Source organism: Manis javanica, chromosome 15 (genome assembly GCF_040802235.1).
Source record: "Manis javanica isolate MJ-LG chromosome 15, MJ_LKY, whole genome shotgun sequence".
Taxonomy (NCBI): Eukaryota; Metazoa; Chordata; class Mammalia; order Pholidota; family Manidae; genus Manis; species Manis javanica.
Window position 1 is genome coordinate 28,156,313 of NC_133170.1, and position 144,179 is coordinate 28,300,491.

Here is a 144,179-nt window from a genome sequence, read left to right on the forward strand (position 1 = left end):
CCTTTGTAAACCACGATCTTTCAGGATGATGTGGAAAAGTCAATACCAAGACTCTGGGCCTAATGCTTGGTAGAAAGAAGCCTGTTTTTCCTTCTGCAGGGACCTTTAGAGCAGAGCCGCCTGCGCATCTTGTCTAGCTTAGATGCAGCGCTGCCTGGAATCAGGATGGGGATGACCTCAGGGGTCCCTTGGAGCCTAAGGGGTCTGTGATCATTACAACCACATGTCAGGACCCAGAGACATGCCCGTTTCCTGCTCCTTCACCTGGGCTCGGGGGCTGCAGGGCCCCTTTGCCTGTGTATTTAGTAGGTCATGCCCTTTCCCTGGGCCTCCCGGCCTCCTCTCTAGCCTTCATTTACCCCCACCTCTCACCAGCCAGCCCCTCAGTTCCTTCTTTTCCTGGGTCTCCCTTGTGCTCCCCCAAGGAGAAGCCTGGGCACGGATGCAGGCACAGGGTCCCTTCCTCTCTCTACTTCATCTCCACTATACGTGTGCACTTTCCAAGCCAAGCCTGCATCCTCCCAGGAACCAAACTTAGTGGCAAGGAGCAGGATGCCCTCTTCCTGAAAGAGAACCAAGAAGCTCTCCAACCCACGCTTGCAAATCCGCATCCTCTCTGGGCAGCAGAGCTGGTGGCAGCGGTGCCTGAGGCTACAGTCAGACATGCTGCCCCAGACTAACGCAGAGATCTTCTGAGGGTGCTTTTTCACCCAGAAGACCAGTGAGGGGCATCCCCCGAAGACACTACGCCTATACATACATTTCTTATTTAGATCATCCTGAATCGGGCAGCTGGAGGGAAGGGACTGGCCCAGAGCCCAGCCAAACAGAGGTTCCTTGGAGCTGCTGCTGGGCTGGAGCAACACTGACGGCTCAGCAGAAGGAAAGAGAGCCAAGCTGGGGGGAGGGGGGAGAGGGAGAGGAGAGAGCAAAGGAGCGGGGCAGGGGGATGAGGCAGGGGATGAGGGAAGGGGGGAGAAAATTTGGGAATAAGAGGAGGAGAGATTTGTAGGGTAGAGCTGCATCTCGGCCTATAGGCACCCAAGGGGCTGGGGCAAAGGTGGGGACAGGGAGGGGCGGTGTGAACCATGCTCGGGCATATCCGCCTTGCCTAGGAGGATCTCGACACCCCAAGTGCAGCCCTTGGGAAGACTCTACAGTCTTCATGGGAATCTGGGAATGGGGGGATGGGAATACCTTACACATGTGGGGCACTCAGTTCGGCTCCCACTTTTCACGCACCTCCACTTTATATGCCAGGCCCTATGTGAGGTCCTGGGCCTCAGAGGAGTGAATGGGACGCCACCTCTTGGGAGCCCCAGTGTGTTCAGTAGGCAGGTTTGGGTGCGCGTGCAGGATGGTCGGGCAGTACTGAGATTCCTTCGAGGAGAGAAAAGTGTGCATTGATTTTTATGTGTGAACTGGGTGAGCTGAGAGCTGGGAAGACCCTTGGAAAGTCAGACTGTAGGGTGGCCTGTAAAAACACCCCAAAGTATTCCTTATATGCTAGCAGGTCCTAGAAGAGCAGTTCTCTCTTATCTCAGGGACAAGACAGGACAGGTGGCATTGGCTTGGCAGTTCAGATAGGGAACTTCAAACAACATTGAGTTAAAAAGTTTTTCCCACTTTTTTTGAGGGTGTTTTTCTGATTTTGAGTTTTTCTGTTTGTGTGCTTTTGGTTTTGCCTATAGGACTTCTCAGAGCCTTTAATATGTAAATTTCCAAGACTTGGACAGTGGGAATGTTTTGAGTCTATTCTGTGACTTGGAGTTCTTCTGTTCAGGTGGTGAGACGAGCTTGCCTCTGATGAGGTGAAAGAAAAGCTCTGGGTGGGGGCACTGGTCTCTAGTCCCCTCCTGGGAGGTCCGCGCTGCTAGCCTGCCATTCCACCTGTTCCCAAAAGCTCTTTGAAAACCCTTCAACTGGATTAAAGATTTGATTAACTCGCCTTTGTTCTCGGTGGTTTGACCTTGGGTGAGCTGCTCTGGTTCTTTATGGCCCTTCCATTTTGTCCTGTTGAATTGGGAAAATGGGTCTCAATTCATTCCTGTCTTCAGGGGCTATCCATCCTCAAAGCATTTCTGTGTTGTGCTATTAGCATCTACTTCTCTGAATTGTTCTGTTTTATTTCCTCTGGAGGTTCTGACTCCCCAGATTTAGGTTGAAGCACCCTGAGGGCAGAAGCCCTTTTAAGATACTGGCTCTAGGTTCCCCCAACAGTGCAACAAGATGCAACAGCATGGACATCATATCCGGGGACAGGATTTGCTTCCCCACTCTATCACTCAAGCTCCCAGAGGCTCATTTCCTTTTTCTATAAAAAAGTGGGTTTAACTGAGCTGAGGGAAAGTGATTTATAAACTACATTTCCATAGACTCCTAGTTATTTTTAGCAAGCATTTGTCCAACTCATGCTAGCAGTGCTCACAGCACTGTGCAAAATGTTGAGAGCCTAAGGGATGAGTCTTTGCTTCATTCATCTCATCTCATTTAGGCTATGTGTTAGTAAGGGGGATGATTGTGGAAAATGATGCTGACAAGACTTAGGAAAACCCTGGCATTTGAAAAGGGAGATAAGTGTGCTTTAAGTGTAGTAGGAATGGGTGATATTTCATGAGCTCTGGTCCCCTCCTCTTGGGGGTAGCTGTCTCTGTAACAGAGAGCAAGCACATGGACACCTTGCTTTTTATTCTAAAAGCAGGGAGAACTTGGGAAACGTTACTGCACTTGGTGAACTGGAAGTTGGGGATGTTGGCAGGAAGGGGAGAATGGAAGCAGAGGGAGAAGACCTAGGAGGAATGGAGGTGGGAGAGGCTGGTGGCCAGGCAGACAGGCCCCCCCGCACAGATGTGCGACCGAAACAAGGGAATGCTGTGAAGCTGTGTGTCCCTCACGGCTCCGTCCTGGCCCCCTGAAGGACCACCCTGGGAAGTCCTCTAGAAAACCCATCCATCATGGACAACAGTCTGCTTTCTTTCCCCCCTGGTTCAATATCCATAGCACAAAAATGTGCTCACTAATGGAAACCTTGTGCTGGCCTCTCGGAGGATTGTGGTAATGAGTGAAGAAGAGGAAGCGGGTGTGTGAGGGCACACAGAAACAGGCCAGAGCACCCAGTAGTGTGAATGCATGCACACATGCACCGTGCCCACGTGCATGCAGGGGATGGGGCAGCCTGGCTTGCATTGCACACTGTGCCAGGGACAGCAAGGGGGCAGAGCTGACAGACGACTGGCATTCCAGCCCCCAATTACCAGGCAGGGTCGCACCGCCCTCTCCTGTGTTTCTCAATGATTCAGAGGCTGCTCAGTATTTCTGGCTGGGGCTCTCACCAGCTCTTTCATATCCTGTTGGAGGGAAGAAAGAAAGAAAAGAGAGAAAGAGAAAGATCAAATTTCAGTTCCCCTCAATTGCTCTGGGTTTGTGCAACCAGCTGTCATCATGCTGCTGTCACTGAGGGACCGCCTTGGTCCTCAGGGCTCCTGTGCGGGGCTCAGGCTCTGCGCCTCTTGACAGGGGCAATTAGCAGCAATTTTCCTATCCTGAAGGGCCGTACAGCCATCAAAATCCCCATTCTACCACTCTAACTGCTGGCTTAACCCATGGGGGCTGTCTGAAGAAGGGACAGTGAGTGTGAATAAAAAAACCAAGTGTGGGTATGGACCCAGGTTTTAGGAAACCGGAGTTCGAGTCCTGTATCTGTACGAACTGGCTGTGTGACCTAGGTCAAGTCAGGGAACCTCTCTGATCCTTAGAGCTGCCTACTGAAAACTGAGCCGTGTAGCTGCCCAGTCCTTGAGGCTCCCCATTTCTGACCTTTGATGATTGCCCACTGACAGTCGTCTGCATGAATGAAGAGTTGCAGAGGCATGGATAATATAAAACAGTGGTGACTTAACTTTCAGTTTTTCCCTTTTACTTTCTGTTTGCCTCTGGAATGTAACTGGAGCGCACGTTCAGACAATAACTTCCTCTCTTTCCCTACCCCCCTCTCTTTGCTCCTCTGTTTAGCCCTCCTGGCCAGGGGTTGGGGTGGAGGAATGTGTGGTCAGCTGGGGGCTAGGGGAGGATATAGGAGAGGAAGTTCCTGGCAGGGGGTGGGGGGTAAAGAGGGTGGAAGGGTGGGGGGTTGAGGGGATGAGGGAGTGGAGGGGTAGGTAAGAGGGACACAGGCAGAAGGCTGTGGGGGACGAGTGCTCCAGGCCCCCTGGATCAGCAAAAGGTAGGACAAAAGGTAGGAGATTGTGAATAGAACATTCCTCACAGGCAACACCGTATATACTTGCCTATGAGAAGCCCAGGGAAAATCAGCAGTGTGTGTTTTAGTGATGAGCCTCGAGGAAAATAATCAGAGAAGCCCTCTTTCTCCCTCTTGCCAACTACATCCTTCAGCCTTAGTTTCCAGTCAATGGGGCACTGGCAAAACTGGGATTGCTGGGGCAATAGTCCCCCTTGAGGGCCTCAGTGGGGAAATAAACGTGCCCTTGCTGCCATTTACTCCACCAGGGCTTGGCAAATGGGACACACGTCCTTTGGAGAGCATCTTCTATGTCAGCATATACGGTAACCGAGGCATTCCGGAGTCCAGGCACTAGCCAATCACGAGTTGGGGGCTTTCTGCATTTCTTTAAGAAAAGGTCTGGGTCCTCTAGGGAGCGGCAAATCAACTGCAGTCTACAGGGTTGTCACCCCCACCCCCAGTCTTCCACCCACTGTCATGGCCATGGGGGCGCCTTGCCTGCCATCCCGGGTGAGCCCCGTGGAAACACCTAGTCCCAGGTGTTGGGAATGAAGGTGCCAGGGAGAGGAGAGATGGCCCAGACTGAGGTAGCTGACCAGCTGGAGCCATTGTCAGGGGTGAGCATCTACACGCTGCGCATGCGGCTCACCCCCGACGGCCTCCCTGCAGGACTGGACAAGGGGCAGAGTGGTGGGAAGTTCAAGCAACTTGATTCAGGAAGGGAAAGGCAGGAGCTGTTCCCCCAAGAGAAGGTGTCAAGGACCAGGGGCAGGCTGGGAAGAGCCGGACGACACGGGGGCTGCCCGCTGTGGGATGGACGCGGGGCAGCAGGCTGGGTCCGCAGCGCGGTGGGCTGCGGGGATAGTGCTGGAGCCGCCAGCCTGTCTTGAGGCCTGGGTCTTTGCTCTCCTCTCTCTCCCTCCAGCTCTGCGTGGGCTCTGTGGCTGTGACCTCTGCTTAACAGGCCTGGTTCTCTTTTCTGCCTCTCAGGCCTCTAATGCCGGAGCTGACTACTTCCAGCTGCCTCACTCCCTCTGCCCCAGTTTCTTCCTCACTTCTCCGTCACTTAGTTCTCCTTTTCACCAAGGCTGGACAGGCCCTGCAGGCAAAGGGACACTTATGGGTAGCCTGGGAACAAGGATCTGGCTCTCTGGACACACTTCCTGGTTTAAGCACATGAAATCCTCGGCTCCCTTAATGCCTCTTTTAAATGGTGGACTTTTATCCAGACGAGAAAATCAAGATTAAAAGAGGTAAGATAAGTAAGTACCTCCAAATGTTCACCAAGCACCTGCTGTGTGCCAGGGTCTAAGACTGTGAGGACCGGGGCTCCCATGCCCCATTCTAAGCTACTGCCTGACTCTGTGCCCTGAACCTGGTCCAAGCATTACTTAGGAACTCCTTAGAAATGCAGATTCTCAGGTCCCACTCCAGACCCAAATCAGCCCCTTAGGGAGCAGTGCCCAGAGCTCTGTGTCCGCCTCCTGACCAGGGAGTCATGAGGTTCACCAACACTTGAGGAAACACTGCCCCAGACAATGGTCTCACTAGATCTTTCCTGCTTGAAGACAGGGTCTAGGCCACAGAAACAGTTGAGGTCAACTTTTCAGCTCCAAGGTTCCTCTTTCCATGATTTTGCCACAGAAGGAAGTTGGGTATTTATCCACAGCAGGTCATTTTCAGGTTCAGTAGCTTCAGCTCTTGACTCTTTGCTGCACCTTCTGAGACTAAGCATGGTTAACTACAGCTCATTTTACTCCCTGTTCCTTCTTTTTCTTAATAATTTTAAACTTTGCCATTGATAAGTTTTCACAGCTTTCTAAAAAAGTGGTTGTTTTAAAGATTTCAAGACTGGGAAGGCATGTCACATGGAAGAGAGTTTCTATAAGACAGAACAATAAGAAATACAGCAAGAGAGACTTAGGTCAAAGAAGCAGTTCGGTACCCTGGCAGGATGGATTGGATTTTTTTTTTTAGTAGTATTTTAAACACAATACCCTGAAATCCACACAGGTACAGTTATACCTATGAAATCAAATTTTTTTTAATTTGAAAATTAGGAAAGTGATTACTATGTAGATGGAAGATGAATTAATGCATTATGGAGAGAATATATCTTAAAGAATCAGGAAGGATACACAGGGAGGTCCTGCTGGGCCAACCACTTGGATGATGTAGAAGCACAGACAACTTGGGGATGGACCTCTTTGGGCAAAGAGTGTAACAGTGGAGTTGGAGGTTCAGGCGGCATTGGATGTTTTCATTCAGATTCTTCTCACTAATAGTGTGATGTAAGTAGGTCCTCTAATTTTCTGTGATTCAATTTCTCATTTTGGACATAGGGGTAAAAACACGTTTTCTAGGACTTCCATTTCATTTTCCTTAGTTTTTTTATTTTAATTTTAAATTTTGAAATTGGTAGGACACAGTTTTCTATGGGTCTCTCATATTTCAGCACATTTTGTGAAGAGAAGCATGCACAGCTTTTTGTTCTGGTCTATCTTTTAAGAATGCTTGAAGAAGAATAGCCTTGGATTATAGAGAGAATATCTCCCTTGGGAGAAGAGGGTTTGCTTGTTCTGCAGTATATTAAAGGTAATGTTTCTGCCTGGAACAAAGTTTTGGTAGGTTTGCTTACAGCCTTTTAAAATAAATAGGGATTTCTTAAGCTGTGTGATAGAGACTCACTGCCTGTGTAGCATTTATGTGGGCCCACTGTGTCACTCCGTGGGACACATTTCTTGGTGGACAGGCAGAATCAATGCGACAATGAAGATCATGCTGCTTGGTGTCCCATGAGTAATAAAGTCCCTTGGCTCTGACCCGGAGTTTCATTTCTGCCAGCATCAATGAAACTGTATAGGTGAAATTATTAGCTTACAAGCAAGGTAAAATCTTACATCCTTCACAGTTCTTGACAAATAATTTTTTTATTTTGGTATCATTAATCTACAATTACATGAAGAACATTATGTTTACTAGGCTCCCCCCTTCCCTTCACCAAGTCCCCCCCAGATACCCCTTCACAGTCACTGTCCATCAGCGTAGTAAGATGCTGTAAAATCACTACTTGTCTGCTCTGTGTTGCACAGCCCTCCCACACTATATATGCTAATCGTAATGCCCCCTTTCTTTTTCCCCACCCTTATCCCTCCCTTCCCACTCATCCTCCCCAGTCCCTTTCCCTTTGGTAACTATTAGTCCATTCATGAGTTCTGTGATTCTGCTGCTGTTTTGTTCCTTCAGTTTTCCTTTGTTCTTATACTCCACATGTGAGTGAAATCATTTGGTACTTGTCTTTCTCCACCTGCCTTATTTCACTGAGCATAATACCCTCTAGCTCCATCCATGTTGTTGCAAATGGTAGGATCTGTTTTTTCTTATGGCTGAGTAATAGTCCATTGTGTATATGTACCACATCTTCTTTATCCATTCATCTACTGATGGACATTTAGGTTGCTTCCATATCTTAGCTATTGTAAGTAGTGCAGCGATAAACATAGGGGTGCATCTGTCTTTTTCAAACTGGAGTACTGCATTCTTAGGGTAAATTCCTAGAAGTGGAATTCCTGGGTCAAATGGTATTTCTATTTTGAGCATTTGAGGAACCTCCATACTGCTTTCCACAATGGTTGAACTAATTTACATTCCCACCAGCAGTGTAGGAGGGTTCCCCTTTCTCCGCAACCTCACCAACATTTGTTGTTGTTTGTCTTTTCGATAATGGCGATCCTTACTGGTGTGAGGTGGTATCTCATTGTAGTTTTAATTTGCATTTCTCTGATGACAAGCGATGTGGAGCATTTTTCATGTGTCTGTTTGCCATCTGAATTTCTTCTTTAGAGAACTGTCTATTCAGCTCCTCTGCCCATTTTTTAATTGGATTATTTGCTTTTTGTTTGTTGAGGTGTGTGAGCTCTTTATATATATTTTGGATGTCAACCCTTTATCGGATCTGTCATTTATGAATATATTCTCCCATACTGTAGGATACCTTTTTGTTCTATTGATGGTGTCCTTTGCTGTACAGAAGCTTTTTAGCTTGATATAGTCCCACTGTTCATTTTTGCTTTTGTTTCCCTTGCCTGGGGAGATATGTTCATGAAAAAGTTGCTCATGTTTATGTCCATGAGATTTTTGCCTATGTTTTTTTTCTAAGAGTTTTATGGTTTTATGACTTACATTCAGGTCTTTGATCCATTTTGAATTTACTTTTGTGAAAAAGTTGCTCATGTTTATGCCCATGAGATTTTTGCCTATGTTTTTTTCTAAGAGTTTTATGGTTTTATGACTTACATTCAGATCTTTGATCCATTTTGAATTTACTTTTGTGAAAAAGTTGTTCATGTTTATGTCCATGAGATTTTTGCCTATGTTTTTTTCTAAGAGTTTTATGGTTTTATGACTTACATTTAGGTCTTTGATCCATTTTGAATTTACTTTTGTGTATGGGGTTAGACAGTGATCCAGTTTCATTCTCTTACATGTAGCTGTCCAGTTTTGCCAGTACCATCTGTTGAAGAGACTGTCATTTCCCCCATTGTATGTCCATGGCTCCTTTATCATATATTAATTGACCATATATGTTTGGGTTAATGTCTGGAGTCTCAAGTCTGTTCCACTGGTCTGTGGCTCTGTTCTTGCGCCAGTACCAAATTGTCTTGTTACTATGGCTTTGTAGTAGAGCTTGAAGTTGGGGAGTGAGACCCCCCCCACTTTATTTTTTCTTCTCAGGATTGCTTTGGCTATTCGGGTTGACAAATAATTTTAAGCTTGCAGAAAGAATATAACGAATTCCCATTTATCTTTCAGTTGACTTCCCCACATGGTAACTTACATAACCACAGCACCATGATCAAAACCAAGAAATTATCATATACAATTATACTCTTAATGAATAGTATTAATTTATCTATTTAAATTTTATCTGTTGTGCTACTGACGTCTCCTTTCTGGACCAGAATTCAGTCCAAAATGCATTTACTTGTCATAGCTCTTCTAGCATTCTTTAATCCAGATTGGGTCCTGGAGTCTTTCTTTGTCTTCCATGACCCTGACACTTTGAAAGGTATTGGCTAATTTTCTGCAGAAAAGACCCTTGATGTCCATTTGATTGCTGTTTCCATGTGATTCATGCATTTTGGGGTAAGACAGACTACAGCAGTGATGCTGTGCCCTTCTCAATGCACCATGTTTGGAAGCCTATGGGGTCAATACATTTCATTAGTGGTGATGTTGTCTCACATGGTTGAGGTGGTGTGTTCCAACAGTCATCTCTATATAGTGATGAACTCTTTGTCATGAATATTTGTCTTGCAGTGCGATACTTTGAGACAATACAAATATCATTTTCTCATCATACTTTTGCCTACTAATTTTGGAGACAATAGTTTAATATTACTTTTAAAATTACCACTTAGCAGGTAGGGCAACAAAGGAAGATGTCAGAGGCCAGAAATGGGAAGAACCTAGAATCCAGAAGAATGAACAACTATTAGCATTTGTATTTGCCATCACTGATGATTTAGTATAGCTTTTAGCAGGCCACACACTAAGGTCAGAAGACAAAGCCTAGGGTCTATCCAAGGTGAGAACAAATTGAAGATCCACTCAGAAAGTGGGTGCACTCTTAAAGGCCCCCATCCAGTGCGTAAACCAAGAGAAAAGTTACCTCCTAGAAGAAAATAGTAAGATGGTCTGCCCTGGGTACTGCATAGAAGAGTATAAAGGGAAAATTCTCCTCTGGTAATCTGTAATTACATGTACATTCCCATATGGGTTTTGAGCTGACATTCAAAAATCTTTCAGCTACAATTTTAGTTGAAAGTGACCCCAGACTGACAGCTCTCCTAAACATCTGGTAAAAGCCATAGAGACACTTTCTGAAGAAATATACCTTAAATCTTAGTTTCAAAGAATACCCTCTAAAGGATAAATATGAGCTAGCAATTAAAGAGATCTTTATTTCTTTTTCTTTTTAACAAAACTAGGAAATCAGAAATCTAAAAGCTGAAATCAAACAAACCTGCAGATTCGGATATATAAAGACAACAAATATTTTAATAAACAGATACATATGTAATAGTTATTAATTCCTATGCTTAAAAAAATTAAGAGGTATTTAAAATATGATTGAGAAACAGAGATCTATCAGCACTGACCAGACACATTTGAAAAAAGAACCAAATAGAATATGCAGAGAAATGGAAAAATTTTTGAAATAAAAATTAGTGGATTGATGAAATAGTAGGTTAGACTTAGCTAAGGAGAGAGTAAGTAAATTGGAACATCTATCAAATAAATCATATAGAATATAGTGAGAGACAAAAATGGAAAATATGAAGGAGGTAAAAAGACATGAAAGCAAAGTGGAAAGTTTTAATATTATTTCATTAGAGTTGTGGATGAAAAAAAGGACAAGAATGAGGGGAAAAAGAATATTAGAGGAAATAACGACTGAGAGTTTTTCTAAATTGATGAATGAAATGGATTTTCAGAGCCAGGAAGCCCCATAAATCCCAAGCAAGATAAATCTTGACATATCCAGAGAAAATTACAAAACACCAAAGATAAAGAGAAGACCTGAATAGTTTGAGGAAAAAGATGGTTTATCTAAAAAAGATGACTCTATCAGCAATAAAGGAAGCTAAATGTATGTGCTGTGAGAAAATTGCTCTTGGTCTAGATATGTATGTACACACCCTGAAAAGCAATCTTTCAAAATGATGATAAAGATATTTTCAACAAATAAAACCCCTCAGAGTTTACTAAAAATATGCTCACTAAAAGAAGTAGATTAGGATATATTTCAGGAAGAAGGAATGATTCCAGAAGGAAGAATTGAGATGCAATAAGGAATGTTGGCAGAAGAAAAGGATAAACACATGAGTAAGTCTAGACATTGAACAAAGCAATAATAATAGTGAGTAGTTTTGGGGGTTTAAAAACCGATAGAACTAAAATGGGCCAAAAAAGCATAAATGCAGGAATGAGGTATAACTGAATTGAAGCATGCTAAGGTCCTTGTGTGGATTAGGAGATGAGCAAAACCATTAACTTTTGATTTTAAGTTAAATAACCACTTAAAGAATAGAAATGAAAGAGTTATTTTGAAATTAGGAGAAAGAAAAATGGAATAACAATTTTTTTAAATGAAAAAGGCAAAAATGATGGGAAGAAATAACAATATGGCAGAAATAAATCCAATTGTATCAGTAATCACCATAAATGTAGATGGACTAAACTCTCCCCATTAGAGGAATGGAGTACTTATTAGACTAAACTCTTTTGCGAAAGGACACATATGGTTAGACTGGATTTAGAAATCTAAGTTACACTGTTCTCAAGAGACACAATCCAAACATAAAGATACTAAAAGGGTGGGGGCAAAAGGAGGGGAAGAGGTATACTTGACAAAGAGTAATAAAAAAGGAAGCTGTATAGTTATACTGACATCGCACAAAATTTAATATAAAGCAAAAAGCTTTATTAGACATAGAGAGATGTTACATAATGACAAATAGTTCAATTCACAGGACATAACAGACTTAAACTTGTATGTAACCAGTAACACAGCTTCAAAATATGTAAAACAAAATTGTAAGAACCAGAAGAAGAAACAGCCAAATTCACTTCAGAGTGGGAAGCTTTAATCTTCTCAGTCTTTGATGGATCAAGCAACAGAGAAATAAAAGAATACAAAGTATTTGGACAGTACCAATGACAAGCTTGATTAAATGGATGTATATAGAATTCTATACCTAAGAAATGGAAAAGAGACACTTTTTCAAGCATACTTGGAACATTTAAGAAAATTGTTACATGGTATGGCATAAACCAAGTCTCAAGAGGTTTCAGTATCTTATAGATTATATACTTTGACTACAAAGAAATTAAAAAACTGAAAACATAACTTAAAAACCCCTTGTATTTGGAAACTTAAAGATGCACATCTAAATAACTCCAGGGTCAAGGAAGAAATCATAATGAGAATGAGAAAATATTTAATATTGATTGCTAGGGATAATATTACACATTAACATGTAGCAAATAAAGTTAAAACAGTGGCTAGAGATGGTTAGAGGAAAATAGACAGCTTATGTGTTTTATATTAAGAAAAAAGAAAGTGAATAAGTAAGCAAGGTAAATGTCCAAATTTAGAAATTAGGATAAAGGAATAATCATTTAAAAAGTAAAAGGGATGAATTAATAAGCAACAGAGTTAATGAAGCAGAACAAAAAGATAAAATACTGAGGATTAAGAAGGCTGAAAAATACTTCTTTAATAAGACTGAGGAAATTGAGAACTACTAGCAAGAAAGTCTAAGAAATTAAGAGAAAAGGTGCTGACAACACTATTAGACATGAGGAAGAATTTAACTACGTGGCTATGGGTTGCACTGTATCGCCCCAAAAGATATGTTTAACCCCCAGTACCTACATATGTGACCTTATTGTGAAATAGGATCTCTGCAGCTGTAATAAAGTTGAGATGAGTCCTTAGAGAGGGCTCTGAACCACTATGACTGGTGCCCTGATGAGAAGAGAAGAGACACACTCAAGAGAACATTATGTAAGGATGAAGGTAGGGATTGCAGTCATGTGTCTACAAGCCACAGAATGCCAGACATTGCCAACCATCTTCGGAAGCTGGGCCAAAGGCAGGGAGCAGATTCTCCAAGTGGACACCCTGATTTCAGATTTCTAACCTCCAGAATTGTGAGGCAATTCATTTCTGTTGTTTTAACCCACCCAGTTGCTGGTACTTTTTTATGGCCACCTTTGGAAATTAATATACTACTGATGCAGCACAAATGAAAATATGAGAGAATAAGTCATGTATTGACAATAATTTGGAAACTTAGATGGAAAGGACAAATTTCCAGCAAGATATTAATTGCCAAAATGGATTCGAGAGGAGATGACAAATCATTAAATTTGGGTAATGAGTAGTTATCAATCCCCTATGTAGAAAAGATCAATCCCGGATGATTTTATAGGTGGATATGCCAAACACTAAAGAAAAAAATAATTCCAATACTATTTTAATTCTTCTATAGCAAAAAAGAAAACATTTCTTAAGACACTATATGAAGCCAATATAATCTTGATATCAAAATCAGATGTGGTTGTTAGAGGGGGAAAAAATCACAGAACCGAAAAGATGGTGGCATGAGAGGAGAGACAGAGGCTACCTCCTAAAACTGGATATAATTAGAAAATTTAATTGGCGCAACTATTCGTGAGAGAGCAACAAGAAAGAGGATGCGTCAGACTGCACACACCTGGAGAAAAGAGCAGACCTCACCGAACCAGGTAACGTACCAGAGCTGTGGCTCCATGGGACCCGAACCCCTCCCCCACCCAACTCACCGGCGGGAGGAAGAGAAATGGAGCAGGGAGGGAGTGGAAGGCCTGGGACTGCTGAATACCTAGCTCCAGAGATCTGCTCTGGGAGCACAAACCTACATTTCATGGTGCTTTCATGAGACTCGCATGACTACTGGGTTGGAAAGTTAATAAAGGCAGAGTTCCTGGGAAGACTGGGATTCCAGCTGCTTGTGGAAAGCAGGGATCCATATCTGGCTGCTCTGGGACAAAAACTTATACCTGTGTGCCCAGCCCACTGGCTCAGGCAGTGGAGACAGGCACAGGAGCCAGGAGGTGGGGAACAACTCTTTCCTACCCCCAGTACCACTCCCCTGCGGCCCCTGACATTGTTTCAGGGGCTCAGCAGCTCCAGAATAGAGTTTCTGGACACTAGAGGGCACCATATACTAAAATGAAACGCCAAAGGAACCTTGTCCAGAGTAAAAATTGTTAATACAACTCCCGAGAAAGATTTAAATGATATGGACCTCATGACTCTTCCTGAAAGGGAGTTCAAAATAAAAATAATCAACATCCTAATGGAGGTATGGAAAGACATCCAAGAACTCAGAAATGAATTCAGGTCAGAGATCCAATCATTAAAGAACACGATGGAGGGTATTAAAAGCAGGTTGGATATGGTGGAGGAGAAAATAAATGAAATAGAAACTAGAGAAGAGGAATACAAAGAAGCTGAGGCACAGAGAGAAAAAAGGATCTCTAAAAATGAAAGAATTGAGAGAACTGTGTAACCAATCCAAGCGGAACAATATTCGCATTATAGGGATACAAGAAGAAGAGAGAGAAAAAGGGATAGAAAGTGTCTTTGAGGAAGTAGTTGCTGAAAACTTCCCCAATCTGGGGAAGGAGATAGTCTCTCAGACCATGGAGATCCACAGATCCCCCTACACAAGGGACCCAAGGAAGACAACACCAAGACACATAGTAATTAAAATGGGAAAGATCAAGGATAAGGACAGACTGTTAAAAGCAGCCAGAGGCAGAAATAAGATCACATACAAAGGAAAGCCCATCAGACTAACAACAGACTTCTCAGCAGAAATCTGACAGGCCAGAAGGGAGTGGCATGATGTATTTAATGCCATGAAGCAGAAGGGCCTGGAACCAAGATTACTTTATCCAGCAAGTAAATTCAAAATGGATTAAAGATCTGAATGTAAGTCATGAAACCATAAAACTCTTGGAAAAAAACATAGGCAAAAATCTCTTGGATGTGAACATTAGCGACTTCTTCATGAATATATCTTCCTGGGCAAGGAAAACAAAAACAAAAATGAACAAGTGGGACTATATTAAGCTGAAAACCTTCTGTACAGCAAAGGACACCATCAATAGAACAAAAAGATACCCTACAGTATGGGAGAATATTTTCGTAAGTGACAGATCTGGCTGACATCCAAAATATATAAAGAGCTCACACTCCTCAACAAACAAAAAGCAAATAATCCAATTAAAAAATGGGCAGAGGAGCGGAACAGACAGTTCTCCAAAGAAGAAATTCAGATGGTCAACAGACACATGAAAAGATGCTCCACATCACTAGTTATCAGAGAAATGCAAATTAAAACCACAATGAGATATCACCTCACACCAGTAAGGATCGCCATCATCAAAAAGACAAACAACAACAAATGTTAGCAAGGTTGTGGAGAAAGGGGAACCCTCCTACACTGCTGGTGGGACTGTAAATTAGTTCAACCATTGTGGAAAGCAGTATGGAGGTTCCTCAAAATGCTCAAAATAGACTTACCATTTGACCCAGGAATTCCACTTCTAGGAATTTACCAGAAGAATGCAGCAGCCCAGTTTGAAAAAGACAGATGCACCCCTATGTTTATTGCAGCACTATTTACAATAGCCAAGAAATGGAAGCAACCAAAGTGTCCATCAGTAGATGAATGGATAAAGAAGATGTGGTACATATACACAATGGAATATTATTCAGCCATAAGAAGAAAACAAATCCTACCATTTGCAACAACATGGATGGAGCTAGAGGGTATTATGCTCAGTGAAATAAGCCAAGCGGAGAAAGACAAATACCAAATGATTTCACTCATCTGTGGAGTATAAGAACAAAAGAAAACTGAAGGAACAAAACAGCAGCAGAATCAAAGAACCCAAGAATGGACTAACAGTTACCAAAGGGAAAGAGCCTGGGGAGAATGGGAGGGCAGAGAGGGATAAGGGCAGGGAAGAAGAAAGGGGGTATTATGATTAGCATGTATAATGTGGGGGGTGGGGGAAAGGGGAGAGCTTTGCAACACAGAGAAGACAAGTAGTGATTCTACAACATCTTACTATGCTGATGGACAGTGAGTGTAATGGAGTTTCTGGGGGGGACGGGGTAAGGGAGAGCCTAGTAAACATAATGTTCTTCAAAAAAAAAGTAAAAAAGAAAAATCACAGAACCATTTCATTAATGAACATAGATGCAAAAACTCCTAAATACAACCTTAACATATTGGCACTAGCCACAGAGAAAAAAGATAATAAATCAAGACCAAGTTGGATTCATTCCAGAATACAAAGCTGGTCCAGTTTTCTACATTTAGAAAATTTCTAAACTGAGTTTATTACATAACAGTTTATTAAAAGTAAAGCCATACGATTCTCTCAACAGAGACAGAAAGCATTTGATAACATTCAATATTTGCTTAATGATAAAAAGTCCTAGTCCTTCCCAACTAGGAATCAAAAGTGACTTCCTTAACTTGATAAGGGTTTTATTTCTTTGCACACACTCGTGGCTTCATGAGCTCATGTATGCATTCATAGATGCAGTTACAGTAATCACATATTCAGTAGTAAAATATTTAAAAATTTCCCCTTTGGGATCATTAACAAGCTCTGGCTATTTGTTCTCATTGCTTTTATTCAATGTTGTTGCAAGTTCTAGCCAGTACAATACAAAGTAAAAAGACATGGAAGTTATAAAGAATGGAAAGGAAGGAAACAAAACTGTCATCTTTGTAGATTATATGATGTCTACTTAGAAAACCTGAACTATTCTTCAGATTACAAGAGAGAATACAAGTTTATCAAAGTTATCTAAAAGATTGCTATACAAAAGTTTATTTTTATGCACCATAAAAAAACAGAAAATTTAATTTAAAAAGAATAACACATGGGCAACAAAAAATAAGATACCCAGGAATATATTTAACAGATGTGCAAGACTCTTATGAGGAAACATATTATAAATTTTCAGACTATGAAGACACAAACCATGATTCTAGATAGGAAGATACAACAGTATACTAGTATATATTCTTCTCGTTTTGATTTATTTTTAGAGTCAATGAATTTGCAATAAAAGCCCCATCAGGTGGGGATTTTTTCCTGTTAATGGGATATTGCATCTGCTTCCAAAATTTATTTGAAGCACAAAAGACCAATAATAACTAAGAAACTTCTAAAGAGGTCAAAATGAGGACTTTATCCTGCTAAAGATCAAGATTTATAAAAAGTGACAGTATGAAGATAATTGGTACTGATAAAGGGATAGACAAACAGATCAATAGAACAGGATAAAGTCCAAAAACCAATTCATACATATTCATAAATTTGGCATATAACAGAACAGAAAATCAGTGGGAAAGTAACAGATTATCCAATAAGTGGCATTGGGATAATTGGTTATCCCAATGAAATTGTATCTGTACCTGATACCATACATACATACATATTTTGGGAGAACTAAGCCTTTCAATATATACATCAAAATGTTAGTTCTTTTGGAAGAAAATGCTGGCAAGTTCCTTTATGAATTTGGGATATGGAAGGATTTTTAAACAAAGCACAATAAGCAAAATGAGAGAAAGGGGTGGACTGATAATTTGGCTGTACTGCAAGGAAGGTTATCCAAAATCACCACTAAAAGAGAAAAGGGTTCACAGTATAAGAAATGATACCTGCACAGCAAAACAGGATTAGTATTCACAATATGTAAGAAATTCATCTAATTATTAAGAAAAATCCAGCTTAACAGAAAAATGAGAAAAGACACCAGAAATTTACAGAAAAGGAAAGCTGAATGGCCAAAGAGGGTAAGAAGGGGTGTCCAACCTCTCTAATATCCAGGGATGTACAAACTAAAACCACAAAGAGGTATACAATTTGAAGTTAAGTCTGACAATACCATGTATTGGAGATAATGGGGATTGCTGCGGAGGGGGAAGATTAGTCCAGTCCCAGTAGGTAAGGGTCTGGTCTTACCTAATGAAGATGAAGATTCATATGCTCAGGGACCCAGCAACTCCATGAGATTCAAACCCTGGAGACACTCTTACACATATACAACAGAAGACATGTACAAAGATGCCCACAGAGACATAGTTTGGGATAGCAGAAACCTAGAAATGATCTCTATGCTTATCAACAATAGAATGACAGAAAACTGTGGTGAGACACACAAAGAAATACTACACTGTAGTGAAAATGAAGGGGTTAGAGATACTTACATCAACAAGGATGAATCTCAAAATTGTCGTAGTGAAAAAAAATGGAGAATATGCACAGTATGATTCCATTTACACAGATATCAAACAATGAACCATATCCAAAATTCAAGGCTTATTATGAAGTTACAATGATCAAGACACTGTGGTTTTGGCTAGAATAGAACAGAGGCATAGATCAATGGAGCAGAAGAGAGTCCAGAAATAGACCCACACAGATGTGGTCAACTGATTTTTGACATAAGTACCAAGGCAATTCAGTGAGAAAGTAAATGGTGCTGATTAGCACCTATATGAGAAAATGAATAAATCTTGATTCAGACCCCACATCACAAATAAAAAATTACCTCAAAATGGATCATAGACCAAAACATAAAGGCTAAAACTTCTATAAGAAAACAGGAGAAAATGTTTGTGACTTGAAGTCATGCAAAGGTTGCTTAGGGAGGACACAAACAGTTTCTTTTTCTTCTCTGTAAAAGAAAAAAATGACAAAATGGACTTCATCATGACAAAAAACTTCTGTACTTTGAAAGATACTGTTAAGGAAATAAAAAGATGAGCCATAGCCTGAAAAAAAATATTTGCAAAATATGTATTTGATAAAGTATTGGCATAGGGAATATAGAAAAATGCTCATAACACAATAATAAGAAAACAAGCCAATAAAAAAGTAGGCACAAGAGATTCTAATAAATACTTCCCCAAAGAAGAGATACAAGTTGCAAAAGAGCAAGTGAGATGTTCAAGAGCATCAGTCATTAGGAATATGCAATGTCAACCGCAATGAGATGCCACTATTGCCTATTAGAATGTTTAAATTAAATCAGACACTAAGGACGCTGAGAAGCTAGAACTCTTACTGTTGGTAGGAACACAAAGGGGCCGCAATGACTTTAAGAAATGGCTTGGTTATTACTAACAAAAGCAACCCTACGTTTCCCATCTGATGCAGCAGTCCCACACCTAGGCATTTACCCAAGAGATATGGAAAGTCGTGCTCACACAAAAACTTGTGCACAAAGGTTATAGTAGCTTTTTTCATAATTGTCGGAAGCTGAGGATGACCCAAATATTCGGTGGTGGATGACTAAGCAAGCATGGCCCTCTGGAGGAGTACTCAGCGATGAAACGGGGTGCACTGCTGGCAGGTGCACCAGCACGAAAGAGCCTCAAAAGCATCATGCTGCACAAAAGAAGCTGGACGCAAAAGCCACATCCTGACAATTCCGTTCCAACGACATTCTGGAAAACAACTAAGTGGTAGCCCAGACCTAGGTGGTGGGGAGGGAACTGCCACAGAGGGGCACAAGGGCTCTTGGAGTGATGGAAATGTTCTGTGTCTGGAGTGTGGTGGTGGGTTCATGGTCAGGTGTGTCCAAACTCATAGAACATGGGACATAGACACTGAAATTTGCTGCATATGAATTATCCCTCATCTATCCTGATTTTTAATGAAAGGAACAATATACTAGTTAGGGACACATCCAGAGTGAGGGAATTCAACAGGATTCAGGACAGACACATAGGTGACCTCAAAGGTTCAGTTGGGTCCTGTATCTTAAGGTGGAAGTGGGATGCACATGAATCATTCAAACAGGATAGTATTATTTGGGAGAAAATGAGGAAATACTAGCCCTGTCCTCCCATGGAGTCATTCATCCACCTAGGAAGGACTTGGGGACCTTCGGGTGACTGAAGGTGTGGAATCGTGAAGATAAAAGGGAAGGGGCTAACATTCACTGTCTCCCCAAGGTTCTCTGTTCCTCCTCACTGAACAGGTGCAGGGACAGGCCTATCTCTGCACCCCTAGTGCTTTTCTGTCCTGCCCTTGGAAGTAAAGAAAGCAACCAGTCACAAAGCGGAGCTCAGGCAGGCGACCATTCTGACCTCCTTCCCCACCTTCCCCACCAAACACAAATTCTTACTTAAAGACTTCCAGAGAGGAAAGGCCTGGAAGGTAGAGATGCCATAAAGTAATGAAAAGAACATGAACTTTGGAGTTAGAATAAATTTGCAATCCAGGTAGTTTACTAAATTGAGTGCCCTGGGGCAAGTTAATGAACCCTTTGGAGTCTATTTCCTTGCTTATAAAAATGGGCATAATAATACGTTCCTAACTTGCAGGTCTGTGATGTATTCTGATGTATTTTGAAAAACAGAAGTACAGTCTGAAACCTCAATAGGAAGGGGCAGAGGAGGGGGTGCTTCATAGGAAGACCAGCGAATGGTGGTGTGATGCTGGTCTGCCTCTGGCCCTCCATCCTCCTGCTTTAACACTGGGTCTTCGCAAGGTTCCAGGGTGGGTGGACGGGCTCCCCCTAACAGAGGCAGGCGTGGACATCTGAATGGACCTGCTGCAGGGCTAACATCCATCCTCTTGAGAATAAAGTACTCAAGAAGTCAGGTCATGAACTATATGGCACTTTGGTGAGCACAGAATGAAAACAGAAGTTGGTTGTAAAATTAAAATGTGTAATGGTATCATGTGATGACAATTTGATGTGTTCATCTTCACAAGAAGGACGCGGCTACTTTTAGGACCAAGATATTTTCTCTTCAGGCCTGTGCTCTGGCTTTCCTCTGGGACTTCTTTTTTGTGTTTCTGTGGCTGACCTATTTCTTTCTTAGGACCGACCATCATTTCTGTAGATAGTTCTTCAAATAAGTTGCAGGGGAGGTCGGATGGCTAGAGAATAATTTTCTCTATAGAACAATTGCAAAGTTTGCTTTGTTCTGATGTGTTCATCTTGTGGTTTTACTCTGAGTGTTTCATTCCCCTCATTTTCAAATTCCTGGGGGCAGAGGAGATGAAAAAAGAAGGCATCTCAATCCACTGTATGGACCATCCACTCATTGTGTGTTCTTGAAAGATGCTCTCTCTACGCATATGTATGGGTTCATTCATTCCTTATGTATTTTATTTATTGAGGCTTTCTGTGTGTGCAAGAGGTTGTGCATGTCTGGCCTTGGGCTGGGTTTTTAGCACAATACTGGTTATCAATTATGCTGCGTATGAGTTTTCTGTTGGTGGAAAGAAGACCGCCTCATCCCCAGCACAGTATCACTGAACTGGGAGGCATTTTCCCAGGTGTTCTCGCAAGAATGAAGAGATAGTCTATAAGGGCACAATCACATTTTTGTACTTTACAATTCATGGGTGAACTGGTGCAATCACACACACCAGGGCAGCAGAAAATAAGTTGCCAGTCTGGGGTGTTTGTTTATGCCAGGCAGTGTTAAATTCTTCATACACATGTTTCATTTACTTCTTACAACACCACTGTGGAGCAGGTTATTATTACACCCATGTTCTAGGTACCAAAACCAAGGTTCAGAGGAGTTAGGAAAACATTTGCTTAGGCTCATGCCATGAGAAACAGTGAAGCTGGGGCTCAAATCCTGGTCTGCCCAACACTGAAGCTCTTTGTCATCCTTCTCTCTCATCCCCAGAGATGCGGGACCAGCTGCTGGGAATCCTGCAGCCACAAGACAGCCATGGAGCTCACCCCTCCTCCCTGTGCTCCCAGATATGGCCTCATGACACATGCGGTGAGCCGAGACCTCTCCATGGCCTGCAGGATGAAGACTAGACCTTCTCCAGCAGTTCCTCAGTATCTCTTTGGCATAAGCCACAATTTCTGTTGCACACAGCCAGCCTTCCTGAGTGTCTCTTGGATTTACTGTCCCCTAACCAGCACTAAGCATTTGCTTCAATTCTTTTGGCTCAAAATGGTCACCAGCCTTCATTCCAGGGCCCTCAGCGGCCCCGCACTGCAACAAGGCCACGCCTCCCCAGACAGCCGGTGGGACCTTGTCTTTCTCTGAACAACGGCTCACTCTTGGTGCTTACCAGTTTTTTCAGAACTGGGAGGCAGGAAGGCAATAGGCCTGAGCTAACCAGGTGATCTCCTTTCCCCTAAGGTCTGTATTTACTCTGTGCCCCTCCAAGCTGCACACCTCCTAGTGACCACTATCTAGCAGAAATTAGAAAGAGTGTTTCCAGTATTTTTCTCTCCCTCTGACATAGCACATGCTGACCACATGGTAGGTACCGATTCTTTACTTCAAATATGACTGAGTGAAATGAACAAATGGAGAATTCCTGACAGGGAAGAGGACAGTGAATCACACTAGTTGTTACAAGAGGGTGGTGGATCCTGAAACTGGCAGGTCTAGTGGGAGGGAAGAAAGATTCAGGGAGTACTCAGTGGCAGCTTGGTGTAGATGCTGAAAACATAATCTTTGGAGTCTCAGGATTTGAATCTGATCTCTGCCACTTCACAGCTGTGTGACCTGGGCCAAGTTACTTAAACTCTCTGTGCTTTTACTCTGTCATCCATAAGAAGGGATGAGTACCTACCTTGCAGGGCCACTAGAATGACTAAATAAGGTAATTGTGTAAGTGCCTGGCACAGAGTGAATGTTCCATAAAAGACAGTTCATAACAGTTAGGGAAGGAGAGGGGAATGAAGAAGTTTGGAGGAAGACCTTTTAGGGAGCTTTGGAAGTGTGTCTAGTGCCGGCCCCACACACCAGGGCCTTGTGACCACGGGTATCTTCATTGTCTTGGCGGAGATGTCCTGGAAGCCCCCCATCTGGTCATGGATCTCTCTGGCCTCTGGACGTGGCAGCAGCATCTGCTGGGTGGTGGCCAGGGTGGGTCCTGGGAGAGCTGCTGCTGGGAGGATGGATAATTCTCAGGTGGGAAGGACAGCTGGGTGGAGGAGCACTGCCACTGAACGGTTGGTTTATTCCAAAGCTACAGTCACTCCAACCCCCTCTTCCTATGAGCTGCCCTGAGACAAGGGTGGAGGAGCTGAACCCAGGGCAGACATTTCCTCTCTCTCACTACGATGGATGGCCTGGGGACACCGGGGAAGGGAGGGGGACTGACGGAAACGAGGCAGTGTGATTCCTTAGCTGGGAACCCCTCCTCCTCCGCCTGGGTCTGCAGGCTTGGAGTGTGTGTACCCCTGACTTCTAGAAAGCACCCGGTGGGTGTTAACTGCAGGGCCAAACCTCGGGTCAACCCAAACCCAGGGCAAGGTGAGGCATAGTCCGTTTCCTGTGGGAGCCCCTCCGGAAAGGTGGTCAGAAGCTTCTGCCAAACACGGTGAAGGATAAAGTGGGACGGGATAGGATGAGAATAGCTGTTGCTGTCATCTGTACTGTCAGGGGAGAAGCCACCTGCGAGGCACAGGGAGCAGCTTGGAGAATTCCAGATGCGCCGAACTCCACCGCCAGGATCTCTCTGGGCATTAATCTTCCATCTGGAAAACGAAGAGATAATAGTGCCTTTGCTCCCTCATTGGGAGGACGTCATGACTAAGAACTGTCACGACAGTGCTTTACAAACATGCAGGGTCAGCGAGAACGTGATTTCCTGGGGCACACGCAGCGCGGGCAGGGACAGTCCCCAAGAGCTCCTCCACCTGCCGAGCCCACGAGGGGCCTCTGCTGTGGGGACGGGGGCGCCTCCTTAGACGACTCTGAAATCCTTGTGGGTGCCCTTGTGGGTCAGCACTTCTTGCTAGAGTCTGGGAGAGACGACAAAGAGCCATTGGCACTCCAGTCTCCTGCGCCAGTTAATCATTTTGGGGACTTTGGTTTAATCTCCTCTCAGAGGCATCTTTTTTCTCACGCAAATGGCTGTGGCCCCCCAGTGTATCAGAGAGTGGGTCACACTGAGCTGTGCGTGGATTTTTCTTGGTAGTCCACCCCATTTCTATTTCTAAAGGCAAAGAAGGCGATTTTATCTTTCCTGAGTCTCAAAAGGCGCAGCAGCGTTGGTCTCTTTAAGGCGCAGCTGTTTGGAAAGACTGCCCCAGTGTAGTGAGCCCCATTGCAGAGGTCAGTGTTCCCCGTGCCCCCCACCGCTTCCTCACGGAGCTGGGAGGCCTCTGGGTACATTAGCCTGATCATTGCAACAACCCTTTGAGGAGGGTGATATTATCATCCTATTTTACAGATAAGGAGACTCCACCAGGTCAACTGGCCCCGGGTTTCCCAGCCACACGGTGGCCTTCCGACAGCTGGGAATCGCGCCGCCAGGGACAGGCATGGCCCACCAGAGGTGACACGGGCCCGCTGACGTTAGCAGCAAATTCCTCCCCAGCAGGAAAGCCTAGAGGTTAACCTTAGAACGCTCCCCTCCGGGAAGCCCACCTATGACTGGGCTGATCTTCCATCAGGGCTGACTGGACCCGCTGAGCTAGGGGGCCTGGGAGGGGGAACAGCTCAGGGAGGCCAATGTGGCCTGGGAACAGGAGGGCGGACTGGTGGGCCGCGTGCTTCCGTATTGTGCTGGCCTGCGCCGTGTGTGCGCGTGCGTGTGGGAGCACGGGAGGGAAACGAGGTTCTCACGGGCGGGGTATTGCCTTTGTATGAATCTCCCCCTTTTTCTTTCTCTTTTTTTCAGCAAACCACAGGCCAGCAACACATTCTTTGGCAGTTTCCTGAGGATGAACTTTAGATTTGTGGAGAGAGGGGAAAAAGTGAGCAGAAAGCAGCATGTGTACACACACACACACACTCACTCACTCACTCACTCACTCACTCACTCACTCTCTCACTCACGACTCCTGGCAATAAGGAAGTGAGACTAGATCTTTTTCATGAATGGGCTTAACTCAGCCTTGCTGAACTTCCGCCTCCCATTCACCAGCATTCAAATTTCACCTTCTGACCATCCAGAAGCTGGCTGCTGGCCCAGGAACTAGGAGCCGTTTGAGATCATCCCCCTGACCACAGGCAACTGTGTGCTTACAAGAATCTTCTTTTCTGAGCTGGTAAATCTGAGCTGCTTACAGGACACCAGGTTTGAGGGGCAACAACTCCTGGGTCCTGCATCCCATGGCACTCCCCAGAGCCATTGCTTCCAGAATTTACAGCAGGCAGTGCAAGCAGAGGGCTTGGTCCTGCCCAGAGGCTGCAGTCTAGGAAATGTGAATGCCTGCCTTAAAATTCCACTCGGGACCCAGGCGAGTGACAGCATTTGGAGAGGACACTTTAGAGCTCTTCCTGTTGTGGCTTGTGGCCCGTGAGGGTGCTATTCTTTCTTTTTGGATGGCAGTTAGAGGAACAGGGAGCAACTGAAGCTGCTGTTTGAAAACTGGCCTGGAGGTTGCAGAAGGTTTTGTCCAGACAGTGGACAGACCGGCTGCAGGATCCTTAGCAAGTCATTCCAGGTGCTCAGTGTCCTCGCTGGTCAAAACAGGGTGATAACACCATCACTGTGCCGACAAATGAGCGAAGGCAAAAGACAGGCTTGCCAGGCCACCCACCTGGGCCCACAGGCACTCCTGGCTAGGGTAAGCCCCGTGGCCACTATTTGGAGAGAATTCCTGGGTCAGGAATGGTGACCCAGAAAGGGAGGCTGCAGGGATGGCTTGGCCTGGACACCAAAGGAATGGAAAGGAGAAAGGTGGGGTGGAGACCTCATGGGGGGGAGATGGGGAGCTGAGCTGTTGTTTCTCCATTTCTTCCCCCTGTCCTGCAGCCCCTTCTAGTGGAAGATCAAGAAGGCAAGGAGGAAAGGGACATCATTTTCCTGTCCCTGCCCTGGCTCCCTGGTCCCCACTCAGAGGGGTTACAGGGGATCCCCAAACACCCATGTTGTAAAATGTTTGGGCCCTGAGGCAAGTGCAGGGATGAGATGAACTTCAGAGTGCCTCCCCACTTCCAGGCCAGGAGTCTGTCCCGAAGGCTGAACCAGGACAAAGTGCTGACGAGCTCATCCCACTTAGGCAGCTGTGCTGCTGGGCCCAGCTCTGGGCACTGGGAATGGATGCGGAAATACCAGTGGGCTTTGTTGGGGCTGATTACTCACAGCAAAGGAATGACATCCATTTCATTGGACTTTCTAGGAACTTGTCTGCAGCTGGAGTGAGTCTGTCCCTAGGTCCCCTCTTGAGCACAGAGAGGCTGCAAGCAGAAGAAAGTGCAGCTTACGGTGGTCTGTGGGCCAATGCTAATGGACCCCAGCAGGGACTGGTGGAACTCTCCTGTTACTGAGTTGGGCTCTGGTTCCCCCTCCTCTGTGATAATTGGAGGCAGTTTCTTCATGTGATTTCCTGGTCACTCCCTCCTCTGCTTACCCACTTCCCAGAGCGAAAGCAGGCTGAGTCCAGCAGGACCGTGAATGACAGCAGTGCTGTGGCTGGGATAGGGGGAAGGCCCATGGATGGCATTGCTCATGTAACGCCTGGCTTGGGTGCTCTCCTGTGCCTTTTAGAGGCAGATGAGGAGCATCAGAGAGATCAAGGATTCCTCCTGAAGTTACAGAGCCAGCAAATGGCAGAGCTGGGAACAGAGCCCGTTTCTGTGCAGTTCCAAAGCACGTGGGTTTAGTGATTGTATTTTGCAGTGTTATTAGCTCTCCTTTTATGAGAACTACAGATTAGCAGTCCCTGAGGGAAAGACCACCATTTGTTTTTTCTCTGTTTATCTCTGCAAGATACCCGGAATTCATTTTAAAAAGCAGCTGTTGGAATATGCTGAGACAGCAGGGCCACAGCTGCCTGTGGGGGGTCCCGAGGCCACGGCAGCTGAAGGGATCCTAATGCAACTAGGAACTTGTCCCTTCTGTGGATGCCTCTTCCCTGCCTGCTGGCCTGCTTCTCCCGCTACCATTCACAACTTCTTTTCATTTTTCTCCCATCTTCCTCATGTCTGCCTGCTGGCGGCTTCCCTGCCTCGAGGCCTGGATGACTGCCTTCTCTCTGAATACCTCTAGATCGTATTTGCTTTCACTGCTCCTACCAGAAAGCTGATTTCCTTTCCATTCTTGTCTGTGCCATTTACTAATGACTCTGCCATTCCCTCTCTGTATCTCTAGGCTTAGGATCGCCTCTCTGTGTCCGCTCAAAGCATCTTACGTGCCAACACCCCTCCAGGGGCCCTGAGGGGTTAGTGACTGTCCCACCAGCCGGACAGCTGGCATCCTATAGAGGATTGCAGGGCCCATCTCTGGTCCAAGTTGGTGTGGCCAGGGTGACAGGGCAGCAGGGTACAAAGCATGTAGATCCAATTTTCTTGCCCCCAGTTTCAAAATGATAGACCTGAAGCTAAGGTTAAGCAATTTGCCTGGGGTCATACGTTTAGAACACAGGGGAATCTAGAATCTATATAACACAAGTCGTCTGTTTCCAAAGCCTGAGATTTTCTACTATATTGTGCTAACTCCCAGGAAAATTTAATTGTTTGGCTTTTGTGTTGAGAGTAATTAACTACCTTTTAAATTCTAGAAAAATTGTAATTTCAATATTATACAATATTCTTTCTGATTTGAAACTTCCATTGTTCTGAGTAAATGAAAACATATTATCCTAAGAATGTTAATGTTAAATAAAACCCTTAGCACTAAATCTAACAAAGAATTGTCTGATTGATGATAATATTAATAATGGTATCATTGTTTATTAATTATACTAATTAATTAAATGATATAGGAATTACTGCTGTTTGAAAAAAGGTATAAACAGTAAAACTGCCAATGATAATACTGCAAAAACCCATCTAGTACAAAACTGACACAATAGCAGCGGCCACTGGGTTCAGAGGCTTGACTCTTCAGCTGCCATCCATCAGAGAGCTATGTGGCCCGGAGAAATGCCAAGTCCCTCTGGGCTCCAACTAAGGAGCAGTTCATCCTTCTAACAGGCTTGGTCTAAATAATCCCTATGGCTCTCTCCAGCTCCAGCATCCTGCAGATCTAGAGATTTGGCTTTGTAGCCTCACAAGGGGCTGAAGAAAGTATGTTAACTAAGGGACGGCAAAGCCATACCCACAGACCTCTACACCCCAGCAGCTGGGCAGTCCTCTTAGTACCTGGCAGCAGGGACAACACAGAGAGGCTCTTACTACAGCTCTTGAAGATGTTTCATCTGAACCGTGCTACCTGGTTGTCCTTCAGGGATTAAAAATGTCCTCCACATTCGGATTGACACACACAGGTCATTCCAGTGGCCAAGTCCATTCGCCTGTTCTCGTCTGTTGGATTCAATGGGCAGCAGAATTTCCATACACTGAAGCAGCTGCTGAGAGCTGTAGGGTCTGGGGTGGTCTCTCTTAACCCACCAGCTGCTTCAACAGCAGGTGGGAGGAGCTTCCTCTGGACCGCAGCTGTTTGGAGCATCTCTGGAACAATGGTTGACTTCCACAGCAAGAATGTGTCAAAACTAAGATTTTTTTTTTTAATGCAGAAAACTGTTTCAGGTTGACTTATAAGCTGTTCAAATATGTTTAGAATATGTAACATGGTCATAAAGTGCCCAAAGTAACACCACACATAGCAAGTACTCAGTAAACGTTAGCTCATTATTATTAATATCAGATCTCATGGAAAAATGAGATTAAAATGATGATGATATCCAAACTCAAATCTTTCCAAGATGAGCTCAGATTCCCTTTTCTCCAGGAATTCTTCCTGGACTTCTCAGCCTATACTTGTTTCCGGCATTCATTCATCCATTCATTCATTCAGCAAATACATGTCCAGTTCATGAGGCTCTAAGTGTTGAGGATATGATGTCCAACAGCAGAGTCAAGGTCCCGTCTCTCATGGATTTTGTGTTATAGTGGGCAGAGAAAGATAATAAAGTTTTTAAAAAAGTCAACACTCATTCATTCAACCAAATATTTACTGAGCCAGACAGTTTTAGGTGTTGGAGGTATAGTGTTGAACGAGACAAACATGGTTTCTCAACTTAAGGAGATTTCCTTTCACTGGAGAGATGGACAATGAACAAATAGATAAAAAAAAGTTTAGACATGGTAAATGTTTGAAGAGAATGAAACAGGGGCATGTGCCCTTGGCCAGGGCCAGGGGAGGGTGCTGTTTTAACCAAGCAGGTTAGGTGTCAATAATTTCTAGAAAGCTCAAATCCAAACAAAAACTCCTACTGCACTGTCCATCCTACTCGTTTTCCCACTTGGTACTGTTAAAGATCTCCCTCTTTAAACATCGCTGGAACACTGACTTAAATGTAGTAGCCACTTCCTGTATTCAAGGGGTTTCTTAAGTGACTTTAGCAGAGAATAGGGAAAGCTGCTCCTTGACTGAAGATACTTCTGCAGTGTCTCAGCTACAAAGGTCTTAAGAATCTGGGGGCTTGTGGGAGCAGGGGCAGGTGAGGGGCGAGCTGTGGAAAATGACTTGGGGGGGATGAGACTGTAAGATGAGACTCTGCCGTACTAAACAAGCATATGAAAGCTTGGTCTCCAAGGAAAAGCACTAAGGACATTATGGGCAGCTGGAACCTGTCTTTCCCAACCTTGTCGTCTGATTATAAGTCCTAACACCTCACTTGTGTCTCAAGATTTTAACTTTCAGAACCCTTTTCTTTCGAGCTTGAGGTTTACAGCAACCTTACAAGATAAAAGTGACAAATACTATTACCTCTGTTTGGGAGTGAGAAAACTGAGAAAGGTCAAGAGCCTTATCTAAGGCCACCCCGTAAGCTGGGGTCGGGGGGAACCAGACATAGATGGAGCTTTCCGAATTCAGAGAACTTTGTTCTTCCTACCGAATGGCTTGTCAGTACCATAATCTGCCAGATCTGCATGTACTAGTCATCAGTTCTTAACTCTTTTGTGCCTTTAGAGTAACCATCTGACTTGGTATTTTTCTTTGGAGAATGAACTCTCCTTCTCTCTGACTCCCTAGTCACTGCCTAACTTTCTTAGTCTTCAGCTCCAGCTTCCCACACCTTCCTCTTGGGTGGTGGGGAGGGAGCCAGTGGCCACAGGCAGGCAGGGGTAGTGGCCACTTAGAGTTTCATGATGGAAAGGTGCCCCTGAGCTCAGAGCCCTTGAGCGTGGCCTGCTCCAACTGTTCCCAAACTGCCGAATGCAGATTTGAAAACATCAGGAAAAGTGTAGACAGAAAGGACAGCTCCTGACACTTCAGCCTGGTGGGGACCTACACCAGATCCCAGGCCCATCTTCCAACTTCCCTGGGTTTCCTTCCTCTTCAGGAAGATGCACCAGCTTTTGAGCCTTCTGGAAAGAGGACAGTTTCCCATTTCTACCCCCGTCTCCTCCTGGTCTCCTGCTCTGGGTCCGCTACCTTCCAATGTCCAGACAGCCTTCACAGTTGTCTTTGAAAACAGAGCTCATCATTTCTCTCCCCTGCTGAGAATTCTTCTTGCTCTAAGGATAGAGTCTCAACGTGGCTTACAACTGCTTGCATGATACGGGCCCACCTGCTTTCTTGGCCACATATTACTTCTGATCAGCCCCCCTGTCCCACGGACTCCAGCTGCACTGGCCTTTCTGAGCCTTAAGCCAAGGTCCTTCTGCCCTGGGGATTTTGCATAGGCTGCTCCCTGTGCCTGGAACATTCCTCCCTCTTTTCCTCCTGCTTCTTTGCCTGTGGACCTAGCTTTCAGCGCTTACAAGTCACTTCCCTTGATTCCTTGGACAAGATTTTATCCTTATTGAATTTTCTCATAGCACTTTCCCTTCCTTTAAGATAGTACCTGTTACAATTGTGCTTTTAAAAAAAACTAATTGTTCAGAAGTTTTCCTCCCCTCTGCCCTCTTTCCAACCACCCCCAACCCTTATTAACATGGTCTTAGTTCCTAGGATACACCGTGCACATTTGAATGAGAAACCATGTGCCCTAAGGGTCGGGAGGACACTTAAGATCTTTGATTTCAATGAGCCTCCTTCACAGCGTTCCTGATGATGTCTGCTCCTCTGTGTAGGGGAACTTGCTGATTCTCAGGACAGCCCGTTCAGTCTGAGGAAGCCTCCTCAGCAGTTAAATACTCAAATTTCCCTTGAGTGTGCTATTTAACTCCTCAAAACCTCAGTTTCCTCATCTGTATGTGAAGATAATGGTAATACTTCATAGGAATGTTGTAATTGTAAATAAGATCATTCATGTGAAACATGGTGCCAGGCACCAGGTGATTTCGATGCGTGTGAGTTACTACTGTTATTATCATCATCATTGCAGAAGATGAAATTTTCCTTATGTTGCATTATGACTGATTTCTCTATAAATCTGGTTCTACCTTTGGGCTTGCACAGAATGTGTGTGACATGTTCTCCATGACAGCCACTGGAGTCTTTGAAGACAGTAGCTTGTTGAATACGAGTCTTCTCTCCTCCAACTTACCACGGAACAGATACTGTACAGATACTGTACCAATAAAAGCTTCTCATCATCTTGGCCATCTGTATAATTCCTCTTTCTCTGCGTCCCCTCACTTCTCAGGCCATCCTTGAGATGACGAAGGTGCTGGTCCAAACAGATCCAGGGCCATGGGCATCAGACCAGACAATCAGACAAGTAGGCAGAGTAGATGAGGAATTAGCTGGCCTCTGGCCTCAGCCAAGGTGTAATGGTGTTCATGATGGTGAGGCTGGTCCTCCAACAGTGGGGTGTTCAGGCCTGACCTCAGGCCAAATTGATCTGCTCCAATCTACCATTACTTCTTACCTCTTTTTTTTTTTTAAGGCTATAACTCAGGTGCCCAGTGCTGACATGCCACTCCAGGTTACACATGGAATGTCCATGTGTAACGTGAACAACCACCGAAGCTGTGCAGATCCTCTTTTCAGAGCTTACCAGTCTTTCATTACACTTTTTCAAGGTCCTTTTTCTTCTGAGTTAATATACCCAATTAGTTCTGTCTAAAGTGTTAATGACTAACCTCAGTTCCTCTTCCTACCTGCAATCGGCCCCCACCCCCCACCCCAATCAAAAGGTTGGATAAATTTGAATTTTAGACAAAAAATGGCAAGGTCTGTGAGGGAGTTAACTTTGAGTAGGTGGAGATCTCACCTACGGTTCTTCAGTTACACTGTGCATGCATATAGCTTCCCATTCCACCTATACATTAAGTCAACTACAAATACAAGCTGGTAGTAAGGAAGGCTGTTCTGGTGAAGTCAGTTAATATGAAGACCGCCATCTACTGGCAGATGGCATCTACTGGCCCTATGGATGTGCTCAATAAGTTGCTACTACATGGAATTTCCTGATTGGATTTCTTGAGTGATGAGAACCACTCATCTCCCACATTCCTTTTCTTTAGTCTTCCTTACTTCTTTTTTTTTTTTTAACTTTGATTCCTTAATGTACACATTTCACAAAGCTTTTGAGCTGGAAGGGATCTTTGGAGGGTATAACTGTTCTAAACCATTAACACGTTAGCATAAAGTAATCCCTTTGACTACCACCAGTCTAGAAATTGAGCTGAAATTCCAAGGAGATGACAAATTGGTTGTCTTCTTTCTTCCCTCTTTTCTTTCCCCCTTCTTTTCTTTTTTTCTGTCCTCCCTCCCTCAGAACTTTCTCTCTTCCTTCTCTCTTCCTTTCTCTCTCTCCTATCTTGAATATAGAATTCTGGCTCAAAAACAAAATCTTATCTGTGGATAAGAAAGGATGGTAAGACATTTTCATTGGCCAAGAGATAGCTGTGGATGTTTTTAAAAGGTATAGTCCACTGGTTATACTTACTCCGTCAATCTCCTTTGCGCCCATTTCTGAGTCTCTGAGACAAATGCAACTCCTTCTGAAATTTCCCTAGTCTTTGGAATCCCATATTTCCAGTTCTTTCAACCCACCCCTCCAGCAGTCTCCTCCCTCCATTCCAATAAGAAGTATAAATATCTTTGCCGTGTTTTTATGGACATTTCATGTGTGGTGTGTTTGCTTCCTGTGTGTCTATGTGGCCTCTTGTGGTCTATGAGCCTCTCTATGGACTCATACTTCTCTTTCTTAGCATCTTGCCATTGCACTCACTAGCCGTAAGTTTCAGCACTGGTCTCCCGTGTGTTCATTGCTTAGGGCTCAAACAGTGGCAGAATGATGGGTGAGAAAGTCTTTGATAAGTTTAGAAGACATTCTAGGTCTTTAAATGCTTAATTCTGTGTGTGGGTTGCAAGAGAAAAGAGTGATTTACTACCTGGGGTGTGAATGTCCCTGAGGAGACAAGAGGACTTTCCAAGGGATTTCCAGGCATGAATTGTTTTAAGGGAGTCATTTTCCAGATCCTCGTTTCCATTTCTACTCTTCTCTATAACTCATGTGCTTGACAAGGAACCTGCACTTTGAGGGACAGGCAGGTCCTTTAGTCTCACCTGTTCTTTCTTGATAAGTCTTTGTCCACCCACAAAAAAAGAATAATGTATTAACTTTCACCCTTCCTAAAACTTAATATGGTGCTTTAGGTCAAGTGGAAAAAGCTCCGTCACATCAAAAGTATTAATGAAGACAACGTAAGTCTCTGAAACTTTGTGTCTTTCTCTGTCTTATACTAAAGGGCAAAGTAGGGCATTAGAAACAGGGTATTTTGCCCCATTTAGGTGATATTTTTAATTCAGACATACAGTATAGTGAGGCAGTAAAAGTGGAATTTTTGTTTAATGAATTTCCCCATCTATCCCCCCCTTGATTGTCAAAGAACATACTGCCCTCATGCAAATCTCATGAAAATAAAGGGAATGAAAGGAAATATTAAAAGTGGTGGTACCTTGTTTCATCCATGGGAAGACTTAAAGTCCTCTCTCTTTATTAATATCTACCTATCTGCCTATCTATCTATCATCAATCATATCTATCTATCTATTGGAATCAGAATGTAGAATGTCATGGGGACATATATTAGCACACACTGACTAGGATTGAAAAATGAAGACTAAGGGTTTTTTTTTTTGGACAGAGAATAAATTTTCTCTGGGTGATTAATTCTACAGTGGTGACTGCCTTCAATGATTAGGCTAAAATGAAGATGTTATTCATAAACTGAACATGTTAAATCTGTGGCTTCTGACAGTCTGATAACAATAAAAATTAAGCATGTGAGAATATAAAATACTTTGACAAGAAAAATTTTGGCAAATGTGTACTGAAATGAACAGTATTTTAATTTACCTAACTACGTATATCAAATTAAAAGGTGCCTCTAAGAAAAAGAGTAACAAGGACAATTAATAATCATTTGATGAGTCTCAGTAAAGCATTTTGGGTGACTTCTCAGACACAGAAAGTTAATGGCCGCAAAGACTGGATAATAGATATTTGGAAGTGAAATGTTTTCCAATTCTTTGCCTTCAGTGATATCAGAGAAGGACCTAATCGAGTTGTCAGCTGATAGATTATTAAAAATAATTCTTGCTGATAGAGCAGTATGTTATTTTTGGCAGAGTACTTGGAAAGAGTTCAGAGAGTTAAATCATATTGCTATAATAAAACTCCTTCCAAACTTATTTATGTGAACAAAGTTTCCCAGCATTACTTCCACAAAAATGAAAAGCAGGAAAAGGAGCTCTCTAATGCTAATAAAAGTAGTATCATACATGGATAGACAAAACAATTAAAAATCAAAGCCTTATACATTTCATTAAGAGATAATTTTCTAACAAAAAAAATTCTTAATTAAACTTACTTTGAGAAAACAGGTTCTCAAATTGTAATTCTCAGATCATTGTAAGAAATAATACACAGATATCCTGTGTATGCTTTATCCAGTGGTAACGTCTTGCAACACTGTAGTACATATCATAACCATTGGCGTCTGTATAGTCGATGTAGAGAATATTTGTCACCATGAGGATTCTTCATGGTGCCTTTTATAGCCAACCTACTTCCCTTCCATCCTTGTTCTTCTGTAACCACTAATCTCTTTCCCATTTTTACAATTTCATCATTTCAATAAAGTCATATAATGAATCATGCACTACATACCCTTTGGGGCTTCCTCATATCCTGGGGAGATGCATTCAGTTGGATGTATCAACACTTTGTTCCTCTTTATTAGTGAATGATATTCCATGTTATGGATGTACCACAGTTCAGCCATTCACACGATGAAGGATATCTGGGTTGTTTCTAGTTGAGGATTAGTTCAAATAAGGCCTCCATAAACCTACAGGTTTTTGTGTAAATGTAGTTTTCATTTACTGGGCAGAAATATCCAGGAGTGCAATTACTGCGTCATGTAGTAGTTGCATTGACCAGACTGTCTTCCAGAGTGGCTGCACCATTTCATGTGCCCACCAGCAGTGCATGAGCGATCCAGTTTTTCTCCATCTTCACCAGCATTTGGTTGTGTCGTTTTTTTTTTTTACACATTATTTTGTAACACATTCACTTTTAGAATCAGTTTAGATGGACAGAAAAGTTGCAAAGACAGTATAGAGTGTTCCATGTGCCCCTCACTCAGTTCCCCCTCTTGTCAACATTTTACATTTTATGGTACCTTTGTCACAACAGATGAACCAACACTGACACATTACTTTGAACTAAACCCCACGTTTTATTCAGATTTCACTCATTTGTCCCATGTCCTTTTTCTGTTTGAGGATTTCATCCAGGGGCCACACTATTTTTATTTGGCACATCTCCTTAGCCTTTTCTGTTCTGGGATAGTTTCTCAAGACTTTTGTTGTATTTTGAAGACCTTAACAGTTTTGAGGTATTTTGGCTAGATGTTTTATAGAATATCCCTCAACTTAAATTTGTTTTGTTTTTCTCATGGCTAGACTGGGGTAATGGAATTTTGGGAGGATTATCACAAAGGGGACATGATGTTCCCTTCATTCAAAGGACATGTAATCACCGTGACCGATGATGTTCACCTTGATCCACAGGCGGGGGAGTGTTGGCCAGGTTTCTTTGCTGGCAACTTACTCTTTCTCTATCTTTCCATACTTTAGTCTTCAGAAACAAGTTACCAAGGTCAGAACACCCTCAAGGGGTTAGGTGTTAATCTCCACCTCTTTGAAGGAGGAGTATCCACATAAATTTTTTTGAATTCTTTACGGGAGATTTAAGTGTTTTTAAAAAATTAATGAACATTACTTTTCAGAGCCGTTTTAGGGTTTCAGAATATGAGCAGAGTACAGACAGAATACTTCACCCTTTCCCCCTCTTCTCCTATCCTAGCAGTTTCCCCAACTATTAACATCTTGCATTACATATAATAATGTGGTATGTTTGTTACAATTGATGAACAAGTATTGATATACTATTACTAACTAAAGCCCATGGTTTACATTAGGATTCACTCTTCCTGTGGTACAATTCTGTGGGTTTTGACAGATGCATAATGTCATGCATTCTCCACTGCAGTGTCAAAATACAGTATACAGGATAGTTTTATTGCACTATCCTTCCCTCCCCTTAGGTCCCTGGCAACCGCAGATCTTTTCACCATGCCTATAGTTTTGCCTTTTCCAGAATTCATATAGCTAGAATAGTTTCACTGCTCCAACAATCCTGTGCTCCCCATAAATCCCTGACAACCACTGAGTTTTAACTGTCTCCGTCATTCTGCCCTTCCCAGAATATCATATTGTGAGATTGCTTTTTTTCACTTAGGAATATGCTTTAAAGCCTCCTTCACATCTTTTCATGGCTTGTTAACCCATTTCGTGTTAGTGCTGAATATTTCATTGTATGCACATGGCCCTGTATGTGGCATTTACCCACTAAAGGACATTTATTCTTTGGAATTATGAATAAAGTTGCTGTAAACATTTGTGCACAGAGTTCTGAATGGACACAAGTTTTCAACTCATTTGAATAAATACCAAGTAGTGCAATTGCTGGATTGTACAGAAAGACTATATTTAGCTTTGTGAGAAGCTGCCTGCCTGTCTTCCAAGCGGCTGTACCATTTTGTGTCCCCACCAGCAGTGAATAGGTGTTCCTGTTGTTCAACAGCCTTGCCAGCATTTGTTGTCAGTGTTTTGCGTTCTAACCATTCTAATAGGTTTGTAGTACCTGTTTTCTTAACTTATAATTCTCAAGCGTATGATGTGCGCTTCATGTGCTTATTTACAATTTGTACGAATTCTCTGGTGGGGTGTCTATCAGATCTTTTGTCCACTTTCTGAAATTGGATTGCTTTCTTACTGTTAGGTTTTAGTGATTTTTAGTATATTTTAGGCACCAGTCTTTTATCAAATGTGTGTTTGGCAGATCTTCTCCCAGTTTGACTTTTTGTTCTCTTAACAATGTCTTGCACAGAGTAGAAGTTTTGAATTTTAATGAAGTCCACCTTTTCAAATTTTCTTTCAAAATTTATTTTTGGAGTTGTATTTAAAGTCATGGCCAAATCTGAAAATCATGTAGATTTTCTCCATATAATCTTCCAGAAACTTTATAGTTTTGCATTTTTTATTTAGCTCATGATTTATTTTGAGTTAAATTTTGTGAAACATATGAGGTCTGTCTAGATTAAATTTTCTGCATGTGGATGTCCAGTTGTTTCCAGCATTATTTGTTGAAAGTACTATCCTTTCTCCATTGACTTGCCATTGATCTTTTGCCAAAGATCAATTGACTATTTGTGTGGCTCTATTTCTGAACTCTGTTCTGTCCTACTGATGTACTTGTCTATACTTTCACAGACACCACACTATCTCGATTACTGCAGCATACAGTTAAGTCTTGAAGTTAGGTAGTGTCTGTCCTCTGACGTTGTTCTACTTCTTTAACATTGTGTTGGCTATTCCAGGTCTTTTGTGTTTCCATATGAACTTTAGAATCAGTTTGTCAGTATTCACAAAACAACCTGCTGGGATTTTTATTGGGACTGTTTTGAATCTATAGATCATTTGGGAAGAACTTCCTATCTATGCACTGTTCTGTCTCTCCACTTATTTAGATCCTGTTTGATTTCTTACATCAGTTTTATAGTGTTCCTCATATAGATTTCTTATATACTTTGTTAGATTCATACCTAAGCATTTAGTTTTTGGGGGCACTGGTGTAAATGGTGGTGGGTTTTCAAATTGTTAAATGCCAAACATTCATTGATAGTACATAGGAAAGCAGTTGACTTTTGTATATTAATCTTTTATCTTGCAAGTTTGCTATAATTATTTACTAGTTCCATAAGGCTTGATTTTTGTTTATCCCTTGGAATTTTCTATAAACAATCATGTCATCTGCAAGCAAGAAAGTTTTATTTTCTCTTTCTCAATGTGTTTACCTTTTATTTCCTTTCTTGTCTTATTGCATTAGCTAGGACTTTCAGTATGAAGTTGGAGTGGTGAGAGAGGCTCTCTTTGCTTTATTGATTCAAGTGTATTTTATTTTAACTATTTTGATGTGTTTGTAATGATATCTTGTGATTTTTATTTCATTTCCCTAAGAGCTAATGATGTTAAATATCTTTTCATGTACTTATTTGCTATCTGTATATTCTCTTTAGTGAAATGTCTTTCCATGTCTTTTGCCCATTTTCTAACTGGATTGTCTGCTTTTTTTTCATTGTTATGTTTTGAGAGTTCTTTATACATTCTAGATACTAGTACTTCATTGTTTTGCAAATATTTTCCTCCTGTCTATAGCCTGACTTTTATCCTCTTAACAGGGTCTTTGGAAGAGAAAAAGTATTAAATTTTGAAAAGGTCTAATTTATCAGTTTTTCCATTCACAGATCACAGTTTTGGTGTTAAATCCAAGAACTCTTTGCTTAGCTCTAGATCCTGATGATTTTCTTATTTTTTTCTAAAAACATTATGGTTTTACAATGTACATTTCACTCTGTGATGTATTTTGAGTTAATTTCGAATAAGATGTGAACTTAAGTTGAGGCTTTATTTTTTTAAATATGTTCTATAGCTATCCAATTTCTCCAGAACCACTTGATAAAAACGCTGTCCTTCCTCCAGTGAATTACTTTTGCACCTTTGTCAAAAAGAAGTTGGGCAGATTTGTGTGGGTCTGTCTCTGTGTTCTCTTCTGTTGCATTTATCTCTGTCTATTCTCCCAACAATAACATACAATCTTGATTACCGATTTACTATAGTTCTAAAATAAGTCTTGAAATCATATACAATGATTATTTTCACTTTATTTTTCTTTTATAAGTTGCTCTGGCTGTTCTATAGTTCCTTTGCCTTTCTATATAAATTTTAGAATAATCTTTTGAATATTTACCAAAAATCTTGCTGGGATTTTGATAAGAAGTGTGTTGTATATGTATGCCAGTTTGGGGGAGAATTTGCATGTTATGTTGAGTTGTCTAATACATAAACACAACATTTTTCTCTATTTATATCTTACTGATTTCTTTCATCAGGAATGTATAATTGCAGGTGTGCAGTTCTGTATGTATTTTTTGTTAAATTTATATGTATTTCCATTTTTTTTGAGAAATTGTAACATGGTATTAAATCTTTTATTTTGGTGTCCACTAGTTTATTACCAGTATATGGGAATCAATTGATTGATTTTTTTGTTTATACATATTCTGCGACCTTGCCAAACGTCTCTATTAGTTCTAAGAGCCTTTTGTAGATGTCTTAAGATTTTCTTCACAATCATGTCATCTGCAAATATGGATCATTTTATTTTTCTTTTTTTGCTTTATTGCCCTGGCAAGAACTCCCAGCACTGTAAGAAAAGCTGTGAAAAACAGACATTGTTGTGTTGTTTCTAGTCTTAGGGGGAAAGCATTTAGTCTTTCACCTTTAAGTATAATGTTGGATGTAGGTTTTTTATAGATGTTCTTCATCAATTCAAAGTTACTTTCTATTCCTGGTTTTTTTTTTCATTCTGAGAACTTTTATCATGAATGCATATTTTTGCCAGATACCTTTTCTGCATTGGTTGATAAGATTGTATTTTCCTTCTTTAACTTGTTAATATGGTTGATTACATTCATGGATTTAATAGTATTGAATCAGCCATGAATCTTCTGAATAAACCACACTGGGTTATGGTGTATAATTCTTTTTATATATTGTTTAATCCTATTTGCTAATATTTTATTAAGAATTTTTGCCTAAATTTATGAGATTTATTGGTCTTTAGCTAACTTTCTTTCTTTTGTTCTTTGTGTACTGTCTTTGTCTGGTTTTGGTATCATGATAATACTAGTTTCATAAAAAGAAGTAGAATGTGTTTGCTCCTTTTCTATTTTCTAGAAGAGATTGTGCAGAATTGGTGTTAATTCTTTAAATGTTTGGTAAAATTCTCTAAAGAAACCATTTGTGTCTGGAGGGTTTTTTTTTTAGTTTCAAAATTACAAATTTAATTTTCTTTATTAATTATGGTAGTTATTCAGGTTACCTATTTCATTTTGGGTGGGTTGTAATTACATGAAAGTTTGTTTTTTGAGGAAGGAATTGGTTCATTTCATCTATGTTGTCAAGTTTATGAGAGTAGAGCTATTTGTAGGATGTCTTTATTATTATTTTGATGTCTTCCGATTCTGTAGTAATATCCCCAGTTTCATTCCTGATATTGGTCATGTGTATCTTTTGCTCCTGTGCTTTCTTTGTTGGTCTTTGTTGGTAAAGTTTGTCAGTCTTACTGATCTTTCCAAAGAACCAGCTCTTTATTTCACAAATGTTTTTTATTGCTTTTCTGTTTTTAAACTTCATTGATTTCTTCTGTTATCTTGATTATTTCCTTCCTTCTGCTTGCCCTTGGGTATTAATTGTTCTCCATTTTCTAGGTTCTTGAGATGGGAGATTTGGTTATTGATAGGAGGCTTTTTTCTCTTTCCTAATGTAGCATTTAGTACTACACATTTCCCTCTCAGCACTACTTAGCTGTGTCCCATAGCTTTTGATATGCTTGCTCTATGTCATTTTCTTTCAGTTCAATATATTTTTGGATTTCCTTTGAGACTCTCTTTCTTCCCATGGATTATGTAGAACTGGGTTGAGACTTCCTGTTATCTTTCTGTTACTGATTTCTAGTTTGATTCCACTGTGGTTGGAGGACACACTCTATTGTTATTAAATATTATTTTTAATACTATTAAGTACTAAAGAAATCCTATTATTATTAAATAATATTTCAAATCTTTTAAATTTCTTGCAGTTTGCTTTATGACCCAGGATATGGTCTATATTGGTACTTTTTATGTTTAAAATGTTCTTATCAAAATGTGCAATATTTTATATTGTTTTGCTCAATTGTTTACTAATGATAATTGTTATTATAACCTAATGCAGAATAATAATTTTGACAATTAGATTATGGCAGTTATAAGAACTTTATGTTCCTTAACATTTTTGCTTGAAGAAAATTACTAGAGAAATACAATTTCAAAGAGTAAAGGAAACAATATAAGATTTCCAATCATACAGAAGAATTTGTTCATACATTTTTAAATGGATGATGTTGTGTATCTAATAAGTATGGTTAACTCTTTTCCTTTGTGAAATATATGTGAAACTGTGATTTAAGAATTTTATTTTAAAATGCTAATATTTAAAACACTCTGGAAATTACATCCATTATAACTACATATTTAAACTTTTTATGTAAATTTTTGGATATTGACATACCAGTGAAAGAAAGAATACATAATTTTAAAAATTCAGTAGGTGAGGTGTGGGTCAAGTAAGCAATCAACAGCTAAAGACCACTGTTCTGGAACACAGTGCTGAGATGGGTGAGGAGGTATGTATTCATATAAGTCTGTGATTAAGATGATGCACTTCATTGGGTGTTTATTCATTTTTGCAACAAACCACATTTATTAAGTACCATTTATTACTCCATGCTACTTCCTCTGCAAAGTGCAAAGAAGGTATAGGTGACTGACTCAAGGTTCCAGAGCTCAAGCAGAACACCACTTACCAAGGAACACCCAGCAACACTCCGGTCCAGTGAAGTGTCTGGGTCTATCCCTGTTCTCCAACCTTAACTGATATAATGGGATAATGGATTTAGGTGTGCAGTGGTATCATTTTAAAATCTAGACCATGGAATGCCATAGCCTGTCTGGCACCTTCTACAGTAACTCTAATCCACAGCATATCATCATCTGTACTAATTAGTCACACAGTGGGAGGTATAACAGGGTACAAGCTATAAGAACGTAAGCAAATTACAGGCATACAGCTTAGTTACAGAGGTCGGCTTGAGTTGGTTTACCACAAATGAAGTCTGCTTTCTCAGGCCGCACCTCCTCCACCTCAGTTCAGCCAGACTTCTCCCCATCTAGCCACTGCTCCTTGAGGAAGATGCCAGTGCCATGCAGTGGAGTGTGGAGGGCTTGGAGAGAGCCTGGGGACTAGGTTCTCATGCAACCGTAACCCTGTGTCATCCTTAAATAAGTGGCTCTTTGGTCTGACCCGAGTGCCTTCACCTGCAAATAGAGGGGTGGGCTGGTTGATTTACAGGGGCCCTTAAGACTATTATTCCAGGGCTCTTCTGGCTGAATTCCACACAGATCCCCAAGTCCCAAGCCCTCTTCCTCTGCTTTGCTAGAATCCTTCACTCTGAATTAAGTTCCTTACATGGCATCTTTCAAACTTTCCTTTTCCTTAGTCTAAGTTCTGCCAACTTATTGTGTCCTCCTGCTTACTTTCTTTGAGGGTGTGAGTATTTCCCCATGTTCTCTCCTCCGGCTGCCTCCCCCAGCATGCAGGGTCTGTGTCTGGCTCCTGACTTCTGTCTCGTACTTCCTGTCTCTGGGCTGCCACTCTGGTGCCAGCAGCAGCCAGGCGCCTTCTCATTCCTGGACTGTTAGCTCATGAACGTGAACCACACCCATGGGAGAGCATGCAGGGAAGGGCTGCCTGCACCTATAAAGGCCAGAGCTCCTCTGCCACACCTCAGGAGTGGCTCTTCTCCCACAAGGAGGGGGTTTGAGGGCCCTCCAAGGCTTCAGCCTTAGGGAAGCAAAAGAACTCTCATTTTCCCCCATATGACTGGGAATGGTCTTCAGACCCAGCCCTCAAGAGAATACAGCAGATAGTCCAAGACAATGTGGAGCTTAAATATTATTATCCTTCGTCTCTATCAGCCACCAAAACATTGGAAACTATCTAAACACATTAATGCTTCTTGGCACTAAAATCAGGAGAGTCAGATACCATGAACCTCCTAAAGTGACGAGATAAGAAGGACACTATGCCATTTGTGTGGCGTTCTTGCCAAAAAATGAAGCTCATCTTAGATCTTTACAGGAAATACAAGAGACAGAAGAACAAGTTACATACACCAAGGAACCAATGGGACAAATCCAGATTGTGGGACGTTTTGAGGGACAATGGACATAGTTTAACAACCACTGACAAAGAAAAGAGAAAAGAAGATGAGATTCTAAATTAACAGATATCAGAGACATGAAACCAAATACAGTCTGTGGATCTTGTTTGGATCCTAATTTAAATGACCCAAATGTAAAAGGGCATTTTTTGAGACATGAGGAAAAATTAGACTTACTGGGTGTCAGGTGATGTTAAGAAATTTAATGCGTTAGGTGTTTGGTTTTGTGATTCTGTAAGAAATTCCCCTTACCACTCTCCTTTTCCCCTTTTTAGAGCTACATATGGAAACATTTTGGGGCAAAATGGCACAATGTCAGGAATTTTCTTTAAAGTGTTATAGGAAAAGAAAGGAAAAAGAAGAAATGGATAGATGAAGTAATTAGGGCAAATTGTTGGTAGATGTTGAGTCTGGGGGATGGGAGTTCATTTTCTTTTCTGTGACTTTTCTGTATGATTAAAACTTTCAATATAAAAAGCTTTTAAAAAGGGGAGATCTGAGAAAGCCTAGTGTTTGGGTGTTAAAATCATATGTGACTCTGTGTAGAGCCCATAATTACATCTGTGAGTTTAGAGTCCCAGCAGAGTCCCGGCTGTGGTCAGGCAGGACAAGACTGCAACCCTTTGCCATTTCCTAGCTGGGTGATCTTAGACAACTCACTAAATGTCTCCGAGCCTCATTTCTGATGTGGTTGCCATGAAAGCGAATGAAATAATGCCTATAAAGCGCTCAGCAAAACAGACATTTGGTAAATAGTTTAAATAGAAGTTATTAGCACCATTAATCTTAAGCCCCAAAGCATCAGAGACCTCCTCTGTCAGGCCATGTGTCCAAGGTTGGGTTCAGGAAATAGAAATTCAGCGAAGAAAGAATCATGAAAATATGTGAAAGAGTGGCCCACACTGTCAGAGCCACACAAGACTCTGAACTCCCCAGGGGTAAATCTAGGATGCCACGCAGCCACCTCATTAACCCTCATCCATGCCAGGTGGGGAGGGGCAGCGTTCTCAGGCCCAGCTGTAAAGGAGGCCCAGGCATGGGCAGAGAAGTGAACCAATGAAGAACCCAGAAGGGAAGGGGGGCCCAGAAAGAAGACTCAAGTTTGCCTCCCAGTTCGTGCTCCCCCCACCAGGAGAGTTCGTTGCTGGGAAGAATCTAAATATATAGTGTGTTGCTGTTGAAATGTTTCCTTCTGACAGCCTGCTGGGCATTTTCTCTCATGGAGCTCATATTCCCCAAACTGGAAAGTGAAATCGTTTACAGACTCCCAAGGGAAGCTAGGGCCCTGGATTCATTTTTCCCTAGAGAAAGCATGTTTGCTGAAATTAGAGAAGGTAATTGGAGAGGCCTAGGGAAGAAAGGGACCTGCAGGGGTCATTTAGTCCATCCTCCAGCCTCCAGGCAGGAGGGAGACTAACCCGTTCCAGATGGTGATTTGCCCCTGGCCGCTGAAGACTGCCAGGAGAGACCCTCAGAGCCTGACTCAGCAGCTCATTCCAGGGCAGGGCTGGGCGCAGACTTGGGGTCTAACCCCAGGGGGCCACTGACCCGGTGTGGGTCTTGACCCAGTCATTTGTCCTGGACCCCAGATTTCTGATCTGTAAAATGAGGGAGGGTAGTGCCGCCTTGCTGCTCTGAGATTAACCCCTAATACAAAACGGAAAATACTTAGTGCCCAGGAAGGGCCAGTGTGGCAAAGGTCTGACAGCCTTCCATTGTCAGCTCTTTGAGGAAGTGTAAAGAGCCTCTGGAACTGGTCGGAGTAGTAGCTTGCCCTCACAGTTCCATTGCTCCCTGTAGGATACAATGGGAGGTGGCAATATCCCAAGAGAAGAAAATTCCCACTGGTTCCACAAAAACGACATAATGGCATCTCTTGCCCAGCACAAATGAAGCCCTCTGGCGGGGGGAGTACCCAGGGGCATTGTTATTAGGGAGTGGTGGCAATGCAGCCACAAGTGCATGACATTGGGTCTGCAGAGCTGAGGAAGACAACTGAGTGGTGAAGCCTCAGTGGTGGGGAAGCTGGGTGTGAAAGCAAAGTCACTGTGACGTCCACAGTCAGTGCCTTGCACTTGGCCCTCATCAAACCTAGACTCCTGTCATCTCTTCTGCAGTTACTCAAGTTTGGTATCTTTAAGCTCTCTTTGCATTGATGTGAAATACACATAACATGAACTTAACCATTTTAAAGTGAAGGATTCAGCAGCATTTAGTACATTTGCCCTATGGTGCAGCCACCATTTCTATCTGGTTCCAAAACGCTTTCATCAACCCCAAATAAAAGCCTGTACTGTTACGCAGTTACTCCCCAATCCTCCCTGACCCCAGCTCCTGGCCACCACCAATCTGCTTTCTGTCTCTAAGGAACAGCCTCCTCTGGATGTTCCACACACGTGGGATCACACAGTATGTGACCTTCTGTGTCTGGCTTCATTCATTGAGTGTAATGTTTTTGAGGTTCATGAACATTGTAGCATGTATCAATACTTCATTTCTTTTTTCTTATTATCAAGGTATCATTGATATGCAATCTCATGCTCAGGTTTCACATGAACAACATTGTAGTTACTACATTCTCCCCTATTATCAAGTCCCCACCACATACCTCATAAAAGTCACTGTCCATCAGCATAGTAAGAAGCTATAGAGTCACTACTTTTCTTCTATGTGCTATACTGCCTTTCCCATGACCCCTCCCACATTATGTGTGCTAATCATAATATCGCTTAATCCCCTTCTCCCTCCTTCCCACCTACCCTCCCCAACCCCTTTCCCTTTGGTAATAGCTAGTCCATTCTTGGGTTCTGTGAGTCTGCTGCTGTTTTGTTCTTTCAGTTTTTGCTTTGTTGTTATACTCCACAGATGAATGAAATCATTTGGTACTTGTCTTTCTCTGCCTGGCTCATTTCACTGAGCATAATATCCTCCGGCTCCATCCATGTTGTTGCAAATGGTAGGATTTGTTTCTTCTTATGGCTGAATAATATTCCATTGTGTATATGTACCACATCCTCTTTATCCATTCATCTACTAATGGACACTCAAGTTGCTTCCATGTCTTGGCTATTGTAAATAGAGCTGTGATAAACATAGGGGTGCATGTCTTTTTGAATCTGTGATCTTGTTTTCTCCGGGTAAATTTCTAAGAGTGAAATTTCTTCGTTCAATGGTATTTCTATTTTTAGTTTTTTGAGGAAACTTCATATTGTTTTCCACTATGGTTGAACTAATTTACATTCTCACCAGCAGTGTAGGAGGGTTCCTTGTCTTTTGGATGTTGGCCATCCTTACTGGTGTGAGGTGGTATTTCATTGTGGTTTTAATTTGCATTTCCCTGATGATTAGGGATGTGAAGCATCTTTTCATGTGCCTGCTGGCCGTCTAAATTTCTTCTTTGGAGAAATGTCTATTCAGATCCCCTGCCCATTTTTTAATCAGGTTATTTGCTTTTTGGGTGTTGAGGTGTGTTAGCTCTAATACTTCATTTATTTTTATGGCTGAATAATCTCTCTGCTATTTTATAAAGGTTAACAAGTGGATGTTCTAGAGAGAGCACTGGACTCAGTGAGGTAAAACCTGGTGCTACCAAGTACAAGTTAATGACTATGAGCCATAATTTTCTGATCTGTAAATTAAATGGTCATAAAATTAATCCCATTCACCTTCTAGAATGATTGGGAGATACAAGGAGACATACTTAATAATAAAACATAACTGTTTGAAGTAGATAACTACTTGAATGAATGAATGGATGCATGCGTGAGGTGCTACCTGACCTAGGAGGGGAAATTGCTTTCTTCCAGGTCACTTAATCAATATTTGTTGAATGAATGAATGAAGTGATGGTGAGGAAACGTGACCATCTCAGCTGGAATTACAAGACGCCACCTTGCTTCTATCTGTACAGCACTAGTCCTAGCCAGGAATGGCCAACTGCCTGTTGAAAATAGCAGTGTACCAAGGGAATGTACCTTCAGAGTTTCAGTCTGGAAATGATGTTCTAGGCAAAGAGAAGTAGGTTCTGAGACCGCCTGTGCCTGTACGGAGCCCACCCCAGGTGTTCAGACTCCAAAGAGGATCCAGTATGGTGATGACTTGGTACAAGCTCAGGTACCTCACTAAAAATATAATCCAGCCTAAGCAGACCTCCCCGGGTTGGCTGAGAATAAGGAAGCACGTCAGGGGACAGCCCTCAGCTCATCATCTGAAAATGCACCCTTCAGTTATGAGATAAGCCACAGGGGATTAATTATCCCAACACAGAAATACTCATTAGTGAATTGATCTCTTCTAAAATGAGCCCACCCCAAATATCTCTTCTTACTACAAGCGTATTTTCAGAGAACAAAACCCCAAACCTTGCAAAAGATGCTGAGTCTTATTGGGTTGATTGACTAAAGGGTACTGGAGACCGCTTAATTCATGGGTAGAACCCCCCCAGCTGAATAGTTAACTAGTGAACAAAAGCTCACCCTGGGGGGAACCCACCAAGGGTGAGGTTTTAGTATCAAAAGATTAACGAAGAGCCCTTGAGATAATTGTTGAATTATTCGATGATACTGATGACTTGATAATACACAAGGGATTTTGAAAGTCTGAAATTAACTGAAAGACATGATGTCTTTGAAAGGTGCCATCATACAATTGGGCAAGAAAAATGATGCCCCAGCAAATCAGCTTTTGAGTAATTCTTTATCCTGCAATTTTGCATACAGAGCCCATATCCTCATAAGCTGTCATATGATTTTTCATGTTTTGCTGTTTACTATAAAAATCCCAGAATCTATTTTTAGCTGCCCTTTTCCTTTTCTAATAACGCTTTGTGACAAGGAGTGCCGGATGGGGACTGTCACAATCCTGCGCTCGCTGTACTTCGTGCCCACGGCCCTCTATCAGGAGACCTGACTGTGTTCCAGTCCCACTTTCTTTACTGCGAGACATTGGAAAGCTGCTTAATGTCTTTGTGTCCAGTTTCCAAGTCTGAAAAAACTAGGATAACAATCCCCGCTTCCCTTTTCCTCCACAGGGGTCTTGGTGGGACATTTCTGACCCTCATGAACGTAAATGGTGGTCCTCAGGAGAGGGTGACGCTCTGGCTCACCAGGTCGCCAATGTTTGGGGATAGAAACCCTCAAACAACAGATGACCTAAACGTGATTTCGACTGTATTCTGGTATCACTACAGTAAATGAACTTTAAGGTTTCTTTCAGTCCGGAAATTCTATTTCATATGTCTTCCCAGCGGATTTATCTTCCTAATTTTGGTTTACACAGGGCAACTTTATAATTCCATTTCCTTTGTGCACTCTGATGAGTGGGGAGGAAGCCCAGGAGTCTGGGGGACTGGAGCTGTTATGAATGATTTATATGCTGAACTCTCTGAGTTCACAGGAAATTCAAGGAAGTATTGCTGTTAGCCTGTCATTCACTTTGCCCCACAACATGCTGTGAAGTCAGAGACGCTGGGCTTTCCTCCCTATTGGGTAGATGAGGAAATGGAGGCAGCAGTAGCACCATTCCCTCACAGCAGGCTTCCATCTGTGCCTCTAGATCCCCAGTGTTCCCATCTAGTTCTACTGCCTCCTTTCCAAGATTGCAGGAAAAGAAAGTGGAAGCAGCGAGAGCCCTGCCCACTGACCCACAGCCCCGGGCTCCGTGCCGGGAAGCAGGGGAGGCACCAGCATCCGGGGCGAGGGGAGGTCACCCAGGGCCTCGGCGGCTTCTCCAGGGCTCGGAGCTGAACCCCACCCCACCGGTTGTGCCAAGCCCTTTCCTCTTAATTGTTGTAGCTTTACGAGCATCGGGAGGAAAATGTCATCCAGCTGGTCTGGATTTCTCAGCACATAAGGGATCCAGAGAGTGTTTTGTAAGCTCTTTTGGATGACCATTCTGGGTCTCTGCTAGGAATCGACAGAGGCCCTTTGCATTAATTAAAGGAAGTTGCATTTTACCAGCTGTCCCACGCCGGAGGTGGAAGGGCAGCCTGGAGGAAGTGGAAAAGGGGGCAGAGGAAAGGCTGAACTTCACTGCAGAGCAAAGATGGTGCTCTTTTCACTTCCCTCTGCTGACTGGGCATTCCTTTTATAGCAAGGTTTACAGAGAAAGAAGTCCTTCTGATCCTTGCATCAGCAGGAGGACTGCCCCAGATTTGGGAAACAGAGGCATAAGATGCGGAGTCAGCAAAGGTGTGACAGCCCTTTAGGAGCACTCACTAGAGGCTGCCCCAGGGGCCGTTCCCCACAAAGCTCCCATCACTGATGCGGGTTCAAATCTCGATTCTGTGTGACATAGGGAAATTATTGAATTATCATGATGACGCGGGTTCAAATCTCGATTCCGTGTGACGTAGGGAAATTATTGAATTATCATGAGACTTAACTTTGCTCAACTTTGAAGTGGGGATAATAATACCTACTTCTTGGAATGTTGGAAATATTAAAATAAAGCACCTATACAAAAGCCCCAGCACATTGTCAGGCAAATGGAATCTTAGGATTATGACAATATATATCGACCAGCAAATGTTCCAAGGTCTGGGGTGGCGGAACACTGTGGTGGGCACTATGGAGGGTATGCAGAGGCCTGGCCTGGCAGGAAGCTTGCTTCGGGGTTGGGGTTGTAAGGATGAGGGGTGGAAGGTGCAGGAGACTTGACCAACACTGTGCTGGTGGGAGACCTTAACTAACAAGAGGGATACAGGCAATGAGTATTCCAAATTTAAAGAGGAGAGTTCACTATGAATTGGGCAGATCAAGGAGGGCTTCTTGGAAGAAGCAGAAATGGACTTTGTTGTCCTATTTGCCACAGGAAACTTGAGTTGGTTATTTAGTGACTGAGCTGAACGTGAGTAGTGTTGAACTCTTCTAGAAACTGGTTTATATGCTGACACTTGCACACCTCTGTGGGGAGGGGAGTGCAGGGACGAGGCAGGATGGAGCCTGGGCTCTGATTCTGCTGGACTCCTGGGGTCGGGCCACCTGCTGAAGGACAGAGGGGGCTAAGCAAACCAATCTGCTGCCATTGGCACTGGTGGCATTTGGGCTGGAGAGAAGACTTCTTCCGAGATCTCAGGTATCTGGGTCACTATTACCAGGAAGCCCCTGGCAAGCTTATCTCAACACAGGCCCTTCCGCAGAAGTGCTTCTGGGAAAGGTGGGGACTTTCGTCCACTTGAGGGGCCGTGAGCAGAGAAGGCGACCAGGACAGTGGCCCCAGAAAGAATGCATTCCAGGAAGCAAAGCCCCATGGGAGGGGAACAGGCTTACAGTGCGGTGTCCTCAAATGCATGGGGGAGTGTGTGCGGTGGGGATGGGGGCGGGGAGAGGCTCAGAGCAAGCAGTGACACCGAGAACAACACTGGGAAGTTTGTTTTCCACACGGCCCCTTTATCTGGTGTCAAATATATCTCCTGGGAAAAGAAAACATTCCTCAGGGCAATCCCTCGGGAACATGCTTTCCTCCTCCGTGTGATTTACGTGGAGGCTGCTGGGGGCACCCTACAGTTCCTCGGGGACCCTGTGGGGTGGACCAGGGAGGGGCGAGAGCAGCCTGCACCCCCTCCGCAGACTCTGCGGAAGCCGGAGTCGCTGGCCCTCTGTCCCCACGTGTGCCCTGACCGGCAGGGTGACCCTGACACCAGCGCCCCTCAGGAGGACACCCGCCCTTCTGAGGGAGTCCTCCGGAGGCAAAGGGCATTGTGATGGGTTTGCTGCGTGGGCTTCGAATCCTCATGCCCTTCAGTTTCCGCAGCTATAAAATGGCCATACTGGGAAGCGTCTGCCTCGCATGGTCATCACTGGGGATTTGGGGCTGGACTGTTTGGAGCCCCAACCCAACGACAGTGGGACCATGGGCCAATCATTTTAAAGGAGTCTTTTCTTCTTCACCTGAAAAGTGGGGATATGCCATCCACCCATCTCGCTTGGGCATGAGGAGATGCGAAAGGGGTCATAACTGTGACAGTGCTTCGGATGGTAAACTGTGACACTGGCAGCAGTTCCACTTAGGGCCGACCCAGCTCAGAGGACAAATGGGACCTTGTGGAGAAATACCAGTATTCAGTCCTTGTAATTCAGCCCCTTGAATGCCTGGACTCTCCGGGCAGCCTGGCAGCTTCAGAACATTTTTGATGTGAATGAAATAATTTGACATGGATATGCTCACTTCCTCTCAAACTTGTGGATATTTGCAATCCCTGACTAGAGCCAAAAAGCATGTGTAAGTGTGTAGCATTTTTGGCACAGAGGCTGTAATCATCTACCAGATGTGCATTTTCCTCTTCTTCCTCACTAACAACATGTGGGGTGGCGATACATTCAGGCAAAACAACCACCTCTGCCCTCCCCACCTGCAAGAAGGTGGCTAACTTTGGGCTGATGAGATCAAAGCAGTTCCTGGTGAGGCTTAAGGAGTGTTCCTATAAAGCAAGGACTAACTGGCATATGCCTTTCATCTCTTCTGTTCACTTTTTTCCTGTCTAGAATGTAGAGGTGATGGCTAGAGTTCCAATAGCCATTCTGTGACCAGGAGGCTACATTGAAGACAGAGGCAGTATATTAAGGATCATGAAACAGAATGCCTCAGACTGTCGACCTCTGTCTACCTAAGGAAAAATAAACCTACTTATTTAAGTTGCTCCCCCACGCAAGGTTTCCATTACACCAGAATGCAATTCCTAAGTAAATACAATCTTACCTGGTTCTATTATCTTCATATGGTGGGCCCACATGATTATTCTCTTAAGAGCTAAATATGCTTTATCAATAATGTCTCCCTTATTCTTACAAGACAGTTTCCTAGAATGTAAGATTTACAGATGGGCAAGCAGTGCCTGAAGAATAGTATTACTGAAGAAATTTATGAGAAAGCACTAATTTCCATGTCTGGGCCAGCTAGATCTTCTCCAACCCAAAGGATGACCTTAGTCAGTCTTCCTAGGGCAATTTTTTGACTGGGGAAAGGATGCAAGGCATTGCATTTTGCAATTGCAATTGCAAAGCAATACAAGTTACCATTTTGTAGTCTGAAACCGTAAATTAAGAAAGGCTAAATTTCTAGATTAAGAACCTTCTACCTTGCTACTTTTACAATGAGGAAGGCATCCAGAGAGAGGTTCTGATAATCTGAAGGTCCTCAAAATTTCTATCCTTTTTATGCTGCAGCACAGGATGGAAGAGCGGAAAGCAAAGCAGAAGAAAGGAAGGCAGCAAGGAAGCCAAGCAGTCCCAGAGGGGCACACCTGCCAGGCTCACACCCATTCACACACCCTGGTTAAAGCCCCACCCTGCTTGATATCAGCAGAGCACACATGCCTTTGTCCCATTACCCCTCAGAGCAATGTGAGACCAAGGCCATACTGAATAAAATACCAACATATCTGAATAAAAGTGGAAAAACCCACACCTCTGTTATGTCCACAGCAGCTTAAATATATCTTTGGAAACATCCAGAATGCTGGTGAATTTTTCTTTCTTAAAATAGATGTCTTCACACATCTGGAGCTTTTATTCTTAGAGCCTCTGCCCACATGGTGATCTTGGACTGGGCAATACATCACTTATGTCAAGAGACTCACTGAGGTGTTATCTTTGAACAAATTTACTGAATGAATTGATAGAACTGACTACTGTGGAGATATGGAAATCAGTCCTTTCTATGCATATAAAAAGAGCCAAATAGCTCTTATAAATATCAGTTAATTTTCAAATATCCAGGACTTCAGCAAGAGTTCCCCTTCGGCCACCCAAACAAAACATCTTACAAAATACATGAACATACAGATGTTTTCCCTGCCTTTCCTCTGCTCCTCTCTTCTTTGAATCCTTACTATCCTGATGTTCTGAAACTGCACAAGTTAGCCCTACATGTTGTCTTATATTGATCCCTAGTTCATGTGTGTTGATTGTGTCCCCTGATCTCAACTGCAAATTTCTTAAATGTAAGAGATCCCATGAACCATCAATCAGGTTAATTAAAAGTCGAAATTCATGACTTCTGCTTCCAGAAAGATAGAGGAGATCTACTTTCCTCTATTTCTCCCACTGAGTCCAATGAAAAGCCCTGGACATTACCTATAAGTTAGACATAAGACTGAAAAGTGAAGAGAAGAAGGCAGACCTGCTAGGGACTTGGGACCCAAGGAACAACACAGAAGTGATTCCCCTGGCAGGTGGTGGTTATTGTTATCACTCTTCGTTGTTCTTGCTGTTATCTGCTTCATGTCCCAGACTTGGAAATGGAGAAGCTGGCCACCTGGAAACACCAACACACACAGACAAGCCTCAGCAAAACTTTCTCTATCTAGCCACAGGGTCAGGAAGGGGGCAGACGAACAGCACAGCAAACTTTTAGACAATGACTCCTCTACTCTGGCCAAAGCCACAGAAAACACTGTGGCCATACCTCCACCTAGACCAGCAAAGTCTGAGGAGGGAGCCGCATCATCTATTCCTCCCAGGCTGTAACAAGTCACCACGAGTAAACAGGGGATATCAGTACAGATCCTACAAAAAGCTAATAAGGGGACACTACCAACAATTCTACTCGAGGAAATTTGAAAACTTAGATGAAATGGACAGCTTGCTTGAGAATACAAAACACCACAACTCACTTGATAATGAATTCAGAAGCTAAATAGCCCTGTAACTATGAAGATAATTGATTCATAATTTTATAACACCCGAAAAAGAAAGGTCCAGAGCCAGGTGGTTTCACTGGAGAATTCTACAAAACAGTTAAAGAATAATGAACATTAATTCTACATAATCTCTTCCAGAAAAAAAATGAGGAAGAAATCCTTCCCAATCCATTACTCTGTTCAAAAAGCTGGACAAAGACACTATAAAAACAGAACAGAACAAAATCTGTGAACCAATATCCCAACACAGAATCCTCAACAAAATATTAGGAAAAATAGTTCAGCAATATATAAAGGGAAATGTACATCACAACCAACTGGGGTTTATTCTAGAGATGTAATGCTGGTTCAACATTTGAAAATCAGCCAAACCACCATGCTAACAGGTAAAAAGAGAAACAAAAATCACATGATCTCATAAGCCAATGTAGAAAAGCATTTGAGAAAATTCAACATCCATTCATGCCAAAAACTCTCAGGAAAAAAAAAGAGAGAAGAGAATGAAACTTCCTCAACTTGATAAGCAGCTACAAAAAACTTACAACCAACATTATAATTAATGATGAAATACAGAATGCTTTCCCCCTAAGGTCAGGAACAACACAAGGATGTTCATACTCATCTTTGAATAATGAGACTGAATATTAGTGCTGGAAACTGTAGCCAGCACAATGAGGCAAGAAAAGGAAATACAGGGCATATGGATTACAAGGAAAGAAATAAAATTGTCCCGATTTGCAGATGACACAATTGTCTACAGAGAAAATCCCAAGGAACCTACAAAACAATTTCTAAACTAATAAGTGAGTTCAGTGAAGTAATAGGATACAGGATAAACACATGGAAATCAGTTACATTTCTATATAATAGCAATGAGCATGTGGATACCAAAATTAATAATACAATACCATTTACACTTACTAAGCAAATACTTAGGTGTAAGTCTAACTAAACATGTACAAATTCTATGCTGAAAATATAAAATGCTGATGAAGGAAATCAAAGATCTAAACAAATGGATGGATATATTGTTTATGAACTGGGAGATTCCACACAGGAAAAATGTCAATTCTTCCCAAGTTGATACACAGATTTAACACAATTCCTATCAAAATCTGAGCAAGATCTTTTGTGGACATGCACAGTATTATGCTAAAACTTAAACAGAAAATCAGAGGAATTAGAACAGCCAAAACAATTTTGAAAAAGAAGAATAAAGTGGGAGGAATCAATCTACCCAATTTTAAGACACTCTATAGCTGGGGTCATCAAAACTATGTGTTATTGGCCAAAAAAAGATGGATACAGAGATCAGTGGACTGGAATGGAGAACCAAGAAATAGACACACAAAAAATGTCCCAATTCTTTTGGACAAAAATACAAAAGCAATTCAGTTGGAGGAAAGGTTGTCTTTTCAACAAGAGATGCTGAAGCAATTGGATATCCAGACCTAAAATGAACTGAGACTTAAGTTTCACACATTACATAAAAAATTAACTCAAAATGGATCACAGACTTAAATGCAAGTCTTTTATAGGGCAAGGAGTTCTTAGATTTGACACCAAAAGCATGATTCACACGAAAGAAAATTGATGACAAAATTAAAAACTTTTACTGTGAAAGACACTGTTAGGAGGGTGAAAAGACAAGTAACCGACCAGGAGAAAATATTTTCAAACTTCGTATCTGAAAATAGACTAGTATCTAGAATGTATAAAAACAACCTCTCTGAACTGAACATTAAAAAAAAAAGCTAGCACAAAATCAATCCATTAGAAAATGGACAAGAGACATGAGACATTTTACTGAAGAGGACTATTGATGGTAACTGAACACATGAAAAGATGCTCATTACCATCAGCTATTAGGGAAATGCAAACTAAAATCACAATGAGATAGTATTACATACTTTTCAGAATGACTAAAATAAAAAACAGTACAGAGAATCCCAAATAATTTATGTAGATACTTCCTCCTTAAAACGGTGGAACTTAACTCCCATCCTTTGAGTGTGGGCTGTGCTAAAGACTTGTTTTCAAAGAGTCAAGTGTGGAGGAGGAGGAAGGTAACTCAGCAGAGCAGAAACTGGCAAACACTCCCTCACCAGTGATCAAGATGAACATCATCAGTCATGTTGATTGCGTGTCCTCTGAATGATGTGATGGGAATAGCATGTCCCCTTTGTGGTAATCCTCCCAGAATTCCATTACCCTAGTCTACCCATGAGAAAAACAAAATAAGCAAAAGTTGAGGGATATTCTATAAAATACCTAGCCAATGCACCTCAAAACTAGTAAGATCTGCAAAAAACAAGGAAAGTCTGAGAAACTGTTCCAGAACAGAAAAGGCTAAGGAGATGTGACAAATGAAAGTAAAGTGGTTCCTGGATGGGATCTTGAACAGAAAATGGACACAAGGGACAACATAGTAAAACCTAAATAAACTGTGGGGTTTAGTTCAAAGTAATGTGACAGTGTTGGTTCATCCATTATGACAAAGTTACCATAAAATGTAAGATGTTGACAAGAGGGGGAACTGAGTGAGGGGCACGTGGAACTCTCTATACTATCTTTACTATCCTTGCAACTTTTCTGTCCATCTAAACTGATTCTAAAATTGAGAGTGTGTTACAAAATGATGTATTTAAAAAAAAAATGACACCACCAAATGTTGGTGAAGATGTAGAGAAATTGGATCCCTCATATATTACTGGTGAGCATATAAAATGGTACAGCCCCTCTGGAAAAGTTTGTCAATTTTTTAAGAAACACTAAATATGCAACTATCATATAACCCAGCAGCAACTGCACTCCTAAATATTTGTCCCAGAGAAATGAAAACTTATGTTCACATAAAAACCTGTACAGGAATGCTTATAGAAACAACCCAGATGTCTCTCATTGTATGAAAATGGTTACACAAACTGTGGTATGTCCATATCAGGGGATATCACTTGAGGATAAAAAGAATAAACTACTGTGCATATAGAATATAACAACCCTCAGATCAATTTCCAGAGAATTATGTTGAGAGAAAAGAGCCAGTCACAAAGGGTTACATACAGTATGATTCCATTTATAATAGCATTTTGAAATGACATAATTATGGAAATGGAGAGATTAGTGGTTGCCAGGGATTAACAATGGGTGGTGAGGAGTAGGTGTGGCTATAAAAGAGCAACATGAAGAATCCTATGTAGAGGAAATGCTCTGCACCTCTCCTTGATCATTGTCAATATCCTGGTTGTGGTATTGTTGGGATATTGAAAGGTGTTGCCATGGGGGGATCTGGGTAAAGGGAACATATGGTCTCTCTGTATTGCTTCTTACAACTACATGTGAATCTACAATTATCTCATAATAAAATATTTAACTTCAAAAAAGTGGAAAGTCCCAAACCAAGTCACTTTCAAACTCAGAGTCAGGCCACAGACTACATAGAAAGTGTCTTAGTGTCACAGAGATCTGAATATCTGTGACTGCTCAAGCCCTCTTCCTGCAAAAATGGGAACAGAAATATTAGATTAAAAATACCAGGAAACATTTGCAAGAGCAAAAATTGACAGTCAACAGAAAAGGAAGAAAGAGGAAAAGACGCTATCCAAACACTAAGATAGTGACCCTGAGACACACTTGTTCTTGGCCTTTCTGAAACAGGAGCTCTGGGAGGCCTGCCACTGATGCACTGATTCTTGGAGCTGCTAGCGTTAAGAGCGATTTTGAAACCTCACCATAAGCACCTTGGAGTCCACAGTATGTAAAAAACTACACTTCACACACAAATCATCTGCCATATCAAGTGTATTTTATTTTTCTGAAGCCAGTGATAATGATGGGAGGCCTTATGGTATACTGCAATGAGCATAATCTTGGGGGTATGAGAACCAGATGAAGTGCACTCTGTCTCTGGGGACTGCATGTGGCCTTAGGCATGTAACTTAACTTTATCAATGTCAGTTTCAGAATCTGTAGAATAGAACTAATTGCACCCATCTCCCAGGATTTGTGAGAGCTTAAGTATGATAATGGGTGTGAAGCAACTAGTCCCGGACCTGGCTCAGACTCAAGTCTCATAGTTAAAGAGCTTTTAAATATGGTTGAAGGGCACAAGTTGATTTTCTTGAGACTCCTAAATGGAACCTGAAGGCCATCCAAACAAGAGTTCAAAAATGTGCTGAGTTGCATCAGTCAATCTCTTGGAAATAGGTTGATAGTCTCTTAAGTTGAGTGAAGAACAAGTCCCATTTTGTTAAGAAGTTCTGGCATGTTTGTTATAAAACCAATTTTATTTCCTTAGAGTTATATTCCAAGGTGATGTGCATCACTTATTAAAGAGGAGGTCAACATCTTCTCCCTCATCAGACCCAAAGGCAATCATGAGTACTTATAAGATGACACTCATGATTCATCAAAACCATCTGAACTGTTGCCTCATTAGGTTTTGCTTAAAACCATAGGGATACATTTTTTACATATTCCCATACAAAATGGTTCAAATATGTCACCTTTAAAGAAATATATTTGTCTTAAAGATAAGACATTTTGAACATTAAAAAGGATAATGACTGTGGTGGACTGAAACACATAAAATACATAAAAACCAGAGTTCAGAGAACATATTTGCAACCCACTAATTAGACAGAGGACTTATATACAGAGTATACAACTTTATAAGAAGACAACAAACAGACCAACAGAAAATGAACAAAAGATTTGAACAGACACTTCACAAAAGAAAGGATGCTCAAAACTTCATTTATTTTAAGGAGTAGAAATTAAAACCTCAAGGAGATACTATTTCACACCCCCAGAGTGGGCTAAAATTCAAAAGACTGACAAAACCAAGTGCTAACAAGATGTGGTATACATTGCTGGTGGGAATGCCTAACCACTTTGAAAAACAGTTTGGCAGTTTTTCATAAAGGTAAATATTTGCTTACCATACAACTCAACAATTCTATTCCTAGATATTTACCCAAGAGAAGTGAAAGTATTTCTCCACAAAGACTCATACACAAATGTTCATAGCAACTGTATTTGTCAGAGCCCCATACTGGAAATACCCCAGAGGAAGAATTTGTGGTATATTCATTAATGGAATGCTACTCAGTAATAAAAAAGAAATAAATTACTGATACATGTAACAATATGGATGAATTTCAAAGACATTATGCTGAGCAAAAGAAACCAGACAAAAAGAGTATAATGTTTAATTCCATTTATACTGAAGTCCAGAACAGGTCAGACTAATTAATAGTGAAAGAGCAGATCTGTGGTTGCCAGGAGCTAGAAATGGGGGTATGATTGGCTGCAAGGCACAAGAAAACATTGGGGGGGGTGATGGAAGTGTTCCGCATCTTGATTGCAGAGATGGTTACATAGCAGGTTATACTTCTGTAGGTTATACACATAGTAGATTATAGTTTTTCAAAATGGGTGGAATAAACTATACTTTTCATAAATTATAGTTCAATAAAGTTGATTTCAAAAACCTAAGCCCATAATGAAACTTCAAAACAAAACAAAGAACAACTCTTATTAGAAACCTTTGGAAATTGCTAGGGCACCAATTCATTATTCTGAAAATCGATAAAGAGAAAGTATTATGCATTTACACTGTTTTTCCCAAGATATCCAAATACTTGAGAAAAAGTTCTATTTTATAGAAGAACAATATCCAAATACTTGAGAGAAAGTTCTATTTTATAGAAGAACACCAATTAATAAATGTAGAAGGAATGGCATTTTGCAATGTCTAATGAACTAGTGTGATGTCAATAGATGGCGAAACCATTAGGTGAAAAGCTGATAGGAAACATCATAATGGGTGGTCCCTGAGCCCACTGACCAAACTTCACATCACTACAAATGGTACAGCCAGTTACGATGCAATACAATATGAACTCAAACTTACTTGGAATCCTAGCCTACAAATTGCAGATAAAAAGAAAGAAGAAAACTTAAAATATCAGCACAAGAAAAGAATTGGACAAATAGGAAGTTAGAGAAATTGTATAGATATGTGATCTATTATTTAAGTTTGTTAAGATATAAGTGAATATTTTTTATTAGTTAAGATATATATGAATATATGAGCACTTTTGGAAGAAATTGTATGTCTGGAATTTGTTTTAAAATTCTCTAATAAAACAGACAAATAGATAAAATAAATAAATGAAACAATATTGGAGAATTAAAAAATATAACTATTAAAACTAGATGATGGGGATATGGGGATTATCTATACTGTTCTCCTTGCTTTCATGTTCACTTAAATATTTCCATAATAAAAGTGAGAGAAAAGTATTACTTTTAGAGAAAAACTTCAATTATCAAATTCACCTTTATTTTCTGGTGAAGCTAAACCAAATAGGTGTCCCGGGTTGTTTCTTTTCTTAATTTGACTTATTTTAGTCAAAGTAATATGCTTGCATGGTTTAAAATGTCATACAGTCCTATAAAACTTTTAATTATTATCCTGCTCTTTCTTGATTTTTCACTGTTGGACATTGCTAATAAGCAATAATCCTCAAATGCCAATGTCTGAGCCTTTATCTTAGGCCAGTTAATTCCCCAAGAGAGGAACCTACCTCTATGATCTGTTAGAGTTGGGAAAAGAATGGGAAAGGAGTGGTTTCTTGGTTGCCTTGCGTGGCAAAAGGATTCTCATATAATCTGTTCAGAGGCCCTGGTCTATAGTCCTATCTTCAGAGGTATTGGGTGCCTCCAGCTCCTGGGTTTTACTGGACAGTTTTCCTGTTAGTCCTTCTACCATAGGCATCTTTGGATTTCTCTGCTCTGCTAAATCAATTCCCTTTCACCCATCAGTTTTCCACTGACTACAATAATCATTTAGTCATTTGACAAAGAATTTATTGAGCATGTACAACATGATAAATACTGTTCTCAGTTCTTGGGATATATCAGTGAACAAAACAGGCAGCAGGCATAATAAATCAGTACATTGTACAAGATATTAGACAGAAAAAGGCAGTCAGAATTGTGGGGAGGTGGGTGTTGGGTTGTAATTTTAAATCGGGTGTACCAGGTGGGCCACACTGAAAAGGTAATGTGAGCAAAGCCTTGCAGGAGGGAGGACTAGCCATGTTCATATACCTAGGGACTACCCCATTTAGTTGAAGACTTGTCTGTGCAAGCCACTTTTCTTGTCCTTGTAGGGTATATATTTTTATTCTGTTCTATTATGTTAGTGGATCTTGGGAAGGGAATGGACATAAATGTACATGAGCTTAATCTGACACATTTAACCAGAGGTGCCTCCTGCCAACTTCACCCTTCTCATCCACATTTTTTTTCTTTCTCAAATTGCCCAGCACCAAGTGAGTATATAACTCAACAGTTAATATTTATTACATTAAATCAATAAGTAATAGGTCATAAGCATTATAAACAGCTCTATTTTGCCATAAAGCATTATTCAGCCTCCTACAACTTCAGCTCTTTTCTGCACCCTCTTGGAGTGCCACGGCACCCCTCATGTTATTCTGTAAGTAGGGAAATGACTGTGTACCTTGTGGCAGACAAGGTCCTTAGTGGCAGGTGGGACACTGCTCTTTGTGAAGGTTACCTACTCAAGTGAGATCTTTAAGAAACAACACATTCCATTGACTAAAATACAGTTGCAATAGGGGAATTTTTGAATGCTAGAACTATTCTGCATGCTTTTGGGGTATTGGTTACTTGACTGAGAGCATTTGTCAAAACTCCTAGACCTATACATCACAAAAAGTAAATGTTATATAGAAATTTTTTAAAAAAGCGATCTCCAGTGTCTGGTCCAACATTAAAGAAGCTTGAAAGTCAGCAACAGTAAAAAGCTGAAAAATTAGAAAAACCAACAAGTTGTCTCAGAGTCATAAGAGAAATGAGGTCAAAGACACATTGCTACACGTAAAATTGTAGAGAAAGAGAGGTGAATACAGAGAATCATAACTTACTGAAGCAGAAACCTCTGTGAGACCCAGTTCAGGTAGGGAAACCTGGGCTATGATGAATCACTGGAGGCTCATGTGGGTGAGTCTGAGAGAGGAAAACTCCAGGGGAACACATTCATCGGTGGTGCTCAGGTTTTTGAGTTTTACCTCCTAGAACCTACCAGGATTAAGGGAGAAAATCTGCTCATGCTTCTGGCAGGTAGAGGGTAAGAGGAACCATTCTGAAATACACCAAAGCTTTCTGTTCTTAACAAACTATGCTGTCAGGTGAAACTTTTAATGAGAATCTGCTGGAGTTTTATCAGAGCCTGGGGTGGTGGGTGGAGAAATAAAATACCCAACTCCAGCCTACTGTAGCCATCCTGTCCACCTTAAAGATGGGATATAAAACTGAGAAACTCTTATGAAATTCAGTCTCCTAAGAGACTGAATCCTAATCATAGGACTTCTCTTTTCCCACACTTAACACTGCATTACTAAAGGCCTATTACTGCAGTTTCCTTCACCCAGTACATAATGCCCAGCTGTAGATTAATTATAGAAAAAAATTATAATTACTAAAAGGCTAAAAATACAGTTTGAAGAGACAAAACAAGCATCATAGTCAGACTCAGATATGACAGGGGTGGTGGAATTATACTGGGAATTAAAAACAACTGTGATTTATATGTGAAGGTCTCTAATGGATGAAAAAGACAGCATGTAAGAACAGATGGGCAGTATAAGCAGAAAGATGGAAATTTTAAGAAAGAACCAAAAAGAAATGCTAGAGGCCAAAAGCACTGTAACAGAAGTGAAGAATGCCTTCGATGGGCTTTTTGGTTGACTGGACATGGCAGAGGAAACAATCTCTGAATTTAAGAGTAGCTCAATATAAATCTTCCAAACTGAAAAGCAAAGGAAAAAAAAGCTGGAAAAAAAAAAAGCAAGCAGAATATCCAAGAATTGTGAGACAGCAACAAAATTTATAAAATATGTGTACTTGGAATGCCAGAAGGAGAAGAAAGAAAAAGAAACAGAAGAAATGTTTGGAACAATAATGGCTGAGAATATCTCTGAAATTCATGTCAAACATCTAACAATATATCCAGGAAGCTCTGAGAACACCAAGCGGGGTATATGCCAAGATAACTAAACCTAGGCATATCATATGCACACTATAGAAAACCAAAGATAAAGAAAAAAAAACTGAAAGAAGTCAGAGGGAAAAAATGTCTTATCTTATAGAGGTAAAAAAGACTTTATTATTATAGAAGATAAAGATAAGAATTACTTATCTGACTTCTCAGAAACTATGCAAACAAGAATAGGTAGAATTAATTATTTCAAGTGTTGAGAGAAAAAGCCACCAACTTAGAATTTTGTACCCTGCAAAATTATCCTTCAAGAGTGAAGGAAAATTAGACTTCTTCAGAGAAACAAGAAGGGAGAGGATTTGGTAACTGTGGATCTGCCTTGCAAAAAATGTTAGAAACTTTTCAGACAGAAGGAAAATGCTATAGGTTAGAAACTCAGGTGAACATAAGAAAAGGTAGAGCATCAGAGAGGGAATTAGTACAGGTAAAATAAAGACTTTTTTCTGATTCTTAATTTATCTAAGATAAAAGTTCAAAATAAAAATAACAACAAAATGATAATGTATTTGATTATGTATGCATATGTTTATGCTCATATATAAGTTATGCTCATAAGCATATTATGCTCAAATGAATGATAGCAAATATACAAGGAAACAGATGGAGAAATTAGGATATTTTTATAAGGTGCTTGCATTCCTGTGAAGTGGTATACAGTGTTGTTTGAAAGTGGACTTAGATTAGTTGTAAATGTATATTGCAGACTCTGTGGGCAACCACTAAAAAAAGTCTAAAAGGTAGTATAATTTATGCTAAGAATGGGGAGAAAAATGAAATCATGTAAAATGTTCAGTTTTAAACCATAGAAGCAGAAAAAGAATAGAAGACAAAATAGGGACAAAGAACAAAGGCAACAGGTAGAAAATAATAACAAATATTATAGACATTAATCCAACTATATTGATAATCATGTTGAATGTCTATGGGCTGAATGCACCAATTGAAAGATATTGTCAGAATGGATTAAAAAAGACCAAATATGTGTAGATTAAAAGTAAATGAAGAAAGAAAGTATACCATGCTAACACTAACCAAAAAGAAAGTAGAGTAGCTAGCCCTATTAATTCCAGACAGAACAGACTTCAGAGCAAGGAATGTTATCAGGGATAAAGAAGGGCATTACATAATGATAAATGGGTCAATTCTCCAAGAAAACATAATTCTTAGTGTGTATGCACCAAACAATAGAGCATCAAAACTTATGAAGCAAAAACTGATAGATGGCAAGGAGGAATAGATGAATTCACTATCAGAGTTGGAGGTTTCAGCACCTCTCTATCAGAAATGGAGAGATCCAGAAGACAGAAAATCAGTACGGACACTACAAGATAAGTAAGAACTTAACACCACCAGCCATCAACTGAATATAATGACATCTATAGACTACTCCATCCAACAACAACTGAATATGCATTCTTCCAAGCTCACATAGGACATTCACTAAGATAGATCATAATCTTGGTCATAAAACACCCTTAACAAATTTAAAATAATAGAAACTATGCAATATCTGCTTTCAGACTGCAGTGGAACTAAACTAGAAATTAGTAACAGAAAGATAAGTGGAAATCCCAAAATACATGGAGGTTAAGCAACAAATTTCTAAATAACGCATGGATCAAAGAAGGAATATCAAGAGAAAGTTTAAAATATTCTGAATGAAATGAAAATGAAAACACAACTTGTAAAACTTTGTGAGATGCAGCAAAAACAATGCTTAGAGAAAAACTTATAGCTCTGAGTGCATATATCAGGAAAGAAGAAAGATCTAAAATCAATAATCTAAGCTTCTACCTTAGGAAACTAGAAAATAGCAAATTAAATTCACAGTAAGCAGAAGAAAAGACATAACAAAAGTTAGAGCAGAAATCAATAAAATTGAAAATAATAAAACAAGAAATCAATAGAGAAAATCAACAAAACCAAACCTGGTTCTTTAAAAAGATCAGTAAAATTGATAAGCCTCTGGCCTGGCTAACTAGATAAAACAGAGAAAAGACTCAAATTACTAATCAGAAATGAAAGAGGAGACATCACTTCAGATCCCATGAACATTAAAAGATAATAAAAGAATATTATGAAAACTCTATGCCCACAAATTTGATAACTTGGATGACATGGACTAGTTTCTTGGAAGACACAATCTGCCAAAACTCACACCAAGAAGGAAAGGACAATATGAGTAGGTTTATGTCTATTAAAGAAATTGAATCAATAATTAATAAACTTTCAAAATAGAAAGCATCAAGTACAGATTGATTCACTGGCAAATTTTATGAAATGTTTAAGGAAGAAATTTAACCAATTATTTATAATCTTTTTCTAAAGATAGAAAAAGAGGGACACTTCTTAACTCATTCTATGAGACCAACATTACCTAATAGCAAATCATGACAAAAATATTACAAGAAAAGAAAACTATAGACCAATATATCTCATACACACAGATGCAAATGTCCTCAATAAAGTCAAATCAAATCTGACAATGTACAAAAACATTTGTACACTATGATTAAGTTGGATTTATCTCAGGTATGCAAGGCTGGTTCAACATTTGATAATCAATAATGTAATCCATCACATCAACAGGCTAACGAAGAAAATTCACATGACCATATCAATGGATACAGAAAATGCATTTGACAAAATCCAATAATCATGCATGATAAAAACTCCCTGTAAAGTAGAAATAGAGGGGAACTTCCTTAACTTAATGAAGAATATTTACAAAAATCCTACAGCTAACATTATACATTATTATACATAATAATATTAATGGTGAGAAACTCAAAGCCTTCCCACAAAGATCAGGAGTAAGGAAAAGATGCCCCCTTCCACTATTGCTTTTCAGCATCATACTAGAAGTCCTAACTAATATAATAAAACAAGGAAATAAAAGGCATATGGACTGGGAAGGAAAAAATAAAACTATCTTTGCAGATAAAATGATTATCTATATAGAAAATGTAGAAAACAAGAATCCAGAAAAAAATCTGGAACTAATGAGTGATTATAGTGAAACTGCAGGTTACAGGTTAATATATAAAAGTCAATAACTTTTCTATATAGCAGCAATGAACAAGTGAAAAATTTAAATTAAAAACAATATTCTATTTATATTGGCACCCCCCCCCAATTAAATATTTAAGTGTAAATCTAACAAATGTGTAACAAGATCTATATGAGGAAAATTATAAAACTCTGATGAAAGAAGTCAAAGAACTAAACAGGGAGATATTCCATGTTCATGGATAGGAAGATTCAATATTGCCAAGATGTCTATTCTTCTCAACTTAACCTATAGATTTAATGCAATCTCCAAATCCTAGCAAATTATTTTGTGCATGTCAACAAACTGATTCTAAAGTTTATATAAAGAGGCAAAATACCCAGAAGAGCCAACACAACATTGAAGTAGAACAACTCTGAACATAGACACTGCCTGACTTCATCTAAATGTAAAGCTACAGCAATCTAGTCAGTGGGGTAGTGGCAATAAACATACAGATAGGTCAGTGGAAGATAATGAGGAGTCCAGAAACAGAACCACATAAAAATAGACAACTGATCTTTGACAAAGGAGCAAAGCCAACAGAATGGAGAAAAGGCAGTCTTTTCAACAAATGATGCTGGGACAAATGGACATTCACATGTCAAAAAAAAAAAAAATCTAGGCACAGACCTTACACCTTTCACAAAAATTAACTCAAAATGGATCACAGACCTAAATCAAAATGCAAAACTACAAAACTCTATGAGATAATATTGGAAAGAATCTAGATTACCTTGGGTTTTGTTCTTCTTTTTCAACACAACATCAAAGGTATGATCCACAAAAGAAATAACTGAGAAACCGGGTTCCATTAAAATGAAAATTTTCTGTTCTATGACACACACTGTCAAGACAATTAAAAGACAAGCTTCAGACTGGGAGAAAACATTTGCAAAAGACACCTCTGATAAAGGGCTATTATGTAAAATATACAAAGGACTCGTAAAAATCAACAACAAGAAAACAAACTACCCAATTAAAAAATGGGCTATTCAATGACCTTAACAGACACCTCACCAAAGAGGGCATTCAGATGGCAAATAAAACATGGAAAGATGTTCCACATATGTCATCAGGATAATCCAAATTTAAACTATGAGATATCACTACATAAGTATTAGAATGACCAAAATCCTGAACACTGACAATGTCAAATGCTGATGAGAAGACAGAACAGTAGGAATGCTCATTCATTGCTGGTGGGAAGGGAAAATGTTACAGCCACTTTGGAGGCAGTTTGGCATTTTCTTACAAAACTAAACATACTCTAACATATAATCCAGCAATTACACTACTTGGCATTTACCCAAAGGAGTGGAAAATTTATGTTCACATAAAACTCTGTGCACAAATGTTTACAGTAGCTTTATTCCTAATTCCTAAAACTTGGAAGCAACCAAGAAGTCCTTCAGTAGGTGAATGGATAACCGTGGTATATCCAGGCAATAAAATATTGTTCAGCACTAAGAAAAAATGAGCTCTTAAGCCACGAAAAGAAATGATGGAAACTTAGCCAATCCAAAAAGACTAGATACTGTATGATTCCAACTATATGACATTCTTGAATAGGCAGAACTAGGGGCAGGCAGAGAAGGGGGAGAATGGATGAAGAGGTAGAGCCCAGAAGGTTTTTAGGACAGTGAAAATAGTCTGCATGATACTATAGTGATGGATAAAAGTCATTATACATTTGTCCAAACCTATAGAATATGGAACACCAAAAATGAACCTTAATGTAAACTATGGACTTTGGGTGACAATGATGTGTCAATGTCAGTTCATCAGTTGGAACAAATGTCCCACTCTGGTGTGGGAATGTTGATAATGGGGGAGGCTACTTGTGGGGACAAGGAATCCATAGGAAATCTTAGTATCTTCTGCTCAATTTTGTTAGAACCTAAAGCTGCTCTAAAAACGTAGTCATATTAAAAAAATTAACTGGGATGTTAGGGAAATCCTAAAATTAAAAAGCAGACTTTGACAAATGAAACCAACCTCACTGAAGGGAATTAGGGAAAAAGGAGCTGGCCTAAGCACCTTTGGGAAATGGTGTTTTAACTGAACTGAAAGACTAAAGTAAAAAAAACTGTAGAAAAATGCTATATTCTCATTGGAAAATTTGTTTCTCACAGGTTAGCAATTCTGGAACTACTTTTGTGTATAAGTAAATAAGTTGTAGATAAGGCAGCCAAATTTCTGTCATAGAAAGAGGTTACAATTTAGCTGGAGAGAAGACTGGAGTCCAGGGTGCTGGACTGAAGTTGGAAATATTAGTAAGAACTCATTTATTTAAAAATGTATGTAGATTTATAGATACATAAATACTTATAGATGTGTACGTATACGGGTTAGCACATATACATGTATTTCCTAACTCTGAGTCCACAGAGAAGGCCCAGAAGCAGTGACACCCTAGTAGCCACAAACACACCCAGAACATGGATCTTTATTTCTAAATAATGTTCTCCGACAAAGAAATCAGGGCTCTATGGAGAAATGGCTGGTTCTAGGGCTGGAACAGGAAAAATACAAAATGAGCCTGGAGCATCTTTTAGTGTCAGGAAGTAAGGAAGTACTTACACACACAAATAGATAGAGAGACAGAGACAGAAAAAATGAAGGAAAGTAAATAGAAAGAAAAGGAAAGATGCGGATGTGTCCAAAGGATACGGATGTTAACCTGAATGAGCTCTCAGTGGCCAACATGGGAACAATTTGCAGAGGCAAGCAAACAAACAAGTAAATAATGCAAATAATAAAATAAATATCCATGAGTCCATACTGATAGTATTGGGTTGAACTGTGTTACCTCAGAATCCATGTCCACTGGAATCTCACAATGTGACCTGATTTGGAAAGAGGTTCTTTGCAGACGTAATTAGCTAAGGAAATTGAGATTTAATTATCCTGAATTTGGTGTGGTTCCTAAGTCTATGACTCGTGTCTTTATAAGAGAAGAGAGCAAAGAGATACACAGAGAAGAAGGGGATATGAGGATGGAAGCAGGAATTGGAGTGAGGCATCCAGAAGCCAAAGGACACCAAGTTTTGCCAGCACCACTAGAAGCTGGGAGAGGCCTGGGACAGCTGTCCCTCAGAGGCTCCCGAAGGAGCCGGCCCTGTTGACACCCTGGTTTCAGACTTCTGCCTCATGAACAAAGAACAAATGTCCATTCTTTCAGGCCACCCAACTTGTGGTAATATATTATGGCAGCCCTAAGAAACTATAACCCTAATATAAGTAAATCATTGAATAAATAAAAGGGGGAGAAGGGACAAATTTCCCTTACAGAAGATTTCAAATAATACATGTAGATAATCCCCTCTCCTAGAATGGATAAAAAGGCAAGACCCATCTATATGCTGCTTACAAGAGACTCACCTCAAACCCAAAGACATGCACAGATAATCCCCTCTTAATTCCTCTTGAGTGTGGGCTTGATTTAGTGACTTGCTTCCAAAGAACAGAACATAGGAAGAGAAAAATAACAACTTTACAGAACAATAGTGACTCTATAGGAAGTCCAGTGATCAAGGTTAGTATCACCAGTAATAAGTCATGTTGACAGCATGTATGCCTCCATATGATACAGTGAGAAGGCACTTACTTCACTTTCATGATATTCTTTCTCCAACCCCATAACCTTAGTCTAATCATGAGAAAACATCAGATAAACCAGATTGACTGTAGGGAAAATGGAAGTGCCTATGGGCAGGATCCTCACCTGACCCCAATCTACTTGATGATGCAGTTGGCTTCCTGCTAGGCTACTGCCTACACACCTGTGGGCAATGAGCCATCATTGTTGGGGATGTTCTATAAAGAGCTTTCCTGTTGCTATTATTTGGTCTCACTGAACCCAGAGTAATTGCCCAGGGGCAATCCCCCTCAGGCAGGACAGACACATGCTACAGAATACACGACAGCTATCCTTTAAAACTGCCAAAGTCATAAATAACAAGTCAAAGGCAACTAAAGAGAGAGGATGATTAAATGCAATGTGGTATCCTGGACTGGATCCTGGCACACAAAAAAAAGACAGTAGTGGGGAAACTGGTGACACTAAGTAAATTGTGGAGTTTACTTAACAGTATTGCACTAGTATTTCTTAGTTTTGACAAATGTACCATGCATGGTTAGGTAAGGTGCTAACTTTAGGAGAAGCTGGTGAAAGATATATATGGGAACTCTCTTTACAATCTTTGCAACGTTTTGGTAAATCTAAAATTATTCCAAAATTAAAAGGGCTTAAAAAAAATACATCACTGTAAGTAAAAGATCTAGAAGCCAGTCAGCACTTTCTCAACCTTTACTTTCCATCTGTGGTTTTATTTCCTTTCTCTGAGATGGAAGAGAAGCTTCACTCAACGTCTGTTTGCCTCCTCCCCCCAACCCCAGCCTGCTTCCCTAACTAGTAAAGAAAATGAAAAAACAAGGAAGTAAATGAATGAATGAATGAATGAACCAACAAAGAGATAACTTCCAGTAGAATAAGGGCATCCAGCAGTTTGGTGGGAACAATTAGAAGGTGTGCATACTTGTCCTCACAGCTTGCCCACCACCACGGAGACAGCCACATCAGCAAAGTGGTTCAAAATGAAAGTTCAGTATTTTTTCTGCGTCTCTGGTCCCCGATCTACAAAAGCTCCTTGCGCAGCTGGCTTTCCAGTGGAGCCAAGCTTTCTCCTATTGGCCGTCTGACTTCCCTCTCCACGTGTGTTAGAGATGAACAGTCCGCTTGCTGCCACTCCATCTGATTGGCACTCAAGGAAGAAAAGCACAGCCTGAGGACAGGGAGCCCAACAAATCCGCTCTTGGATGTCCTCAGATTGTTGTGCAGATCAGATGCACTAGATAAGGTAGTGAGGACACTCTGTGAACCTGAAAACACTGCAGAATTGTAAGCAGGTATTGGTGTCAGTATGACTCGCCCCGTGTCTTGGTTATCTCTGGATTGTAATGCTCCTTGCCACCAGCTGGGCACGCTTCCAGAGGAACTTTACAAGCATCTAGTACAAAGGAAGTCAGCCTGATTTGATTTCCCAGCCCTGCAGCCCTTGGCTCCGTGGCTTGAGCCACTTGATCCTTGTGATTTGGGGCTCAGCCCTATATTCATCCATTTATTAAAAAATAAAATTGATCCAACTACATGGCAGCTCTGTGCCAGGAGTAGGCACACAGAGATTAATAAGACATGATCCCTAATGTTGAAGAGTATGTATTACTCTTTGCTGCTCATTTCCTTTAGTTCTGTCCCTGTTTGGGTATCTGAGATTAGCTTTTCCTCTCCTCCAACTCCAGGCTTGTCTCTCTTTTTCATTCTTGGTCCATCCACACTAGCTGGCTGGTGACCTGACTCTCCAGTTTGACTTTGGAGTCCATAGGTACTGGGCCCTCCACAGCCTGGCAGTGTAGGGGAGGAGGGAGAGGTCTGATATCACGCCCCTTGCTAATTCTGGGTATTGGAGATCCAGGAGTCTGGAGCGCTGGCTATTCACCCTGCCTGCCTGGACATTTCTATGGTTGCTTGCTGCCTTTCTCCCTCACCTGTTGGTACATTCTGTCCACCTGTTGGGATATCCTGCTATTTTGTTTTAGGCACTTCTACCAGCTTCTCGCCTGGACCCCAGTGGACTTTTGTACGTACCTCTGAGCACTGATGTGCCCTTCAGATGGGACCTCCAAAGCCCTGGGCCCTTGCCCCCACCCCATCTTACTCCTTCTAAGGTATGGGAATCTACTTCTAGATCACACTCCCTCCATGGCTGCCAGGAGGATCCAGCTGAAAGGGGCCGGATGTGCCACATTGGCAAGAGGAAGGCCCTTCCTCAGTTGGGAGAAGCAACACTGCTCAGTACTTTTGGGTGTTCATCTTTTCCAAGAATCGTGATGAGACACATTCTTGCTCAAGTCTGAACCCATTCTCTGTGTCCTACTAAGTAATCAAAGCCAAATTTTTGAAGCTGAAATAAAATGTCTCATTTTTGGCTGTAAGTCTGTATTTATTTTTATTTTTATTTTTAAGGGTTGGGGTAACCTCACTGAGAATAGTTCTACTGGTCTGGAGATTGGCAGAGGTTAGGGTGTTAACTGGCAGCAGAGGTATGTGGGACACAGCTTTCCATTTGGCATGTGGCAGCTGAGATCCAGGTGTGCAGATAATGATCTTCTCAGGTCTCAGGGCCAGTCCCCACTGCAAGACAGCAGAAAGGAGGCAGCTGTATGAATTTACTATGTAAATATGACCATTTTCTTACGTGTCCCATGCTGTGCAGTAGGTTGGGAGTGTCTCTTGTAGGATCAGACATCATCTGCTGCCTTCCTTATTGCTCTGGCTGAGACAATGCCTTGACATGCTGGGGTACAACTGGTGGGCAGGGAGAGGGGAGTGGACTAGCCCAGCTGGAAAGGGGTCCAGGAGCCACACACAGCAGAGGCTGTCCCTCACCTAATACTCTCAGAGATGCTGAAGCCAAGGGAGTACAGAACCAAGCAGACCATAAAACCAACGAGTCCAGATCCATCACTGAATCAAGGGAACTGGAGAGAGTGGTGAGGATGAGTTTCTGACCCGGAAGTGAGAGAAGGGTCCACTGACGAGAGGACTGGGGAAGGGAGTGTGACTGCTGCTGCCACCCCGTCAGACTTTCACCTGGCCCCAGGGAGAACTGGATCACTTCAAGGGCTGGAGGTAGGGATGAGGGGGAGGGAGAGGGTCAGAGAAATCCATTATGGTCAAGCCCTACACTACTGGTACCTCGGATTGGAAGCGTTCATTTCACTGCCCTCCACCTCTTAAAATCCTACTATGCTTTGAGGTCCAGCTCAAGACTGACCTCCTTGTGTAACTCACCCCTTTCTCTGAGCTCCTACCAGGCACTTTGGTGTGTAAGAGCTGAGGCATTGCATCATAAGGTTCTGTGTACTGCCTTAGCCTGGTTTCTCCCCTGGAAACAGGTCACCTTGATGTATGCTGGGCCTGGTAAATCCTCACGAAATGAAGACAGTAATCCAGTTATATTGACATTTGCAATGGCCCAGATGGTTTACCAAACCTGGGTGTTGCCTATCTGGCTCTATGCATATAAACAAATGTCTGTGAGTGGGAAGATTTCCCTAACATGTGTCAACTGGTAGAGTCCAAATTTACTACCAGTAGGATATACAGTCTATGGGGCTTTCCAATAGGAATAGCAAATTATGCTAGATCAGTAGTTCTCAAATTTCGGTTCTGATTGGAATCATCTGGGAGCTTTCAAAGTTCTGTTCTGATTCAATTGGTCCAGGGTGGGGTCTGAACCGTGTGTGGCCTGAACACCAGTATATTTTAAAGTTCTCTGGATGATGCTAACAGTCAGGATTGAGAATTTTGTTTTATAGTTTTATTAATTTTTTTCATGTGCTTTTCATCCTCTTTTATTGTGCCAAATACCATCTGGCCCTATTCATCCACCCCAATGTCTCACCAGCATTTTCTACCCTTGTAATGCAATTTGTTTACTTTTCAAGTATTTAGGCAGTGCATTATGTGCCAGGCAGAAACAAAGAGAAGAACGGTGCTTACCCTCAAGAAATCCCCTTGTCAACTGTGAGATACTTTTATAGAAATAAAAATACAAGTCAACCTTGCAACCTAAAGCTGGGAACACAATAGATTCAGATACATTTTTGGATAATACCTTGCTATCTGGATTCTCACTTCTTACTACTGTCTGAGATACAGAAATCAAACATACTAAGATAAAGTGGAAGTCCTTTCTATGCAAATTTACCATCCAACCTCTCGTATAGCTCAAGAACCAAACAAACTGGGACAACACGCTATTGCAAGTGCAAGCTAGGAGAAGGAGTGGAGAACACCAGGAAGAAATGGCCATGTAGGGAGGTAAGGGTCTCTGGCCTTGGCATCTTACAGTTCCCAATAGGCAGGCTGGGTTCAAAGGAAGCTTTCCAAGCTAAAGCTGTGGGCACACACCAGGGATCAATCTCTGCTGGAGATGTTTGCTCTTCCCATTTTTGAGACTTTGTGTCTCCAGTAGTATCTGAATGTGGTTTCAAAGAAAAGGCTGGAAATCTACCTTGTCCAGTTCAGTTGAGATATGCAGACTGACTAGGGTAGAGGGATGCATATAAGGATTTTCTTCTGATCAGAAAAATTGGGGGTGTTGGGAAGGGGAAGAAGGTATAGAGGAGAGGGCAACCAAGGGACAGTGTTTAGCACTGTCCATGAGGCCAAAGAGAAAGCTCAGATCGCAGAGACCACAGGGAGCCCTCCTGACTCCAGAAGCATGCTCTCCGGGGGCCACGCTTCACACTCTCAGGGTGCTGCCACGCCTCCTTTCTGGGTACTTAGTTGGTTTCTACAACTGCTCGTCTACACCCCATCCATCTACCTTTGTCTTTTAAAAAAACTAAATCCTTTTAAGACTTTTTTTTAATTGAGGTAACATTGGCACATAACATTATATAAGTTTCAGGTGAACAAAATTATAATTTGACATCTGTATGCACTACAAAGTGATCATCACCAAATGCTTGAAACCATTCATCACCATACGACTGACCCATTCACCGGCCCTGAGCCCCCTTTCTCTCTGGTAACTGCCCTTGACTTTTATATACTCTTCAGCTATATCTGGGGTTACTAATAACCTGAAGTTGCCCATCACTCACTCACCTCATTGTCTTATGATAAACAAGATGTGGGAAGGGGCTTCAGAAGTCACCTCCATTTGTGTCTTACCTTTGTACAATAGCCAAAAATGAGCGATGGAAAAGACTAGCCACGGGAGGATATTCCCTAGTCTCCACTAGGGGCTGACAGCTCACCCCATCCCCTCCTCTGATACAGCCACTGCTCAGCCCCAGCTCCCAGACGTTAACATGCCTGCATTTTCTGAGACGATGGCTGACCCTGCCCTTCTGCACCCTTGTCTTCTCTTTATTCTGGCCTTCCTGCTGTTGCAAATGGAAGAATGCTCTCTCTGAGTTCTGTACCTCAAAATTTTTCCCAGGCCCTTCATCTGTTGGCCCACAAAGGAGGATCGATAAGAGAGTTCAAGAAAGCCGAGAGCCAGGAGCGGTCTCGGTGCCGGGCTGAAGAAAGGTTGAAGCAGACCAGGCACAAACCCTTCAGCTCCTTGTCAGCAGGCTTTGATCTGCGTGGCAGCTAACACGAAAGTAGAATTTGGCCCTCCAACTGTACAGGACGAGACTTGACAAGGAAATCAGTTTCTCTGACAATTTCAAAAGCCCCGACACTTTCGTCACTTGGCACATGGCCATGGGGATGGCACTGTGGACATATCCGCACCCACCAGAGGAGCCATTTTCCCAGGAAGGGCTGGCGGTTCAAGTACAGGCAAGTCCGCGAGGAACGAAGGACAAGCTCTTCCCTGCCCTTCACCACTGAGGACAGGTGTTGAAGGAACCAGAGGGCTCTGATTGGACAGCTGGAGGAACTTCCTACCCGTCTGGATTGAAAGGCATTAGGAGGCATGGACAGGGAGTCTGAGGAATACGCATCTCTGCTGCTGGTCTAAGGTTTCAGCAAGAGGTGTGGTGGCCAGCCTTTGCAGGATCATTTGACATTTCTGAGGCTCCCTGTGATTTGGATGCACATTTTCCACCTTACCTCGCTTGTTTTTAGACAAGAGAACCAAAATACACTGTGTTTGGCCTTTTGTTATAATTCCATCTTGCCATTTGGCTTCCGGAGCACTCCTGTCGGTTGACTTAACCTCTCTAGGCCGCTTTGTTTGGGATTAATAGCAGAGAGCTACGGTGCTGGGCCTGTGGTGGGCTTAGGATCAGTGCTTAGCAGGGACACTGCATGACCTCTTGAGCATTTGTTCCTGATTAAAAAGTCAGCTAAAGTGCAACTGCCTTTCAGAGATGCCACTGAGGATCTCTGTTACAGAAAGAACTGGACTGGACTGAGGCCCTCAGAGCTCCCCATGGACAGCTCCCCCGAAACAACCTTCTTTGGTGAGAGGCTCAGAGGATCACAAAGTTCAAGAGGGTTCTGGAAGCTTGACAGACAGCAATAAGCATTCCCCAAAGAAGGAGTCTAAAGCGTCTAAAGCTGGTATGTTGGGAAGATGCTACAAGAAAATGAGACACCTTCCTCTCCCTCAGGGAAGGCCCTGGCTGGAAGCGGGTGAGAGGCCCTTGCAGATTCAGACAGCGCCATGTGTCTAGTAAGGTGCAAACTGCACTCCAAGTCAGTGTGTAGAGTTGCAGACATCATGTCAGAGCAGCTCACACAGTGAGTGAGGAGCACGAGCCGAGGAGAGGGAGGTGGAGCCGGGAAGCCGCCCCACAGGGGGTCTGCAGCAAGGGTGTTAGAGGTGCATAGAGAGTCATCCTGGGTCCCCAAAGCAGGGCCAGCTGTTGCAGGTCAGATTTCCCAGGAAGCAGATTGTGAAATGAAGATCAGCACAAAGGAAATTTATTGGAAGGTGTTCTTGGTATCAACAACTATGGAGTCAGGGACGGGAGCAGGAAGGAGCAGAGGGTGGCAAAAGCTGCCATCAGAGGAAGGGCTCAGCAAGCCTACCCACTAAATGACGCGGCCCAGGAGAGTCACTCCAGATCGAGCCACAGGGCCAAGTCTTTACGTCCTTGCATGCCATTGGATCCAGGCTGCCTCTGGGAGGGGCATGTCCATGAGCGAGGCATCTCTCTTCAGCAAGGACAGTTTCAGGGACGGCAGCCGAGTGCTACTGGCAGGCTGCACTCCCAGCAAGCGAGCAGAGCACACACCTCAGCCCTGAAGGGCAATCTGCACAGCAACATGGCACCCACTATGCCCAGTAGTGGTGGGCTCCCGCTCACAGGACGGCCTTGGGAAACCTGGCGAAGTTGGTAGAATCTCCCCCTGGTGCCTCTCACAGTCCTTCCCAGCACCCCTTCTATCTCTTCTCCTTTTAGCATCTTGGAGCTTCAGTATCTCAGGATGAATCCACTCTAAGGTGTCAGCTCTTGCCATGTTGCCATTTCCCAAATGTCCAGGAGCATTTTCAGGGTGCTCCTCTGGGATGCTGTGCTGAGCTCAAAAGATAGGGCAACTAGTGGTGTGATTTCCTTACCACTGTTAGATAGGGGGGCTTGGCCAGGCCAACTAACACCAGGTTGGTAAAGAGAAATCAAAACCAGAATCCTTTCCCTCAGAGATAAGTGGTTTTGAGGGATTTTATTTTCCTGGCAGACATGGTTCCCGAACTCTGAGTGGGGTCCAAGCTGGAGAAAGTTTCCCCTCCTGGGTAGGTTCCCAGGGAGGGTGGTGACAGACTTTAGATGCCTGGCAGATGCATGCAGGGCTGCCCATGGTGTGTGCCGAGCGAGCCCCTGAACTGCCTTCAACACCAATAGACAATCGTCATCCTTGGGAGAGCCTTGCCCTCCATCACCGCACCACTGCACCAGTCACAGGAGCGCCGCCTTCACTGGAGCAACCGTCTTGCCTTCAGGTTTTCATTTACAGCAGATCTCAATATTCACGTGCTGGGGCAAAAAGCCATCATCCATGCTGAGAGCATGAGAAGTGCTCAATAGGAAGGCGAGAGATGGAGCTGCTCTGGTGACTGGAGAGTGACCAGAGGAGAGGTGACCACTCCCTTTTAAAGGTCTAAAAGAATGTGGAGAATCCTCATCTTCTTGACAGAGGGGCAGGGGACACATATTAATCAATTGGTCAATTAACAAGCATTTATGCAACACCACTTTGACCAGGCCCTGTGTTAGGTCCATGGAGCACTTGACAGGCAGGGAAATATAAAAAGAAATAAGACACAGGTCCTGATTTCAAGGAGGTCACAGTCTGCTTCAAACAGCAAGAAAGCCAATGACAATATAGAGGAAGTCACAGGAGCTCCGAGAAGCCATACTGTTTTGTAGGATGCGGACCTGAAGAGGTGGAGAGGAAGTGAGAGTCTTCCAAGGGAGACACACAGTGTAACACAGGCAAGAAATGAACTGGCCCGCTCTGGCATCAGTGAATAATAGCAATAAGCAACACACAAATGAGCCAGGGTTAGGGAATTTTAGTCATTAAGTGTCCACAACAACCTACCAAGCTGGTCTTCCTACTACCCCCATTTTACAGATGGGGAAAGTGAAGCACCTAGGGAGTAATTAACTTGCTCAAAGTCACACAGATGGGAGGTGGCAGAGCTGGGATTCAAACACAGGTGATTTTGCTCCAAACTGGTGCAGTCCCATAGAAATATGATGGGAGCTACAAATGTTAGTGTGTAATTTTAAATGTTCTAGTAGCCACATTAAAAGTACATTAAAAGTAGGAAGTACTGTGAGGTGAAATTGATTTTAATAAGGTTTTTTTTACCCATATTTCTAAAACATGATCATTTCAATATGTAATTAACATAAAACTATTAATGTGGAGTCTGACATTTATTTATTTATTTATTGTACTGTATTTAGAGTCTGGTGTATGTTTTGCACTTAGAGCACACTTCAATTTGAACTAGCCACATTTCAAGTGCTCAATAGCCACATGTGGCCGGTGGATACTGGACCGGAGAAGGCAGCACTAGACCATGGTCCACGCCTCCAACCACTCAGCCATGCTGCTTCTGTGCTGGGTGGCTGACCACCGATGGTCAGAGGGTAACAAGATTGGAGGGGTGAGCTGGGGGCAGGCTGGGGACGGCTCCTAAGGGCAGGCATACGTGGCTTTTAGAGACCCCTTTTGACCTAACATAACAAATGCAGTGTCTTATCCATGAGATGATTCTGAAGCCCTCTTATGTGATCCACTCATAGAACAAAGAAATTACTGTGATTTGGGTTTCTGGAGAGGTAATGTGGTGCGGGAGGGTAAGGCCGTGATACTGGAGCCCAGCAGACTGGGGGGGTGGACCTGCCTGTGCCACATACCAGCTGTGTGACCTTGGGCAAGTTATTTAATCTCTTTAAGCCTCAGAGTCTACATCTACAGCTATAAGATGGGAATAAATAATCATGCCGATGTCACAGTGCTATTTTGAGGATTAAATCAGGTAATAGACTGAAAGCTCTTAATACAGTGCTTGACACATCGTACATGCTCAAGAAATGTGAGTGGTTACTATTATCAGGAGCTGCAAGTGACACGATTACAAAGTTCCAAGTTGCTCAGTGAGCCAGTCTCTGGATAGTCTCCGGAGCCCCTGCACACTCCCTTTCAATGTATCTTCTTTCTGTGGCCCCAGGTGGAGGCCAAGTCTGACTGAAGTGAACTAGTATAATCTGTGCAGTGACAAAGAAGGGGTGTGGTGGGAAGAGCCAGAGGGTCACTGGAGAGCCTGTGAGCTTGAAAAATCTTCCAAGAGATGAAATGGAAAGAAGGCATGAGCAATGACACTTGAACTTGGATTCTCATGCAATCAAGAAAAGCCAGGTAAGATCCTGGAGTATCAGGACTGGAAGGAGATTTACACAGCACCTAGGGTGGATCAATCCCTCATTTTACAAATGAAGGAACGGAAATCTGATGAGGTGAAGGAATTGCCAGGGCCAGGCAGCTAGTTAGGGGCAGAGGCAGAGCCAGGAGCCAAAAATCTCCATGCCTTGTCTTTGGTCCACAGTGAATCCTGCCTGCAACTGGCTTGATCTCCTATGAGCCCTGGCTTTCTGTCAGAAACACCTGGAAAACTTAAAAAATCTTCAGGTGTTGGGTTCCTCCCCAGAACATCAATAGGGACATGTGACTATACCAACCACCTCCCTGACCCCTCCCTATTGCCAAACTCTCCATCCCCTCTTCAAAATTCAGTTCTCTATGTATCTCCTCTGAGGCTTTCTTGGTTAACTATGACAAGACCATAGCAATAGTAATGATAGTAATAACTAGCATTGTGAGGCTCATGATATGCCAGCCACTGTGCTGAGCACCTCACATGGATCATCTCATTTAATCAGGAACTATTCCATTTTGTCAAGCCCCTCTATACAGCAGGGGAAACCAAGGCTCAGTAAATGATAAAGGAGATTGTCCAACACCAAACTGCTATAAGTGACGGAGCTAGAATTTGAACCCATCATGAGTTCTGACTCCAGAGCCTATACTCTTCACCCAGTTCTGTTTAATCATCACGTACGTTTGAACTTTCAAGGATCTGCTTTGCATTCAATATTTTCCTTGCATATTCAGCTACCCTCTGTCTTCGGCTGCACTGTAGCTCACAGAATACAGGGGTTTCTCCTCCTGGGAGGCTGCTCTTTGCCTAAGCCTGTGGCACATCAGTGAGTTGCTGAGTAAGATGAGGTGGGCAGAGGCTCACCAAGGAACAGGGGCTTCTTTAGGATACCCTGGCAGTGGCTCTGGAAACTCAGTTCTTTAAGTACTAGGCATTTTTGAAACCAAAAACTCATAAAAATAAAAAGTTCACATAATCTTGGAGTTGGAATAGACAATAGAAATCTAGATCTACTAGACAGAGAACTGAGATCTTTGAGAATTAGGCAACCTGTTAAAGGTCACACACATAGCTGATGGCAGGGATAACACGATTCTGGGAAATAAGCATAAGAAGGTAATTTTTATGTAAATCCCATGATAAATCACCATGTATTATCTACCTAATAAGCAATTATCTAATTCAGTCCACGTAATGGGGTAGATATTTTAGTCGCATTTTATGGATGAAGAAACTGAGGCACAGACAGGTTAATAAGCAGGTTAATTGTCCTGGCTTACCCAGCTGGGAAGCCATGGAGCCAGTTTTTAACTCATAAGTATCTCAACACCAGATTTCCCATCTCTGATCCATTACATAGTATTTCTAAATGTATTAAGAATTTATCATGAGGTAGGTGCTTTACATGCATTTTAACAGTCATCCCAACAATTTTTGGCAGCAAATAATGTATCCCAAGCTTAAAATGAAGCAACTTACAGAAGCCAGTAACTAGCTCGAGTTTGCTTAGCTAGTAAGTGGTGGGGCTGAAATTCAAGCAGAGGTCTCTGACTCAAGGTCTTAAACTCTCTGCTACTGGTACACTGGGCTGACGGCCAGACCGGGAGAGAGAACAAGGCTTAGGACCGCTGTGAGGTCCCACAAATACACCTCATTGGCTTTGGGCTATGATGATGATCAAAGGGGGATGGTCCTGTCTGTCACTCCAAGTCCCTTCCCAACTACTGGCAGCTTCCTCCCAATGTGAACTTCAATACTGACACTTCTCAATTAAGTACATATCCCCCTGCTCTCTTGCAAATTTGAAAACAGACAATAGAAGGTCACGCTTTCCAGGAACAATTTCCTTGGAGCTGAGAGCCAGCTGGAGATATTTCAGTCCCAATTAGGTCATTTTGAGGGGAAAGTTATAAGCCTATACAAAGGAGCAGTCACAGCTATGTTTTGCAGGCAATCTTTTTAGAGGATTCCCAAGATCACCATTATGAACACTGTTCGCACTTTCTCCAGTGCCCTCCCTCTACTGAGCCGTAAGTACTTCTCCAACATAGATTCATGGAGTTCCCCAGCACCCCAAAACGTTAAAGGGAAGAAGGAGGTGACTTAGTAGAAGGACATATGCTTAACATCAAGGGGAAAACCTAGGAAAAGAATCTAGATCTAGTCCAAAGCAAGGATGGTTAGATCGACCCTAACTATACTGCTTAAATCACTCAAAAATAAGAAGCCACATCACTCCTAAGGCTGAAGACCAGACAATTGCATTTCCCTCTATTAGGAAGAAACATATTAAAAGGGGTGCTAATAAAAAGAAATATCTGGGAAAGGAAACAGAGAAATGTCCATCTCTAGCTTTTCATTTTTTAAAACTCCAGCCCTTTCTGTCCCATTCATTCTTCGGAAAAATTCTTCATTTTTTTTTTTTTTTGCATTTTTGTTGGGGGTGGGAGTCACCCGTTTCTCAGCATAGATAGTTTGAGTCACCTTTCTCCCCCTTTTCCCCATCTGATTCAGGCTCCTGTTTATTTGAAATGTTCATTTGAAATAGTTGTCTACTTTCTCCAAATATCTCATCTCTTCTCTCTGTCATTTTAATTGCAATAGTTTCTTCAAGTTCGAAGAAAACGCATTCCCTTGTTGTTTCCTTCGGCCTTTTCCCTTTCAGCTGCTTTCCTGAACTGTTAACTGCACCAGTTCTGTTTTACTGACCACAATCGGTGCAGCTGGGATGGGAAAGGAGCAACTGAAAAGGAAATGCTAATCAGACCTTTGTATAGACTGCAGTGAACACACACACACACACACAATTTTTTTAAATAAGGGTTCTGATTTAAGGAGCGAAGTGTCTTTTCTCTGTAATCCACACAATGAGGATGGTTGAGTTTTGGAAATGCCCCCAGTACCTGTTTCCTCCCGTGACCCGAGGCAGCTGGAGCAGAGCCTCCCCAGGGCTGACCTTCTCCACATTCTCCTCTCCCAGTGGGCAGTCTGCGGATGAGCTCAAACATTCAGAGGGGAGAGGTGTGATCAGAAGGCACAATTCCCAGGTCAGTATCTGGGTAGAAATGGCCATTGGAAAGAGCCATGGTGTGGGGAGGACGCTATAGGGGCAGAAACGGGGGTGAAGTTTCTAATATTTCTGTCAGGGCCAGGAACAGCTCAGAGAAAGCTCAACCAGAGCTTTTCCTGAGACTAGAGGCATGGACTGTATTTTCGGTGGTGTTTTTTTATGCTGGTTTTAAACCTGGGAGAGAGAAAAAGCACGTGGCAAGGCCACTGTTGATTCTCCAAGTCCCATGTAGCTTCACATCGAAGGTGCTTTATAGATTTCTTTAAGAATATTCTCCAACTCCTAGCTAGGGAACAGAGCCAACGAGGGAGGAAGCTTGGAAGAGGAAATGAGCAAACTGGAGGAAGCTTGCTGGAAAATAAAGAGGCCCAGACTTGTAAACGAGATCCATGAGGTTCTTGTAAGGTGTGGGGCCCATCACTTACATTCTCTGGGCTTTGGTGTCTCCGTGATTAAAACAGGGTTAAACTGATTGATCTCAAAGTGACTTTCCAATTCTAATATTCATATTACTGAATAGTAGAAATAAAACCATTCCTCTCTGTCTATTTTGTTGTGGGGTGATAGAAAATAGTCATGAAGTGAGACTTTATTATTTAGTCACTGTCTCCAATGAGCCCCAAAAGACCCATCTTTGAGAGAAGAAAAGTCCTGCTCACTTAAAACTTGCCTCAACATCAAAGCAATTTCTCATCTCCATCCCAACCAAGCAAGGCCCCTTTAAGGTAGGGTGTGTGTGCAAGAAACAGGCCAATGCTCTCTCCACCTCTGACGTGCAAGTGAGGGTGGGGGGAGGTCGGGGGAGGAAAGAGGAGGAGATGGGAATTTTCTAATGATCTTCTTTACTTAATAGGCACAAGTTGTTAGCTTGATCTGAGAAGGCCTCTTTCCCCCTGTGCCAAATCCACCCCCTCCTTTTAGTAATGGGTTTAGTTCCCACAGCTAATGTACTGCGTAATGAGGCTGGAGGGAAGTGGAGTGCTCTGCAGTAATGATACGGGGCCTCCTGGGCCCTGACAAAGGACAGAGAGAGCCCAGCTGGATGGTCTCAGTGACCGGGTCCACGCTCCTCTCAGCCCTGCTGAGACCAAGGCTCCTGCTGAGCAGGGGATTGTGGTGCAGGTCCAGGTATAAAACCCAAGGGGTCCTGGTGCAAGACAAATCTCTGCAAGACCAAGCTCATTTCTTCTCCTAAGCCCTGATTCAACCTTCCTTTCCCTCCCTCCTGGCCTTCTGACCACTGGTTCAGAGGCCTCTAACTCCCAGGAAAACCCACTGCCCATATGGGAAGGAAGGTCCCTACCCCATTCCATCAGCGTGACCCCGGCAGCAGGTGAGGAGCCAAGAGTTTGGGCAGAGAGATGCCCAACAGGAAAAGCAGCCACACTGAGAAAGTGAGCCTAGCCCTCCTGGTCATTTCTGATTGCTCACTCCTCCGTGTTCAGGGCACTTTGCTCTCGGGGGATGCCACCTGCTTTACTTTGCGTGGTATCGCCATTATGTGTGCGCCCTTCATCCCGTGTGGCCTGTGCCCGTGCTCGCTCCTCTGTCTCCTTTTCATTCCCTATGGTCTCTAGTTATAACATACACCAGAGACCAGGAGCTCACCCCATAGGTACTAAATTGAAATTATTTGAATGATGGGAAAATGGGTTTTGAATATTTCTGTCCTTGGAAAAAACCTGGGGGTCATTACAAATTATTCATTCAAGCCTCAACCCAGTGGGCTCCAGGGATTCCTGAAGGGGAAATGGGAGAGATGAATCAAGATAAGATGTCAGAATTGAAGGGAAAAATATTTAGTCTTTCAACTAATCCAATGCTAACTTATTCATTAAAGAAAAAAACCCAAAGCATCACTGCTGGAAAAGATCAGCAAGAGACTATTCAAATGATCAGGAGGAGGTTGCTGGTGTGATTGCAACCTCAATGCACACTTCAGAGTTTATAAACTGCATATAATATTTATTGACTTTGTCTTCTTAACATCTATGATTGTGCCCTATTAAATGTGGGAACGTTTGGGGAAAATAGAAGTTCCTATGGCCAGGATCCTCACCTGAACCTGAACTACTTGATGGTGTAACTGGCCTCCTATTAGACGACTGTTTCCACACCCATAGGCAATAAGCTATTATTGACTGAGTCACTATATAAAGAGCTCTGCCCAGTGCTCTGGGCGAGGCAGAGATGAAGGAGGATTACAGACCTGCAGACTGTTAGATGCAGATGTGATTCTAAGGCTCAATCTACCACTGGCAGAATAAAGTTGGGTATAAACCCTTTCACCCCAAGAATGTTCCATTGTTATTCCTCTGTCTCACTGAATCCACAGTGAACTTGCCTGGGGTTAGAACCCTCAGGCAGGACAGAACGATGGCAGATGAGACAGTAACTTTCAGAAGGTAAACCTCCCAACTTTCAGATGAGAAATCTGTGCTTCTGAGGTTAGGTTACAAGGTTGTACAGCTAATAAAGGTCACAAACAGCCCACCCCACCAAGCCTGTGCTGTTCTCATGGCCATGGATCTGTAAGAATGCATCAGTGTGAGGGACAAGGCTGCAGACAGAGACAGGTTTGGGAAGTCACAAAGGACCACAGCTGGTGAAAAAGGGCTTGCTCACTGCCTCCACAATTCTATAAATTGGGGTAACCCTGGAAGCTTAAGTGAGATTACATGTGGAACAAATAAGACAGATCCTTCGCAAGGTAAGTAATAAACTCTGGCACTTACTAAATAACAGCAGGACACAGGCTAACTGTGTATCAAGTTCTGTGTTGGCCGCTTTGCTTCCCATGGGAATTCTGGGAGTTAGGCAAGGGCCCTGCCCTCATGGGGGTACTTTAAGAGACAAAGTTACTGGGAAATATAAATATCTTTACAGATAACTAGGAAAATTCATATCTAATGATTCCAAGTAGGTTAATGAGTGTGGATAAAGGGAAGGTTCCTGTGGCCAGGATTCTCACCTGGCCCTGGTTGGCTAGCTCACTACACACGTGTTGGCAATATGTTGTTATTGACTCTATATAAAGAGCTCCACTCAGTGCTCTGGGCTACATGGTGGCACTGATGCAAGGCTGCTGGAGAGCAGAGGCTGGAGTGGTGGCAGTGCTGAGGACAGAGACTGATATGGCTGTGGGGATAGACAGGCCCAGAGGCAGAGACTGGCTTGTTGCATGCAGACTTGCTCTGAGTGGCCAGGATTTTAGTGACTGACCTGCCACCATGGGAATAAAGTTGGGTATAAACCCTTTCACCCCAAGAACCTTCCACTGTCATTTCTTTGGTCTCTGAATCCATAGTGAACTTGCCTGGGGCTGAAACCTATTGGCAAGACAGTGAGGAAAAGTGGGGAACTGGGGAAGTTTCCTAGTCCTCTGAGGCTAATACTGGGTTTGCATTCCCTCCAAACATGCTCAGGCAATGGAGGGTGATAGGCTCCTGGGCTGGCCCAGAGACCCGCGGCTATGGTCTGATCTGAAGTACTGTGTCTCAGACCCTCACTGACAGGTCATGGATTGTCTGCAGGGTCCCTTCTTGCTTCTTGAAAGGTCCTAAGTTTCGTGGTCCGTCTAGGCTATTCTTCACTAATAGCCTTGTCCTCAGAGGGCTATCCTGGGCCAGTTTCTAAGAGATGAGCCTCTTTACAGCGAATTCATTTTTTTGCATTTGGGCAGAAATAGAGATTCTTATTTCCCACCAGGGATCAATACTCCCCTTTCAGAAACCTGGCCTCCTTGTTATTCCACCTCAGGGCATCAGCCTCTGCTGGGAACCCAGCTCTGCCCCACGGTACACACCTGACCATTTCCCCTCCCCATTCAGATCTCCACCCAGGCGTCACCTCCCCGAGAGACATTCCCTGGTCTACAGCAGCTAGCCCTCCCATGATTTGCTGTCCTTTTGCCCTAAGTTATTTATTTTTCATAATCCTTATCTCTGCCTAACATTTATTTCCTTGCTTGTTTATTGTCTGTACTGGAATGTAATCTCTATTTAAGGAACAAACCTTTCTTTTGCTGACCACTCTGTCTCCAATTCCTAGGAAGCTGACTGGCATGTAGCAGGCCTTCCACAACTGGCTGTTCAGTGAATGGAGGACAAGAGGGGTCCTATTCCTCAGATCGCAATAAAAAAAACAAAGCCAAAGCCAGCTAAAGGGCTAGGTCCCAAAAGAATTTTATCTCCCCTGTCCAGTGAGAGCAGAATCCCCCCCATGCTCACATAACGAGCTTTACTACTGCCTCAATCTCTGACCAATTTCTTTAAAAGACTCTCAAATATACTGGTCTCCTCACTTTAGACCCCTTTCTACTTCTCAAAGCATTTCCCTTCTCTAAGCTGGACACATGATCCCCTTTTGTGCTGCACTTGCCCCCCAGGCCCTGTTCCTCTGAACCTGCACCCCCTCATTAGAAACCAGTGACGTCCTCTTTCAATTGGCCTCATCATGTTCTTCCTGGTTTCGCCCAGAGCTGCTGCCAAGACTTCCCACCTTGCCTGTCTGGCAAACATACCTCCGTTATGCAAGGGCTCAGTTATCAGAAAGAAAAAGAGACACATTTCCATCAACTGTCCCGAAGTCAATCAAGCCCAGGCGGTTGGGCCAGCCTCCTCATCTGCTATCAGAGTAAGGGACTTAGGACCCCAGCCAGCGTCACAGAACCAAAGCCTGTTTACCTCACACCAGCAGTCATTAGCAGTGATGCTCCTGCTTGGTTTGGAAGAGTCTCTGGAATCCTAAGCTGCCAGCACTGAAACACGGTGAAGACTTACTGGTTGAGAGAACAGAGGAGGTTTATGATCCACTTAAAATATTTGTGTAAGGGAAGCAGGGATTCACCACCTGTTTCCCCTTCCACTGATATTTCTGACAGCTGAGGAATCTTACCCTTCACAATTCCTCGGCTTTGTGCCACACTTTCTAGCCTATTCTTTCCATTTACATGAACATTTTCATAGAAAAGCATAAATCTTGACTTGTCATGAGGCAGGAGAGTTCTCTCAACTCCTTATGGGGTGAGGAGCATTTTTCCACACGTCTTGACAGCCCGGCCCCAGCCTCTGGTTTTAGACTGACAAGCTGCAGTCTATGCTTTCCTCCAGAGCTGGGGCCCGGGGTGGCTTTCAGCAGTTCTTCATGGAGGTAAAGAACAGAGCACACAGTAGGTAAGACAACAAGAGGGCATTGGAAGGAAAACCTGTCTCTCCAGCCTTTTTTGAGTGCCTCTTACTCTGATGTACCATTAGCTTGCTCCTGGAGAGCGGCCGGATATAACGACTCTATTAACAGACACATGAGTGCTCCTTACCCCCCAGCCCATCAACCCCTCCTTCAAGGGCCAGAGTCTGGCTGGGAGCTCTGTGAGTGCTGCAGGCACAGCTCGCCCCTGCCCCTGCAGAGCTAGCAGTCTTTTGGACAGAGGCACCATTGGGAAAGGAAAAAATTCCAGAGCTGGAGCTGCCTTTCAGAGTTACCTGGTCCAAGTCTCTTCCTTGAAAAATGTGACAACTGAGGCCTGGAGAAACAAAGTGAGATATTCAAGGTCATGTGGCTAATTGGTGACAGGCAAGGACTAAACTAGTCTTTCAATCCAGTGTGCTTTTTCATTATGTCATCAGCATTACTATAAAAAGATAATTTATTTAGCACCTGTCCTTGGAATGAGCTGCTAAACAAAGTACATTTAATAGGCCCAGTCCAGGCTCTTTGCCCAAAGCTTAGTATGAGAACAGAGAACTGACCACATCAATCCAGATAGAGCTATTAAAAAGGACACTGTGGTACGTGCACATACACTGAACCAAGGGAAACATTCAATAAACCACGTACTGGCTTTATTTCAAGGGTTCCTCGTGGAATGACAAAGTTCCGGTGAATCCTGTAAGTTATGTCAGGAACTGAGCATGGTGAGAGTATCTGCGGTTTGGCTGGAGGTGATAAAGGGCAGGGAGGCAGCCTATTGAGACAAACTTGATTATGATGACAGATTGAGCACACACTCCAGCATCACCCTTTCAGTCTAAACTCCTAAGCATGACTTTAAAAATCGATAGAAGCCTGGCAAACAAGTGCGATTCTACAGTGACAGGTCTGGAAGGAACATCCCCAGGGCCAGCTCATCCATCGTTGAGGTAGGGCTTCACCCAGGCCCATATGCAGGCTTCCAAACTGACATAGCTGTACTTTCTTAAAACCTGGGGAGGAAAGAAATCTGCAGCCTCGCAGGCGACACTTTCCCATGGTCCCCCAGCCCTCACTGTTGAGCCTCAGTTTATCGCGCTCGGTCCAGTGGCCACTGCCCTTGCTGGAGAGGAAGCAGAGGCAGACACCTGTCTGCACTGTCCCTTCTGCACAATCTCTGGTTTGAGCTGGACCCTAGTAACCATGCCCTCCGTGACCCCCTCCACCTCACCAGACATTTCTTCTGCAGATTATAGAAGTCTGCTCTTTCCAAACTTTCTGATCCTCCCAGAGCCCTCTTCTTCCTTTACCTTCTGACAAGCCCAGAAACTCTTTCTAATTTCAATCCTGGCCACCCTCTTGCAGCATATTCTGGATGGCGAGGGGAGGGTGCTATGATCGTCTCTGAAGTGAGGGCAATGAATTGGCCTATTTCACTGATTGCTCTAAGTGTTAAGCATCATAATGTAATAAAGTCACCAGCTCATTTTATTGGTGGTATTTTTTCTCAAGTGTTCAATGTTTTCTAAGTGCTACACTATCCCATCACCCTATTGCACTGAAAGCCAGAGTGATTGAGACTAAAATCTTATTCAGAATTTCTGCCTCATCCTATCTTAGCTTTCTTTTTCCCCTTCTGGGATTCACTGAAGTCACGACTACAGCTTTGGCCTCTGGACTGATGGTCAATTCTCAGTTGTCCACCTGTGGAATATCTATTTTGTGGGTCTGTCTGTGCTGCTAGCCGTAGTGTGGCATGGACTTACAGAAGACAGACCATTCCATGCGGGCCGCAATGAGGAAAGCAGGCATCTGCACACGCAAGCGCTGTACACAGGAACTCAGCACAGCCGGGATCTGAACAGTTGGCCCCCTGCGGGGACCAGGTTATGTGTTGTCAGCGCCTTGTGCCTAAGGAGAGGAAGCTCATCTGCTCCTTCTAAGGAAGCTGGGTTCTGGGGGATGATCAGCATCCACCGTGTGCTTAGCAGGATGCTGCAGATGCTTGTTGATGAACAGGCATCATTAGTTAATCCATCTGCAGGCTCTAAACACCCACCAGGGATTTGAATTCCACACGACTGAAGCAGCAGCTGTCGCTCAGCACCTGCCACAGGGGAACTGGCCGGGTTTCAGAAAGGGTCCTCTGAGGCCAAAGACTTCAGGAAGAAGAGATTCCAGGGGCAAGGGGGTGACAGCTGGGGCTAGAGGGGAAGGTGCAGAGAGAAACTCCTGGGGGAAAGAAGGGCAGACAGACAGAAAGCAAGTAGTCCTCCATGAAAATAGGAAGAAAGAGGATAAATGTCGGAGGACTAAGCTCAAAATGAAGCTAGAGATCGTAAGGAAGTTGTGGCAGGAAATCTCAGACTGCCTTTCCCAAGGACACCTTCCTGCTCTTCCGGCCACCAGAGGGCTCCTGTATTCCAAAAATATTATGGAAAAGCAACAAATATCTCCAGTATTTCCACTCTGAGCATACATGTGTGAAATTAACAATTTCTGCTTATGTACAAAAAAATTGTCTTTTGAGAGTCAGAGGTTCTATTCTGATTTTGACACTATCCCTGAGATAGTTAGAAACCATCAACCTATCTTTCTGTGTCTTTCTGCAAAAATGGAGAGGCTGCCCCGGATCGTGTTACAATCTATACCAGAATCATGTGGGGGAGGATTAGAGAAAAGCGCTCTACCAAGTAAGCCTTGGGATTGCAGAGATACACATCACCTCTTTTCAATGTTCATATTTAGTTAAAGATGGAAAAGCCCTGTATCTCGGATGTCTTGTACCATCCTTGCCTGGGTGAAAATCACATACCAAGAGAAAAACAGAATGTACATGTGTTTGGTACAAGGCTCAAGTTAATGGGCCAGTTCTGTCAATATCTAACTACATGACCTTGGCCTAAACCCCTAACCACATGAGCTACAATTTTCTCCTCTATAAAATGGAAAGTGTTCTTATCTCAGAGGCAGGACACAGAATTGAATGAGATAAAGTCTTTGAAGGGAGTTGGCACATGGTGAAAGCTCATTATTCACTCATTTACTTGAGTCCCCCTTGCACGAGATTGACTTTACCAGGAATGCCAACATGAGTACAAAACTGGCACCAGCTGGGCAAGCTAAGAATGATATCAAATTTGCCCCCAGGTATTTGAAGGACTATCATATGGAGGAGGGATTTGAACTTCTGTCACCCCAAGGAATGGAAATGGGACCCTGAGTGGAAGTACTGGGGAATCAGATCAAACTTGCTAGAGAATTGTATGACTTGCCTAGCGTTAAAGCTTTCTAAAAATGGGGAGAGTAGTCCATGAAAAACAGCAAGTTAGCGCATACATGGTGGGAGTGCAAGAAGTTGGATGAGCAAGTGCAGATTCCTGCATCAGGTGGGAAGAGTGGCAGTTATGTGACCCCCATGAACCTTTCCAACTCACGGACTTCTTTGATTCTTTGCTCCGAACAAAGGGAAAAAAGGGAACACGTTATGTCAGGCTGGTCAAAAGGATGGTCTGTTTTCCAACCTGGCAGTTGTGGAAATGTACACTACCCTCTCATCATATGCTTCCTGTGCATCTGGTCAGCCCAGATCTTAACCCATGGATCTGCAGAGTGGCTGTTGCTTAAGCCGATTACTTCAATGCCCAGAGCAGTGTTACTCACATCAAAGATGGTTGATATAGATGCATTCCAACACTTGTGGAACCACTGGTGTTTGACACAATAATGTTTGTCCAAAGGAAGGTGTCCAAAGAGAAGGGCAAGGCTGGGAAAAAGGAGTGAGTGAGTGATGGAGAAGGTGGTGTTGGGTGGGCAGAGGCATGCACAGTGGGCTCACAGTTCAAGCCTCTTTAGATAAGGTATGTGTAAGGGCACTTTCCTTCCCATTCTTCCTGGATCTGGGGACAGAGAACAATTCTTTCTCCCATAGGCAAGGGACTGTCAAAAGGCAGGAGTCTGGACACAGGACTTTTGGAAACTCTTCCTCGGTACGGTCCCAGCGTAAAACTGAATTCCATGTAGACTCTCTCTTTAAAGAGGTTAGGTGAGTTTTAATGGTTTTTCTAAGAATACAGTGGGACAAAAGAGGAAGTATTCCTTGCTGTTGTAGAAGGAGGATATTGAAGAGAATCAGGAGAACTCGTGCACCTCAGGGGGTCAAAGTGTGGGGTTATAATCTAGAGAAACTACGTTTTGAAACTCAACTTGATCATTAACTAAATGTGAAATTTGTAACAATCTCCAAGTCACAGTTTCTTTATCTGTAAAAGAGATAATAATATCTCTTGGAATTCCGAATATATAAAGTGCCCAGTATCAATTTGGCATATAATGGTGTTTTCATCACGATAGATAGATTGCTTTTGCTACTACAGATTTGGTAGCAGTCAGGAACAAGGGACAAAGAGCTGGAAAAATCCCAGCTCAGAAAGGAAGGATATGCAGATTTATGGAGTCCAAAGAGAGGTGTGGGTATGTTTGCCCTGAAGGTATAACCAAGAGGCAGTGTTCTGGAGCTATGTAAATGAACTGGCATCCGTGCCAGATACAGGGTTTGGTTTGGGTAAGGAAAGGACATGGGTGTGCACAATATGTAAGCATACCGGCACACTCTCGGTCACCTTCAAAAGAACTGGCCTGGGCCACATTACATTACAGCAAGGGAGTGACATCCTCCACACGGCTGTGCTCTGGAGAGTATGTGCACCCCTGCTGCACGCAAGGGGCTGAAGGAAGGGCTCGCATAGACTCTTAGAGCCGGTCTCGAAGTAATGGGTATGTTGTAGGGCAGATGGTAGCCAGTGGCTCTCCAGTTTTTCTGAGGCCAGCAGAAAGGAGATGAACTGTGACTGTATCACGTGGAAGCTACATTATCCCCGGAGGGCTTCCCTACAGCTCAGCTCTCTTGAGACCCTCATATGACTGAACACAGGACATTCTGAAATATTAAGTGCCACTAATTCCTCATGTGTGGGGGATGATGTCTCCCACCTTTACCTGGGTACCAAGTCGTATGATATCAGGTAACTGTACACATCCCCCAAAGCTGGCTATAGCAAAGGCATGTTTTGTTTGAATGGAAAAACACAATGGTTTTTAAGTCACAGGAATGATCTGTACCAGGGCCATGGGGGTCTGAGATTGGAAGGACTCTTCCAATTCCTTGGTAGAGATTGGAAGGAACTGAATTCTAACTATTGGCCCAACTATGTGCACTGTTAAGCAAATGCCTGCCAATGAAGCGAGGCACCGGATATTTCGATGGTCCTCTCCATTACTCAGCAGGGCAAACAGAGTAACCTAACCGCATTCTCTCTGAGGGAGGCCTTGGAAGAGATCAGTTAACTCTGTTCAAAAGTTAAGCAATTTCCTTCTCAAGAACTTGAGGTGGGAGGGAATGCAAATCACCTGTCCTGTTTGCAAGAACTTCCTGTCCCTCCCTCTCTAGCCCACCACCCCTGATGCAGCCTGAAGGGTTTGCAAATCCAATGGATTTCAACCTGTTTAAACCGTGACCCAGGGTACTAAGTACATTTTATACCATGACCCAGAACACACACACAAACACACACACACATGCATAGATTTCATGACACAATACTTCCTGCATGTACATCCTTTGGTATTTCCTATCCCATCCTATGCTTATCCATTTCATTTTTAAACTGTTGTGCATGACCTGAATTTCACTTATAACCTGAAGGATCTTCACCACTGGTCCCTTCTACCTATAGAAAAGTCTGCCATTGCTCTCCATTTCCTAAAAAAAAAAGGTCCAAATTTCCTTTCCATTAATAATGGTCTTTATCTTCCAGCTTCAGGGCCGCCATATTCATCCAAACACCCTATTCTCCCAACTCACCTGGCACCTGACCTTCCAGAGACCCAAGCCACAACGTGCTGCCCTGTCTCTCTGCCTTGCTCATGCCTTACCCTCAGCCTAGGGATGCCTCTCACTGCAGGAAGAAGTTCTCTCCATCCCAGATGGCATCTCCTGTGAAGACAAACCTGAGCTGCCCAAATAGAACAAAACTCTGTACTTGTCTCCCGTGGTCTTTAGGAATCCTCTGTTTGCAGAGTATATAATGATCAGCCCACCTCCTTATCATAGCTTAGATGTCCTCTATTTTTGAATCAGTGGAAATAATTTAAAAAGCAAAAACAAACTTCTGTCTTTCTCTTTCCTTTATGATTACCCTTGCCTTCTTTATCTTCAACCTATCCCCATCTCCACAAAGCTCAGAACCCCGACGAGAAGGGGAAGATCACATCAGGAGAAAGCGGTTGGTCAACGTTAGTGATGGCAAACCAATCTGGTTCTAGTTGCTCTTCCTCCAGACTGGCAGTTCTGTCTCCAGGGAATCCTAGCTTGGCAAAAGCACAATTCACCTGAATCACAAGCGGTTGGAAAAAGCAAGGTGAGTTGGAGAAAGCGAGGCAGAGTGAGAACAGTGGCTGGCTCAGGGTGCAAACCAGAGGAACAGGATAAAAAAATACCGATTCACAGGCCACAGCAAAACCTTGTTGCCAAATGCCCTGTTTCAGGTTTCAGATGGTAGGCAGTGGGTGACCTGATTTACAACCAGTCACTGAGTTTAATGAACTCTCAGTCATTTTATCTATACAAAAATAACCACAAAAAGACCCCCCAGTGCTGTGTAGTTTTCAAAGCAATTATTCACACATTATTCCATTTAATTATAGAGTGTCAGAGCTGGAGGAGACTTTGAGAGGTCAATTAGTCTAATCCCTCATCCTGCAGCAAATGGAAAGGAGACTGTGAATAGGCAGGTGACTCGCCCAAGGTCACACCCATGAGTGCAAAGCCTATTTATCAAACCATGCTTTTCACACAAAAGTATCCAGTGCTAACATTTCCTTTGGCCTGGATTTCAAAATCCCTCAAACGACACAGTATGGTGCTACCTAATCTTTAAAGGATTCCTACGCAGAGACTCTACAGCCTCTCTGGTCAACCCTTTTTATATTTTGGGGCCACGTGAGCTAAAGAGGTCTTTGCAGTGTACTATCCCTATTACCAAGATGACTAAGCTATTAACTCACCAGTAACAGATGCCAGATTGCCTCTTTTTTTTGCAGAAGATGTTCATTTAAGATCAAATCGCACACAAATCCCACCAGTCCCTGCTCAATTCCCGCAGCCTTTTGCGGTGGTTCCTCCCCTCGGTGCTCCCAGGCCTGACTGCTGAGCGCATCTGAGATGCCCCGTGGGGAGCCAAAGCCAGGAGGACGACGGGAGCCTCTGCAAAGCTGTGCTGGGGCAGGCTGGCAGGCCGCAGGCTCTATCCATCCCACGGGACAGGCTCTAGAACCGGTGACAGGGACGGCCTGGTGCAGCTACTCATGGAACTGGACCCCCCACCCCCACCACCCTGAAGGATTCTGCTAGAGCAACTCCCCTCTTACGGATGTGGAAACTGAGGGTGGGCGTGCTGAAGTGACCTGCCTAAGTAATTAGAGAAACTAAGCTAAGAGGACACCTAAGATCCCACGCTCCCAGACCAGTTTCCTTCCTCTACTGGCTGCCTTTGACTTTGCCAAAGAGGAGACTGAAGCATAGAGAGGTGGAGAGATGACTAAGGGCCGGGGCCAAGGCTGGGACCACAGAGTGATGGGAAGCTGAGGGTGAAAGGAAAGTAGGCTAGGCCTGTCCCACGTTGAGGCAGGTACGCTGCACAACTCCAGGGGGCATTCTTCCTACTGCATTCCGTGCACCCCTCCTCCCCGGCCCTTGTGTGCCCCACCGAAGTCGGAGCCCGAGGGCACAGGAAGGAAAAGGCAGGCGCCCTGGCCTTCGAGTACACCCACTACCAAGGGCGCCGGTGCAGCTGAGGTGCCTGGCCCCACGCACTGTCCGCGGCCCCTTCCTGGGAGCCGGGGACAGGGTCCGAATGCCTTTCCCCATTCAGTGGATTATCCCTTTTGAATTGTTAAAAAAAAAAAAAAAATGCTGCAGCTAGCGAACCTTGCCTGACAACACCGAAGGAATTTTTCCCAGGGATCGGCCGAAAGCTGACTCACATTTAAAGACTTGCCCAAAGTGGTCATGCCCCTCTGAGCAAATACCACAGGCATGTAAAACCTCGTTCCCCACGGCCTCCCGGCGGCGAGGACTCCCGGCGCGGCGGCGGGCCCGGCCCCTGATTGGACGAGCTCCGGGCCGCTTAGCCCCGGCGCAGCCAATCGCAGTGCAGCGCCGCCGCGTTGCTAGCCGGCAGCGCCGCTGTCCGCGAGGGAGGCGCGGGCGGGTAGCTGTCACTGCTTGTTTCCTGTCCCGGAGGCGGGGGTGCAGCGAGTGGGAGGCTCAGGCTGTTTGTTTAGGCAGGTAAGGCCTGGGAGGGAAATAAAAAGAAAGGGCTGAGCAACCTACACAGGACGCTGCCCCAGGGCCTTGGAGCAACACGTTTCCAGTCCGGAACGCGAGCTGCCAGAGGCTCCGGGCGACACGTTTTCCTGCGGCTCCAGAACTCCCGTCCCGCTCGGCTTTGTGGCCACCCCCTCTTGCAGAAGTCAGGAACCACAGGACAAGAAATAGTGCAAGAGGCGCTGGCAAGAGGCATCAGAGATCAGGGTTCTCACCCTCCCTGGTCACAGCTAAATTAGCGTGTGGGCTGTTTCTTTGCAACTGTCGTTCTTGTTTGGACCCGATCATCTTTATAAAATTCTTATCTCAACACTGAGAGGAGCACTGAGATTTGGTTATTTGTTGCTCAGTCCCAAAGTTTCCACCCAGCAGCCTCCGCTTTTCTTAACTTGCGAGGGGTATCGTGTCCCTGCCCTCCTTAAAATATTTCGGGTGTCACCTGTCTCCCTTCCCATCAGGCCTTCTGCCTGACGGGCTCCCCTGGACTGCTTTCAATCCCCACTGGCTTCCCCAGCTCTTTCCTACCTCAGGCCTTTGCAGGTGCTCTTCCCTCTACCTGCAACCCCAACCCCTCCCCTGGCCAAGCCCTAACTCACCTTCAGGTTGAGCCTAAAGGGTGCTTTTTTCCTGAGCACCCATTTGAAGTAAGTCCTAAATCCATCCTCTCTTCTGGCACCCTGAGGGGTCCCATCATAGCACATATCCCAAACTGCCATTTTATGTTTATTTGTATGTAGTTGCTTACGATCTCCTCTGATAGAAAGGGCAGAGGCTACTTATGCTTTGTTTTGAACTGCATCCCCAGTGACTAGCACAGGGCCCAGCACACAATGACAGGATGAATTCGTTAAAAAATGATCTTCAGGTGAGAAGAGAATCATTGTACTAATTTTAACAGATGAGGCTGTGGAAGCTCAGATAGGTTAGGTAATTTACCTACATTCATATGAGTAAAAAGTGTTCAAATCTGTTTCTGGCCTTCTGCTTCTGGTAGCAATTGTATTATAAAATAATAGGCCTTCAACGAGGTAGCAAAGGAGTCCTGGAACAGATGGCGAGAGCACTTTGGGTGCTTTCCAGCCCAATGAAAGTTCCATTCACTTATTCACTCAACAAATATTTATGGATCACCTATTATGAGCCCAGCAGCACAATGGTAAACAGGAGAGTCCCTTTCCAGAGCTTACTGATGAGTGTGAAGCTAGAAGTGTAAGCTATAGCCTTTTCCGCCAAAGAGCAGAATCTACTGTTTAGTAAAAAATATTGGTCATCTATTCTGACATTGTGTTGATTTTGGTGTCTGTTCTGATATTTAGAAGGCTTAGACTATATTTCTTATTGAACTAAAAAATGTGTTCCCTAATCTGGCAGAATTTTTTTGTTAATTTATAGTGCTCTTTATTTGGATTAGCAATGAGATCTGGGAGCTAACCACGGATATCTCTAAAGGGGGAAGATACTGAAGCAGAGAAGCATTACACACAGCAAGTGACTTTACTGGGTAATATTCCCTTAGCTGTGATGGCGAAGCTGGCCCTGCTGTCAGTGCCACTACACACACACACACACAGCACCACCACCACCACCAAGTGGCAGAGCAGATAATACTCAGGACCAGCCATGTGATCTCAGGCAAGTCACTGCCCTCCCAAGCCCCAGACTCCTCATCTGGCCCAAACGCTTTCCAGCAGTGAAGCAGCTATGAAATGAACTGGCCCCAGTACTTTATTTCTTTGTTTTATTATTATTCAGCAAACATTATTCATCAGCTGTTAGGCACCAGGCACTCTGTCCAGCACCAGGACTACAACACGGAGTGAAACTGGCTAAGGTTTCTGTTCTCAAGATTATATAGTCTGATGGGGGAAAGACTGATAGAATCACCAATTAGCTCCAAAAATTACTGATTAAACTATCACCACAGATATAATTACGAGTTGAACTGGGTGCTAAAGGGTGATCACACCATTGTGCAATAACCAGAGAAAGCCCAGGGTGGCCGGAGGAGGGTCAGGATGCTGCAGGGCCTTTTAGAACATGTGAGAGGTTTCTGTCTTGATCTGAGAGCAATGGGAACCCGCTGGAGGGTTTTAAGACAAGGATTATATGTTTTATTTATATGCTATAACTAGTTGAGGCATGGGACATGAGTTAAATGAGGTAGAGGAGAGAGGGAAGCAGAGAGGAAGTGAGAGACACATTAGCAGGTGAGAGATGATGGGAACTTGGAGTACGTAATGACGGTGAAGAGATGCATCTTCAGATTGGAGAAGGTTCATCAACATTGATCGGCCTTCAAAGCCCAGTGCTTCATTTCCCCCCATTTTCTCACAGTAAAATGTGCAGGTCTGATTGTATAAACCCACCCCTTTCATACCTGCCAACACTGAAGACTTGGTCTGCATTTGCTTGTGCTCATTCTCCTCCACTCTGGACCACGGACAGACAATGGCTCCTAGGGCAGGAAGCAATATAAATTCACCTCCATTTTCTCTCCTCTCTCCCTTCTTGTGAATCAGTCCCCGTATGTCCTCATACCCATGGCCCATTCCTGGTCTCTCCCTTGAGGTGGCTCATAGAGCAGGGACTGCTCCTGGTCTTTGTGGTTAACACTGTGGAAGTTCAGAGCCTGCAGTGTGTGGACTCAAGGGCAGAGCTGGGCGGAAAGGGTGTGCCAAGCAGCCAGTTCCCACTTCCACACCAGGTGTCTTTGTACAGAGACCCATTTCACTTGAGTCCTGCCAGTCACTGCTTGGGTACCCTGTCCTGCTGGTTCTTGAGAGCCCTGGAAATGCCCCGGGCCGGTTTTGCCTTTCTTCTCTGCTGTTCATTCTCCCTCTCCCTCATACATGCATGCGCATGGCTGCCTCTGGCTGTGGTGTTTGCACTGAAAAGGCTCAAGAGGGAAGGCATCACCTGCCTTTTGTGGTTAACCCCATACGAAATGAGCCTTGTCTACAGGAGAATTGGATATTTTGCTGAGTTGCCCTCCTTTACAAGATCCAGTGTTTTCTTTGAACCTTTCCACTGGCCTCTGAGGGAAGGTGTCTCTATCTGAAAAGGTAGATCTCTGGGTAGCTCTGCACCTGGGAGCTCCTTGGCTGGCTCTCTGAGGCAAGAATCCCAGTGATTCCATAGGATGCTCCCTGGAGGACCAGTTAGCTTCACCCCAAAGAAAACCCCGGCTCCCTGGCCTTCTACTGCCTGTGGCCCCTGGCACTCCTTGGTACCAAGAGAGTCAAAGTGAGAGGACGTGTGTAGTTCTGGGCACCCAGTCATCTGTCTTGGAATCTCTCCACCTGGATGGTGTGTAGCCCGGCAGTGTGTCCCCTTTTCTTTAAAAGACACCACTTGTTCAGAGCTGAGACCTGGACAACAGCTGTTTACCAACACTCAATGTAGCCAAGCATGTCGGCATGGCTCATGCCGCGAGAAGGCAGGGTATCTGAGGGGTCATCTCAGGGTTATCTACCAGTTCATAAAGCAATTAGCAGAATGGCCTGGCCCTTCCCAGCTTCCATTTATTCCTTCTTTCCTTTATTCATTCACCGGACTGAGTTACCGAAGGCAGGGATCATATCTACTCATCTGCAATATTCTGCATATTCCCACAGCTTAGCACAGAGCCGCACACCAGAGACTCATGAATGAGCCCATCCAACCACCACCCACCATCCGCTGAGTGCTGTGTGCGCAACAGGGATGGGACAGAAATGCCTGCAACCCTGGGACTTGGAGTTGCACCACAGTGATTCCTTTAGCTGTAACTGTGGGCCAGGGCTGCAGCAGGTACCACTGACAAATGATGAGCGGACAGTCCTGCATACCAAAAAGAAGCACCCCACCCCTCCGAGACAACGACCCCACCCAGCATTGCTCTTTCTCTGCCACCATTACTCGAGGTCCAGGGCTTGCTTCTTTGCACCAGCACTCAGCTTTCTGGCTTCGACCACTCTCCCACCTCTCCAGGAGCCCATGGACCACCTTGAGTGTCTGTTCTCGGCCAGGGGAGCTCCCTCCACAGTGCAGAGCCAGGTAGTGTGGCTTAGTAGGCTGGCACAGGTCTGCCAGACTTGGGCTGGGATCCTGTTTCCATCATCCCCTCACTGTCTGGAGTTGCACACGTTATCAAGCCTTCCTGAGCTCCAGTTTCTTAATCTACAAAGAGGACAATAAGCACCCAGAGCATCCCCTGCGCCAGGCTGTGTTAGCTCATGCAGCCCTCCCAGCACCGACAACTGACCACTGCTTTACAGATCAGGAAGGGAGGCTCAGAGAGGAAGGGCTCATCTACAGAGGCAAGAGCAGAACCGAGACCCAGGGGAGCAGGCAGGGGGACCGCTGGGCGGGGGCCTGGCTGTGGCCCAGCACCCTGCTCTCCATCCCGTTCGCAGGCCCTCTCCGCTCTGCTTCACAAGCCAGCTGCACCCAAGCAGAACACGTCTCCAGACTCCACTGCCCTTCCAGAAACATGGGCCCTTCTGTCTGTTCCTCCAGGCCTTGACCTCAAGTCCAAGCCTGGACTCTGGGCCATCCTGACGCTCCACCCCGCTGGGCTGCCACTCGGAGGAATTTCCCTGCACTCACCCTCCTCTGTCCTGGGCGCACAGCCCCAGGTCAGCGGTCAGCGGTCAGGTCCTCTGACCCGTCCTCTCCAGCACTCGCCTGCTCTGGGCCTGCCCGGGCAGCCTTTCAGCCTCAATTGACTCCTGCTGTTTCCTCAGCTCCAGGCCCTCACACTGCTTCCTTTACCCTTTTCATCCCTGCCCCCCACTCGGCTCCCACATCCTGCCCTGGGGCCCTCTCCCTGGCCCCAAGAAGTCTGTCTCAGTATTGTTCCCCACTTCCAGCATTAGCATTCTCAAGACCCACATTTGCATTTTGATGGCTCCTGTCCCAGCTAGACAGGGGTGCACTTTGATGCACATATATTTTGGAAAGAAGAGCTTTCCCCTGCACAGTGTCTAATTTTCCACTTTGATTCAAATGCATTCTTTGATTCTGGCCTGATTTACTCTGGGCCAAGACAGACTATAGCCAGCACCTTTAGGCTATGCTGAGGCCTATGAGATAACGGAAAGGCTTTGCCTGTGGGAGCTCCAGGGAACAGAAGTCCTGCTTCCCACGCCTCGGAACATCAAAGCTTCTTGCAAGTTCGCATCTGCAACCAGTGTTCTTCCCTCCCAGGCTCAGGGGCTTTGGCGTGGAACATTCCCTAGCACAACTGCAAAGGCCATTTATGGGGGTTCACTATGTTTCTCGCAGCCAGGACACCCACATTAGATATAGACAATATCAGGCCTTGATTCTAGGACCACTAAAAGTAGGCAAGAAGGGTGGCATAAGGCAGCCACCCCAGCCAGCCTAATCACCCTTTATTTCCCTGTATGTGATGCAAAGACCCATAGGGTTTTTATGGAGGGAGAAAATGATGCGGGGCCCAAACTGCTTTCTCATCTAGAGCATGGGTGTCAGGCTTTTCTCGTTTTTATATGCCTCTGGGCTGCTGGGGTTCAGCCAGAATTAGAACAGCCAAGTGCCAAGCAACAGAGAGAAAGGAATCTCCTGCCAGGTCTCCAGGGGTTTCGGGGCCACTTTTTACAGAGGTTTAGGGAATTGTGGTTTGCACAGCACTGCTTCCTAGAGTTCATTCCAACTGCAGAGTGATTTGCGATTCCTAGTCCATTGAGCTGCTCTCAACATTCATGTCCACCTACAAGCAGAGTTCTTTCATGCAAGGACCCTAAATAACATCTTATATGTATGGCGTGGGGGTAGAGAAACAGAGGCAGACAGTCAGGAAGGGCTGGGTTCATGATCTTGGGGGCTTCTGACTCCAGGGCAGAGGAGCCTCAGCTAACATGTTTCAGGGAGCTCTATATTCCTGGCTAAGGTTGATGCAAAAACAAATAGAAATTGGTCAGCCTAAAGCTCAAGGAGTGTATGTTCCAGTGGGAAAGAAGTAAATGCATCATACTATTAATAATTACCGCCTATTGATCACTTGCTCGTGCGGGGTATTTTTACATGCATAATTTCTAACTTTCTCATCAACGTTATATTCTGTTGCCCATTTCACAGAAAAAAGCTCCTATTAAAAGGTCCAGGGTCACACTGCTAGGAAATTGCTGAGCCAGAATTCACACTCATTCTAACTTCACTGTGCAAGACAAGGCCAAAGCCAAATGCCTGCGGACGTGAGAGAAGCAACTGTGGTGGGAGTTCAGGGAGGGAGGACCCGCAGGCAGCTGTGGGAATCAGAACCAGACCCATAAACGTCATCTGCCCCAGCTGTATCCTGAGGAGGGGCAGGAGTCCATAGGGAAAGATGTTCAGGAAGGCTCAGGGGCAGAAGCAGTGAGGTGTATTGGGGAAATAGGATTCACCCTGTGGCATAGGCTTAGAGAAGAAGGGAGCAAGGAATAGGTTGTCGTCAGACCACAGAGGGCTCTGTAGGCATCTGGATATATTCCACAGGTAATAGGGAAGGTATAGCATGGAAGACTTTTGAGTAAGGTAGTGACGTGAGAAAAGACATGTGTAGGAAGAAAACTCAAGAAGTTGCAGGTAAGGAATCCTGGCGTAGGAAGAGAATAAGGTGACCCAGGAGATTTAGGCCATTGAATTCCAAGCAGAGGGCGAAGAGATCCTGAAAAAGTAGCCTGGGAATGGTAAGATGGTACTCAGGATCTGGAATGCTTTGGAGATGGAAAGGGGATCTGGAGCATGAAGTAAGGTGTAAGCTGGACCTACAGGTTTGGAAATTGCAAGGACAAAGGTGATGATCGGAGCCCAAGGAATGAATTTGAGCAACAGGGGTTAACAGAGGACCAGAGATGTAGGAATCGATTCTAGACTCCAGGGCCAGAGGGGGGAAGGTGAGGAGAAGAGGAGACAGAAAAGATGGGGGGCACTATAGGGCATCAAGTGAGGAGACAGAATTCCCAGGTGGCCAGTGGTGTCGAATAGGTGTTCTCCTTCCTCCCTGAGTCATGCCTCCCAACTGGGGTGTGGCTCCCAGAACTACCGCCTGGCCTTGTGCTCTTTGAGCATCTGTGTCATGTCCTCTTTTGTAAAAGGCAATGAGAGTGCAGTCCAACGTGACTGAGAGGCAGAGCGCATGGCAGCTGCTCCACAGACATAGCTCTCCTTATAATGCTTATTTATTTACATTATTCTTTCCCAAGTTTAGGAGCTCCTCAGGATCAAGGACCTGGTCTTTGTATCTACCGCATTCTCCACTCAACACCTGGCACGTTGTAGTCACCCTTTCAATGTTTCTTGGATGCTGAGCAAATGGAATGTATGAAGGTTTTCTGCGGCGTTCCCTGCTGCTGCCCTGGCCGTGTAGCCCTGGCTGGTTTGCAGTGGTAGCTGTTCGTCAGTTAGGAGCTTGGGAGTCAAGGACAAGGACGTTTGGTGGTTCTGAGCACCAGCTCTTTCCTACTTTGCTGCAGTTTCTCTTTGTAGGCTCTCAACCTCCCATTTCCATTCACCAGGCAGTGGACCATGCATGACCCACGGCCACACCACCACCCAAGGGTGTGGCTGCTTCCAGGGTTGGGTTTGGACTTGGGTGGTGGGGACACGGAGGCCAGCTGCAATCTCTCAAACAGTGCTGTGGAAAGGACCTGCTGCTTTCTAGACTTGTAGGAGTTCAGCTGGTGAGAGGGGGGGAACGCAGGAGGGCTTGGCTGCACCTTAGAACCTGAGTGCAAGGGCTCTCTTCCTGAGCCTTGGGGGAAGGGCAGAGCAGCCCCCTGCATGGGTCTGGTCCCCGCACTTCCAGGATTCCTTCCCCCTCACCTGCCCATCCTGCTGTGACCTTGCTGAAGCTGGCTCAAGGAGTTCCTGTCCTGGGAGCCCCTGATTAAAATTCCCTCTCCACTAATGACCACTAATGAGAGTTTTTCACTTGTATTTGTTTGGGCGAGGGAAAAGAGGGAGAAGGAGTTGGGAAGGGCGCAGGAGTGTTTGGAAGCCTGGCCGCCGCCTCTGCCTTGGCTGTCCTGGGCTTTGATAATGCTAGCGGCTGAGATAGCTACTGAACTCTCAGGCCGGCCTCTCCCGGAGCCAGCGGCTCGGCTTTCATCTCTTGTCTGTGGCCAAGGACAGGGACATGGGGGCCAGCACCAGGCTGGCTAATAAGTAATTGGGAGCCTTGCCTGTGCGCAGTTCTGGGACATGCACTGGGTGACCTTGAGGGTGCTGGGGCAGGCCTCATCCATCCTGAAACCTGGGCCAAGGCCAGGGGGCTGTTTCCTCTTTGTCACCTCTGCTACTGCCCCCAGTGGAGTCACGGTGTGTGTTTCCTCTCACCCCTCACCCCACACCTTACCTAAATGCCCTGGTTTGAGTTATTTATGAAGGTTATTCTAAAGGCTTTCCTTCTCCGTTCTGCTTCGATTATAAAGAAGACAGCTATGGTACCTCTGGCTTCCATTCCAACCTGTGGACTGTACTCCCCCTCCTTACCCGCTTCCTGTCCCGAGCCTGAGGGTGTGCACAAATTCCCCTCCAGAGACAATGAAAAAAGCCATTGAGAGGGAGCACACCTTTCTGGATGGCTACCTCATCCTGATCTTCCTTCCTTGGGTCAGATAACTTCCCTCCTTTCTCAACAAGAGCCCTGAATGGCTGCCCAGTGGGAGGGCATAGTGTTTTTAGGGATGTGTTCATCAGCCTTCCCACCCAGAGGTCCTCGCCTCCTCCCTCTCTTCCTCAGCTTGCTGTTCACATGCTTGCTTTGTGTGGGAATCTCTTCGGGTGTGTCTGTCACTTGCTTGCAGCTGTGGGGCCCTAAAGCGGTCACCTAAACTCTCTGGAGCCTCCTGATCTCCTCCTCTACACAAAGGGACCTACAGCACCTCTCACAGGGCAACTGGGGAGCTGCAAGTAGATGGCCAATGTCAAGTGCCAGACAAAAAAACAGGAATTCTCTGTTTCGGAGCCTCATGTCTGCCCCCTCCTCCCTCCCATCACTGACTTCACTCTCCCCACCAGTGTGAACTCAGTAGCATGAAATACTTGAAAAATGTTTTCCAAATGAGTGGATGAATAAATGAATAAATGAATAAATGCATTGCTAATGGCAGCAAATACATGTGGGCATCTGTTCTCTGAGAATAAATCAGTTCAGTGATTATGGAATGTCACAAAGCTATAAAGGGTTGAACCAGGCACATGCAAACTGTACCTTAAAACAATTGAATTGGGCCTAAAGAGATATCAAGACTTTCCTACTTTTTTTAGGTTAGTTTTTAGAGAGACTAATATTTGAGAAAGAGTTCTGGCCACTGACAAACAAAATCTGATTTTGTCAAAGCATCTGGATTTTGTTAGGTGTTCGATAAATGTCTATGGAATGGAGAAATGGATGAATGATTGAGAAAATTTAGCCTTCAGCAATGGGAACGATGTTCATTTGAGTTGTTCTGGGCTTGGAGACTTTTCAGGGCTCCAGGTACCAGCTTCCTGTGTGGTCCTTGCTGTGCCTTCTCTGCTTCTCCCACCTGAGCCATAACATAAGGCCACAGAATCCCCAGTCTCCATGTCTTCTTACAGGGGTGCTAGAAGGCAAACACAACTAGGCAACCTCTTCGGCCAACTTCACATGAATATGATCACATGTCTTTGTGGGGCCTTTGGAGCAGGCAGAGTTGAGGGAGGGGAAAAGGAGAGGAGGAGGGGGAAAAATTAACTGGACAAGTCACCCCAGGGCAGTGAGGCCCAAGAAAGCGCCTTTATCTCCATTCCTGCTATGCTTCATTGACTTCTTTATTGTCCTGTCTCCAGGATGGGGTCCATTCTCCTTTCCTGCACAGCTAGGCTGTCTCCTGGGGGCTGGGCCTGGCAACACAGAGAAGAACAGGCAAAATATCCATGGATTAACTTGCAAAGCTATTCCTCCCCCTGCTTTAAAGCAGCTGTTCCTTCAGAAAATTCTGACAGGCCCCTCAGAAGTGTAGCTGGGGACCATGGCTGGCAGGGCCCTGAGCTGGCGCAGCCCAAGGGTGCTGTTTCTCACCTGAGAGCCAGAACTTTGAGATGGATCTTGCAAGGAGTTCCAGGAGGGCTCAGTGACTGGCTCTGGAGCCTGGATGGCAGGAGCTCAAATTCCACTTCCACCAGGAAGCCTTCTGGGATTACCCAAACCACATGCAGCCTTCCCAAGTCCTATAGACCTTTCTTGTTCCCTTGGAACACTTAATACTCTGTCTTTGGTATTCCCATTATTGCCGTAGTTGTCTTTCCTCTTACTAGTCTGGGAGCTGCTAATGGAAGGATCTTGAGCCAATATACTTCCCTGAGGTGAGGACCTATCTTTACCAGTCCTACAGACAGTGCTTATAAAAAATTCAGTAAAGAAATACAGTGTCATGTCATGTGTGCTGGCCTTTGCATCTCTCCAGGTCATTTCTTTGTCTTCCTCCCCTTTGTATCTTCCAGTTAGACAGACCAGGAAAATGGAGCTAAGGTTAAAGCTCTTCAAAACCTCTTTTAGCTATGTGTGTGAAGTCTCAGGTGGGGTGAGGTGCAGTACCCCAGGGGAGACGCATGCAGGAGGAAAAGGACTCTGAGGACCAGTTAGCTCAGTGGCTTTCATGTGGGTGCTACCCCTTGGGTCCCAATTTCTGGTTTCTTGGCCTGTCCTGTTGGTAAGTTCACAGGGCCTTGCTCCTATAAAATACTAGCTTGACATACCTTCCTTTTATAGCTCCATTTTGAGCTTCAAGGAGTGACAGCTTTACTAACTTTAAAGAGGAATCTAGTAAGGTGGACAGGATCAGTTTCTAAACCAGATTTCCTAGATTTGTCCCAGTCACCACTAGATAGCTGTGGAAATTTAAGCAAGTTACTTAACCTCTCTCTGTGTATGCAAATGAGGGAAATAATAGAACACTGAGGATTAAAGGATTTACCCCATGAGTAAGGAAGGCCCTTAGCATAGCACCTGGCATTGTTCACTCTTTTATGATGAAGTCATTGAAATCCTCAAGCTTAGAGCCGCAATCTTCTGATCCTAAATAACTGAGGTATTGGTCCCAGTGACCCGTGCTGACACGCCTAGTAATCAAGTAACTTTTTCTGACTTTTCAATGAATGCAAAATGCCCTGGAAACCCACCAACCTCTGACCTTTATCTCCAGCGATCCCTGACCCTCACTGGGTTAAAATGTGTAGGCCAAGCCTGGGGAAAAGCCTGCCTGAATTCAGACCAGGTATGCCTGACCCTGGGTCAGCCTAAACAAATACCTGCCTTCCGGTGAAGGAGGGTGGTAACATTCCTGAAGCTTGAATGAGCTCTACAGTTCCGTTCTGCTCACTGCTAAAACCATTCATCAGGTGACCAGAGTCTTCCCAGCAAAAATCCCACGGTCCCCGCCTTAGTTAAAAGGGCTTCAGGGGCTTTGGTACATAAATCTCAAGCCTGCTGTGAAGTCACATACCTGCCTGTGTTGAACACCAGGACTGGCTATAATTTCTCCCTGCTAGAGAACGGGTGAACCAAAGGAATCCCAGTGCCTGGGGCAGGTTGAGGCACTGGTCAGGGCCGCGTCAAGGCTCTCCTTTAAACGTGCACAGTTCAGGGGCTGATGCACAGAACTATTTCGGAGGGAAGTCCACTGGAGCCGGCTGGGAAGACGTGGGTGGGAAACATGACATCAAGGGCCAGGTAGCAAGGGAGCCGAATTCCAATAGAATTTAAGTATTTGTTTCATTCAAGGTGTGTCGTAGGGGCTGCAGTGACTTCCACCTCCAGTCTGTGAAGTGCGTTTGAGGAAACTGAGGGTCAGACAGGCGGAGTAGCGTGCTGAGCACCATCACACGACATCGAAGAAGAAGAGTTTGAACTGAAGTCTCCTGACTTCTGGCCTCATGAGTCCACTATTCACATCTATTCATTCTGGAAGGTTCCCTGCCTAACCTGCCCAGACTCTAGCCAAGTGAGTTTTTCAGAACATTAACCTCAGGAGATGCCCTCTGAAAAAGGATTCCGTATAAGCCATCCCCCTAGTGGAGATTCATGATGCATGTTAATGGCTCTGAGACATCCTGCAGTGGAGACCCATTTAACCAAGTGCTTCTGAAATGCATTTTTCCACAGAGTGCCTTTTTTCTTATAACAATCATTAACCAAGACATGGGAAATCTTAATCTACCCTGATGTAGTCACTTATTGATGGGGAGATGGAAGCACAAAGTGAGGAGGTGACTTGCCCGAGGGCAGCCAGCAAGTTAATGGCAGAGCTGGGACCAGACCCGGTATTTCCATCTCTCTGCCAGTTTTCGCTTTCAGAGAGGGCTGCCAATGTTCATTGACTTGGCTGCCAATGTTCAGATCCACTGGGAACCCAGAATGAGGAGAGGACATAGATTTCACCCGGAAGAGGGCTGGACACAGCTCATGTAAAGGTCTTAAGATTCATAGCCTACATATAAGCAAAAGCACATCTTCAAAGACAAGAGAATGTTCAGCTGCTGAAGTGGGGTCAGATCAAAGGAAGGGTTGTGAGTCGGGTGGGGTGATTCTAGGAAGGATTTCTGAAAGATGTATGGACACAGGTTTTGAGAGGCAGAGTCACTTTTAAAAGAAAAAATTAAGTGTCAAATGTGAAAATCTTACTGCATTAATTTAGAAAAATTATTTTTATTTACCTCCTGATGTTTTCTTAAGGAATGTCAGACTGATATGCCTCCTATATACCTGGTAAAGATTAGCTGACCCACCAAAATATCTTTACCTCTTGTTTGCAGAAGTACTAACTGAATATTTCACACAGACTTCCATGAACCATGATCCACCATGATTTCCTCCGCTCCAAATGTAAGACATCAAGAATTTAGGGGCGATGCAGTACAGTTGGAACAGGAAAAGTCCACGTTTGTGTCCTGGCTCTGTACTTTTGGGTCCTTCCATTGATCTTTCTGGGTCTCAGTTTTCTCAGTTGAAAAAGAGAAGATTAGACGCAAACATAGGTCCGCAAAAGCAGGCGGCGTCTGAATCAGCTGGGTTAACAGAAAAGCCAGATTCCTGGGCTCTGCGCAAAACTACTAAAGTAGAATTTCCAGGGCCTATTATTTGAACAAGGGCACTAAGCATTTCTAATGTAGAACCAGGCTTCGGAAACCCCAGACAAGATTATTTTTCAGTTTCTTCCAATTCTCAAATGAATGTCAGTATTCTTGTCATATTCACCTCCAAGTATTATATTATGTCAACATATTGAGGACTTTATAAACTCTAAAACTGAGTACAAATACACAATATTAGTATTCTGATAAGGAAGCAATATTGATGCCTAAAACTTCACAGGGGAAAGGTGGGAAGCTTGAACCCCAGCCCGTGGGGTTTTTCTATATAGTATTGTATAACACTTTAAACTGGACCCACGCACAATTAGGAAATACAGCATGTACTTGGCAATATTTTTAACCTTTTTAAAATTTTTCAGTTCCCTTCATCTTTGCTCACTTTCCCAGGTTACCCAGAGGGAAAGCCCCTGAAATGACTTACACAAAATCAGCATTTTCCCAAAATGTGCCCTATGGAACACTAATGGGTGTTAGGGGGAAACATGGGGGCAGTTTCTGAACCAACTGTGTTGGTGCGATGCTGTGCTCACCAGGCTATGTTAAGAATTCCGAGAGCCTTTGCTGTGCTGATATGAACTGCAAATCTGCCAGCAGGCAGAAAGTGTGATGAGCATTGCTAAGCACAGTTCAGTCGGGAGCCCCTTATTGACAGCCACCTCTCAGGGCTAACTAGGAACATTTTGCATCCAGGTTCCTGTGGTTCTGTGGCTTATTCCTCTGAGATGTCCTTCCTGTTTGCATAGGACATCTGGGAAGGCAAGGCTCAGTTTAAAGCAGTGGTTCTTAAAACTGGCTGTGTATCACCTGGGGAGCTTTAAAAGAAATATGAATCCCTGGTCGCACCCCAGGCATCTGACTCAGTGTACAACCAGCCCCAGATCATCTTTGGACCTGTGATTGGGAATTCTCCAAGGAATGAATCACTTCAGGCACCTCAGTGGGAGGAATTCTTTCGGTGGGCAGGGGCAGAGAGGGAAGCAGGATGGTCCTCCAACAGTCCTTACATTGCTTCGGGCTGTCAGGGCATAAGCTATCTGTTGTGAGACTGGACTCTCCCTAAAGGATGGAGGGGGTTTCTCACACATTCTCAAATATACCTAAAGGCTGGAGACTGGGAATGTGGTTCAAATTTGACTGTAGCTTTCCTATGTGGCCATGGCACAGTCTTATAACCTCTCTGAGAGTCATTTTTCTCCTTGCAAATTGGTAGTACTCATGTATGAACTGGGCCCTTAGTGGAGACATGTCACAAGCAAATGAGGCACAAGACAAGGTTGTGTTTCTGGCTTTTCCAAACACCATGGCCAGTGATGCTATTGTGATTATGTTCTGGATTTTACTTCTATGAAATACCAAGAGATGCAAACCATTCTCTTTTCCTTCAAAGAACCTGAGCTATCTTGACACAGTCTCCCACAAACAACGAATCAACACTATATATTCAAAACATATTATCCAAGGGTCTGTAAAACAGCTAGGTCTGCAGTGGACAAGATGAGGCAGAGACCTAGACAACTGTCCCAGTCAGTCAGCCAGGCCTTACCCGATTTGGGGTGGGGATTAGCTGGAAACTTGCCTCAGCTGTCCATTTCATTTTCAGTGCTTGCTCAATGAACCATTGTTTGAACCATTTTTAAAAACCTTCAGGCCTGCCACTTAGAATGAGGGTTGTGATGGTCCACAGACTTGGAAGTGCAGAAAGAATTACATTTTTTTTTTTTAGCCCATGGAGTCCATTGAATTAAACTACTTGGGGCAAGACAATGCCTCTCTCAAAGAAAAAGGAGCTGGTTATGAAACCACTATTCACCAAATACCCATCAGGTGTCAGGTGTCAAACCAGCTCCTCTTTTAAGTGTTATCTCATGGAATCCTCTGAACAGCTACGTAAGACTGGTGTAATGACTGTAAAGGAGATGGGGAAGGAACTGAGACCTGGAGATGCTATTTAAAAAAGCTACCAAAGGGCCTCTGTGAGCGGAAGAGCCAGGATCGAAGGCTGGGCTTTCTCTTGGGTGTGGCTACTTTAATCCCAGCTCCCTCCTTCCACAGTTTGAATCTTTGGCACTTAGAAATCTCAGGGAAGAATAAGATATGTTCCCTATTTGACTTTCATATGGAGACAACACAAGACATAAAAAGTTCTTAATTAAGGTCTAACTGTGCAAGAAGGGCAGAACCCAGGCATCCTAATGGACACCAGTAACGGTCCATCCCACTCAGCTTCTCTACATCTGATCTTGCCTGTCTGGAAAGAAGGGTCATGTGGGTCCATCTTCCAGCCTGAGACAACTTCTCCAAAGCAGGCTAGGGACATTCCCATGATGCCTGCTCCCAGGGTATGGTTGCTGGAGCCCAAACCTCTCTCTTTTCTACACCCTGGGAAAGGCCTCCTCCCCTGCCACTGAGTGCACAACACTTACCCTTCTTGCCTGGGTGGCCTCTTCTTGGCCCCCCTTGGTTTGGGGCATGAAGGGGGCAGTGGAAGAGAATGCTGAGCTCAAGGGCAGTGGGGAGCGGTCGCAGGGAGCCTGTTCCCGGAGGGCTCTTTAAGGAGGAAAACCTGTCTGTATTTGCTGCAAACAGGATGCCCTCAAAGAGGATGTCTCTTTTTCCAGGCCTGTCGCTTTGTAGGGAAAGAAGGACTCTATGCACACCTGTGGTCCAGGAGGACACACCGCAATGGGCAGGGGTGTTTCTTTTGGGGGGAAGAGTGGTGAGCAGGGCTCGGGCAGGGGATCCAAGAGGACTTCAGGCTTATGGGTGAAGATTTCATTTTTTAAAAACAGTAACATTGTCACAAAAGAAGACAAGGATGAGGAAGGGAAGCGGGAGGAGGAGGAGGAGGGAGGGAAAACTGTTTGATAATAAGGAAACTTAGCTTGACTGTCCTAAGGGTCAACTCTCCAACACTGGGCTTTTCAACAAAAAGGAGAGTCCGGCACTAACACTGAACTAGACGGGGCCCCAGCACCCCTTTGCAGCATATGACCTGTGCAAGCATATGCACATTGAGTGGAAATTATACCCCAGACATGTGTAAAGAATCATGTACTTGCCTAAAGATGGGTGGAGGTCATTCCCCCTGTGGAAGGGAGGCTACATTTCTGAAGGATGGAGACCAGGAGAGCTTCCGTTTGCCCCGTTAGGACTGGCACCACTCTGTCCCCCAAGAAAGGCACCACAGGCAGGACACAGTCTTTCCTCCCTTGTGGGTCCGCCTAACCTTGAATAGACCCCAGTCACCATGCCTCCTTGCCCAAGGTGGCCCCCAGCCTGCACATCCATTCTCCCTAGGGCACTACAACCCTTTGTGTATGAGATGTTTCAAAACTGAAGCCGTCACACCCACAGTCTGTGGGACATTCAGAGGACCCGGCACCCTGGGAGGGGAGGCAGGCAAACTGCCAGCCTGGATACCTCTCCTGAGGCCCAGTGGGGCAGAAGTCTTCAGTGGGAGGGCAGGTGCCATTCAGCTAGGCAGCACCAGAGCTGGAGGGGCTGGGCCAGGTCAGGGCACAACAGGGAAGTGTGCACGAAGCCAGCAGCCCAGGCAGGGCTTCATTAACTGGAAATACAGGGCACAGTGGTTTGCATCAGGTGGTCTCAGGCTACCTCCCGGGGGGAGGAGACCGCCATGCTGCCCAGGGTGGGTGGCTGGCCGGGTGGCTAGTGGGGCTCTCGCCCTGAGCGGAGGGAGGTGTAGGGAGAGACCAGCGTGGCCTGCTGCTGCCCATGTGCTGTGCCTGGAATGAGCACCCCAGAACCAGTGTCACTGGGCACAGATTTCTTATCTACAGCTTCCTGGGGTGGTTCTGGCCAGGACTCCGGGCCTCTCCTGATCCTGGCTTTCTTCGGCACCCATTGCTTCTGCTCCTGACTCAGATGCAGTGGAACCTCCTGAAGAGGTGATTCTTCTGGAGTGGAGGGTCCGGCCCACTGTGTGGCACTCCTGTCTGGGCTTCCATTCGCTGTATGTTTTGAGAAAGTCACCTGACCCACTGTGCTTTGGATCCCCTGGCACCACTGAACTCCTGGTTTGGGAAGGGCAAGAAGGACGAGACGAGTCAGCTAGTCCTCGTCGCCGAGCCATGAGCAAACTCGCCTCTCAGAGGTGGGAAATGAATTATATTCAGGACAGAAAGTGAAGCTGAGTCTGCTAGCTGTCCCCAGTAACTATTACTCCTTTCTTCCTTAAAAGTCAAATCCTAAACATAACCTAAGCAGAATAAAGACGACAATTATCAATCTCCTTTGTGACCAGCAGAGTTTAGGGGTAGTGTCGTGGAAACGTCCCAGGAAGTGTCTTAAAGGAAAGAAATATGTCCTTCATCACTACTTCCTTGTTTCTGCTGTGTGGCTGTTGGCATACAAGCTGGAATTCAGCAGTCAACTTGAACCATGAGGTAGGAGCCAACTTCTGAGACTAGATGGCCAGATGGAAGGAGCCAGGTCCCTGACGACCTTGAAGAGCTCCTTCAGCACTCCTGCACTATACTATCTCCTCCAGTCTTCTATGAGGTGGAGAAATACATTGCCATCTTGTTAAGGCCAATATATTTTTGGGTTTCTGTCATTTGCAGCCAAAACTAAAGCTAACTGTTACAAGAAGACAGTTTATGGTGCATTTAGAAGGAACAGCCAGTTTTAGAGATATGCTCTATTAGAATATGTTGCTCATTAATTGGTGTAGAAGGAAGGATCATGTACACTTGGAAGAGAAGTTCCCTTGCCTTGCAGTTCAAGGACAGATTCTAGAACCCTAAGATCTCAAAAAGGGATCTCTATTTCTATTGATTGAAAAATGAATGAAATGTCTTTTTGGATAAGACACTGCCCCAAACTGGGTATTAATCTCCATAACTGCCCATAACACACCTTTGTGTGGCTGGCAGAGGTAAGAGACTTTAAGAAGTGAAAAAGAAAAGGTGGGTGGAAATAGTCTAGAGAATGAAGTCACACACAGCCCACTTCATTTGTAGTCATTTATTTGTTTAGTTTATTAAGCAGCTATTACATTCAAAGCAAAAGAGGACACAATGATCAGATACAGACCTTGCCCTTATGCAGCCTATAAAATCTGGCAAGGAAGGTAAAATGGGCTTCCTTGTGAACACAGTATGAAGTGATGCATACCTGGAGAGACATTTTGGGTCAGAAGTTGTGGTTCTGCAGAGGGAGGAGAGAAGTCCCTGCCAGGTGTGTTTCAGGGAAGCTTTGTGGAGGGGGGCTCTTTGCCCGTGGTCTGGCAGGATGGGTAAGCTTTGGACAAGTGAAACTGTTGGGGCAAGAGAATGTCTTTCTGTGCAGCCTCCCTTTCTCCAAACCATTGTTAAGATTTCCACTTCCTTGCAATGTGATGGCTAACCACCCCTCCCAGGAATGTGGATACCATAGCTGTGTGCTATAAAGCAAGAGGGGGTTCTGTATGAAGTGCAGGCAGTTGGGGGAATGTTATTATGCTCTGGATTGCAGAATGAAAGACAACATAAGCCCTTGGTTTCTAAGTTAGACACACTAAGGCTTGTATCTTAGCTCAGTTCCTGGAGCTCCTCAGGGTGAAGGCTCAGAAGGCCCTTTGAGAATGCCCAGTCGTCTGTGGCTGTGCCCTTGAATCAGGATTCAAAAGTGTTTATAAGGGTGACTCGGGGAGGCTTGGGCTGGCCCACAGCTCCTGGTCATCTCTACTTCCTTTGAGTACTAATATTCCACTTCCAGGGCCCTGGAACAACGTTGTGGTACAGGAAGCGGCTCTAAGCTAGGCAATGTGGGGACACCAAAAGCCGATGGAAGTGTCTGGGAGGCCAACCAGAAGAGGGCCTGATCGTCTGACAGCCGGGTGCTTATGGGAGACTGAACATTGGTCTGTCAGGGGCAGTGGGGCCAAACTCTGAAGGAGGGCCCGGTGTTCTGGGCTGTGCCATGAACAGATGGATTGACTGGAGGAAACGTGCTTTTCCGCAGCTAGTTTTCCTCGGTTTCCTCACTTGCAAGGATGACTCAGTATAGACCCACTGTGCTTCCTCACCAGCATGGCCAAGATGCATGCTGAAACCCTAGGCTTCAGGCTCAGTCAGGGCCAGGCCACCGGAGCTGGACTTCTGCCTTTGTCTTCCCTTGAATTAGAGGCAGAGGGAAGGGAGTGGTGATGAGTAAGGGAAGCAGAAATGCTTTTGCCTGCTTTTGCCAGAATATTGAGAGAAAAAGCTAGATCTCAATTTGTGAGGTATATAGGTTGCCACAGAGAAGAGCACATCTAGGGGCCCGTGAGTGAGGCAACATTGTACTGTTCCTCTTTTAGACCTTTGCCTGGAAACAGGAAGTTTGTTTGGCCCACTTTACCTGCTGGGGCCACTTACTATCTACCTTGAGGCACAATCTGCTGTTTGTAATATCACAGTCAGTTGCCATGGAGACTGTGACGTGAGCACAGCAGCCTGCTGGCTGTAGGAAGGGAACAGTCTGCTGTGAGGAGGCCCCATGTACAAATAAATACATTCCAGAGCAACAGGTGAGCCCTAGAGAAGCCAGGTCTCTTGTTTCTGCTGAAATGTTTCTACCATTAAACAAACGTTGGAGGCAACACAAACATCTGTCTAGAAGCAAAGCCTATAGCTCGTGAATCTCAGGGCGGCACCATGGCCCCTGCCTCTGACTTCCTGTGTGGGCCCAGATGAATGGCTTTACCTCTCTGTGTCTTGGGTGAACTGACTCTCTCTCCTTTCTGGCTTCCACCCACAAGCCTAGCCTCCTGGTGGGATTAGGAAGGTGGATGCAACTGGAGAGTTGAAGGAATAGTCTCATTTCACAATGACAGTAGGCAGAAGTGTGCAGAGAAGATATTTACCCTGCCAAGTTTCATAAAACCACCTCTATCAGTAAATGACCACCACTTACTAAGTGCGCCCCAACTCGTCATTTCACTATGTGTTGGCAAGAGGAAGTTCAGATAATGTGATATCTCATAGAATGATCTGTGTCTTAAAGGCCATTTTGCCCTTGATGGGGAATTTGGCACATGAAAAAGTTCATTGAGCCCATGCATTTGGTTTCACTGTATTTTCATGGGCCCATTTTTGCACACTGAGTTAATGTGCAAGATATACATTGTTAGCCTGTTAATAACCAGCACTGACATGGGGACTCAGTATTTTCTGCAAGCCCAAATCATTGATAACCTAACCTGAATGTCCAACCCTCTTCCTGGTACACAAGGCCAATAGATCAACATAAATAGTTTGATTTACATTGAAAGTCAAATATGCATCTGGCTTATGCTGACTTTTAAACCCTTATCAAGCACTAACATTGCTTTGCATGCAACAGGCATTCAGTAATTACTTAATGGATTAATTAGTGTTAACACTCATAATTGGGAGCAATGCTCTGCATGTGTGCACGTGCAAGTGAACCCAGATGGATATTTAATTCTGATGTTTTAGAGCTAAAAGAGACTTTAGCATGATTTCCTCCCACACCTATTCTCATGGTGAGCTGAGCCTGAGACTCAGAGAGATGAAGTGACCTGCCCCAAACTACAGATGACAGCATAGTCAGTACTGGACTCCAAGACAGTAGATTCCCAGCCCTTCCTTTCCTCTTTCTCATGCTCCAGTGGCAAGAGGCAAGCTTCCTGAGGTCAGGGAGGCCCCTGTCAGTTGCCCTGGCCATTGCAGACAGCTCTACCTTTATCTGCAGCTGGGCCCCACCAGGCCCTCAACAGGGCTGGGAGGCCTGTGCTGACTGACTCTTCCTCCTCCCAGAATACTCACCCAGAAGGAAAACTGGATCTATGTGGAGCCTGAATCCTAGTTTTAACCCAGTACTATACCAGGTGCATAACATTGGGAAAATCATTTATTGTGCCTCAGTTTCTTTATTTCTAAAAGAACAGCAATCATTCCTACCCTGTATGTGTCCCAGGTTTTGGGGAATCAAGGGAGATAACATGTGTGATAGCTATGAAGTGTGGTGCCAATATCAAGACGTAATCACGTATCAATTTCTACTGTGATCACTTTCAGTAATGTCTTACCTGAGAACAGAGGTGTACCCAGTCAGTTTTGTCCTAGAGTGTTTATTAAACGTCTTCAGGACAGAGATTTGCACCCATCACCCACAAGTGTACTGAATCCACCTACTTTGCTCCCCTGGTCACACCTCCCCTTCCAGCTCCCAGGTTGACCGTCAGCCAACGCTGCCAGCATTATCCTCTAGGCTGCCAGTATTTTCTGTTGGTGGAGACAATCTAACACCAGGCAGAGGAGAAGGAACCTTCATTTTGGAGGGAGAGGGTGGTAGATGATCCTTGTTTTGGACCCTCGACTCCCTACATAGTTTCTTTCAGGCTCAGCACACATGGGGTTGCAGTTTTTGTGACGTTTTGAGTAAAATGAACCCCTAACACCAAACAGCCTTTAGACCACACCTTTGAAAAGCAAGGCTGGTGGCTTCATCCTTTCTGCTCTGTAGCAGCATGAGCTTCCTGCTAGTGAGTTCCTTCCCTCCAGGTTCGGGGCCAGGGTGCGGGGTGCCAATGGGGCCCTCCCCACTAACACCTTTCCCAAATCCTCCACACTGAGCATTTTGTCACCTCTACGGGAAATGTGGGGACCTTGTTTGTGTCTGGAAGCGCCTTCTGCTGGATCTCTGCACGCAGAAAGGTCGGCCACTGGAGAACCGGCCATGGAACCGTCCAGTTGCACGGACTTGGGCTGTTTCCCCTCTAAGGGGGCTGCCCCCGTGCTGGCTTCCATCACGATCCCGGCTGAGGTTTTAGGGAGGTTCTGCGAGTGGAAGCACTTCGTAAGCAGTTACACAAACATAAAGCATGATCATTATTTAGATACTGCAAAAATCCTCCCTTTCCTTTCTGACAATCCCCCTCACAGCCTCGTTATATTCCAGACTACCCTGGGTCCATTAGGCCTACTCTGACTTTACATACACCTGACTTTCTGTAATTTGCTTTGTCTGGACCATCTGCATTCTGCTAGGTTCCACACAGCTCATTAGAGGGTTGACTGTGCCCTGCAGGTACACAGGGGTACGAGGTAGGGGACCCATGTGTGCACAGGGGCCTTGTATACACACAGTCAGGTTTGGAAGTGATGAACTGGTGGTGATGCCAATTCTCTCACTCACCAGGTAAGATAACCAAAGTCCTGAAAAACCCAGAGTTGAGGTCTTCCCCGAGTTCTATGGAGCGCTCGCTCATGACTCTAGAGTAGAACATAGAGTGGAAACTTCCCAGAGTTTTTGAAGAAAAGAATTCAGGGGAAGCAGCCTCATCCAGCACTGATCTGAATGCAGTAGGTTGGGTACAAGGGGCCCCAGGGGGATGAGAAGTCCCCATGGCCCAAACGGAGCAGGCTCATTATCAGTCTGACTTGCTTCTCCCCAGAGCGCACAAGTGCTCGACAGCTGCTTCTTTGTACCCTGAAATATTTGAGCAGCCGACAATCATGGCCCAGCGCTTGTCGCTGGCTGCTCCCCCCACCCCAAAAGGGCCCCAGTCTTGCTGAGGCTACCCCTCATTCCCATGATTAGATATGGTGGCTGTCAGGAGATAAAGAGCAGTCAGAGGCCCTGAGGGGAAGGGGGAAGGAGGCGGTATCTTCTTTTCCCAGAAAACAATCCCCACAGTTTCTGAATGTTATTTAGAAGGTATTAATGTAGAATTCAAGTTCATTCCTGCACACAGTGGGTTCGCCAAGTCTAGCCAAGGGGGTTTTGTGGGTCAAGGACTACGACCTCAACTGTCCATCACTGGAGCATATGTATTGACTGAACGCAGGTCATTCTGTCTTGACAGAAACAGTGGGAAGAAGCTAACTTTGAGAGAAGAAAAGAGAAGTGTGTGTGCTGTAGCATGCACACGTGCACGCACACACTCTCACAGGCACACACTCCTCTAGTAATTGAAAAAGGCACCACTGCCCTCTGCTGGCAATCGCTCCATCTTTTCTAGTGCTAGAGACTTGCCCAGAGTCCTCGCTGCTTCAGAAAACAATTTCTATGCTTATTGCAAATAATTTTTCAAACAACTTGCAAACAAAGTGTATTTCATAAGTTTCAGACCATTCATTCATTGGTTCAACAGGCAGTAACTGAATGGGTTGGAGTTGTAAGTCCCTGATGTCGAGGTGTACATAATAGATTTCTGAAAGGTGCAAAGGAATGCTAATTTAAAGAGTACAATATATTTCACTTTGTCCAGGCTAGGTACCCATGTCACAAACCCTCTGAATCATAGAACACAGCTATAGACCTACTAGTATGTACCCTCAGTTAGGATACAGCTACAGAGAGCAACTCTTCCTTACAGTCAATGGACAGCTGGACTGGAATAATCATCAAGGAATCATGTGTCTGGAAGTTTAGTTAAAATTCATACAAATCATAGTATGAGATCCCCAGGCCCAGAAAGAAATCTGCTCTAACCATTCCTACAGTCTAGCATATCCTTCAGTTATGGAAGCCTGTTTCTTTCACCTCTCGCCTCAGGCCATCCTGGCTTCGGATTCTTGGAAACTGTAATAAAGTGTCCCCTTCCCCTAGACTCCTTCCTATGATTTTCTAGCTCTTTGTTCATACTGGGGTTATTCTAGGCCATTTAAATAGGCATGGTTCCACCCAAAGCTTCTGATCCTGGTGTTTCTTCTTGAGCTATTCTTTAATCAAATTAGGCAAAGTACGTATCCTTTTTCCCAACATTTTTTTGGATTAGGTAATATAATTCGCATGGTCCAAATCAAAACAATAAAAAGCTTATGGTAAATTTCAACTCACCATGTCACCAATCTAGCCTTCCCCTCTGCCCTCTCCTCTGCTGGGGGAATCATTGTTATTAATTTCATGTGTTTTCTCTCCGTATTTCTTTATGCAGATGAATGCATGTGAAATATACATTATTGTCCTTCCCTTGAGACAAAAAGGAAGCACACCATGTATATAGTTTGAACCTTTTTTCCCATATAACAATATACACTGGATAGCTTTCCATATCAATATATTTTTAAAACTTCCTCATTCTTTTTATAGCTGTTAACATTCCATGGTATGATAATATTGTGGTTGAAACAGCCTATTTCCTATTGATGGAAACTAGGTATGTTTAGAATAGGCATATTAGTAAAATACTTCTGCTCTGTTCTCCCCAGATTTAGCCACAATTTAGTACTGTTTAAAACAGTGTTACTGAACCATTGGAGGTTTGCCTGCCTGACACATACCCCAGCCATTCCCGGGGACCCACTCCTAACACTGAGAGCTCTCATGGCCACGGGCAGGATACTGCATCCTCAGACAAGTTCTTCTCAGACTCTGGCAGCAGGCATGGTGAAGAGAGCTTTTTACCAGACTCCTTCTAAGAGGAATTTCTGGGAAGGTGGATGAAGATGATGGTCCTGTGATGAGTTAGAAATCAACAACAGATCATGGAAACTGTGTGGTCCTTGGATAGGCATCCAAGCCTGAGTAGTGAAGGAACAAAAGAAATGAGGGTTCAATAAAACCATGTCAGGTAGTGGGCTTAAAAGAAATGTAACAGACCATCTTCTCCTTTCCGGAGCTATACCATAGCATGCCAGCACTATCCTGTCCCTCCACACAATGCCGGGTGTCGGGGGATTTCCCACAATTCCCAGGACGAGGTAGTTACACTGGTGGCTTGCAGTCTGTGCAGCAAGCAGGTGATAGACTGGCTCTTTTCTCTAGGTTGTGATGATTCCTAGACTCAGCTTACACACAGGTGTGCACTTTTTTTTTTTTTTGGTAGTAGTCCTCAGCCTGTCACCCAGACAGCAGCTGAACAAAATGACCCAAAAGGTGATGGCTTCCACAGGTACTGGGCCATATCTGTGGTCCCCGGAGACAGAGTGTCAACTTATCTACTGCTGTGTAAGAAACCACCACCAAACTTTGTGGCTCAAAATGACAATCACTTATTATGTCACAGTTCTGTGGGTCAGGAATTTGGGCAGGACTCAGCCAGGCAGTTCTTCCGACCTGGGCGTTGTCTGGGGTCCCTTACTCATCTGTGTTCTGTGGATGACTGGGCGGGAGAGGACAGTCTGTGCTGGTCTCAGTCATGTGCCTGGGACCTCGATGCTCCTCCACATGGCCTCTCCCTGTGGTTCCCTTGGTGTCCTCAGACTGTGTGGGCTTAGGCTGGCTGGACTCCAGACCTCCCTGGCTGGCTCCTAAGGAGAGAGGAAGCAGAAGCTACCAGTCCTCTGAAGCCCCGGGTTTGGAAGTCCCAGAAAGTCCCTTTTGCCAAATTCTACAAGTCAATCAAGTCATAGGCCAGCCCAGGTCAAGGACAACGCCAGGGGACTGAGCCCCATCTTGATGGAAGGAATGTATGCAGATATAGGGAGGGAACTCCTGGGGCCAGCTTTGGAGACTGGCCACGGTGACCAGTGGATCAGGACTGTGCTACATGATGGCACAGAACCGGGGACATTTTGCATAAGACTCATAGGCTGCCAGCAACTCCATAACTGAGTTTTTGCTTGCACATACAGATTGAAGGGTCGAAAAAGTTTGTTCTCTCCACAGAAAGCCACTCCTAGTGGCCATGCAAAGGCCGGGGAAGCCAGGATGCTGCAGGTGTAGTGAGGGAGGGAGGGAGCCTCTTCCGGAGGAGGCAAGGCTGGTTTAGGCAATGCGGTGAGGCTGTGAGGGTCTGGGGACATATGCTCCTGGGGCACACCAGTTGTCTCTTTCTGTGCCAAGGTCAGAGGCTGAGGTTTAAGAGTCGCCATTCTCTCATCCCCAGCACACATTTCACCCAGCGCCGACACTCTTCCCTTGTGAACCTAGACTTGACCTGGAATTCCTGTGAACATAGGACCTAGGTAACAACACAGATGGATTCAAATTAGCACCCACCTGGAAGTGTGTTGACTGACACAGGCTATCTGCTCCAAAAGGCATCCAGGAGGCTCTCACAGTCCGTCCTGAGAGGTGCAGCCTCCCCGCACCTGGGAGAGGTCGGGCTTTGCTCTCCCTGCTCTGGGTTTATACTCAGAGCAAGAGAGAACAGAGGACAGTGGGAAGGGGAAAGTACTTTCCTGGCCATTGCACGGAGAGCACACCTTTTTTGGGCCTTTGGAAACAGCAGGCACGCTCAGGTGTCGCTGAGGCAGTCATGCAGCCAGCAGACGGAGAGGGAGGACCTCTACATAGGGAGCATGAGACACTGTTCTATCCCAGACTTTCCCCTAACTAGTGGGAGGACCAGTCATTTAACTGGGGAAGCTGGTGAGATGATTTGCACACACCCAGGTGACACCAGGGCCTGAGGGTTCTCAGCTTCATTATCTGTAACACCAGGGAGCTTGTGTCTCTGAGCTCTGCCAGCTTTAAGACGTCACCGTTGCGTAGCTTGATGCGCTTTGGAGGTCTTTACATCGAGAGATTGGTGACTTTTCCAAGCTGACGAAGACAATGTGATGACTAATCACCCTGCCTCATGTGCAGTGAAACTGAGAACCAGAAGAAAGAAAACTTGACCGGAGTCGTACCTGCGCAGCAGCTAAGGAGGCAGAGTCAGAATCAGAGACTTCTCAGGGTGGGCATGATGGTTTCGTTTTTGTTTTTCTTTTTAATTTGCCATCTATGACAAAGTCAGAGGAAGGTCAAGAGATGGCTAGCCTCAGCCCTCTGCCAGGATGAGGACGTCCGTACCCCGGCCATTGGCTTGCGTCTCCAACACCAGCAGAGGCCAGCTCTCCGCACCAAAGAGCCCCTTTCACTGCTGGGTGGGGTTTGGGAATACCCATTAAAATCCATTTCCATCCCCTCAACTTCTTCCTCTTGTCATGTTTTTCCCCTTCCAGGCTTTGCACCTGGTGTTGCTGCCTTTGCCAGAAAGGCTTAAACCTCGTCAACTGCTCAGCAATGACACATCCCACAACCCCCTCCCGCTCCCTCCAGCCTCTGTTGCCTGATTAGGCTGCAGGAAGAAGTTTCAAAATCCTCAAAGACGCTAATCAGAACCTCCAAATTCCTGAAAAAAAGGAAGACACAAGTTGAATTGGGCTGGTGAACAAATCCAGATGGAGTGAAATCCTGCTGAGTGACCCAGACTGTGCAAGAGAGAGAGCGGAAAAGAGGAAGACAGGAGAAGGGGGCAGAGAAAAGGCAAAGAAAGACACCAAGGAGAGTGTATAGGACCCAGAGACTTGGAAGACGAGGCCTCTCGCTCCTCCTCGGCAGCTCAGGCCACTGCTGAGAGGCCAGAGGACAGGAGCTCCGTGAAGAGGGGCCTAGCGGCCGGCCGCTGCTTTCCCTGAGAATGCACGGTGGGTGGGGAAGGATGGGCCTAGCGGCAGGGAGCCAGAGAGGGCTGTGGCCCTGAGGCCGTCTCCAGGGCCTGCTGGGACAGGGACAGGCGTCCCCACACAGCCTCCCCAGCAGGGCCTCCACCGCCTGGCCCCGCAGCAGCCTGGGCCCCGGCCCCAGCCGCGCAGCCCTGCTCCGAATTTCACACCATGTCTAATCCAATCACCGGCAGATTGCAAGCTCTCTGCCTACCTCCCAGATCGAGAATTCTTGGCCGGCTCCAGTGCAGGCCCCTTCCCAGCCCAGCCGGCTGTCCTCCTGCTCATCCATGTAAACCATGCTGCAGCTCTCCCCTGCCCCCCGCCTCCCCTTCTGGGCCCACAGAGTTAATCCTGTTTGCCTGGTCTGTCAATTTAAACAGCTTTAAATATGCCTCACCAGGTCCGGGTGGCAGAACCCTGATGCTTAAAAACAGAGGCCTTGCATCAAAGGGGGCCAGGGTAACAGGGGCCACAGGGTGTCGTGCAGAGACACAAAAACAAACCCTTGTTAAAAAACAACAAAAAAAAGCAATCCAAATGGATCACACACACATAAAAAAACACCACCCCTCAGCAAAATGAAGTTCCCCGTACCAAGCACAAGAGTGGGGGCACTGTTGGGGGTGCAGCCAGCAGGGCCATAGCCACGGGCATAGGAAGGGCCTCTCTAGTTTGAGCCAAGACAGACCGATCAGTCCTCCTGGAGGAACATCCCCGCCCTCCTTCAAAGTCAAGGGCTTGGGGCTGAAGTGCTGGGATAGGTCTACACTGGGCCACACAGAGGCTCCCAACACTTGGACACACACAGTCTCTCTCTAGGCTGAGGCTTCTCCCTGAGAGCTCACTGTGAGCCATGGAGAATAAGCCCAAACCTCAGTGCTTCTCCAACTTTAATGTACAAATGTATCACTTGGAGATTTTCGTAAAAATGCAGAAGCTGATTCAGTAGGTCTGGGTTGGGCCCCAAGATTCTGCATTTCTACCCAGCTCCTGAGTAAAGTGAGTGCTGCTGGTCTGCGGACCATGCTTTGAGTAGCAAGGGTCTAGACAGAGCCAAGGACCCTCAGCCTTGGGCTTCATAGTCTTGGTTCCATTTCTCTTTCTGTTTACGGTCCTGTAGCCTACCCACTCTTCTAGTCCCTTCTCTACAAGAGATAAGACAAGAGAGACTGGTCTTACATTTGAGCATGTGACATCTAATCCTGATGTCTAGAATGTATTCTCTGTCTGTCCCATGTTCATGGAGTTGCCCATCACTGGGACGAGTGTGAATGAGCAGGGGCTGCTTCAGGGAAGGCAGACAGCCAAGGGTCTATCTGTAGAGGAGTGTGTAAAAACTTAACTGGAGGCAGGGGAATGCATGAGATGACCCTTAAAGGGGCCTTCCCAACCCAGGATTCTGTTATCTTAAGTCATGTCCTTGGCTTTGATAAGGGAAAGGCATCTGTCTGTCCTCCTTCCATCTGGGCAGGAAAATGACCTAGGGTGCCAGCTAGGAACTGGTATCTGCAGACGACCTGAACTATAAGCAAAGCAGTTGGGGGCCTTGGGAAATACAGGACAGTAAGGCTATTTACACTGGGTTTTCTAAGTTTTGTTTTGACTTCTAGAGAGAGGGGCAGTCCCACTGTCCCATGATTGCTAGAAAACAGAGCTGTCTAACCACAGTGGCATTTCGCTTGCCTTTAGCATACTCTCTACATTCACCTTTCTCAAACTCCACCCTGCCACCTCACAGTATCACCTCTGAAAAAGGCAAAAGGCCAGTCCAGTCCAGTCTGCTCAGAATTTCTCTATATTTGGAGGACTTGTTGCAGAGGATGAAAGGCAGGGTTTTCTCATGTAGACGGGGGTCCAGAGTACAACATGCAATGCTATGGGGGTGAAATGCAGGATGGATTCTAGGGAGGGCCAGGTGATCACTGTGGAGGAAGACAGGAAAGTGAGCTTTGTCAGGACGGCATGTGGAGGAGGTGACCTCAGCCACAGCTTGGCTCAAGGCAGCAGCCAGGCCAGGACATCCAAATGACGGTAGCAAAACAGAGGCAGACAGAGGGTGGGGAGGCGTATGTGGCAGAGGCAGAGAGGCTGGTGTGAGTGTATGTTTTGATCAAAGGTAGAGTCCAAACCAAAACCACATGAAAGAGGAAGCAGATAAGCAGAGCTCAGAGCACCCAGTTAAGATCTTACCTCTTTACCTGGAGCCTCACCTCAAGCACACATAATCACGGCCTAGAGGCAAGTGAAGTGCCCAGGGTGCAAGATTCAAGGAGGCACCCGCCCTCAGAGTCTGGCAGGTGCGCTTCACCTGCTTCGCCCCCAGCCCGGCCGGGCTCTCAAGTCCCTAGCTGCCTTTCAAAGTGAAGAAAGGCAAAGGTTGACCCAGAAGATCTTTCGCCTGTTTTGAACAGGATGCTTAGTGTGGTCCCTGCTGCTCCACTGTGGCCAGAAGTGGAAGCCCCCCATGTTATTTTGCTAGTTCTTGGTGTCTTCACCTATAAAATAAGATTGTTGGATTGGAAGTGATTTATATATTTTTATTATTCAAAATTCCCTTAAATCTGTTAGCCTTTCAATAATTAGTTCTTTGAATAAATACTAATCAGCAGAAGACTCTCTGAATGTACTCTGCTCTGTACAGGACCCAAACCCACGTTCTTCTGCCGACCAGAGGCAGATTCCTTAGTAATTCTGCCTCCCTTCCCCTAAGCCTCTTTCTGGATCTTGCCACACCGTTGCTAGTCAGAAACAGCCATGTCTGTCTCAGATGGGTGATCTACCTGCCATCTAAACACTGACGTGTCGAGGGTAACCTTCCTTACCCCTTCCTCCGTCCCTCCCTTCCTTACTTCCTTCAACACACATCAGCTGCCCACTTCGGGCCTTATGCTCTGCCAGACTGCGGGATGAGAGCTCCTCGCTCCCTGGGGAAACAGCTGCATGAAATATAATTTACAACGTCCAAACAGTGACCTTGGCCTACCTAGCACCCACAAGCAGTGAACAGAACTCCAGCTCCTTGTCGTTGCCCGACAAAGTCTTCACTTCCCTGGGAGAATTCAACTAAAAGGACAAAAAGGAAAAGAGTGGTAAAGAGAATTGCAGGGAAAGTCTCATTTTAATTTGCTCGCTCTCCTGAAAAAGTATTTTGCCATTTTGTGATCTAGAAAACTGTGAGGTGAAACTTCCCATCTACAAGACATTGCCTTTTTTCTTTTTCTGTAGGAAAGAAATCTTTTTAGGTTATTAGAATGTCTTGCTAGTTTTAAAATGCCATTTCCTTTGGTGACCTGGAGGTGTGATGGCACTCTTGCCAATGTGTTTTCTGGCCCCTTTACACCAGAGCAATGGCTGCATCCATTGTTCATACCTTTTAGACTAGTTGGGAAAAGGCCTGCAGCCTCCTGGCTAATTATTGGCCACTTTCTGGATATTTGTGTGTGGGTGTGTGAACATACATTTCCCCTTCCTCATGACACCCACCCTGATTGTGTGCAGTTTTGGCGGGACCATTCCTTGTGTACCCCTAGCTAAGTGGCGGATGCATTAGATTCTCTTTCACAATGCTTAAGATCTTGCACAGATGGCTAGGAGGACGGACAGAGACAAATTGGAGTGCATTGGTTCCCAGGGCATGAGCCGGAAGGGTGTCCTGAGCTGCAGTGAGGCCATTTCCAGGCCATCTTCTATGTCTGTGCCTATTTCTCTGCCGTCCTACCCATTTGGGACCCATCAATAGGCCAAGGGAGCCAGAATCAGTTTCTGTGCCCTGCTGCCAAGGTGAAATGGTCCCCTCCAGTGTGTAACACTAAATGATGAAAATCCCCCACCCCCCACACTCTCCAGGAAAGCTGTGTGGTGGTCGTAGCAACATTCTGCCCAGAATCCACCTTCAGGGTGAAGCTGAAGAGAGCCCCCTTGCCCAAGATCACGTACTCCCCAGGGGGCAGCCCACACCTGGTGGCAGGTGGATGGGGGTCTGTGTAAAGTCCTGATCCCCTTTCCTCAAGGCAGGATGTCTCTGAGCAGCCACCTGCATTCCAGAACTTCCCATGGGGTCCCCTGAGGCTGTCTGCACTCTTCTACTTCCTGTCCTTCCCCGTGAGCAGTTTCCCACACTCACTGCCCAATCACTGCAGGACCAGGACCACCCCCAGCTCAGTGTGTGCCCTGAAGAGCCGACCTAAGACACCCACCCAAAGCAGGAGCCCCAAGAAGGATCGGTCTTTGCTGGCACCATCTCTCCCACGACTCTTGGGGTCTTGGCCAGTCTCAAATAAGCTCAAAGAGATGGCTTCCTGGGTATTAGCATCATTCATGTTGCAGATAAAATGAATACAGAACACCTACTAGGTACCAGGCACTCTTCTGAGTACCTGAGGAATAACAGTGAACACAAAGATAAAAAGGAAAAAAACAAAACAAAACCCTGTCCTTGTGAAATGTACAGAATAAGGACGGGCTAAGAGGTCCTGTCAGGGTGGAAAGTGAAGGACATCCTCAAAGAGGGTAGTCCTGCCCTGAGCCGACCATCTGCCTTTTTCTGGATGTAACCCTTTCCCTCATGGATATAGGTACCACTTTCCAGTTTCATTTCTTTAATGAAATAATCATTCAGCTTTTAAAGTCTGATTTGCCTTTTGATTACTTCCATCCTGTCCAGTTGTTGCCCCCAGTACACAATTTGGAAGGTAATAGTCCTCATTGCAGGAGTATATCTCTCTCTGAGGGTATTTATTATTTTTCTTTCAAAATAGGGGTACAAAAGGCCCCCAAAGTCTGAGAAGTATGGTTCTGACAGGACTCTAGTCATGCTACCCCGGACACTTCTTCATTATGGTCTTGTTTAAGCCATGCGATGGCACCCAGGGGCCCCAGTCACTCCCACACTCCCTGCAGGGTCAAGGTCATATCTTACAATGTAAAAAAGTTTGACCTTCGTAAAGGCAAAGGAGAGTGGCAGATACACCTGACTGAAGTTAAAGGTGGGTGGGAAAGCAGGAGGAAATAAGGGTGGGAAAAGAAAGGAGGTGTGCCAACTGTGCTTTCGTAAAAACTCGTAGATGCCAAAGATGGTTTAGGTAAAGGGGTCTGGTCATGGGTTACCCTAGGTGCTCCCACCCCAGCCATGGTGCAATGAACTCATACAGAAAGCTGCCACGGACACAGTCATAAGCAGTTCTTGCGGCAGGGACCATGTCACCTTCACTGCGGCCTGTGATGGATGTTTAATAGAAGGTAGAAAGGTCAAACTGAAACCAGTTCTCTTGGTTTTGTGGGGTTTCTTTCACAGAAAGATAAAGTTTTAGGTGTCTGTACATTATTTTCCCCATTTCTTTTCTCTGCCCCTGCTTTGCAATAGATGCTCAAGAGTTGACCAAATTCAGTAGCAGAGATGACAAAGACAGGCTGCCAGTTTGCAACTTAAAGGTCACAGTAGCTAATAATTCAGAGGAAACCTGAGGTTTAACCAATGGGGCACCCCCATTGTCAGATGAGAAAACTGAGGTCACAGAGGTAGCTGGCTTGTTGAAGGTCACACAGCCAGCTGGCGAGAGATCTGGCCCTGGTCATGGAGCCACCACCGTCACTGCCTCCCTGTGACACTGATTGTCACAAAGGAAGCCTCGTAGGAGCTGGTGAACTCTGCCTAGCAGCCTCTGTGCATTTAGGGGAATTGCCCCCTCAAAAGAATACTAGTGCCTCCATATGGTCTAGAGGCTTCAAGTTTTCCTATAGAAAAAATAACAAGATAACAAGCAGGATTGGCTCTTCAGAAAATTTTCTACAAACTGTAATTCTTCTTTAAATTTTTAATTTAATACCCAGTTAAGTGGCCCTCTAATTTCTGCTTGTGGAAATTAGATCAAAGTTCAAAATAATATAATGCATGGGAAAACATCAGATATCATGGTATTCAACTTCACCATTATCAAATGGTTTGGAATGAAATTTTCACCCACTTGGGGTGTCCAGATTTATTTTTAACAGCCACTAACTAGTGATTCTATTCTGCTGTGGTTGTGTATCAGGGTTAAGATGTCTTTAACTCTTTTAACCCTCTGCTCTGTATTGTGTTGCCACAAGAAACTTCTTTAAATGTTCAACAGAAAAACACATCCTACTTATCTCGCTGCGGTTAGCTCTCAGCTGGCCCCTATCTGTGTCTACATTGTAGAAAATGAAGGTGCATTGTGTCTCTGTGATGCTTTTTCTCTAGAGAGATATCAGCTTCATTTTACAATTCATTCATTTTAAGTTCCCTTTAACGTACTGTCAAAAAATTGTTTTAAAACAAACAAGCAAACCAACTTCATTAGAAGAACATAATAAACATTAGCCAGCCTCATCTAATCACTAAGCATAATGTGCAAGTACATAAGCTTTAAAGAATAAAAAAAAATAGTGGGGATGTTTTAAAAAATTGGAACATTTAAAACAAAAGAAGAATCCAAGAGTTGTGATTTTTTTACTAGTAACAGTGGGCACCTTTTAAAATGCTTTATATCTTTTAATTAACTAATCTCGAGGAAAACCCTTTTGGGGAATATTTTCATTGTGCCCAACTCACAGACCATGAAACTGAGTCCGAGTGAAACTAAGCAACTTGCCCAAGGTCACACTCATAAGTGCTGAGGCTCAGACTTGAACCCAGGCAGTCCAACTCTGAGTGTCACCCCTGATGTTCTGTCACCTCCAGTACCTGCCTCTTCACCTGGAACTCACTCTAATCTCATTTCAGAACCCTTTCAGGGGAGGCTGAGCCCTTCCTCCCCCCAGAATATTAAAATCTCAACATAAACATAGAGTGGCAGTTAAACCAAGTTATTAAGTCATTTGTTATACATGAGAGGCTATGCAAGAATGCTTAGATAGCAGGGGATTTTTCTTAACTTTGGAAATGCCCTAGTATCTATCATAACCCTTTGGGTAAAAGCTATTAGGGACAATAACTCCAGCCCAGGGGTCAGCAACTTTTTCTATCAAGGGCCAGACAGTGAATATTTTAGGCTTTGCAGGCTATATGGTCTCTGTTGCAACTACTCAGATCAGGGACTGTAGGGCTAAAGTCGCCATGGACTATAGGTAAACAAATGGGTAGGGCTGGGCTCCAGTAAAACTTTATGTATGGAAACTGATGTCTGAATTTCATATAATTTTCATATGCTACCACACATAATTCTTCTTTTGATTTTTCAACAACCAAGTAAAAAGGTGAAGACCAACCCATGCAAAACCAGGTGATGGGCCACGTTTGGCCTGGAGGCCACACCTCGCCAACCCCTGCCCTAGCTAGCTGACTCGTCCTCCTGGCGTGCTCCCTCAAGGCAGAGGCCATATCAGATCGGCTTGGCACAATACAGACTTACAGCAGAAGTTTACTGGATTGAAATGAAGTGAACTTGGAAAGGAGCAGAGGGGGCATTTTCAGAAACCTCCTCCTGCCTCAAGTTCAAACAAGTTCAGGACATTCTTGCTTTCCAGCAAACCCACCTTGCTTTCTGCAATAGCATGTGCACTTTGGAGTGCACTGGTACCTGGCTTATCCAGGTCTCCTCATGAGCTCTATTTCCCTCTCTATCTCTGCATGCAGGCTTCAGACTGCAATCTGTAGACAGACATCTTGGAGGAAAGAAGAGGCTAACAGCCTCCTCTTCTGGGCTCCCTGCCAACCTAACCCCCTGGCACTGCAAGTAAGGGGGACCTTCCAGGGGATTGAGTGGTTCCCCATTTGGCTTCCTAGCAAAGCAGAATGCTTCTTTCTGATTTCTGCTCCTGATAGCATGGCACACGGATCAAAGGAAGCAGTGCTCCAAACAGCACCAGAAACTTCTGCTTCCAGCAGCACAGTAACTATTTGGAAAGCATGTGATTCTAGAAGGTTTGCAGCTTAGAGAAGAGAAGACGGCACCTCTCTGACTCTCTGAAGATGTGTGTATTAGAGACTCTCGTGATCCGGGGACTTTTTAAGATCCAGGGAAATTCCTTTTGCCCTGTAACAGCGACAGGCTATGACCTCTGAAGCCTTCTCCCAGTCAGGAGACTGTTGCTGGAGACCAAAGCCTCACTGTAGACAGGAAGTGACCGGTGAGTCTGAGGCTCTACAGCCAATCAGGTTAGTGAGGCTCAAAGCCTCTTCCTGGCTGCTTTAAAGGTTTGCATCTCCCAGTGGGTGCTTCTTTCCTGTGTGTCTGCAGTGCCTGGCGTCTGGTTCTCAGCGGGACAGAGCGAAAATGGAGTTTTCAGTGTGGGCATTATGCTCTCCAGCTGAGCCTGAGAATCCTGCCCCACCTGTATTCCCCATCTCTGGTCTGAACAGTGAATTCCGCAGGCAGCTCAGGCAGTGTGATTCTCCTCTCCTCTCTGTTCAGGTCTGCTTTTCAAAGCGCTCAGCCGGTGAAGGCAGGGATTTCCCACCAGGATCGCGATGTGTTTCTCTCTTTCGGGGGAAGCACTTCCAGTTTCTTTGCTTTCCTGACTGACGTAATTGACACTTCTTTTTTTTTTTCCTTCCTACTCTTACTGTATTTTTTCTTCCAGAGAATTCCCCCAGCTCTAGAATTATATACACAGTGTAGGGGATCACCTAGTCTGGGGACATAGGGGATCCCAAAGGCTTTTCCCCAGAACTGCCTGATACTCTATCAGTGACTCACTTCTTTGGGTTAAGCATTGACCATGTACTGCAATTCTTAAAAATCAAAACCAAACAACTGAACAACCTGACAAGCCATTGTGTGGCACTTGGACTTTGAGCTCTTATGATTTATAATCTCATTTTTTTTGCTTGACAGGAATGATGACCCATCACAAGAACAGTGAATATCACAAGAAAGGCCCAGGGTTCTTTCTGATGTTACAAAAGAGGATTTAGAGTAGACAGAGTATAGTCCCAGGTCAAGAACACCAAAGTTCTAGGAGCTTCCAGTCAAGAAAGCAACCAATGGCTTCCCATTGCACTTTGGCCAAAACTCCAAACTCCTCACCATAGCCCACAAGACCCTACGTGTTCTGGCCCCTGCCAACCTAATTTCACCCTGTTTATGTGCTCCAGACATAATGCATTTATTTCTCTTTCCCAGATACATCAAGCTTGTTCCCGCCTGAGAGATTTTGCAAATGCTGTTCCCTCTGCTGGGAATGTTCTTCCTCCAGATGTTGCATGGCTATTTTCTGCTTGTCATTCAGGTTTCCATTTAAACACCACTTCCTGACGTGCAATCTAAATTGCTCAGAGTCACTGTCCACCACATTGCCTCGTATTGTTTTTACAGTTGTTATTATTCTCTGAAGTTGTCTTTTTTTTAAGTGCTTTCTTCCTGTGGTTGACTCTCATTAGACTGCAAGCCCCATGGGAGAAGGAACCTGCTCTACCTTACTTATTAAGTGAATGAATAAAAGAATGAGGGTCACATCTTCCAAGAAAGACAAAATGCAAAGAGAGAGGTTCAGTGGAAGCGTCAGGGGTAGCAGGGCTGTGACCTGGGGGTCATAGGTGACAAAGCCTAAGCAAGAATCCCAAGCAGTGGCGTTCCTTAGGAGGGACAGTGGGCATGGATGCAGAGGTCTCTGGGAGAGGGCTCCGTGTTTGCAGCCCAACTGAGAGCCATCAGAGAGTACTGAGGAAGCAGCAGTGGGGCGAACTCCCACTGTTAGTGTTCTCACACTGATAAATTGGGAGAATGTTGTTTATATCCATGGGCAGGAGGCTAGCCAATATGCCACCAGATTTGGGCAAACTGCCCACTTAGTCTTCAGAGCACTGGGCCATGCCGCGTTCTCGAGAACAGGCCTCCTGTAAAACCGAGGCATGGAGGAGCAAGGCAGATAGCCTGCTGCTGTGGGCAGCTGGCTCCCAAGAGGAAGAGAGGAAAGGACTGTCCAGTTTTTCCTTTCAAACTCACCTGTCACATGTACCACTCCACCTCCCTGTGAGTGTGGGAAGGGGTGTGGAGAGGCTGGGAGCCAGGCATGCCCTGAGACAGCTCCAGGTGGAGGGGGTTCTCATGGAGGGAAACCTCAGGGGTGAAGACTGGTACTCTGCTCCAACCACTGCCCATCCCAGAGGCGGGAGTGGGCAGGCGGGAAAGTATCTGAGGACACTGGCACCCACCCCGCTGTGCCTGGCACTGGCTCCTCCCCTGTCTCCCGTGGCTCTTCCACTCTTTATTCATTTGCGGATTTGCTCCAGGACACTGTGGGTACTACGCAAGGCTGGAGATGAAAGGACCTACTGATCCCTTTGGTGGCCCCAGACCAACCGAGGAGACAGAGCTGGTCTGGGCCCTCCTGCTTCTCTGGCTCCTCTTCCAGCACCTTCTTCCTCCACTCCAAGGCGCCAGTCACCCTGGCCTCCTGGGTGAGGTGCCCCCTCCGCTGCAAGCCCTGTGCTTTTATTGTCACCCCTACTGGAAGTCTCTTCCACTGTCCTTTAGCTTTTTAAAGGCAGCTCGTTCATCAGTGGTCTGTTCATCCATTGCTCACCTGAGAAAGCCTTTCCCCTTACTGTGACTCCCTGTACCGCGTGTCCTCACTGGGATCCTTCAGAATGCTTGCCATGGTGTGACTATCCATTTATTTGTGTGATTCTTTTATTTGCTTACAAAAAACCCTTCTTTGGAAAATTTCACATATTTGCAGAGGTAGAGAGAATAGTAAAAATAGCTCATGTACCCACCACCCAGTTTTAACAATTATCCATTCATAACCAACCTGACTGATTCTTTTATTGCCTATTCTTCTGAAAGCAATTTAAGGTCCAAGAAGGCAAAGAGAGGGTTTTGCTTACCACATATTTTCGAATGAATAATGGATTGAAGGGGTACATGATATGGATTGTATAAAGGGATACCCCAGGTTTCTATGAGAGCTCAAAGGAGCAGCTTCAGCTGAGGATTTCTCCCGTCTGATCCTGAAGCTTTGTGAGGACAGAGAGACAGAGTGCAGGATGGAGATGATGGCGGAGGGGAGGGATCCGCACAGCCCAGGAGAGGGCAGACCTGCTCGGCACCCTGCCGGCAGTGGCCTGGTCCACCTGCCTTGCCTAATGGTTTCTTATTCCCTACATCAGAATGGGTGCTTTGATGGCCTCAACCAACAATTCCTGAGGAATGCTGTTCTAGAGAGCTGTTTATTTGAAATGAGGGATCATTGGTCTAATATGGCTGGGACGCTTTTATTTTGCCTTCTACTTGACTCTTAACTGTTGTGGGTTTTTTTATGTATAAGTTTTAATTCTCTCCCCAGATTTACTTATTGGGGAACCCCTCACCGCTACCACAAACCATTACCGCACACAGAGAGCCAGCGCCTGCAGAATATGCTTGGGGACACATTCTGAACAAATTTCTTCATGACTGGCCATTTCCAGACAAGAAACATTTTGTTTCTTTTCTTCCTTTAACCTCTTTTCTCCCCTTTTACTATATAATTAACACGTGGTCAGTAGAGGAAGAATGGGGAGTAAAAATAAAATAAAGGAGAAATAAAAACGGTCTATGACTCCACTACATAGACACAATCCCCTTATTACTTTCAGTCAACCATTTCTGAACTTTTAAAAAAAATGCATAATTATTACACATATTTCTTAAGAGATTTTTAAAAAATGACCACTGATATTAATTTCCAGGGACAATGACAAAAAAGGAGAAGGCATTCCCGAACAACTCACCTGTGGGATTCTTCCTCAAGAATTCCCACGGGCCTCCTCACCTTTGTTTCTTTGTTTTATTGGCAGGGCATTCCAGCTGCTTTCCTCCATCTACCGGGCATCCCCCCGCCACCCGACCCCCAGAGTCAGTCCTGTTTAACAGACAGGTTGTTGCTAGTTCAAATACAGGTAGGACACCCAGGTGTTAATCACAGTATCGTGCAGGAAAAGGATGCACATTGCTTCACTTATGGTTATCAAATGACTTAACAGTTTCTTAACAATGTTTTATAGGTGGAGGTGGGAGGACTCTCCTCTAACTACTGCAGTTAGACCTACTCTGGATGAGACCAGGGGCTTGGGAATGAGCTTGCACTTCCTTCTCAAAGGTTGACCTTTGTAGTACCATTAAAAAGTAGTTTTCAACTTAGGTGATTTGCTTTCCCTTGGAAGCTGGATCACCCAGCATTTTTAATTTGCCAGTGCTTGCCACGTCCTTCCTGCTCTTCCCTGGAAATATTACACAGCATATATTTATTTGCATTTGAAATTAAAGTGGTTTGGAGAATTTCAAAAAGGATTTCAAAAAGGTATCACGATACCCTTTGCACTAACAGAAAGCTTATTTTGAGAGTTTTAAGATGAGCATGGGAATCCGGGACTTGATGCTGTGGTCGCTCATGGGCCTCTGCTCTTCACTCCTTGCGGTGATGTCAGGCTCCTCTACCCCTGCTGCGACCACACGGGGGCAGGGTGTGCATCCCTGCCTCCGACTTTGAGCTTGGCCATGTGACTTTCTTTGGTCAACATGTCAGAAGACATGGCATGAGCAAAAGCTTGAATATGCTTCGATGGTTGTGCTGGTGCTCTTGCGCGTCTGGGTTCACCCTGGGAAACTACTGGCCCACAGAGGAGGAGAGACCAGAAACCAAGCCAAGCCCAGCTGAGCCCCAGCTGACCCAAAGATGCAGGAGCAAGAAAGAAATGCATGTGGTTCTGTGCCACTGAATACAGGGTGACTTTTCCACAGCGTTATTGTGGTATAGCTAACCGATAGACACAGGCTAGGTCAGTGCATGTGAAGAGCAGAAATGCAGTGTCTGAGGGAATAGCAATTAATAAGCATGAAATGGTGGACATTTATGAGGTCTAGCATGGTGGTGACATTGAGTGTTGAATTTTTTCTGGAACCAAATTGCAAATATTTGGCCCCATTTCCCTCTAAGGGATATTCTCATCCAGGTACAGGTGATTTGGAGAATAACACTACGTGTTTGGCAGTGCGTTGTGTGGCATACATGATAGAGAACACAGAAAAGAATAGGGACAGTTTGGTGTAGATAAAAAGAGCATAGACTTTGAAGTCAGAAAGATGTGATTTTTAAATTACATGGTTTTTTTTGGCTGCTTATTAGGTATGAGACCACTGGCAAGCCATTTAACATTCTAACTTGTAGTACATAATATGAACATAGTACTATTTAGGATTTCCCTACCATGCAGGATGGAAGCATTAGCACAATGCTGACACATAGGAGGCACCCAGTAAAATAGTCTCTCTAATAATTATTATTATTATTAATCGAGTGTCTCAAGGAGTCAACAGTCATTTTACACACAGACTGTCTCCCGGAAGCATAAGTAAGAATGTTCAGCGAGATGTGGACAATGCCCACTGAACAGAAATGTTGGCTGGGATAGAGGAATCCATGAAGGAGTCAAGAGGTAGACTGAAAGGGTAAGTGGACAGAGGAGGGTCTTTTCATGATGCTAATGAAACTTAAGTTTCAGGCCCTCACCCCGCCATGGATCCCTTCCAGGATCCTGGGAAAGGCCCTAGTGATTTTGTATTCTTTTTCTTAAAGAGGGCCCAGCAAATTGTGTAAGTTTCAGAGACCCAGTGATACACTGTTCCGTCTGTCATTTAGTGGGAGCCTCATGGGCCTGGCTGAGGAGCTGGGATTTCTCTTGTAAGCGCTGGAGAGCTACCCAGTGGGGAGGAAATGGCAATATTGGTGCCCCTGGAGCTGCCCAGCTGCCTGGCATCCAGGGAATTCGCTCAGCCCTTCTGTGTTGGTAAAGAAGCCTCTCAGAGCATGCCAGATTGGCGGACTGCGAGAAAGTCCTGAACTCAGCTGCCCTCCCCTGGGCAAGCCCATGCAGGCCCCTCTGTGTGTGGGATCTGCTGTGGCTCTAACAATTTGGGGAATCTAAAGCATGGCGCTGCCTTCCTGCCGGCTCCAAGCCGGCTGACACCACCATCCGGCTAAGGAGATTAACCAGGCTTTATTTACAGAGCCTTCTAGTGACAGCAGTACCCACCACGCCCAGGTAGAGCCTGGGAAGAATGAAAGCACATTCTTTTTCTGTCGCAACTGAATGCCAGTGCAAAGGCTACATCCGCCACTGAGATTGTCTACGCAGGTACCAGGAGCCCTGGCCAGAGGCTGCTCTGATGGGCTGCCAGTCAGCATCATGCAAAGACTGACACCAGCCTGGGTTTTGAGCATGGTGGTGGTGAGTGCAGGGAGAGGGTCTCATGTCCACGGAGCCCTGCTTTACGTGCACCAACTTTAGCACAGGAAGGGGACTCAATGAACATTTGCCAAATGCATGAATGAATGAACAAATGGGCTTGGCAATGACCAGCCCCACTGCCACTGTGTCAGAGCCCTTCACCAGTCCTCATTTCTGGAGGAAATAATTTTTCAAAATAATAAGTATTTTATAAACACAAGTATTAATAAATTTTTTTAAAATTAATGAGCCATTGCAGTCCATGCCTTTGCTGTGGAACTTTCGTTCAAAGAGTTTTAAGTGGACAGAAATAAATTACTGTCCCACCTTCCACCATACGCCTGTCACTACTGCACATGTACACACACGCACACACACAGGCACACATGTGCACACATGCCTGGAGTGACAGCACTGCCTAGGGAAGAGTATATGACCTCTGGAGTCAGATGCTTTGGGACAGGGTCCCAGTTTTTCCATTTATTAGTGGAATGACCTTGGGCAAGTCACTTGACCTTTCTGAGCCTGTTTTCTTATCTCTAAGATGAGATGATGATGATGATGATCACAGGGCTTGTTATGAGGCTTAATGAAGATAATAGGAAGCTCTGTAAGAAATGGGAAGGGTTACTGGTATCTTTACTACATGTCACCTGGAATGAGATGAAAATGAATATTTTGCTTTTGCACCCCTGGCATTCAGTGGGGGCAGGAAAAGAACATGCATTCATTCCTACCCTGCAGACCAGGGCTCTCACTGGGAATATTTCTGTAGTTTATGTTGCTAAAACTTCAGGGAGAAACCAGCAGGAGGCCAGGGAGGACTTCCTAAAAGAAGTGATTTTGAAAAACACTTGAGATGCCTGATCTCTTGGCCCTTAACCCCAATTTTTAGGAACCCAAATAGCTGTTATCTCTGCCCCCTGGAAAGATGCTGGTACTAAAACGTGATTTGTGTTTCTGATTTCTGTTCTGAGATTCAGGTGTTGCCTTGGCTTTCTGGCCATCCCTGCCATTTGTGGGTTTGCCTACTATCCCTTGTGCAGCTGGTGGTTCTCTTTGTAAGCACCCTAGCAAAGCCCTGTCGGTTACTACATTGGTCAGCTCTGGCTGCTGTAACAAAATGCTACCAATAGGGCAGTGCAAACAACAAACTGTTCTCACAGCTGTGGAGGCCGCAAGTCCAAGATCCGGGTGACCTGCTGGTCCCTGGTGACAGCCCTCTCCCTGGCCTGCGACAGTGGCCCTCTTGCTGGACCCTCACATGGAGGAGAGAGAGACCTCTGGTCTCTTCTTCTTCTTGTAAGGACACTGATCCCATCAGGGGGCTCCACCCTCATGACCTTATTTAAACCAAATTACCTTCCAAAGTTCCCAACTCCAAATATTATCATACTGGTGGGGGTAGGACTTCAACCTATGAATTTGGGGAGAGGAACAATTCAGTGCATAGTATTCTGCTCCTTGCCTTCCAAAATCATATTCTTCTTACGTGCAAATTATACATCCACCCCAATAGCCCCCAAAGTCTTAACTCATTCCAGCATCAACTCTTAACATCTAAAGTCTAGTTGTATCCAAATGTCATCTACATCAGAAATGAGTGAGATTTGAGGTACTTTTTATCCGAAGGCAAAATTCCTCTCCAGCTCTGAACCTGTGAAGTCAAACAAGATACATGCTTTCAAAATACAGTGGTGGGACAGGGATAGGTTAGACATTCTCATTTCAGAAAGGACAATTAGGAAAGAATGAAGAGAATGTGGGTCCTCAGCAAGTCCAGAACCTAGCAAGGCAAACTGCATGAGATCTTAGTGCTTGAGAATCACCCTCTTCGGCGCCGTGCTCTGCCCTCTAGGCCACTGGGGTGGCAACATCATCATCCCCCCAGTTGTGCAAGGTACAGTGGCTCTCTGTGGGGCCCTGCCATGTGGCAGGTGTCTGGGGGAAGAGGGGACAGCCCATGCTGTGACTCTCTGTAGGGGGGCAGTGGTCTTGTCCTTTGAACAAAGGCAGAGACAGCTTTGCTCCTTGTCTTTCAGGGCCATGCACTCTTAGACTGTGGGGGTAGCAGTCTGATTATCTCTGAATCTCCTTCGGGGTCCTTCTTCCCCCTTTTGGAAGGTCTGATTATCTCTGAATCTCCTTCGGGGTCCTTCTTCCCCCTTTTGGAAGGAGAGCACACATTTGTACCCAAATAGCAATATGGTCCCATCTTGTTGAATCTAAGAAGACCAACCGCCTTTGTGCTTTCCCTCCTGCTTTCTCTGTGCCCTTGAGTTCAAACTGGCAGCCTTTGCTGGTGCAATCCCACCTCTATTTCCTGGCTTCTGCTGAAATGGCTGAGTATGCTCATGAGTCTAGCCCTTGATCTCTTTACTATGTGGTTGCTCAGCCACACCCTTAGTGTTCTCTACATAACAAACTTTATTTTCTGCAATATACATATAGGCTGGGAATTTTCCCAAACTCCAAGTTCTGGTTCCTTTTTGCTTAGCAATTCCACCTTTAATTTATCTCTTTCCTGTTGCATTTACAGTAAGCAGTCAGCAGCTACTCCTTTAACCAAGCCACGCTTTTAACACTGGGCTTATAAATCTTCTCGGGTAAATATCCAATTTCATCACTTCTGAGTCCTACAAAACACAGGAACCCTAGAACACAGCACATGCGGTCATGAACACAAAACGGCCAAGTTCTTTGCCATTTTATAACAAGGATTGCCTTTCCTCCAGCTTCCAGTAACATGCTTCTCATTTCCATGAGATCTCACCAGAATGCCTTCACCATCCATATTTCTGCCAATATTCTTCTTATGATTTTTTATTTATTCTCTAATATGGAAGCTTCCTCTGCAGCTCTTCTCAGTTACTATGGTGATGAGATCCAGGGCTTGAGTCAAAACTGAGCCAAACAATGTTTGTGAGACTCCCTTTCCTTCAGCTGACTTACCTTCGGTTCTCCCAAACTTCTCTGTGTTCTGGCCAGAATTGTTGCCGGACTTGGAAGAAGGCTCTGTTCTAAGCAAATGCTTTGATCTCAGATTCCTACCTTTCAATCCTAGTGTCCCAGGGCTGCAAACCATTATTTTTTCTTTTTATAATAGAGCCTTAACATCTTTATATGGCATTTTTTCAGTAATTGTACAGTCACCTGGGTTATTTTAAGCTGCAAGGCAGAGACTGACTCTAACAGAGGGAAACAGAATTGAGTGGTCTGGCCTCTGAGGAACTGGCCCGGCTCACTCTGGGGCATCTTTCAGAGCCTGATCATGGGAGGGGAAGAAGGCCTACATTCTAATCTTGTTGATATTATCAAGTAACTGTGCTACCTTGGTAAGTTGACTCATCTCTCTGGTCCCCAGTTTGTTTACCTGTCAAATAATATTTGGGGACTAGGTACATTCATTCTTGCTCTAACGATCTATGATTCATGTGTTTTGCAATAGTGAGGAGAAAAAGAATCCCTGAACTTTGAATTCCTCTGAACATCTTCCTGTAGCTCAGAGAGCTATGGCCTGTACTCCATCAAAGAGTTAATTTCTCACTCATATTGAGCACATGAGCTTTGCTCATAGTTATGTGGGGATGCAGGCGCCTTTCCACTCATGGGTCCCCCTTCTCTAGGTCCTCTAGGGGAAAGAGGTTGGGGACGGTACATGGTAGGTTTCTATGGGCCAGGCTGGGAAGATTTCTTTGCTCCTATTCTGTTGACCATAACTTAGTCACATGATGATGTCTAACTGCAAGGGAGGCTAGAATATGTCATCTAATGATGTGTCTCAGAAGAGAAAGAGAATATGGTCATGGGTGACCACCAGCAAATTGGGGTTATTGAGGCACCAGCTTGCTTTGAGGCAGAGCGTGGACTGGATAGTCTCTGGGGAGTTTCGGGTTCTCTTTCTTTGTGCAGAGAGGTTCTCATGTACTAGTTTGGGTCAGTGAGCTATAATGAAAATTATGTCATGTGTTTGAATAGCAGCCATGCTCATTCACTCAATCACATGCTCATTCAGCAAATAGTTATTAACATCACATTTGGTCTAGGAACTGTGTATCTACAAAGTAAGAATTCACAGTTCAAGATCTCAGGGCGATCACAGTCTAGTAGTGAGCTAGGACAACTACAAAAACAACTGTCATGCACAGCAGTATGTGGTACAGGCGTAGCTGAGGGACAGTGTGCTAGAGGATATCCAGTATGCAGCAGACTCATCCGATTAGGGCATTTGTGAGAGTGGGTGACAGCTGGGTTTGGGTTGGGGAAAGACAGCAGAGTGTGAGCAGAGGTGGGCAGAGAGGGCCAAAGGCTGTGACGCTGGGGATGGAAGCACTGCAGTCCGGGCAGCAGCCTCAGGAGGCCCTTCAAGAGTTTGGACTAGATTTCTTGGAAAATGGGGGCCACTGACAGTGTTGAACATTTGGGCCAGTTGGCTTTAGAGGAGAAAGGGACCTCTGGACATGTGCCAGACTCCCCATCCTTGTCCCAGAGCCTCTCTTACCAGAGCTACCGGGTCACAGAAGGGACCAGGGAACAAATGTGGATGACTCGGATTCGTAGAAAACACACCAAACCCAGATCTACCAAGGGAAGTGGGGGAGGGGAGGTACTATGGCTAATCTTGCTGTGGACATTACCTGGCCTCTGGAGCCCGTCTGTGATAGCAAACGTTCCACTGACCTCTAGTGGCCAAAGGGCCCCAAACGTCCCACACAGCCCTGTTGCACAAGCCTAACCCTGGTGTTCTTTCAAGGAAGAACAGAGCCTCTTTCTCTGGCCTCTCCTTTTTTGTCTCGCATTGGCTTTTCCTTATCGTGCAGCTGAATCTCTCTACCACTGGCTCTTCTCACCGAGGGAGCCTAGCCCTGGCCTGGAGCCTAGGGCTGGAGGAGACATGACAGTCCCCTGTCCCCAAGTGGGTCCCAGCTTGCTGGGGGTCACATCACCTCACAGAGGGTCCTGGTGGCAGTGAAAGATGTGCATATAGCAAAGGTCAATACCCTACTCACAGTTAAATTTTATTACACTGTGAAATGGGGTCAAGTATTCTAATAATAAGCACAATGCTTAACAAACACTCTGTCAGATGTCATTCTAAGCGCTTTCGATGTAAAAACTTGCTTCATCTTCACAAAAGCCCTTAGAAGCAGGCACTGTTGTTATGTTGTGATCTCTCATTTTAAAGAAGAGGAAGTGGAGCACAGAGAGGTTAGGTAACCAGCTCCACATGGCAAAGCAGGGCAGGGATGGAACCATCAGCAGACCCCACAGTGTAGTCACCGACCCTGGGCTCTTGGACCCCCTGGGACATTGCCTCCCAGCATCATCCTGGACCAGCCAGGTGACATTTCCACAGTCCCTGGGCCTCTGCTCCCTTGTCTGCCACATGACAGGACTGGACTAGAGCAGAGGCTCAGACCCTTCTTAGTGGAACAGACACAGACAACAGGTAACAGAGCATTTGCTTTAGCTGATGCAGAGGCCAATAACCCAGCTCACTTTCCTTCCTGCCCCTGCTCCTTTTCCCACCCATGGGACTCTTAACAACTGGGAAAGATCTCAGGACTCGGGGAACAGGATGGCACCCCAAAATTATTTGACTAGTATTGATTTAGCATTGATTGTACTTCTGGCACCATATCACGTGTTACAGAAATATTGTACACTGAAGCCTTATAGCAATCTCATGAGGTAGCTGTTATTGTGCCCACTTTACAGATAGCTATTAAGTAGCCAAATGGGGATGCAAATGCAGGCCTGTGTAACACCAAAGCTGCTGCCTTTCACTGCAAATGCTGAGGTTCCCCTGACAGGGACTCGGTGTCCTAAGAATTGGTGCACTGGTTCTGGTGCCAAGTCCAGCCTGAGTCACCACGTGGGCTACAGAGCAGGTGAAAGCAGCCCTTCCTGCAGGATGGCAGGGGAAGCTGAAGGCAGAGCTGAGCTTATAGGAGGAAGCCAGATGCTCCAGCTCAGGCCACCTCAGGCAGACGGCTGGCACCAGGGCCACAGCCCGTCAGTGACCATGGACGCCCTCTCTACACTCCCAATTTAAGCTCCCACCCTCAGGTTCCGGCTCTTACACTAGGAGCTGGTAGAAGCAGATGCTTCCTTTGCCACCAGCTCAGACGTGAGCTGCCCCTAGGAGGAAACGGCAAGCCCTGGTTGAGCAGGGCTGTCAGATCAGCCTGCATCACTCAGCCCACTCAGTGGCTGCTTATCTTCACCTGGCAGGTAAGGAGAGATTGTTGGTTAGAGGCCCCTGGGAGACCCCCTTTCTTGAAGGCATGTGTTGTTTCTCGAGCTTGTGGTTGTTGCTCTAAATCCAGAGTCTGGATAGAAAAGTGATAGCAACAAATCGTTGATGCCCTCTTCCGATATAAAAAAGAGAATCAGAGGACCTGAATTCTAGTCCTAGCTCTCCTCTTACTAGCTGTGCAACCTTGGGCACATCTCATCCTCTCTCTGGTCTTAAAGAGGAGAAACCACCGATCAAGGTCACCCAGCAGACAAGTGACGCAGTCAGGACTTAAAGCTGAGCCCCACTCACCCTCTGGTACCATGTGACTGATGGATTCATTACATCAGTGAATTTATTCACTAATGCAACAAATGGTTATTAAGCTCTCCCTCTGTGCCAGGGTACAGAAGATGATGAG

At 44.6% G+C, this 144,179-nt stretch overlaps 1 long non-coding RNA gene across 1 annotated transcript; it reads right to left on the minus strand.

The window, feature by feature from the left end:
• Positions 1-22,148: 22,148 nt before the first annotated feature.
• Positions 22,149-98,527, minus strand: LOC140846455 (uncharacterized). The gene is made up of 3 exons (XR_012125550.1): positions 98,461-98,527; positions 98,300-98,377; positions 22,149-23,363 (listed from the first exon to the last, which is right to left on the minus strand). It is a non-coding gene; the product is annotated as an uncharacterized lncRNA (long non-coding RNA).
• Between the last annotated feature and the right edge of the window lie 45,652 nt (positions 98,528-144,179).